The sequence below is a fragment of the Uloborus diversus genome, chromosome 8 (genome assembly GCF_026930045.1).
Source record: "Uloborus diversus isolate 005 chromosome 8, Udiv.v.3.1, whole genome shotgun sequence".
NCBI lineage: Eukaryota > Metazoa > Arthropoda > Arachnida > Araneae > Uloboridae > Uloborus > Uloborus diversus.
This window is the reverse complement of record NC_072738.1, coordinates 33,989,103-34,133,281: the sequence shown is the minus strand read 5'-3', so window position 1 is coordinate 34,133,281 and position 144,179 is coordinate 33,989,103. Positions and strand designations below refer to the sequence as shown.

The 144,179-nt window shown below is 35.1% G+C and overlaps 1 protein-coding gene across 1 annotated transcript; it reads left to right on the top strand.

Moving 5' to 3' along the window:
* Window positions 1-50,223: 50,223 nt before the first annotated feature.
* On the top strand, window positions 50,224-115,010 carry LOC129228012 (uncharacterized). Its single transcript, XM_054862640.1, has 10 exons — window positions 50,224-50,313; window positions 53,223-53,463; window positions 54,910-55,145; window positions 76,213-76,349; window positions 77,057-77,241; window positions 87,117-87,321; window positions 90,338-90,515; window positions 93,103-93,244; window positions 114,470-114,638; window positions 114,956-115,010. The coding sequence occupies exons 1-10, from the start codon at window positions 50,224-50,226 to the stop codon at window positions 115,008-115,010; spliced, it is 1,638 nt and encodes a 545-aa protein (XP_054718615.1).
* The last annotated feature ends 29,169 nt before the right edge of the window (window positions 115,011-144,179 follow it).

The window sequence follows — 144,179 nt, the reverse complement described above, 5'->3', positions numbered from 1 at the left end:
TGCAGGCGAGCATAATTCTCGATACCTGCTTGCAATTCTGGGTCAGCTTTGGCCATGTTTGCAATACGGCTTATGGAACTTCCTTAATAAATCAGGAAGGGACCAAGTTATATCATTACCTACCAAAGTTTATTCTAACGTTCCAGAGACACGACTGGCTTCAAACGGGAAGATTTCTAAGTTTTTAAGGAAGTTTCCGAGATAATTTCAGGAAGGGTACTGAGTATTAGCGGAAAAAGTTCCTAGTTTTGGCAAGATATGTTACTGGCAGAAATTGGGCACATCATCTGCCCTTTATTTTCCAGGAACGTTTCTGAATCGTTTTTACAGTGTAGGAAAGGATTAAACATTTGAAAGTTGAACTCTTTCAACTTTTAAATCCTTTCTTGCAGCGAATATTCGTAAAAATTGTTTGGAATTGAAAATTAGTTCAAAAGAGGAAAAAAAAGGAAAATCATTCTTAGTAATATTCCATGTTCAAATGAGCCAATTTTTTACACTAAACCACGTTTTGAATTTTTACGTTCAATCCTCAAACGTTGTGTATGTGTATGCTTTTTGTTTATTTATTTTTTTTTAAGTAGCGCAGTAGCGACTACTTTTCAAAAGTAGTTTGTAGACGCTACTTTTAGAAAAAGTAGTTGTAGTTGTAGTTATCTATATTTATAATAAAGTAATTGTAGTTGTAGTTCTCTAATAAAAAAAATGTAGTTTTTCCGATCACTGCGTTGAACTGGAAAATGTTGATGTGTAACGAAAGTTAAGGTGCAAAATGTTTTCCAAAATTCACAATGAAAAAATGGCAGCAAAAATTAAATTTACAGTTTATATGAATGATTATAACGAATTTGAAAAAAAAAAAAAAAAAAAAACTTTATGTGAAAACGATAGCTACCACTTTTGGTTTCGTAACATTTAGGTGAAAGAAAATGATTCATAAATTTGCTTTTAAAGCTCGTACACATGAGAACACGCACCTTTTCTTTTAGTATGAAAAATACGTCACTTAGTAGACGTAAAAGAAAGTACTGTGGGGAACACACGAGACTTTTTCTTCTACGAGGTTAAAAATTGTACCGTGTTGCTTTGACACCTTTATATATTATGCAAATAAATGACATCATAGACAAATCACAACCACGAACATAGAGAGAGAACAGAATTATTTTATTTGTGTGCCAGTTGTTATCTTGGAAAATACACTTAAGAGCAAGATGATTTTTCTTTCAATTAAATAAATAAAACCAAAAACATTTACTGGGCGGAAGCCTCTCAGCCGTTGTCGGTTGACAGCGTTGCCCAGGGAGTACCACGTGGAGGTGGGCTTCCGCAAGCTTTTTTCTGAACACGGTACCACTGAGCTACAATGGAACTGGAAGGATGAAATGCGATTGTAGCGAAAGGGACAAGGCGGTGTTTCTTTGTATTGATGTTAGGTGTAATAATCTTCTAAAGTCGATTTTCAGGGTTTCATTCGGAGGGGCAAACTTTTTCTGTTTTATGATATTTTTACCTTCTACTGCCTATTGTGACTCGGATTTCACATCAAATTTTATAATTAATTACCCTATAAGAGTGTTATTTATTTTTTGACCGGTGTGATTTTAGTGGTACAACATTACTGCTTTACATTTAGGTCAGCCACATAGTCACAAACCTATTTTGAAAATATAAACATATTTTAAAACAAAAATCCACATTATGTGTTAAATGCAAAATTCTTTAAAATTCTATGCAAATAAATGTTTTTTTCTACAGGAAATAGTAATTTAAGCTGTAGAGAGTTAAATAAAAAATAAGTTAAATTTAGCGTTTTATGACTTTTAAATTTTGTTAATGCGCTTGGCAGTTAGTTTTAAAATTATGAATTTTCGATTTCAGGTGTTTATTCAGTGTTGCTTAATGTTCTGTGCGTGAAAATGGTCGATGGCATGTGCACTCTATTTTTCCTAATTTGTTCCGTCGAGACATCGTTCCAGTTATCATTGAAGCTCATTGTCAAAATCATTAATCATTCAAAACTGACGCCATTTTGTCGTCTGCGACATACTAATGAATTAAAATTTTACTTGAAATTAGTTTTCCTGACGACAAAATGCCGTCCTCTCGCAAGTAAATTCTTGCTGACCACGTCCAGAAGAAAGCTATAAAACTGCCATGCTAATCACAAAAGACGTATCTGCACCCTTTTTTTTTTGTCACCAAGTGGTTTTAGCAATATATTTTTCCTAAATACAATGTTTAATGGCCATTTGGGAGTGAGTAATACTTAAAAGAAAATTCTGAAAATCTGATATTTGAATCAAGTATTTTGATGCGTAAAAATTTAAAAAGCAATTTCTCATTAGAGTTCAGCTGCAGACACCACTTTTTTGCTTAGCGAAGCAGAACTCCCCTTGTGGGGCCGCCCCAGCACCCCCTTTGCGGCTGCGGCCCCCAAGCTGATCATCCTAGACCATAAATGATCATGGGGGGTCTATATGATCAGCTCTTTTTAGACGTTTTAAGAATTTAGCCATCAAAAGATTCCTTTCTGCAGGGTAGTCATCTATTTTGATTTTTTAACAGCAGCAACAAATCTGAAATGAAACAAAGACAATTATAAGTAATTTCTTTTAAATGTGATTAAAAGAGCAAAAACATATTGTTACATTCTGCGATGTTTTAAGAGCGTAATATTTTTGTGATTGAGCATTTTAGTGGTGATTTATTATCAATGAGACTAGTGCTTTTCTTACTTATTGAACGTTGCTTATCTGTGAGAATTTCCCCCAGGTGGACAACATGAGGCATTTGAAACATTTCCGAGAAAGAAATTTTTACGTCGAATCTAGCAGCGAGCTCAAAGTTTCTAGATCTACACTACACGTTCTCAGTAAACACTGGAAACACATTTGGAACACCTTAATTCAGAAAAGTGTTCCAGTTGCCTGAATGTGCACTGAAATGGGTCCCGAATGTTCTTCACCAAAAAGAAAGTGCACAGAAATGTGCCTTAAATTTGTTTCGAATGTGTCCCGCTCAGAATATTTGTTACATTTAAACTTTGGAACAAGTTTCAGAACAGATTGGAGGAACATTTGAGAACAGATTGGGGGAACATTTAAGAACAGATTAGAGGAACGTTTCAGAGAACATTTGAGAACAGAGTGGGGAACATTTGAGTACAGAGTGGGGGACATTTGAGAACAGAGTGGGGAACATTTGAGTACAGAGTGGGGGACATTTGAGAACAGTTTGGAATGGAATTTGAGAACAGATTGGAAGGGAATTTGAGAACAGATTGGAAGGGAGTTTGAGAACAGATTGGGAACACATTTGAGCGTACTTTTGAAATCATCGCTTTCTTATATGCAATATATATATATAATTTCAACTTCTTTCTGTAACTACCAGCGTCCTCGCGCGATTGCTGTAAAATTACAAGCAAAAACTACTGGTACACTAAAGGAAGTATTAAATTAGTGCCGTGAAGTGTTCTGAAAGAAGAAACATGTGGCAGTTTAAAAAAAATACATTCAAATGCGTTCCCAAAAGTGTTTAAAGTAAGGAGCTGAACCAAATTTATACAGTAGAATTCCAATTATCCAAACTCCTGTTGTCCGAATCGCTGATTATCCGAAACCATTCAACAACTGCATACTGAGTTTGAATATCATCAATTGTTCTTCCACACAATTTTACTTTTCGGACATTAATTAACTAAGCGCGGGTGCAGTTTAACCGTTTCGCCGACAAACAAATCACAATTTATTTCGCCTGTTTAGTATAGTTGACTTCAAAATAAATTGCAGAATAAAGGACAAAATTAGCTGCCGTTAACGGGGAGACTAAGTGGAAATTAGCGATAAAAAATCAATTGTCAATCATCACTTGATTGAAACCTCAAAAAATAAATGAATGACTTGAAAGCGTACAAAAGGCATCAAATAGTTGGAAAGATCTTTTCCACCAAAATCAAAAGTCTGTCTTGTATGAACTAATTTATTTAAAGCATAAGAATATTACGTTAGTTAATGCATTCAAAGATTATTAACTTCATCGAATAATGAAATGCATCGTTCAGCACTTAAGAGTTTCAAAAAAATGGTCACTATTTAACAAAAAGGGACTACTGATAATATTCGGCCAACCGAACATCAGTGGTGACTAAAGAGTTCTCCAGTTTTGCCCTTACTTGTAGAAGATTTAATGTCAACCTTTGTTGGCTAGGTTGTAATACAGTGAAACCTATGTAAGTTGACCACTTATGGTGCACTAATTTAGTGGTCAACTTAAACAGGTGGTCAACTTACAGAGGTTGATTTATATGATAAGGGCTAACTCTGTGCCTGAAAAAAGCGGTCAACTTAGAGAGGTAGTCAACTTACAAGGGTGGTCAACTTCACAGGTTTTACTGTATATGTTTTCTAGTTTTTATTTCCCAAAATAATATGATGCTATTATATGGCATATTTGATGTTAATAAGTACTATATTTTATGTTAATGAATACCACGAGAGTATTTTTTTTTTTTTTTTTTTTGTTTTAACACATTTGAAAGCAGATATATTTATACCGTAGCATTAATTTATGCAGGAGAAAAGTTTAGGTCAGGGGTTCTCAAAGTGGGTGACGCAGAAGGATCCAGGGCAGTCCCGATGAGAGGTAATGGGAGGTCACTGTGACCTCCTAAAAAATTCGGCAATTTTAGTCTGAGTATTCAGCAAAATCATTATCATTCGGCAAAATTATCATCATTTGTCAAAATTTGGAGTTCTGTTTGGCAAATTAACCCATATTTTACTATCGTCCTGTATATAGGACAGATCATATTTACTGCATTTTGGCAAGGGGTATCACATTTTTAGCTTCTGGTTTGGTATTTTTATAAACCCTATGTTTGATAAATGCTGTGGACAAAATTTTAGAGTTCAATCATAAATATTTTAATTTTATTTTTATTTTTGAATTTGACAATTTTTTGCAGTTTTATAATGCATAATTTAATATTTAACTAAAATAATTGTGTAGAAAAGATGCCAAAATCCTTTTTTAATTTATCATTACTAATCACATACATTAGTACTGAGTAAAATTTGCAAAAGATAAAATTTCACTTAAATAGGTTTTATGAAGGTTTTATTAGCTGTCATGTAAATAGGACGATGGTAAAATCCCATGCTATGCGCGCTCCATACAAAAATAGCTGAGCTGTTGGAAAATGGAGTGAAAAACTTGATTGCTCTCTTTTAAAACTCAATACTATGAAGTTTTCTCACAACAAGAGTTGAAAGAGCAGGTTTTTGGAGGTTGTAGGGAGTTTTTTGTTGACTAATTTATCATCCGCACTTAATACGTGGTGATGCTACATTCTGGATTGAGTAAAAATATTTGTTGTTCAAAGTATGAAAACTGATCTCAAACGCAAATAAATTAAAGAAAGAGTACATGTGGCATATTGAATAAGAAATTATTAACAACTAAACTAGCTATAGAATTTGTAATGTCATGGGAGGATGAACCCATGAGAGTGACTTTAACTTGAAAATATTGCCACCTGAACCAGATATAGTCACAGATGATGAAGAAATTCAAGAAAATAATTCTAGCATTCTGTATAGTTACGCTGATTTTGACGAAAAACTTCTAGACTCCTTCAGCAATAAACATTTCAAAAGGAATCAACTCTAATGAAGAAATGAATATATCGAAATAAAAACGGCCTAAGTGTGTACCCAAGTTTGCATAACTTTATGAACCATTTTCAAATGAAAATCGTCAGAAGATATTGTTGGACATAATTTCAGGAAAACACTCGTGAAACTTTTCAAGAGTGTGGTCGACAATATGATGAAAGCAGTAACGGAAAGTAATAAGTACCCCTTGCCTAAGAATAACAAAGATTTTTGTTTTCAAACATCAAAATTGAAACACTTTTTGGACATAATGTTATGTAGCGGATGTTACATAATACCCAGTGAAATAGGGGAGATGCTCTCGATAAAGGAACAACTTTTGTTCGTCAAACTATGTCACGAAAACAGTTCTTTCATATCAAGCTATTTTTACAATTTGATGATAACTCTACTATTGATTTAGATAGTTACTGTAAAGTTCGCCTAATTTATAATTTGTTGAATGATGCTTTTCAAAAAAATAGTGTGTTTTCTGAGCATTCAACCATTGTTGAAATAATTGCCCTTTATTTTAAAAAATAGATATGAAAAATTTACACAAATGGGAAGCTCGTGAAGTTTAGTAAGCTCTGGATTGTCAACTCTTTTGATGGTTATCCCTTTACATTTTAGACTATATCAAGGATCACAAAAAAAGATGTCCAATTCTGATAAATTGTTTCGACTGTCATAACAGAGCTAAAAAAGATGAAAAACAAAAAAAATTACACTCAGGCAACACAGTTAGTAAATAATACAGATGTCGATAATTTGCTGTCCATTATTAAAACTCCAACACAGCACAAAACGTACATTTTTTGTCTTATAATATTTTTGTTCATCTCAGAAACAAACAATCGGAATCAGTAAACAGGACGGCAACGGAAACAGTAAAGGAAATTTGAATGAAAAATGTCCCTTAGAACCATCTAAAATCTTGAAAATTATGGGATTTAAACATCCGATAGGAAACATTGCCGAAAAGCAACTGTCTGTTCATCAATAAAAGATGGTATGGTTATACAGAAGAGCCTTTTGAAGCTGCAGACTGAAAACGTTTTAGCAAAAACTTCGAATTGAAGACAACACCGATATAAAATGAAGCATTGTACTAAGAAAAACAATGGCAGTTCAGGAAAAATATTATTTAGGACTTGCGTATTGTGTTTTCTTCCATTTCACACGTACCAGAAAGCTTGAGTGAAAAACCAAGAATGCAGTAGTGGATTGTATACCATCGTCCTATATATAGGACAGCTTGTAAAATGGAAACGAATACATATTTGGTAATGTTTAAAATTTTACATATATTCCTGAGATCTCCTTAGTTTGTAACAGTAACTTTTATGAAAAATATTAAGTTTTTCATAATGTGGTAAAATATGGGTTAAGTACTTCATCTCTCCCAAAAATTTGTGTTGGGGGCGCTCCTGGGGTGAACAGAGGAGTACCACGAAGTATCCACGATATCAATATGTATAATACAATAGATATAGATTAGGGTCACTAGAGTGCTGCGAGAAAATGCGAATTCTTCAAAGGGTGCCTTGAATCGGAAAAGTTTGAGAACCCCTGGTGTAAGTAATGTTACTGAATTAGTTCTACTGTCACATCAAAACAATTTTGCAACTGTGATTTAGTTTAAAGAAAGAAGTCAAATTTACCTTTTAAATGTTGCTGCAACTTTTGACTTTGCCGATTTGCGTTTTGATTGGTTAGTATTTTCATGGGTTGAGGTAGAATTGTTGATTATTATAGAATTTAATTCATCCATTCTTGAGGAAAATTGGGCTTCTAAATCCGCAAATCGAACGATGTCTTTTAAGAGAAGTTGAACGTCATCCAGAATGATATTTTTTGTTTTGTTTTCCGTGATTTTGAGTAAGAGTTTTGGTTTTTTGGTTTCCCGGCGGAATGTCTTGAGAGCGAAGATGATATTTAGTTGATTGAGGTTATTGTAGTTGATTTGGGTAATGATGTCGCCTTCCGCGAGATAATCTGCAGCAGGAGATCCAGGAATAAGTTTTGTAACTTTTAATCCATTGAAGCTATAAAAAAAATGATAGAAAAAAGAAAGATTTAAACACAAGTATGAGTAAAAATGCACGATTTTAATTCTTTGAAATTTGGTAAATTTATTTGTGTCTAAGAATTTATATGCTCTTATCACGTAGTGTTTCTAGTTTCCATATGTATCACAACGGTTTTCGCTTTGAAGGAGACTACAATTAACATAACTGATGAGTAACCCATAATAATAAGATCTTGTAGGCGTGATTTCCGCTTTTGGAAATTAATCATAGTTAAAAGTTAACCAGTTCAAGAGTTTGCTGCAAAAATGGAGCAGCACCGTTTTCAAAGTTTTTGAAAGGTCTTATTTAGAGCTGGAAACACCAATCCACTTTTTTCTCTTTCTGATATCTTTATACACACACTCGCCAATAAATTAGAAACAGTAGATTAATATTTTATTGGGCCACCTTTTGCATGGATTTTAGATCTTGGATGCTTTTTAGATCTTGTAAATGAGATGGAAGAGGAGAGTGCTCTGTCGGATGCGTCTTTCCACCATATCTCACACATTTTCCATGAGGTTAAGATTCGGGGTATGCTGTGGCAAACAAAGGTGTTTGAAGTCAGCGAATCAATTTTCAACACTTCTGGCATTGATAGTTGCATAATCGTCCATGAAGTATCCGTCGCTATCAGGATAAAAATGCTACATGCAGGGTGCAATTGATCTGCCAGTATATCTAGGTATCCCGTATCTCATGGCGAGCAAGACTCACACGTTAAGGGGTAAACTCCCAGCTGGGCTGACGCCCAGCACGGGGACCTTCCCCGGCGCAATAAGCACCAAGACCGTCCGTGGCTTAGATGACTACCGACCGTCGCACTCAGCCGTGCGGGGGGCCCGCTACGCGGACCCCCCGGACGGTGGAACCTAAGGCTTCCAGCTAAGTGGTGGGGTGCGTGCGGAGAAAAGAAAAGTATATCTAGGTACCACATGACTGTTTGTTTACCCTCGAGGAACACCTGCGCACCATTTCCACACCAGCAGAACATGCTACATATCATGATACTCCCCAGACCCTTGCACAGTGCGAGAAAGGCAAGAAGTTTCTCTCAAAGGTTTCTAATTTATTGGCCAGTAGGTGTAGCCCTCCGTATACGCTCCCAAGTACAGGAAAAATATTTAAAAAAAAAAATGATGCGCCATTTTAAATTTTAATGCGGATTTTTTTTTTTTTTTTTTTTTGAAAATTAAAAATTTGAGCTGCTACATTTTTTTTTTGCAGTAAATATTTCAATTACGAAAATGTAACGAGGTTTCTGTTAAATTTTAGTTTCTTTCCCAGACATGTTTTGGATTTTTTTTCCCCCCGAAGCAACTAATTCTTTCACCTGAACAAAAACATTTGTGAAAAGATTTTTGTGTTACGACACGTTAAGTATTTGAGTTTTAAAAGTTTTTTTTAATAACTTTTTTTTTTCTGTGCTATCATATTCATCTGCCCCTAAGACGAAAAGAACAAATGTTTTAAGCATTATATTATTCCAAACTCGAGTTTGAAACTTGATAGAATACTCGTTGAACGATATGAAAATCCTTGTTCCAAGAATTCTCAGTCATTACACTCAGAAGCCAAACGGAACTACGGTTGCTATAGTGAGGCTCTGATAATTTGAACAGAGCTCCGATGAACTCAGGAGTAAGAGATTCCATTTGCTAAAGTAGTTGTTAGCGAAGCCGGTTCGCTTTGCCTACAACAGTTGTTGAGCGTTATGTAATTTTCCTCCTGTTTCAAACCTTGCAGAAATAAACTCGTCCAAGACTCTTGTTATCAGAGCGATGCTCAAGTAGACATGCAATATTTACCATAATTTTAAATGATTTTTATAATATTTGACTTACCTGCGATTGGCGTCGTAAGAAGGTTTCACGGTCATCCCGTAGATGCCCGATGGAGATTTACGAATGAAGATCATTTTCCTGCAAAAGAATAAAATTCGTATGAATAATTTATTTTTTAACCCGTCAACAGACATAGGAAATGTGAAGAGCTGCAGGGCTAGAGTGTAGACTAGGGGTACATTGGGAACATGATGTATTTGTATTGTAAACTAAGAATATCCCATTTGGCGACATTCTGTAACTGTGTTGCTGCCGTAATACTTGTTGCCATGGGTACTTTTCCGTTAGCTGGGCCAGGCGCAAGCGAAAATTCCCAAATGATTATGCCCAACACAAGGCGATAATTCGCCAAATGATTCGCCAAGCGATTACGCCCAACAAGAGTTGTAAGAAAATTGGCGAACTTTTACATCAATTTGGCGAATAATTGCTTGGCGCTGGGCGTAATTATTTGGTAGTTATCGCTTGCGCCCGACTAACGGAAAAGTACCTTGCCATGGCTGTGACACTTATTTTTATTTGGTCTCTTTCAGCTGCTTTTAAATAAAACGAGTCGAAAAACACACGCTGTGACTTTTCCCAAATAGAATCACAACAAATAATGAAGTTGTTCAGAGAGGATTTGGTATTTTGCTTGCAAAGACCAATAAAATTAACATTTGTCGACAACGACAGAAGCGATAAAAGACTCGCGGGTTTTAGTTTAGTTATTTGCTCGCACGGCAGAGTGAGAGTTTTTCTGGAAGGGGAAGGGGGTAATCCACAAGACAAAAAAATGCCATCAGAATTAAAATATGAAAAGAATACAATCATACACCCGATTGTGTGGGGCAAGTTTGGTATGAATATAGAAGATTCTACTCGTTTGATGTTGATAACAGCGAGTGTCACAAAATTCGACTTTTCCATAGTGGGTCGAAGATTTTGAAACTAAACCCATCTACCTACAAATTTTTACATCAGGTTTTTTTTAAAGTACTAAAGTAAATATAGAAACTGAAATAGTCGTACTTTTTGCATTATTTCGAGCTTAAAACACTTCAAACCATCGGCGCCCATATGCAAAATTTTAAGGGGGGGGGGGGTCATATATTTTCCCCATGGTTTAGTAGGATATTTTCCCCATGGAAATCGATTTCAGTACAGATTACAGTTATTAAAATTTGACATTTTTAATAATTATTCATTAATGGCTGGAGACAAAATGTTTCTACATATTCGCAAAGAAAAAAGGTACTAAAAGCAAGGAAGTTCTCATTTCTAGGGGTGGGAGGACTTGAGCTTCCATTCCCCCCCCCCCCCCCGTATGGTTGCCCATGCTTCTAACCAGCGCATTCAAAAGCATAAGTAGTTTTCATTATCATAAAATTTAATTTGACGCGTTTGAAAATTATAATTTTTCACACTATAAACTATTGACAGATTTACAGGAAATAAAATGTTAATTATTTCATTTCAGTATACTTCAGTATTCTATTGACGACAGGTCATTCATGTGATCTGACATTCCTGGACCCGGAAAGCGTCAATTCAATATAAATGTTTGAAATGCAAAAATTAAAACTAAAACAGTCTTGCATCATTGCGTAGAACAAAAAAAAAAAAAAAAAGCTTATACTCACAATTTTTCGCAGATTTTCCACAAAAAGTTGAAATTTTAATAGCCTGAGTTGGAATTCAAACAGCAAGTTATCACATCCACTCAAAAATGACGAGTTGAAATTTTCTTCACTCTGTTGTAGAAACCAAGCATTGTTGCAACAAGCAAACAACAGTTAAACCGAGTTTTGAATTGTTGTGGTAAGCGTCAACAATCTTACATTGTTGGTTTTGTTTCATGCATAACGATGGATTGTTGATATCCTTCTGTGATATTCTGGCTAATTTTTGAAATGAAAGATGCAGACAGGAACTGATAGGCGGGAGGGTATTCAAATCACTTTCCCAAGGGTCCTCCAACTAGCAAGAAGTCCCTAAACTACATGTACAAATGCCTTGTTTCCCCATAATTTTCATCTCGCTTGTCCACAAATCTGTCAGTTTTATTTTACGGGGGTATTCTAGTCTAGAGGCTTGATTTTAAGGTGATTTTACAAGTGTAATAGAAAAAAAAATCAGTAGCTATTTTCACTGATTTTGACGTGATGATCACACATTTTTATCAGTTTTTCATTGATATTTTAAAAGTATAAAAATGAATAATAGTTGAAAAAAATTCATAATTGCAGTTAGTGGAGACTGGCAAAGTAGGGACTCTAAAAAAGGGGGTCTCCTGGTTGACGTGATTCAATCTTCCAGGTGATCTGAAACATAAAGTTAGGGTTAATTCTTATCAAACAAGGATGTAGAATTGTGTGGATCCAGCCGATTTTAAAATAATTTTTCTTTTACAAAATAGCGTCTTTTTGAAAGTAAAAGTTCAATTTTGGCTCTTTTTTTGAAAAAACCCCCTACGTGGAGACAATTTTGATAGTACGAAGAATGTCTGTACCAAATTTCAAGAAAATCGGTGCATTAGAACTTGAGACATCTTGTCAACCGTAACTAAAAATCTAGATTCGAGGAAAACGCGTTTAAAGTTTGCAGTCTCATTTCAGCAAAAGAGTTTATTTTAACAAAATTAACTGTATCTCCAAAAATAATTTGAATTTCCATAAATCCTCTTGGAAAATTATTCTTAAAGATCTAAACTTTGAGAATATGATGGGATGGAAAATAGATTTTTTTGAATTTCTAGACTAGAATACCCCCTAAATATTACTTTTCTCGTAGTTCCAGTTAAATTAAATTATAGGGGAGAGTTGGCCGAAACCCAGTGCCAATCTAAGGGGGAGCAAGCAAGGACCCTTGACCTGAGCGGAAACTTCTGGGGAAGGGGGAAAATCACCTTTGTTCTGGGTTTTTATCGCTGAAGCTAATTAGAAAACTAGAAAAAAGGCTGACTAAAAGCGGCAGGCATTGGAGTAGCCAAGGGAGTGGTTTGGGGTTAAATCCCCTCCCAGAAGTCCAGTGCATTAATTTTCTCACTACAAATCAACGACGGAAAAACAGTATTTAAGCTTTTCCAAGCTGGTTAGGTTTCAGCAAAACACCGACCTGCTTATAGTTTAGGAAGCATTTACAAAATACATTCAAATTATAAAATATACAAGTAAAATTTCGTGATCGGGATCCATATTTTTAGCCCTAAGAGGGCTAGAATGCTTTTAATAAAGTGCAAAGGGGGATCATGATTTACTCAGCACTTCCAACGCTGCAAAAATCTTTATTGGGAAACCTAGAGAGAAAAATCCTGCCTCTTGGCTCCGTCCGAATTCTCACAGAGAAAGATCGAAACAGTTAGTAGCTAGCATTTGACAAGAAGATTACTGACTAGAAAAGGAAAACGTTCCTGTTTATTGCAAAATTTGTTACTAGCCGAAATAGGGCCCATTATTTTCCAGAAACATTTTTGAATTGTTGCAGTGCAGACTGACTTGGAGTCTTAGTCGGTTATTTTGTCCCCGACTAAACAACCCTGGTTTTAACTAATGAATATCCTTCCTTGTTTAATACACTGTAAAAAAATTCCGAAACGTTACTGGTTATTTCCGTGGAACGTTTCGTGATTTCACAGGTTTTCACCTATTTCCCCAAAAAATCAAGTATCTTCGCAAAAAAGTTTCCTGAATTCCTAAAAGATGCACGAATGCAGACCTTGCACTGGTGTGAAAAATATTTTTTGCTACCAGTTTAAATATTGACGGAGCGTGTTTATTAAGTATATCGGCTTTAGATTGTTTATGGCCCGTCCGGATTGACTAAGCTTCCAATGGGAGCAAATAAGTCACTGGATAGCTACAGCTTTGCGAGGCAGGAATTGCAGGCAAGGAATATGCTTGGTTCTTGCTTGCAATTTTCGCGTGGCCGTGGTTGCTCTAATACTTCTGGAGCTTTCTTCGTAAATCAGGAAGGTTCTAATCAAATAAATTAAACCTTTTTAATTTTTCTAGAAGGTCCACGACTAGCTTTAATAGGGGAGATTTCTTAATATTTCAGAGAGGTTACTGACTTTTATCAGAAAACGTTCCTGGTTTTTGTAAGATATGTTACTGACTGAAATTGGGCACATCAGCTGCCTATTATTTTCCAGGAACGTTTCTGAATCGTTTTTACAGTGTAACAGCATCAGTTGTATGAACTATGCGAGTTCAGATGGATCAAAGAAAGCTTTTAACAAATGAAAAAAAAAATATTTTTGTTCTTTTTTTAGATATCAGAGAGTACACGTATAGACATACTTGAAAAATTGTTGCAACTGTTCTGATCAATGTACATTTAAGACACCTTAAATGCCAATCAGATTTCTGAAATGTCACTAAAACTCATTTTACTCCTTTCTGATGACAATTTCATGTCTCAAAATTGAGTGATCATCACGCAATTCATTTATAAATGTAAATGTGACAATTAATGCTTTTATATCTTTCGAAAACTTGCAGCTGAGTGATTTCAAGCGTCTTGAAAAATTAATCCTCCTATTTCCGAGACAAGCCATACTTGGCCTTCAGTCCTTTCACGCGAGTAGTTAAATCCAGAATTAAATTCCCACACACGCTGGAATATTTACTTGAGCAGAGGTAGGTTTTTTTTCTTTTTTTTAATCTCATCTTGTCTTCTTAAAGACATCCGTCTTAAAGATGACTAAGAAATAATCTCTCACTTTCATCATCCCTCCTCTTTTTATCAATAAATAGACTTGCTTTGAAGTGGCGAATATCGTTACTTTGAGACGAAAAATAAATATATCTTTAAAGAGGTATATTTTATCAGAGAGTTTATTCATTGATAACATTAAATGACAACGATTTTCAACCGAGCGCAACATACTATATGCATTTTTTTCTTTGTTGGATCTAGGTTTGTAAGTTGTATGAGCTCCGATAATTTGCATAGAATTTTTTCAAATGAAACCTTCTGACTGTCATAAACGAGGTATCCCACTTTGTTCAAAAACTATATTATCAAGGCGTCGGTAGCTCACGATGGCAAATCAAGCGTTTTGTTTCCACGCGGTTTGATTCTAAATATATAGGTGTTGTTGCAAAAACCTCTTGGACTTGGGGAGGGGGCGGTGTTGTATCCGAACCCGAGTAGACAATTTCCTAATTTAAGGCAAAGAGGTACAGCTTTCATTTACAGAGCGCCATTAAGATGGAAGTCCAATACAGCTCAGAGAGAACACTATAGATGGAAGCACCGTTTATGAAAGTTTCGATAATTTTGATCCAAACCAGAAACCGAACAACTACCGGTTTGGGACTCAGCCGTCGCTTATCAGCCATAGAGGATAAACTCATTCGACATTATGATCGTCACTTGCTTGGTTTCCAAGGGTCATGGTATAAATTTATTGCCCTATGTTTCTTATGACAGTAGTTTACACACACTTCTTTCGAAGCAGAATTTCTTGAACAAAATATAACAAAAGTAACCTGTTTAAAAAAAATCTAGTCTTTTTTTGTAAATAATTTTAATTACCCCAAAAATTGGTTGGAAATATCCTGAATGGTGCTGCAAAAAAATATCCGACTACTCAAACAAGAATACCCTTAAATAGAATTGTTCTTCTTTTAAAATTACTATTGTATTAGGATAATTTAAAGAAAATTTGTCCAATACCTTTTTAATAAAGTTTGAAGTAATTGTCAAACATTTAAACGATGTGAAACTGAGGAAGAAAGAAATAAACAGACAGAAACTTTTCAAGTAAAGTCAATATTTTCTTCATGGATTTGAATATATTTTAAAATTTCTGTTGCATAAAATTAAAGGAGCTCACATCATTTGATACAGTGGGTTGAAAGACAACAGAAAAGTATAATTCATTTAATACTCTCTTTATGATGAGAATTTCAGGGTTAGGGGAAAAAAAGGTCTAAGTCTTTCTAGTATGGTTTCGAGTAAAAGAAGATGTTGTAAAAATAACTGAAAAAAAAAAAAAAGGATTTCGTAAATTTCTATTTAAAAACGGAAGTTGAATTAAAATTTGCACGCAAACCTGATCTTGTGAGGTCTTTTGACTGAAAATAGTTCATTGTTCTCTAAATTTAGTGGTGTCACAAATGTTTTGTCTCTCAGAAATCTTTTGACAGAATATTTCAGCAAAGAGTCTGCTATTTTGAAATCCCCAGCTAATTGCATGCTTCAATAATACTGAAGTTTTGTTTGGAAACTATTTTCAAAGAGTCAGCTAGAAATCCCCAGCAAATTTTATACTTCGATTATATTAAAGTTATTGTTTAGAAGCAGTTTTTTAAGTTGTTGGAAGTAGTCTACCTAAAGTGTAATATTCTATGCAATATTATAAATAAAACTAATCTTGTAAATTTCATGATAGTTAAATAGTTAGAAATGGTAATGCTTAGAAATGAAATTATATTCTTTCCTCTTCAATTATTTTTAGTCAATGGATCACTGTTCTCTTAATTTAGTGTTGCCACAAATGTTTCATCTCTCAGAAATTTTGTGACAGAATATTACATCAAAGAGTCAGCCATCTTGCAATCCATCATCCGAGTTTTCGGCGGGAAAAAGTCGCAGACGATTCCGAAAGTGCTGAGGGATCCTCGGAGCAATAAAAGGCTGGCCGTTGCCCAGCCAGCCACTTCTGGGATCACTTAACCTCCAAAAAGGATACCAGCCTTTCCACTTTCCTTTCCTCCAATATTTCACCATTTGCCGGCCTCCAAGCTGTGTTGACAAAACTCTCTCCGCCATGAAATCAGAGGCATTTTATTGGCCGGTTGATTATCTCTGGGGAGCTGTAGATGCAGGGGATTTTTTTTAAACAATACCGGCACTTTATTGGTTGATTACATCTGCGAACGAGGAGTTTTGGGAGATTTTTTTCGTTTCCTTTTTTGTCCGACCGTAATGTGTTGCATTTGCTTTTATGATACAATGTATCGAACCTGTCGTTTGCAGAAGCATTAAGGATTTTTTTTTCTCTCTGTTCCTTCGGTGTTGAAGCTTTTCTAGAACAATTTCTAACGGTCACAAACTTTTTTTGCCAATTTACTGTAAATATAAGGCCGATAAAACCTAGTTTATCTGGATCAATTTTGCAGTTTTTAAAAAATATTTATATTTATTGCAGATAATTTTAAATTATGATAACAAGAACATAGTTATAAGTACGCCGAACATTCACTTTTTTTTTATTAAATGTACAGCTTCTGCATAGATTATACAGTAAATAAGGGTACTCAAACAAACACCACTGCAGCTGAACTACAATCATGTCCAAAATTAAGGTTACAAACATGTTGAGGAAGAGAATATTCGACGTATGGATTGCCCTCCCCCCACACAGGATTGAGATCCCTTGAGGTCTCCGGATCACAATCCTATTGAACACGTTTGAGATGGTCTAGGAAGAGCTATTGCCCAGTGATACCCTTCCTCCTAATAATAAAATAGTGTAAAAAAGGTGCTTCAAAAAAAAAAAAAAATCCGATGCGTACATTATGAAAACTATTGAAAGTAGAGACTTCAGATTAATTTTATATTTTTGGATAATAATAAAGTTTTTTACACACCAAGCTAAAGGTGCTCAATATGTCCATCTTTGAATGCACTGCATATGTTTACACGGTAGTCCCCCAAAGTTTTGCAAGCATGTCTGCATCGACTGCTTTCACTGCTGTTGTACGACCTGAAATCATATGACAATGAGGGGTCGGTGATGATTTCAAAACCCAAGAAAATTTTGATATGCCGGGAGCATTACAGATCGTTTGGTGTCCCATGCTCTGAAGATGTGAGGTGCGCATTGAAGCTGGTGGAAAGAACTTCGAACACTTGCTTTAATCCATGCACCTTTTGCTTCTTTTCATGCACTGTAAAAAAATTCCGAAACGTTACTGGTTATTTCCGTGTAACGTCTCGGGATTTCACACGTTTTTACCTGTTTCCCCGTAAAAACAAGTATCTTCACAAAAAGGTTTTCTGAATCGCTACAGGTTGCACAGGTGCACACTTTTCACTGTTGTGGAAAATATTTTTAGCAACCAGTTTAAAGATTGAATGGGCGTGTTTATTAAGTGTATCGGCCTGAGGGTGCTTACGGTCTGTCCAGGTTAACTAAGCTCCTAATGAGAGCGAAAACGTCCATGGATAGCTGTAGCTGTAGCTTTGCAAGGCAGGCATTGCCGGAGAGAGATATGCTTGGTTCCTTCTTGCATAGCTTTGGCAGTTGTCTCTCTGATTTCTATGGAGCTTTCTTGGTAAATCAGGAAGGCTCTAATCAATAGCACGAAACCTATTTTATCTTTCAAGAGACATGTCTGGCTTTAACAGGGGAGATTTCGCATTTCTTCAAAAAGTTTCAAGGTTAATTTCAGAAAGGTTACTGACTTTTAGCGGAAAAGTTCCTGGTTTTTCCAAGATATGTTACTGGCAGAAATTGGGCACATCAGCTGCCTGTTATCTTCCAGGAACGTTTCTGAATCGTTTTTACAGTGTGTATTATTAAAACGATTTCTTACTTACGGTCTCTTTTCTTTATGGTGCTTCTGTGTATCACACCGCTTCGGGAAAGCATTTCCGACCCCCCATTTCTGGAAGATTTCGAGTTGTCAGGACCCTACCCCTCTTAGAAGTTCTGAAACGTTTAATTGAAACAACCCTGTATATTTCAATATCTTTGTAGAAATATTTTCCACACATGAAAACTGCGAAAGATATCGAAAAATGTTTCATTGCAGGAACAACTTTGAAAATACAATTATTTTACATTACTTAATTTTTTGTTTTTATGCTACACATCAGAGAGAACCACGAGTTCATTACTTTTTCCCCGTTTTTTTTTTTTTAAACTTTCCTCTGGAAAAACATTACATAACTTTTGAGGCATGTCGCTCAATATAAAATTTGGGACTCATGACTTCGATACACGAATAAGAATCTATTCCCATCAGGAATTGAGTCTGAATCAGCTCTTTCCAATCTTTTCTCAGCAGTTATCGTTCTAAGCTTTTATTCATTTCTGTTGATTGCATTTGACTTGAAAACTGTGTTAACAAAATACAATGTGTTGACGTGACGTCACTACGTCATTATGGGTATTTGTAAGGCCCCTATATATATATACGAGCCGGCGCATCAGCTTAAGATCAGCCTTTTTGGATCGGAGCGCGAGTTTGATTGGTTGTCTTTTCTGGCGATTGTTCGCGTTTGGTGATTGTTCAATGCGAGCGATTATTAGCGGCACGTGAATTGTTTATTAAGTAAAGTATTATTTTCGGCAAATTTGGCGAAACCCGAAACTGTGCTGTGATAACCCAAGCAGTGCAACAATGAAAAATCCGATCCAAAATGGCTAAACTTAAAAAGCTGATGCGTCGGCCTATCTATAAAGCGGCTCTAGATATTTGTAGAGAAACAAGCAATAAATGGAATTCCGACTCTCCGACATCAAATAAAACAGATATTTTGTGGCTAATTAACTTCTTTTTCTGTTTACGAAAGACATCTTTGAAAAAGTGTATCGCAGAAATGTTCTAAAGGAAAAAGAAAATGTTCCTTTGTCACGAAATTATTTTTTGTAATCTTATTTTATAGGCTTTCAGGCGCTTGAAAAGTACATCAGTGGATATTCATTTTATTTTTAGTAATTGCTTTTCTTAGCACTCTTCACCCGAAAGCAAGTCTTTATGAATCTTTCGCTTGTTCAGAATATTGCACCTCGGCAACAGGAGTCACGCTACTCAAAAATTTTTATAACATAAAAATATAATTTAGATTATAAATCAATAATAAGTTATTGATTTATAATCTAAATATAATGCATATTGCTTTGGCAGTGGAGCAGAAACAACGCGACGCTATGACGCTCTTTCGAGGATTCTAGAGAAAATCTGTAAACAATTTCTTATGTGGGTGCGAAAATAACTCGAAACAGTTAAAAAACAAATAATCTTAAACTGCATCAAGCGAAGATTTGTACTGTATTTTCTGAGATATAATTCCCAGGTAGCACGCATTTCTTTCTGTTTCGTAATTTAATCATCTTATTTTTATGCACTTCTGGGAGTTCATTTAGATTTCATGATTAATCAAATGTGAGTTTATCTTGCAGACCATTTTTCAGATTTTGAATTTGCGTTGCAGACTGCTGAAAGACATTCTGCGTCCTGACGAATATACAAGCATGATATTTATCTATTTCTATATCTCTTCACGGAACATATAGATACATACATATACAAGCATATATTATAAAGATAAATGATAACTGTGCCGTGAAAAATTTCAAATTCTGAAAAGGTGCCACTACGTGGAAAAGTTTGGGAACCCCTGCCCCAGTGGATAAACTCTTGCTGCTCGCAGAAAGGGAACAGGAACAAGACGGGAAAATCTTCTCCCCGTTTAAATACTTTAAACGCTCCAAATGTCCAGCCACTGAGGAATCGAGGCATGGCCAATGGAAGAGGACGAGGACCACTTCAAGAAATCAACAAACTAGGACCCTTGGCCAGTGGTGGGTACTAACTAACAAAAAAACTTAACAAGATGAATTGAGTTGTAAATATTTCACTTAAAAAGTTTAATGTAATGAGCAAACAGCAATCTGCAGATGTGTTTTAATACTTCTTTTGTAATTGCTTATATATTCAAAATATTTCAAATTCAAAGTGTTTCAAGTATTTTGTCGCTGAAGGTTTTGATACATACAAATGTAATTGTATAAGTTTCACATAAGAGTATATATTTCTTCTATTTCCTTCGCCTACACGCTACTGGAGTTCAAAGAAATAATAAAAAAGATAAAAACAAAAATAAATTTCACTGAATAAAATGGATGGAAAAATAAATAAAAATCGGAGTGTACTGAGGAATTCCCAGGGTGATTTTTGCAGGACCAAACGATCTCTTTTGAAGGGACAATAAATGTTTGTCAAGGGATTTCAGCCGCTGTGCTCTTTCTTTTCTGATTTATCGTCTGCAAATATAAATCTCGCGAGATCTAGTTTCAAGTCGTCGAAATGGCTCGAGTTCTACGGCGGAGGCCTGAAAAAAGGAGTCGATAAAAGCTTTTTATATTTCACATTAAAAGCTATCCGTACGGTTCTAGGTTTCTTTTAATATACTGTCGGGAGATTTCCGGTAAAATATTTTCATAAATGTGATAAGTGAACTTAAAAAAGATACATTTATGTATTTTATATAAAGGGTGTTCCGTTTTAACTTGAAAGACATTATTTTCGCAACCGTTAGTCCTACATGTATAGTATTTCCAATTGCAAAAATGTTCAAAATCAGATGCAGAGTTAAGATATTGAAAGCTTGAAGTAAAAATAAAAAGAAGTTAACAAATACAAAATTTAACTTTTTATACAGGCCCCCAGGTCCCCTAATTTATGTTTAGGGAAATAATCTCCATCGAAAGATAATTCCTACACAAAAAGTTTGAAATTAGTACGACCAATATTCATCGAGATGTGACGCAGCGTTTTGTAACTTACACAACTTTTCACTTGCCGTCAATAACACGTTTTGGGGGAAAATATAGCGGTTAACAAGTGTTTAAAATTATAATTGTCCATCGAGTAAAGTTTTTCAAATTGTTCGAGGTTTCACAGTGCGTTTTTGCGTATCACGGAAAAACATTTGCATACATTTTTGAATACCAATGAAAAATATAAGTACAGTCATTGAAAAAAAAAACGAAACACTCATTCGTATTCGAAGACTATTGACACTAGAGACAAGTGTAAGGTGTTATTTTTTCATGAATAATGTGTTCTACATAATTATGTTGATAAATTGTTGTTAAGGGGTCGTCTTCATATTAAAATGAGCACCAACTTCAAAATTTTCAATGGGAACCCCCCTTTTTTATCACATATTTGTAATAAGCATTCATTTTTAACTTTGTATACAAAATCTTGTTTCATTTGATACAACCGTTACTTCAGAATTGAGTTTTGAAAAATCCTTCTCGTAATGTTAAAACGTTTTTTGATATTGTTACACATAACACATAAACTAGAGTAAGAACGGCAAATATTGCTTTTTTATATTAAAATATGAATCGGCCCAGTACTAAAAACATCATTTACAACACCTAAAATATAAATTTAGATTTTTTTTATGAATTATGATAATATTTTTTGAAAAAAATATGATCTGAAACCATATTAAATTTTAAAAGAAGAACAATCTAGTCGAGCTTTTATGCGGGAATCCAAAATTTGAGCTCAAAATATTAAGTAGTTTTCGCGCTATGCTTAGAAGTTCAATTTTTCCCACTTTAGGGGACCGTATACCTTTTTAAAACAGAAATTATGAAAGTAAGTTTCTTCGTAAAAAAAGAACAAAATTGTTCAACACAATAAGCAAGCCAATTATAACGCGGTTTTTCTACATTAGAATTACGTCTATGAATTTTTTTATCGTATAAATTTATTCGCTGTCTCTGCAGAAGAATAACACAATATTGCAATCGTCAGTTTTTTGTAGATATCGTTTAAACGTCAATATGTAAATAATTCGAAATACTATTTCATTGTCTAATAAAAGAATATTTTACAGAACATTTTAAATTAAAAGCTACACGTAAAATACTTCTTTTTTTTCTTCGTTGTTCAATGCTTTTTGTAAAAAAATTATTTTGAAAAAAAATTAACATACACAACTCTTTCACAAAAACCTAGAATAAAACCTCATTGTCTTGCTTATCATGTTGCAATAGGCAGTGTAGAATGGCTCGTCTAAATGATAATTTGCTAAAAGGGAAAATTATTGCAATGTCTAAATCGGGGAAACACTGTAAAAAAATTCCGAAACGTTACTGAGTATTTTCACGTAACGTCTCGGGATTTCAATGGTTTTTATACACTTCCTGGAAATATCAAGCATCATTGTCAAAAAGTTTCCTGAATTGCTACAAGTTGCATGAATGCAGAATTCTTATTGTTGTAAAAAATAGTTTTAACTCCCAGTTTAGAGATTAACTGACAGTATTTATAACGTGTATCAGCTTTTATTCGATCGCGGCTCGTCCAGACTGATTTAAGCTCCCAAAGGGAGCGAATAAGTCTTTGGACTACGTAGCTTGCTGAAATTGCAATGAAGTGTTATGTTTGATACTTACTTGCAATTCTGGCTTAGCTTTGGCCGCGTTTGCAATACAGCTGTGATATTATCTGTACCTAAGATTACTCTGAAGTTCCAGCGACGCGACTACCTTTACACGGGAATATTTCTGGATAACCTGAGGAAGGTTACTGAATTTTAACGGAAAACGTTCCTGGTTTTTGCGAGATATGTTACTGGCAGAAATTGGGCACATCAGCTGCCTATTATTTTCCAGGAACGTTTCTGAATCGTTTTTACAGTGAAAGCACTCGAAAAATAGCCGACAGCGTGAAATTTCTCACTTAACGCTATCCGTATGGGTCAATAAATGATATTTACTCTTAGATCAGTTTGCTGATTTCTACGGATTATTATTATTATTATTTTGTAAAGTGCTTGAATTCTTTTCAATGTGTTAAGATCTAGGAGAGGACATGTTAGTCGCCAGAGTGGCAGTGGTGACCCATAAGCTTTGAGACCAAATTCTGCGCACTAAGTAGTTGTTGTGGCTAATTGTGAACTTTTTTATTTTACAGTTGGCTCTCTGTTTAACGACCCTCTATTTAACGACTTTCTATATTTAACGACGGCTTTTCACGGTCCCAGATAGCCCGCTTTATGTGACAGCCTATTGCCTGATATTATGGATAATGCTTACATACAACTATATGGTGCGCAAAACAAAATCAAAGAATGCTAAGCTTTGTTTGTAAGTGCAAAGTTACGAAATCCAAGAAAGACAAGAACTCTGATTTCGGTTCACCTTGATTTAAGTTGAAGTAACTTCCGAATTTTAGTTACGCGTTGGATCCATCTCGAATCTCGTTGCTAAAACAGCATTGGGGAAATTACTTACATAAATTGCTTTTAAGCGACATTACATGTTTAACAAAAACCGCCGATTGTGTTATGCTTTTTTAATAATACCACGCATTGTGATCTTTCGCATCAAATTTGGATTTAAAACAAATTGTCGTTTGTCGATTAAAATAAAGCCGCTAGAGCAACTACTATGTTTGTGCACTGTTAAAACCAGGAGTGCCACAGGGGTAAAGAATTTCACCCTAGGGTGAAAAAACAGTGCCGCGGGGTGAAACGGAGGCTAGGAAGTGTCGTCAAGGTGCTTTTTGTTCCTCAGTGGGTGAACGACGTTAACAAAAGTGATTCAATAGGAGAGCGACTCATTGCGCATGCGCTCTGACTAATCGTCCAACGACAACTTCAGTTTGAATGGCGAACGAAGGAAGTTGCAACGAATTTTGCTCTCACATTGAATGAAGTACAAAACTGAAAATTTCGTGGATTAATCTTCGAAATATCGCGTAAGTAAAGGCATTTGATCATATTATAGCACTTAGAGCTTTCGAACATATTTAAAGTGTTTAAAGTATGTTGACAACTGCTTGTTGTTCCGTTTGCCTTATTAAATATTTAATATCTTGCTATTTATGTTCTGCAAAACTGTTACCTAAAACTATCTATCAGTACTATCTTGAACAACAACAACATTAAAAATGAAAACGTTTAAATCAGCTGATAATTGAATTGCTAATTCCGGAATAAAAATGCATCGACGTAAGCAGTCAATATACCAATATCTATTTCTTCTCAAATGAAATAACTACGTAGTAGAAACTAACAAAGCAGCAAAGGCAGGGGAAAAAAAACCGCCTGAAAAGAAATCTTTCTCAATCAGCGTTTGACTCATGAGTTTCACATCGTGTTTTGGTTAACGTATCTTTCTTAGGCGTTATTGCATGAAGCGAATGTAGTTATCTACTCGTTTTTATTTTTAAATCTGACGGAAAACTTGACACTGGAAAGAAGGGCTTTTAAATCAGTATTTATTTTGTACGCATAAGGATACTCAAATATCGAATCTTATACTAAGTATTGATATGTTACGCTCGATTAAAATTTTAAACGTTTATGAACGCTTTTATTTTCCCATAATTCTAATCGAATGTTACCTAATATTTCTGGTTGTTCCGACAAATGATTGGTAACTACCTTCCCTATTCATTTTCAGTACGGATCATGCAGTAAAAGTTGTCAACAACATATTCATTACTGAGCAATCCAAGAGTGAATATAAGAAAGTTAGTGCACGAACAGACAAATTAAAGTCATGAACACTTCTAAACTATGTTCGAAAGTTGAAATGTGATCCAATGCCTTCGTATATATAAATCAAAATAAATAAAGCACAATTGTATTAAAAAACGCAAACACGGGGGGGGGGGGGGGGGGGGGGATCTCTCTGGGAAGCAATAAAGGTGCCATTTTTCTCACCTGGAGTACCATCGTTCACCTACGGTGCACGTTGGGTGAAGGGAGCCAGTTTTTCACCCTTGCTAAGGGTGCAATTTCGGCTCTCTATCGGGTGTCACTGGTGAACAATCGTTTCACCACTGAAAGGTGCCAAACGCAACCTGTAGTTTTAACAGTGTGCAGTGTGATAATTCAAATAGCCAAACGTTCCCAAATAAAGTTCGAGTATGAACAATTTGCTCATTAACGGGTATTTATATTCTCCTGTTTCTGTTTTTTTTAGATTGATACTTCGTTCATTTTATGCATTTTGAGCAAATTTTCACGGAACAAATGGACCTTGCTTCACTCAAGTCTCCAATCTATTTAACGCTGCGTGTTCCCACTTTGTGCGGTACATTTTTTATATTTTCGTTTGTGATGGCCCAAACTTCTGCCGATGATCTGCGAAATTAAAAGCGCGCAATTCCATTTTACATCAAAAGACTTTCTATTCATTCCAAAATAAACCTGTAACATAGGTGCAATACATTTATCAAACATATTCACATCATAAATCTAGGCATAAGCTTGGGTATTTACATTTCTATGTGGCTAATTTGCTGAATGATTATATAAGCAATCCAATAGGTTCATATTAGAAAAGGCAAAAAGTTCCATTACTTTTAATTTGTCATTATTCGATTTATTAAACAACGATCTTTACGATGGACCAGCCAAACCCCATCCGTCTTTCTTAGGTTAATCCAGATAGACAAAAAATAGTAAATATTTTAACTTTTTTTTCAAAAAAAAAAAAGGTTTTCGACCGTAAATCGCTTTTTGGCGCAACATTATCGGCCAAAAAGTATCGAATTGCGGAAAAAAAGAGGTCTTGAATTGAGCTAGATAATCTCGATCTTTTCTTTGCTTACATTCCGTTGCTGGATAAGCCATGACCTTGAAAGAGGCATTTTCAATGTGGTGACGGTCCCTAAAATGTTTTTCGTTAATATTTCGAATCTACTGCACGGAATGCAGTGAAATTTCGTACCCTGCCTGTATTTTGCTGTCTAAACATAATTATGTAGCGAAAAATAGAGGTTCCCAATTGAAAATCAAGAGTTGGTGCTCATTTTGCTTTGTATATGGTCCCTCATCAAAATTTTACCTACGTAGTTTTAAAGAAGACTTCAAACCAAGTTTGATGACACCTTTTTTTTTTTCCTTTCTAGCATGTATAATGGCCGAATAATTAAAAGTCTTTCGTTTTTTTTTTTTTTCCCTATGACTGTACCTTGTTTTTCTTCCTTTGACGACCTGTCATTCTTCTGAAAGGGCTATAAGTTCCAATATCATCTTTTGTATGGCTCCTTAAAACTTTGAACTGGAATATCTTCTTGAGTTTTGGTCGCGCAATTGTCAAGATTTTTTGTGTCAGTAATAGTTTTCAATAAAGATTATTTCTCTAAATATAGGTTAAGAGACCTAGGACCCACATAAAAAGTTAAATTATGTATATTTTTATTTATTTTTAATTTTCACTTCAAACTTTCAATATCTTAACTCCGCATCTGATTTTGAACATTTTTGCAATTGGAAATATACATGTAGGACTAACGGTTGCGAAAAAAAAGGTCTTGCAGGTTAAAACGGAACACCCTGTATGTAATTTCCAATGCATATTTTTTTTGTTTTGAAAATATTGTTGGTAATATTTCTGTTTTTCGATTTACCTACTTGAAATATGGCACTGATTTCATTTGTAAAACTAGTAATGGCTATTAAGCTAAGAGACAGTCAAAATTAAAACATAAATGTCTACATAGTATAAAATGCAGTCTCCAGAAAGAGTCTGTTAGTTTAAACGCGCAAAATTCGAAAACTACCCTGCCGATTTCGATGAAATTTTTAATTTGTTTCTTTCGCAGTTTGTCTCTGAAAACTGTTCCGTATATTCAGTAAGTTACCGCCTTATAGCCAGGGCTAAGGCAGAAATACATGAAATACACCGCCAGCTCTGTCAATTCCAGCCGAGGAACTGCAGCTTCGAGTTCTGGTCACTCGTCTGGTCAGTGCTAATTCTGTATTAGCTACCAGTTTGTTTGGCACTCTTGGCTTCCTTAAGAGGTTTTCCAACTCCAGTTCAGTCATTCCTATGCCGAACTGATGAGTGCTAATAAGCACGAAACTTCAGTCCTCGGCTGGAATTGACAGAGCTGGCGGTGTATTTCATGTGTTCCTTCTACTTTGCAGTTATACTCTTTTCTTTGAAAACATATTGTTACAAATTCTGTAAATAATAATTATTGTAGTAACGTGACTTGTAAATAGTTTCCCGTAATGAATATACAACCCCTTTTCATTCCGCTTAAGTATACGATCCCCTATTTCCTTTTCTTTTCATTGATAAAATTTGATAACGGTCTACGCATTTCGGGAAGCAGTAAGAATGTTGTGGAAACTTCTTCGATGTTTATAAAGGCGTCCTGCGTGATAAAAAGTTTAGTTTCGATTGAGAATTCGAACTGAGAGCGTATTTGCTCTGTTTATTGCGAAGGCATTTCGCTGTGTTGTTTTTCGTATTTGGAAGTAAATACGTGTGTAACCGTTGAGTTTACGGTGTGGTGTGATATTTGCTTAATTGCTGATGATTAATTCAGCAGTTGTTAACGATTTCTTCTGTACATAGTGTAAATAAAGCTCCTGTGTTTTTATCAAGAACTGTGTCTTCATTTCAAGAAAGTTGGAAGTCGCGCCGAATCGGTTACAATATTGATTTTTCGTGTAAACATGTCCAACCTAAGTTTTTCCTTATGTGATTGTCACTACCCTGCTTTCGCCTATATAGTGAACAGTGTTGGGCATTAATCAATTATTTTTTCAATTGCCTTGTTAATTGATTAAAAAAGTAATTGCAATTAAATTAATTACAATTAAATCAATTGCAATTCAACTATTAATTGTACTTTTCAATTAATTTAATTAGATTAATGTACGTTAATCGCTTTTCACAATTAAAATAATTGCAATTAATTTTTTAATTGTTTTATGAAACAATTAAAACTAACAATTAACTTAACGTGTCGATAGGTACAGCGCAGCGTACAGAGTTCAAAGTATTATTCGAATTCGTATTTTCGTTCAGTGTTGATTGCTTGCTCGCCGCGTGAACTATTCTCGTCTTAGCAAGTTTTTCCTCACGTAAATGTTTGTGTTTTAATTCAGTGTTTTAAAACTGGTCAAACCATTGTTTTATAGTTTAACCTGTAACAGGGGAAATCAGAAAGAAGGACAAAACAGAGGACAAGAGATCTCAGAAACCGCTCTGTTTATTTAATTATTTTTTAATCGTGTAGTTACGATGCATTTCTGTAACTTCCCTCAGATGTTCTTCGGACTTTTACTACTACAAAAAAAATTTTTTTAATTTAAATATACTTTTTTTGAGGATATTTTGCTTGAGCAATAAGATTTTTTGGGAAAACTCCTAGGCTGCAGTAAACAATTTATTAATGGTTTTAAAGCTACTGATACTTGAAATTCACCGCTTGCTCAGTTATTTCCAGCCGAGAACTGAAGCTTCGTGCTTATTAGCAATTATTAGCCAAGCATAGGGAAATGCGTCTGCTGGAGATGGAAAACTTCTTAAGGAAGCCAAGAGTCCCAAACAAACTGGTAGCTAATATAGAATTAGCGCAGACCAGACGAGTGACCGAAGCAAGGGTTCGGTTCAACTCGAGTATTTCGTATATTTCTGCTTTAGCCCTGGCTATTGGGCTATTTACTGAAAGTTATTGAGATTTTATTTGTTGCTAACATGTGTATTTAAATAGATAGTAATATGGTACCCGTTTAGTGTCCACGTTCCAGGTAGACTGTCGTCTGTAGAATACATTATACAAAACCAGTAATTTTTTTATGAGTTAGTTTTAATTAAAATTCACAGAACAATCGACAAGTGTTAATTGTAGTAAACTGCAATTAACAATTCTTAATTGTAGTAAACTGCAATTAATTAATTGTTAACTGCAGTAAACTGCAATTAACAATTAATTAATTGTTAATTTCAATTTTCCACAATTACAAATGATCAATTGTTAGTTGTTGTAGTTACGTCTACCAATTAATCAATTGTTAATCTTTAATTGTCAATGCAATTAAAATTTACCCAACTCTGATAGTGAAGAAGGCTTTTTAAAATGATTTTATAAAACTGACTACGTTTATCAAAAAAAAAAAAAAAGGCCTCAACAATCTGTATTATTTGAAAAAATTCAAAAGCCCAAAATCCATTAATTTACGTAGGTTCAGTCTTACAAATAATTTGTTTACGTTATTATTAACATTAACTTCATAATTTTTATATTCCACTTTCGTTTTTGGCAAGATGAAAACAATTGTCTCACCAACAAATGACAAAGCAAGTCTTTTAAATACTAAAAATAGGGAAAGCTTTTGGTGTTAGATTGTATTAAAGATTAAGTTTATCTAGAAAATATTCGAATAGTTTATAAAATCGCTATAAAATGTCTCGAAATATAACGGGATATATCTGTGAAATTTATGGCAATTAAATGGCTCTGCGTTAGGAAAAGTTTATGGAGGTGTATCTATAAAAATGTAATCCGTCTTTTGATGGAATTAATAGAGTAAGGAGCTTATCCAAATATATTAATCATAACAATCTTGAAATATTTACAAAAAAAAAAAAAGGAAAAAGAAAATTAATTTGAATTCTGAAATTTTGAATCTAAAGTATGTTTTTCGCAATCACGAACTGAGACAGGACCCTACTCATTGGAGTTATTGTTTCTAGAAACGGCTCCTGTCCCCTCCAAGTCTGCCTCTCCTCCTGGGCGGTTACTTGTGCATAGTTGTGTGTGTGCGTAGACCTGTGTGTATGCACGTAGGCGTGTGTGAGTGTATGTGTGTGAAGTGGTGTGTGTGTATGTGTGTGAACGTGCGTGTGTGTAGGACATAGACGCCTCCGACCAGGAGAAGCGGATAGCTCAAAACCGGAGCAGCCGCGCAGCGCCGCCAGCAGAGGACGGTGGGCGGTGGTGCTGCAAAGGCTTCTGGTCCAAGTTGAAAAAGGCACGGACACCAAAAACGGTCAAATGAGAACAATAAGCAATCGTGATTGCTCAAAAAAAACCATCAAAATTATTTTTAAGAAGCTCAAAAACTTGATCTAGCTTTTCATGCTAATAGTAAGTAAAAATACCTGTAGAATCTTTTGGAAGTTATTCTTCCATTCTTTTCTCTTTTTTTTTAAATGAAATTATCTTTCGGCGCTCAAAAGCTTTGATACGATGCTTCAGGTATAACAGTAGTTTTGAAAGCTTTTAAAAAATATCTGTTTGGTGATTAAGAAATTGGTTGTTGCTATTAGAGTTATGTTCACGATGATCAAAAACTCAATGTTAGTTCCGATGGTCTATAAAAATATGTCTATAGCCCATAGAGTCATCGCTTTTTCTCTTACAATGCTCAAAAACCTTATCATCTTCTTCTGAACTACAAAGATAATAAAATATCTGTAAGGTTTACATTTAATCGTTCTTTTGATGATAAAATTATCATCACGATGCCCAAAAACCTGACCTGATTTATGGATGTTTGTAGTTCTGAGAACTAGTAGACATATGTATTGCTTCTATAGGAAATCCTTTTTTTGCTATTAAAACTATCATTAAGATCTTTAAATGGTTTATCTGACTTTCCTTGGCTAATATTAGTTCTGAGAATTGATAAAAATATCTCTAGTTTATAAAAAAAAATCCCTTTTTCTTTTCTTTTTTTGCTATTAAAATCATCACATAGATGCTCAGAAAGATTATCTGATTCTTCATACATAATTACAGTTCTAAAAATTGATAGGAATATCTGTCGAGTCTCTTGAAAATCGTTTTTTGCTACTAAATTTATCTACTCAATGCTCAGAAATTGATTTGATTCTTCGTGCATAATATTAGTTCAAGGAATTAACAAAAATATCTATCGAGTAAAAAGGAAATTATTAAAATTACACGGTAAAAAAAAAAAAAAAAAAAAAAATCCGAAATGTTACTGATTTTTCCGGGCAACGTTCCGGGATTTCACTGGTTTCCACCAAATTCCTACAAAAGTAAAGGGTTTTTGCTAAAATTTTCCTGTATTGCTACAAGTTGCACGAATGTAGACTTCTCCCTGTAGTGAAAAATAGTCTTAGCTACCAGTGTCAAAATATACTGAGCGTTTTTACTAAGTATTTCCCTTTCAGGTCAATCGTTGCTGCTCAGATTAACTGCGCCCCAAATGATTTCGTCTCCAAGCTCTGCAGGTTTATGAGAAGCTAGATGATCGCTTGTAATATTGCATTTGCTGTGGCCAAATTTGCTAAGATGTTTCAGGAGCTTTCCAGGTAAGTCATGATTGTGCCCAGGTATTACAATAAACATATTTACTATTACACATGGAAAAAAAATAGGTTTCCTTGGAGGGGGGGGGGGGGGGGTTCGGATTTTCTTCAAAAACGTGACTGGATTTTATTAGGTAGATTTCTGAATGCTTCTCGAAGATTTCTGGCTAATTTCAGGGAGGATACTGATTTTTAGCTGGAAACGTTCCTGTTTTTGTCAGAAATGGCAAAATTTCGACACATTAGCCACCCATTATTGTCCAGAAATCTATCAGATTTCTGGACAATAATGGGATAACAATAATGGTCCTCCGTTGCGATGGACAATAATGGTCCGTCGCAACGGAGTTTTTTTTAATCATTGATAAAAAAAACTCCGTTGAGACTATATAAAATAGAACTTTAGGTGTTAAATTTATCATTTTAATGCTCAAAAACTTAATAGGATTCTTTATGGATCGTTTTATTTCTGAGAATTGAGAGAACTAATGCTACAGGGGGCAGGCAAACTGCAGAATCAGCAGAAATGAGTTTTCGAGATATCTGAAGAAGCTGCACACTAACAATAGGGAAAAGTTGGAGTTAGACGTTTCTTTCGCGATTTTTTTTTTCCAGCGGAAACCAAATAAGCAAGTTAGTGCAACAAAGCTAACGTAGAACTGATTTTAAAAAAAATGCAAAAAAAAAGTGAAAAATAAAGACTTTGTATTTACTACTTTTTACCTGCCCACTACAGAATAGTGAAAAGAAAAAGTTTTTTTTCTCTCCCAAATTCTTATGTAGGGGAATGTGGGGTAAAGTGAAATGGTGAAATATTTACTCCGCTTTTAGTGTTACTTACCTAGTAATATTTAAACTACATAGTAACATACATAGGCTATTTCAGTCAAGAAAAAAATACTTTTGAAATTCAAAGCATATGTTAATACAATCAATTTTAAAAAATGGATACTCAAATTGTATAATTTTGTTGCAAGTCAAAAAATTGTTTTGATATTATCAAATGCTGAAATTCCTATTATTAACATTTTAAACATGAATTGGGACCTTATAATAGTCGGTGCAGCATTTATTTAGTTAATATTTAGCTTATTTGTATTTTAAATATTTTTCACAATTACAGTCGAATCTCGCTTACAACGCGATTCGACTTACGCGAAATGACTTTAACGCGAATTTTTCACGAGTAACGAATTTTAGAGCTAACTTTTTCGCCCACAACACAAACAAATTTTTTTGGAAGGAAGTATCAGCTTCGTTATTGGCTACTAAATATTGATTTCGTGAATGTTATTACATCCCTGTAAGCATCACTGACAGCCAAAGTTCGCACACCAAACTAGTCTAATGCATCAAATAACCACTCAGCATCTTTCATTTACTTATTTTTTTCATTCTAAATATAAAAGTTGATGAAATATAATGGCTATTTAGTATCACCTTCGCCTAAAGTTTGTGAAGATGGGAAGAAAAAGAAAGTTTCTAATAAAAAACAATTTAAAAAAAGGCTAAAATTTTCGGTATGCTTGAACAACTACAAAACGTCGACTGTAGCGCGGCAAGAAGTATGGGTGAACCTTCCATACGTATAATTAAAAGTTAAAACAAAAAGACATCCGTAAAACTTCAGAACTTAGTTTCAATATAGAGGCTTGCAGAGCAGTCTAGTAAAGTAAGTATTATGAAAATGGAAGCTTCTCTTGTATTATGGATTAATAAAAAGATCAGGAAGAGGAATGTTGCCACAAATTGAAACGTTATAAAGGCGAAGCAAACGTATTTAAAAATGTATTAGATAGGAATAACGATCTGATCATGGAGCATAAATCATCACTATCTTCATTTTTTAACTCTTAAATATTGTTACTATATCTACTGTACAGTACTATTATAGTGCATCATTTTAATTTCACTACGCGCTATGCGTACCGTGTTGTTTTATTTTATGTCGTTCATTCCCATTGGTCACTCATTTTGTGCATCTTAAAGTATTTCATGTTAAAAATAACAGTTTTTTCATTTTTAAATACAGTAAAAGTTCAGTTCTTCATACAAAAAACTGTAGTGTATTGTTAAGGAATGCCTTAGAGCAGTTTGAGGTGCGTTTATAAGTGTCTAAAAGTATTTGATATGCTTTAAAGAAAATGTATGCATCTATTTTTCCACAACGCGAAATTTCGACTTACGAGAGGAGTCTTGGAACGCATTCCTCGCGTAAGTCGGGGACTCGACTGTAGTCAAGTCCATGCGAAGCAAAGTGGATGGGTCAAAATGAAATAGTGCATTCCGTTTCCTCATTAAATTATTTACTAAATCACTTAGGTATTCATTTATTATCTAATTTGTTTACTTTTTTTTATTCTATACTTTATTCCTTTTCTTTTTTTTTGTATTCTCTTATTTATTCAGCGTTTTAATCATTCATTTATTTTTCCTCGTGTATTAATTAATTAACTTATTTATTTATTAGTTTATTGTTTCGTTATCTTTTCATTTATTCAGTTACCCTTTTATTGGCTCATTAATTTGTTCAAAAATATTTTTGCCAAATCGAATAGAAATTATAGTAAACTCCCGATTATCCGAGGAATAGGGTAGCACGGTAACCGCGGATAAGCGAAAACCGTTGATAATCCGAATAATAGTTGAAAAATGAGACTAGTGTAGTATACAATAGCTAAAAAATATAATTAAAACTCACACATTCATTTAACACTCCGTCGGGCGCAACTGATCTATTAGGCACACCTCGAATTCTTTAGTTAGCCACGCCCCCTCAATAGCTTCAATTAATGTATATTTATTTTCTCAAATAAACTTATGTTACATTCGAAAATCATGGAAAACTTTTATTTCTGTTCTTTGGTGTTTGTAGTTGACAATTTTTTCGTAAGAAAATGTGAACATGCGTAGAAAAGATCAGTAGATCAAAGTGTGCTTCCCAGGCTCAATGCGCCCGATCATGTTCTACAACATATTGCGCCCGATGGAGTGTTAAAGTATAGCTAAAATGGATAACCTTGACTGTAAAATTTATAGGTAAAAGTTAAAGCTCATTACTGCAAACAGTTTACATGTAAAGGCAAGCAAGTCAAGATAAGAGTCTAACTGACATTAAGACCCTTTTAAACGAAAATCGGTAGCACTGCACTTCGGATTGACATTATGACGAAATTGTCGTCGTTGACAAAAATGTGAAAAAAACCCGCGGAGAATCCGAACCCGCAGATAATCCAACCGCGGGAGTTTCCTATATTTAAATCAACAAATATTTTTTCACTTTGCCTCACGAAAAAAAAGTGAAATTTTTCAATTTTTTTTTTTTTTTTTGAAGGCACAATTTTACTGCCAAAAAAAGTTAATTTTAATGATAATGTCTCAATGCAAGTTTTATTTTAAAATACAACGTCATTTCTTTATGTACTGTAATTTTTAAAACAAAATTTCCTTTCTCTTAAAAATGTTGCTGGATATCTCATTTGGGAAGCATTTCTTGGCTGACAAGACATTCTCACGTACGTGTTCGAAATGTTTCATTAGATCTGAGATACTCTTTTAAGGAAAGAAAACTAAAATTACCTAAAAGTAAGAAAATATGTCAATGAAAGTTCAGATGCATATATTCCAATAGATCATGCAGGGTGTCCAGCAAAGTACTCCCTGGGTTCAAAATTAGATATCTCGAAAAAAGGAAGATATTGGAATAAAATAAACGGTATGTTTATTGTGAAACCCATAAAAATCATATACAGGAACTCGGAAATTATTTTAAAAACTGCCAACAGGTGGCGCTGCGCAATGCAATTGCAATAGAAGTCTCTATAAATAGTGCTGTGAAGAGGTTTGTTGTTTCAGCAGTAGTTTAGTCTCTCAGATATGCTTACGTATATGCTAGAAATTATCGTCCAACCTCTTCGCAGCACTATTTATGGACACTTTTATTGCATTTACAGCATGCAGCGCCACCTGTTGGAACTTTTTAAAACTAATTTACAAGTTCCTGTATACGATTTTTATGGGTTTCACAATAAACATACCGTTTATTTTTATTCCAACATCGTCCTTTGTTTTCGAGATATCTAATTTTGAAACCGGACAGGGAGTCCTTTGCTGGATACCCTGTATGTAACAAAAACAGTTATAACAAAAATATCAGCAACTCAGCCAAGGTGCAGAATATTTCAATTTCAAAAACAAGACTGACCTGAATGTTAGGGAGCTTCGAAATTATCCTTTAGTACCCATAGGATAACACAGACATACACACACACAAAAAAAAGAAAAACACAGCAAGATCAAAATTCTAAGGATACTAAATGTAAAATTGAGCAGTCACCAAGCTAGTTAAGAAGAAAACCAAATTAATACAGATGACAGTTAATAGAGATGTAATAGATAATAGACAAAAAGATCGCTAGAAAATAGAAAGGAATTTTTAGAAAAAGTTTAAATCTGGCGATTGAGGAGATATTTCTAAGCTTAAGGACAAATTTTGAGGCACTAAACGCAAACGTATGCTTCTTATCGTTATCTTGATAAAAAACAAAGTTGTTTCCGATTACCAAATTTTGGGCTAATAGTTTAAAATTGTTTTTTAAAATATTTAAATGAACAGCATAATTCATTATTTCACCAAAACATTCCAAATTTCCAAGTCCTGATGCTGAGATGCACCCTCACACAAGAACACCTTCAACGTCCTGATTTTCTGATCCAACTAAGTTCTTAAGATTAAATTCCTCATTTTTTTTCTTCCATTTACAATTATGCAACAATTATACCCAAAATGTTGAATTTATTTTCATCTATAATTAAGACGCTGTTCCAAAACCTTTTGAGCTTATTTACCATTGATTTTACGACGGAAAGCGTAAGCTTACTGTTTTTCGCACGAACAAGAAAATTTCTGCGGGAAGAGGTCCCATTTAATCCAGCTGATCAGAAACCTTGGCGAACAATTTTAGGTAAAAATTAAACGTAAAATGTTTCATTCAATTCTGCAGACACTTTTTCAGTTCTGAAATGTGTATTTTTCATGGTTTTTTTTAACGGTAAACCTCCGATCACACTTTGTTAACTTTGCCAGTTGACCTTTTCTTACCTTGTTTTCAGCATTTTATCAAGCACTTCACTATAGAATGGTAAAAATTAACCAATTTAGAGACATTTCAAACCAATTTACGGCTACTGTTAGGGAAAAAATCAAATTTCGAATCGTGTTTGTTTTTTTCTACGCATACCTGCCATTTAAAAATAATAAACAGAATATTAGGGAATAAATACACAAAAAATTAAAGGCAAATGACTTTGTAGTATCATTTCAATACAAAAATAATAAAAAAAACACATATGATAATTTTAATTATGAATTTATTCGAAAATATTTCAGTGTATGATGACTTTTGTGGCGTATCTTTTCTCCGTCTCTTCGTTTTTTGACAAATTTCAAAAATAAAATCTGGCAAAATTTTGAAAAAAAAAAACTACTGGGTTTTATTCAGAATGGCATAGGAATGGTGTGACAAAAAATTGGACTTCAGATTCGAATTCATTTTGCGTTATTTTGGTTTCACTGCAAAATTTCAAGTTGTACGAACACTTTTGGGAGCCACTGTATATTTAATGGCTTCGTTCATTGGTTAGTGGATATTTTTTTCATTTTATTGTAATTAAATAGTACGTAATGTGTTGCTTTAATTAGAAACTAAATATTATATTCTAAATCTTAGCAATATTGATTTTGGCTACGTTTGACGAACCAAAGATTTTAGGCCGTTTAGAAATTTTCGTTTAGGCCAGTTTCTGAAAAAGATTTGGAAATTAGTTGTAACGTACCTATTTATTAGAATTCGTGGTTTATAATACAGAAAAAAATTCTATGAAATTTAATTTTTCACCGTAATATAATAAAATCTGAAAAATAATAATTTCTGAAACTTTTACTATATGTTACATTACATTAAAAATTTGGTTTTTAAAGTTTTTACTTTTTAATAGCTTATTTGCTATCAAACTTATATGTTCGATGTTTAAAAACTTGATTGTAATCTTCAAGTATAATACTACTATAGAGACGTGAAATCCGGTAACCGTCGCCTCCTGTTGCCAGATCCACGCATGCAAAACCTGGGCGAGAAAATCATCTCCCCAAATCTTCATTTATCTCCATTACAATATCGCGAAACGTCTCCCCGCTTCGAACTTTAATTAATGACTAAAAGATGGTTTCCGAGGGAGTTAATACAAATTATGGATCCCCCCAAATGGAATATTTATATTGATTACGAAGTTCGGCCCGCGTGACAGCCGCTGTAATGATTACGGATGGTTATAAGAGAGTAGGTGATTTCTCTATCCACACCTCGCGTCATATATGCAGTCTAGAGTTTCTTCTCTGGGAATATGGAATCAATAAAAGAAAAGGTTTTCGCGTAAGAAAGGTGGTGATAGATCAAATTTTTCTGCTTCTTTGTTCGGGAGATTTTCGGAGTGGAGTGGAGTTATGAATGTGTAAGTCGTGACAGAATCTCTGAGATGATTTTCTTTTTTTTTTTTTTTTTTGTATTGCAATTAGTAGTCATTTAGAGTAACTTTGATTCATATAGTCTTTTACCAATTCTTCACCAAGCTGATTCCCCAATTCTTTATTTTTAACTGTCCATAAAATCTCTGAAATGATTTTTTTTCTTGTGTTTCATTTAGTAGTTGTTTAGGGTAACTTTGATTTAACAATGCTGACATTTTTACTTATCGTATTTCAATAGTGGTACTGCATCTGTTGGAGTAAAAACTCAAGAAAACTTCTAAAGAAGTTATCCTAATCCCAATTATATATATCCTAAAGAAGTTATAATTATATGGTTATCGCAAGAATAATATTGTAATGGCGGAATTTTAACATGCTTGTTGAGCATTTTTTATCCATCGTTTATTAATTTGCTTCTAACTCTGTCCAGCTAAAGGTTTTAAGTCATCAAAGATCACCAGAAGAGAAAAAGTAGTAAAAGCCCGTCTTCGTATTCAGGGGCGGATACAGAAATAACTTTTGGAGGAGGCCCGAAAATTAAATAGTCCACCCCCCCCCCCCGCGCCGCATACAATGTGTTATACCAAAGTTTTCATGAATTTATGTTTACATGTTTCTTTTAGAATAACTTAAGGTCTTTTGTTCTTCTTGTTCACAAAATAATATTATGCATTAATATGCTTCGAATGTGGCTGTAAAATCGCTTGCATTTCAAGCGAATTAAATACTCAACCCAATATAATATCACCGAGATGCTATAAAATGAACGATTTTAGCTAGAGACATTGTTATAATGATTATAACATTTTTAGCAAGGTTATTAATTAAACCTACACATCATTTGTGTTTTTATGAATTAACTAATGTTTTAATTACAAAAAAGTTGTAATTAAGAAAATCATAGCCTCATAACACATACGTTTTATTGTAGAATTCAGAAACTCAGGTCCGAATCTACGTACCCGCAGGCTCTACAGCGCGAGGGGTCCACGGCCGAAGAGAACGAAAAATTATATACTAGAAGAAACCTATACTCAAATTTTAAAAGTAGAAAATATTTTTGTAATGTTTCAATAAAAATTTGAGGAAAAGTAGAAACTCTACGCATATCTTAACTAATAGAAATAACTTATTAGGAGCCGCCATTGAAATTACAATATTGGTTGAATCTTGAGGAAGAGAAACAATGTAAAGTTATGGGAGATTTGTTTTCTTGCTGACATAATTTATAAGTAAAATTAGTTTTCAAAAATAAGGATAAATAACCCCACATAACTATATAGAAGCGTTTAAACAAGCAAGTTAAAAACCATAAAATTTTTATAATAATAAATGAATAAAAATATTTAAAGAAATGAATTGAAAATATAGGTAGAAATATTGAAGCAGTTAAAAATAAACAACAATTTCTCTTCTAAATATCATTATTTGGAGGGTGGGGAGCAATCCAGTAGGCTATTAGAGGCCTTGCTGATTTTTTGCAGGGGGGCGCAAAATTTATTAATCCGGGCCATCAGAAACTGTTTCTTTGCGAATTTCATAGCAGTTACTAGTTTGTTTTTAAAGCTATGCTACAGTCGAGGTGACATTTTGATGCTGCATGCCGTTTCCGTTAATATCATGATTCATCATCTTGCAAGGAAACTACCTTGTGATTTCTTTCATTTTGCATTTTTTATGAGCTGAAAAAGAAATCTATAATTTCGTAAATAGCTTCCTGGATCTACATCACTATTTTAAGCACGTCTACACATTTTTCAAAACTTTTAATTGTTGATTCCATCAAAAAAGAATTAATGGACAAATCGCGATATTACGTTCCCTTGAATTCGAAACCAGTGAGTTAAATGTATTTTTCAGGCTTGCCTCTGACTCCAGTATTACTTCTACAGGAAACTAAAATGCTTTTATTCAAAATATGCTGCGTGTGTTTTGTGTTATTTTTAAATAACTGTTAAAAAAATATGCAATAGAGAAGTCAATTAAAAATATTAAGTGAAATAGCTAAAATAATTTATCTTTTTGGAGGCGGGCCCCTTGGGCCCCCCTAAAATCCGCTACTGTTCGTGATCATACCAGATAACTCATAGACATTTGCTTTAGACATCTCTTGTGTCTGTCATAGAGACTGGGTCAGAAAAATATTTTTTACATTTTATTACCATTTTGGACAACATTTCAACGTGAAAAAGAATAAATACGAAGCAAATTAAAAGCTGAACTTAATGTAAAACTGGCAGATATTTGAGCCAAACTTTGAGCGTCTTTATCCTACATCTTATTAAGAGATTTTTTTAAAAGTTAACTGATTCTCAACAAAGAATATTCACTGGGTTTGTTTTATGTTGATTTTGCTTTGAATTCATTTTCTAGCTATTATTTTAGTTTGTAGAAACATTTGCGGTTTTATATTTTGTATAATCGTGTGTTCGTTCATGTCATGAGCTACTGAGGAATATTGCTAAAAAGAAATCTCCCAAATTTCACTGTGTGTTCGATTTATTTTCTGTCTTTGCTTGTTATTTGTTGTTCACAAGGGGATCGCCAACTTCTTTCAGATTTTGGAACGGGTTCGCAAAGGAAAAAAGGCTGAGAACCACTGCACTAGTGGAACCGCGGCACTCAGTTTCGGAACAAATGGTAAAATTATATAGCTACCTGAAATTGAGCAGATAATAAACGTGCTGCCATCTACCGACATTTACGAAAAGCTTCTAAATAGAAACCGGAACTGAATTACAATATAGGTTTCAATGGCAAGCCCGCGAAATGTGCGGAGTCTTAGGAGCTTCTGAACTTGATATGTCTCTTTTGTTTCGCTCTGTGGCAGGTCAAACAGAAGTGACTCGAATGAAACAATTCGCTTCGTATAATCGGCTTAAAATGTAATCCAGTAAGAAAGGTTTAAGGGAAGGTTTTCGGGGAAAGGTTATGAAGGTTCAAATCAACAATTTTTGGATGTCTGAATTATGAGTAAGCACCTGCATAGGTTTCTAGGTCACTAGTATAAAGAAAAATGCTTTGCTTATATTCTTATTTCACTTGTTTCAGTAATGTTTACAAAATGTTTTAATTAAGGTAGTCTTATGCGATGAAGAATTAAAAAAAAAAAAGAATAATAAAACAAGTTTTATTTGATTTTTTATCCTGACATTTTTTATCGATTAAAGTACAATATAAGAGGGGAGTCGAGGTGCCTGATCAGTAAGGTGCCGCACAGTGGGTCGAAAACGCCAAAAAGCGCTTAAGAATGTTTTTTAAACCGTATTTCTACAGATCATTGATGACTAATTAATGTTAATTTAAAAGAGTACATAAAATTACACATTTTTGTTAAGTGTTTTGAAAAAAAAAAACTTGAGTTCCCTAGTTTTTGGTGCTGACCAAAACGATTTTCGGTTTGAATATTCGATTATTCATATTTTCTTTGTCCTATTACTATCGTTGGATACGAGAGAAATTAAATACACCCCCCCCCCCCCTTAACAAGAAAAAAAAGTATATAGACAGCTTAAAAGCAATTTTTTTAAATTCCCTCGCTCATGGTTCTTCAACTTTCTAAGGGCTCCCTTTAGCTTTGTAGTGGACGAAAGGGTCTAAAATTCCAATAATGATTGCCTAAGAGGTAGGCTTGTACAAATTTATTGATCCTCAATTGGTTAAACATAGGGGGTAAAATCATTTATAAACGCTTTTTGGCGTTTTCGCATCACTGTGCACCGGGCTTGTAACTGTATAAAGTAGATATCGGATGATATTTTCACTTGCTGCTTTAGGATGAATTCAACTCAAACTCGCTAGAAAAAAAAATGTAATACGCAAACAAGTTGGTTCTTAATTTAATAAGACCTAAAAACGGATTGGTCTTGAATAAGTTTAAAGGTAAATATATTATTATCATTGAATGTTTTTAGTTTGCACATTACAGTTTAGTAACATTATAGCTTAACTTACCAAAACATTATAGTTTAATAGCAATGTAGCTTATCTTAACAAGTGACACTTAAATAGAGACAAAATGTCAGTTACGTTCATTTAGGATGCAAAAAATAATAACAGTTATAAAGATTTCTAAACTTTAGCACATGCAAGTATAAAAATATTTTCTGTCAGATTTACAATTATGTCATTTACTCTTCAGTTTAAAACCTCAGGATCGTCCTCCCCCATGCAAGCTCCAGAGCTCTGGGGAGTCGGAGTCGGTCTGATTAGAAGGACTGTGGAGTCGGTGACGTTAAACGAAAACTTTAAAATTCCAAAAGTCGGAGTCCATCATTTTCCCTCCGCGTCCACAATGTGCCTTGGCTGCAAAGTCGGAGCCTGACTGTTTTAAGAAAAATGATTCAGATTCGGAGTCCGACTGATTTTGAGGGAAATGATTCAGAGTCGGAGTGAAGGGCTCCAAAACTCCCGCAGGCTGGTCATTTTCCTTCCGATTACGGAGCCTTGGTAAACCTTATATCTGAAAATATGTACCCGTTGAAAACAAATTTATAAGTAAAAAAATTCGTGGAAGCGCCGCACCTTGCACATGAGCCGCACCACAGGCCCTCCGCAAACCAGGTTTTTTTTTTCAAAACCTGAATACAAGGGAAAAGCAAGCTTTCGATGAAAGTGCTTTGTTGTTTTCTTGCTACACAGTCTACCTCGAAAATGAAAGTGATGTCAAGTGACTTATGTTCAGCACTCTGGCCTGAATGAAAAAAAAAAAAAAGGAGTTAAACCTAAAAATTTACATTATAATAGATATAGCAAAACCTAAAAATACTCATTAGAACAACAACATTTGTGCCGAAAAATTCCCATTAAAATAAGGACTGTATGTAAGGACATATGCGCATACTTTCCCAACGTAAACCTTGCTGTTCATGCTTAAATTAGAGCCCCTTGAAAAAGACAGGCTGACTTATCCGACATTTTGGTTCCAAGACAGAATTGGATCCAACCTCGTTTCTAGTATTTATAAATACGTCATAATATTCGCTGGTTGCTAAGTCGTAAAATAATTGATGATAAGTTGAGTAAAATGTCACTTTAGGTAAATTTTGAAAGATAACTTCGTTTACAAATTCAGCTAAAATGTATCGGGAAATGTTTACGGTAATAAACCTCATTTTCATACCTTATTTGTTTTTAATTTGTATTAATTAAATTGTATTCATCCACAGAATAAAATAATCAAACATCAATCGGGCAACACACCTAAAGTTTGGACACCAGTTTTCTGCAATGAGGCTTTTGTACAAATGTTTATTTTATTCGCCCGATTACTTTGGAACCAAAATGTCGGATAAGTCAGCTCCCCTTATATAGGAGCCTTAGCTTAAATTAGCTGCACCCTCATTTAGTTAAATTTCACCCTAAATATATGTCATTACCCGTTTTTTCTTTTTACGGGGGCTCTTGTCTCCTTAATTTTTGCTATAAAGACTAGCGGTATAAGGTTATTGTTCTCTTAATCGGACTTCGACAAATCTATATGAGAAATAGCATATAAACAAGGTCAAGCAACCACGACATTTTAACCAAGCATTTGATAACAACCCTACGTTACTTGAGTGCTATTATATCACAATTTCACAGTAATTCATTTAAAATAACCTACAAAAAAATTTGTTAGAGTGTTTACACTGACCCAGATCATCTTTTCTTTCATTGTTTCTTCTGAGCGTAAAGAGACAATAGTTTCTGTCATCGCGTATCACCAAATAACTCGACAATGGGTTCCATATGTCACCACCTTTTACCACCCCTGTTGGAAAAAAACGAGAGAGAAAAAATGCAATAGCAAAACCACAACTCTAGACTTATGATGTATAAGAAGATATTTTGTATGTTTCCCGCACACTCTTGACCTTAATTTTAAAACGCTTCCTCCGTATAAATACGGGATATAATCTTTGTTTTAGTTTTAGTTGCTCTTGAAATAGAAAAGCATCGCATCCATAAGGTAAGGTTATTATTTTGGAAGTTAATTGTTTTTTTAAATATTTAACTGTTCATACATAACTAACGTTTTAACTACCGATTAAGCTTTAGTTAAAAATAGTTAATTAGTATTCATTCGTCTACCTAGTCAGTTGTGCAGATCTAATAATGTTAGTGTAGTAATGTTCTAATAATTGAGTAACTTGAAGTAAGGAAACCATTCCGCAATTTGTTTCAAAGATTATGCAAACTAAAGGGTACTTTTCTGTTATATGTTAATTGTCTTTTAAATATTTAACTATTCATTCCTGAATATTTTATTTATATTTGACTGATTATATATTTTACGTGACAATGGAGCATTTAGAGTTAATTCGGTGAATTATGTGAAAGAAATTTTCATGTTATTTAATAGGTTGTTTTTAAAGTTATTTGGATGATTACTTTTCTTTTAATGGCTTAATTTGATTATTTAGCTAAATAATCTTTATTTTACTGGAACGTTTAGTTTTGTCTCAAGGCTTGTTTTGTTGAAGAATCTTTTAAAAAGACAAAATAATGTATGTAATCACTAAATTAGTAGTTTCTATATAACTTTGACTAAACACGTCGACAATAATTAAAGGGAAAAACAACCATCAAGATTAAAAGTGTGCTGTAATGTATTTATAACAAAAAAATACTACAATAAACTTTTCGACTGCGCGGCAGGTCTATGATTTCTATTAATCTCGGCAAACATGTTTCTTATTTGGTATATTTATTTTTTACATCATTGAGCGTTTTTTAAAAACCCATTCAATAAACAAACCAAGCTTAAAATATTTCATTAGTTATATTTATTATTTGTTGTTCTTAAATATCTGCTAATATTAACGTTGTTCACACCTGTAAAGAAACCATTCACTGCTCTATAAAATCAATAAACGGCTTGAAACCTTGATGTAAAATTTGTTGAAAAATTGAAAAGCTTTCTTTTGTTACTTTTTTTTTTCGTAATTTTCACACACACACAAATGCTCTCTTTACAGTTATAAACTCACTTCTTTTTGCATTGAAAAAGGGGTTCTCTGAAGCATGTATTTAAGGGTTTTATTTTTTATTTTTTACGTTGTTTATATTTCCACTTCTCAGCACAAACGTATTTATTCACTCTTTAATAAAAATAATCTTGAAATTTATTCTTCAACGACTGAAAATAACATCAACAGTGTTTTGCAATAAATAATAGCATCAATCAATGTTAAAAGCAACCCCAGATCGACATTGTTTCCGAAGAATTTGTAGATTTTCCATCATATATTAGAATTTACCAAAAAAAAAAAAAAAAAGTGAAGCTTTTAAAAATATTCATTAAAATATTGCTCCTAATTTATATGGAAAATTATTTTACTTTATGCAACAAAACGAGTGCACCAAGTATCACCAAAAAGATGTTTAAAATGTTTTATCACCACTTCTATTGTAGTTACAGTACTACCATGACATAATTCAAGCTTTTGCATTACCTGTGAATGTTTTTTTTTTCCTTTCTTTAAATTTATTTATTTATTTATTTTATTTATTTATTTATTTATTTATTTTTTTTTGAGAACAAAAATAAAAAAAAGGCATTGTAAAAGATTTTATTTCCTTTTTATTTAGACTTTACATGTATTTGACGATTTCTTACTAATATATACTTGCAAAATTTAAAACAAAAATGATAAAAATGAAAAACGTATTAAATTTTGAACTAACTTCAAATTCCCATTACACGCCAGAAACATGTTTAAAACACATAAATTCAGAAAAAAAATCCAGTTGCAGATATGTGCACTAAAATGTGTTCCACTTGGGCACTAAAATGTGTTCCAATAAAAGAATATTCTGAAATGTGCTCTGAATCTGTTACGTCATTTGTACTTTCTGCAGCAACCATAGTCAATAGAATTTCTGAAGTGATTACTACTAGAAATGAAGCTGTTTAGAATCACTGCGACCGGTGACACGAAGGCCATTAAAATATTTGATGGCATTCGTGCCATTAAACTTTTTATTTTAAAAAGGATGGTGCTTCACTAATCGAAGATATTTATTTCTCGACGGCGAGATCAGCGAAGTGTTCAAAAATGAGGGGCATTTGTTAGAGTCCAAAAATTGTTCTCAAATGCGTTTCCAGAAGTTAAAAAAAAAGGTTTGCTTCAAAGTGTTAAAAAAATGAATAAATGAATCTTCACTAATAATGAAGCTGCAAGTCTGGATATCGGGATCTCTCTCTGTCTGGATCTCTTGGCACAAAATTTGTTTGTAGCATGGGGGCATGGGGTTGTGCACTTCGAAGCGATTTTTCGAAAATTCGATTTTGTTCTTTTTCCATTCCAATTTTAAGAACAATTTATCGGGCAACTTATCATTACGAGTACGAACAAATTACGGCAACGCAGACTAGCTAAGTACCATAAGGGGGACGAGCAAACTACCCTATGCAACCATGGGCGAGCAAATGAACAAAGCAAATTGGCGAAAAATTCATCATCCACTTTTTCTAAATATACATGCAAACCAAATGACCTTTTAATTTTCTACTACGGACAATGCCGTGCGGGTATCACTAGTTAATAAATAAATAAAGACACAAGTCACTCACTCCTTTCGGAAACGTCATATCTCAAAATTAGCTATTTTGAAACATGCTTTTTTACTTCCTTTTACAAAAAAGGAAGTATTCTGCCGTGCTAAGCACAAAAGTGGTATCTACACTTTTTGTCAAAATTGAGTTATTGTCACGAGGTGGTTCTTTATAACATGTTTTACCCCTATGCAATGTTTTATTGTCATTTGTGAATTGGAACTATTTTTTAAAAAAATCTAAAAAAGTGAAATCTGGATCAAATATATGGAGGCGTAAAACTTTAAATAGCAGTTTTTCGGTTTGACCTCAGCTGCAGATACGACTTTTGCGCTTAGCACGGCAGTAATTGTATTCGCGAAAAAATTTTCACTCGAAAATCGACGTTCATTTCCATTTTGCTCACCCCCGAATGAATGTTAAGTTTTTTTTTTCGACTCGAACAGACGTGGAAAAGTGCCTAAGAACGTATAGACTAGCGAAATATCCATTTTGACGATTCCAGAGTTAGTTACAACGAGTTTCTCCGTGTCGTCTGTATTTGCGTGTGTGCGAATGTGCGTATGTGCGGATGTGCGTATGTATGTTGCATAACTCAAGAACGGTATGTCCTAGAAAGTTGAAATTTGGTACGTAGACTCCTAGTGGGGTCTAGTTTTGCACCTTCCCTTTTGGTTGCATTCGGGTGTTTTTAAGGGGGTCTTTTGCCTCTTTTGGGGGGGGGGAATCATTGTTAATTTCGATGTAAACTCAAGTGGTGTTACAATTTGGCGGACACTTGGCGATGTATCGCCAGTCTTTTAAATTTGGCGATTTTTTATTTTGGAGCAATCACGATTGCTTATTGTTCTCACTTGACCGTTTTTGGCGTCCGTGCCTTTTTCAGCTTGGACCATTGCTGCAGCACCACCGTCCACCGGCGGCGGCGCGGCTGGTCCTGAGCACTGTCCCCCGAAATCCACTTTTGCTGGGCGGTGGCGTCCATGTCCCACACACACGAACGAACGCCTACACACACACACACACACACGAACGCCTACACACACACACACACGAACGCCTACACACACACACGAACGCCTACACAGACACACACACGAACACCTACACGCACACGCACGTACACAACACTCACTCACACGCATGCATACATACACTTACGCACCCACGCACCCACACACATGCGCCTACACAAACACACACGCTCGTGATTGCGAAAAACATAATTTGAATTCAAGATGCCAAAAATTCAAATTAATTTTTTTTTTTTGAGCAATCACGATTGCTTATTGTTCTCATTTGACCGTCTTTGATGTTCCGTGCCTTTTTCAACCACCACCGCCACCTGCAGGCGCGGCTCCGTCCTCCGGTAGCCGCCCCTGGTCGGTGGCGTCCATGTCCTAGACACACGCACGCTCATACACATACGCACTCACACACATACACACACGCCAACGTACATACACACAGGTCTACACACACACAAAAGCCTACACATACGCAACTAATACACACGTCTCCATTCAACAGTAGGGTAGACTTGGAGGGACAAGAGCCGTGTCTCGAAACAAGTGAGTAGAGTAATAACCAATGAGTAGGGTCCTGTCACAACTCGTGATTGCGAAAAACATAAATTGAATTCAAAATTTAAGAATTCAAATTAATTTTTTAAATTTTTTTTAAATCTGGTTTCAATTTGGTTACTGTTGGTGATATTTAGAGAGTAAGCTATAGAATCACGTTGAAATTACCAATAATGGGAAAATGACATTGAATTGGCGTAAAAGGAAGTCATGTGAGGCACACATCAGATCGTTTGTAAAAGGAAGTAAAAATCAGTGGTTTGAAGTATACTTTTACTACATGATAGCTAATTTGGGAATTTTTAAGATCGCTCTCCTAAAAAATCACGTTTCTTGAGATATGACGTTATTGAATGAATGGAGTGAGCGAAGTGTATGTGTTCATTAAGGGTCTATGTATTTGCAGTGTGTTTATGTTGCTATCTCAAATTTGGTGTTAGAAGTTTGATTAAATGTTTTAACAAATAGTTTTGCTTTTTCAGGATTGAAAATGAAGTTCCAGATGGAACATGTGGTATTTTTTGGTGTCTTCTGCCAATTCTTGCACCAAGCTTCATTCGAAGACCAAAAAGAAGAAGCCAAGGTTTGTCGCTTTCTTTTACTCATAATAAAAGCATAAACTTTATGGGCAATTCAATGAAAATGACATCTTTTACGAAAGTTTTAAATTTTTTTTACTAATTTTACTGGGATGGTTTTATAATTTCTTTCACTGTTCATATTTTTTTCAATAACTTTATCTCAACCAAGAGCAATGAATTCTTTTATGTCATTTAAACTCGGGTCTCTTTAATTGTAATAAAATAAGGATGAAATGATGTCTCTGGTTATTGAAACTTGGCAAAAGTTGCCATGAAAGTAATTGTTTGGCATTGCTTGCAATTCTTCCTTAGCTTCGACCATATTTGCTTTAGGAACTCTCATAGTTAACTAAGAAAGTGCCAAGCTATTGCTATGAACACATCGAAGTTATTTTGGAAAGGAATTTTGGAAAAAATTTTTGGTTTTTACCAATTACACATTTTTGTTTTAATAAATTTATTAGATTAATCATTTTCTCACCTTTACTAAATCAATTAATTTTTGTCTACGTTCTATTAGAAACAGTGATATTAGCTTTTGAATAAGCATTATATGTTGTAATAATATAAAAGTTTAAAATCGAAATGCATTTTTAAAATGATTTTTTATGTACATATGCACGCTTTCAGAAGTGAAAACTCAAAATATTCTCGTTCTATTTACATGACACTTTTGTATTTGTGAAATATATCGTAGGAATATTAAGGTTTAAACTAAAGATACATTTTTCCGAAATGAGTTTTCCACGAGAACTGGAGGCTTCCAAACCTTGTATTTATCTAACACTTTGCAGATTTTGACTTTTTACTGGTTGCTAAGAGATATACCAAAATGTTAGTTATAATGGTTCATTTGTTTATGGTCTACTCTTACAATATGCGTAGGGAATTTTCCAATAACATTACAAAAGCTAATTCAGTGAGCTTTGATTTTTTTTTCGTTCAACATTGTTTCAAAATGTTTAGTACATTCATTAAGTGAAAATCAATAAGGTTATTTTAATAGTTTCAATTCTAATAAGATAAAGAAATTGCTTTACAGCATTTTTGTAGTTTTTGGAATTTTTTACAAGTTCTACAAATAATTGCATTTATTTATAAACGTTTTCGGAAACATTTTTTTAAATGCTAGTTAATTATTTATTCTTACACGAATTATATGAAAACTGTAATTACAATGTTTATAAACATAGTATTTCTATGAAAGAGCTTCGAACATATTCCGATTTCTTAATTGTTGAAACTGAAGAAAAGAGAAGGGAAGAAAGAAAGAAAAAATCAACTCTAGAGAGGTTCATCAATTTAAAAAACATTTTGCATAAATAATGGCTTCAAAAAAATGAGAATTTTTTTTTAACAGAAAAGAATGTTTCATGCTTAACTTCCCACTGAAGTTGAAAATGCCGTAAAGGTCATAAGAAATGGTTCCATTTTTGTATTACCTGCTAGTATCACCTGTGAAATACTCAGGACCTTAGAAGGAAACTATCAGACAATCTCAATTTGAAAGACTAGCCCTGTACCCGAACTTAAAGAAATTAAGAGTTAACGAATGGAGGACTAGTTCATATTTGACGGGGGAGTTTAAATATTTTACGTAAAATTTGAAATCGAAAGCAATTAAGAAGTAAAGAATAATAAAAAGAATGCCAGAAAAGGGCATGGAAGACACAGATGCTTTAAATAGTGATTTAACTGAATCAGCTGGGACAGAATGGGTAAACTTACTTCAATTGGTAAATGTATTATTGGTAATTATGAAAGCAATTATTTTTTGGTGTAATAGTTGCTGAAAAAAAACGGTTCTAATTATGATGTGAGTGCCCCTTAGGGTAAAAATGGAAAAGAAAATGTGATTTATTGTGGGGAACTACAGAGGATAGTATGCAGTTGCAGATCGTCGGACAACCAAAAGCTACAAGGACACGTTGTACAAGCATTTTTTTTTCTTATTATGATCAATTGTTTACTTACTTTTTACTATTCCATTACTGTTACAGATTTATATTCATTAAAATGAATGAACATCCAAAAATATTGCTATTCGTTATTAAATGTTTTCTATTAATTTTATGTCGAATTAGGGACTTGGATTTTAATTCTTAGGCAAAAATTTTGTATTGGCCACAACTAGAACATTAAGTGGCCACAACTGTTGAAATCTACACCTTTTCAGTTTAATTGACCTACGCTCTTTTTATTTATTTAATTCTATAAGAGTTTATATGTATGTTAAAGAGGCTTGAATTATGAGAAAACTGACACATATTTTTGTTATAGTGCGTCTACAAGAGGAACTTGCTCCCTTAGAACTTTCTCTTGGCCTTAAAGTGACCACAAGTGGTGCACATACCCTATTTTACATCATATACTAAAATTAAATTCATTGAATTGAAATGTTATGAACAAAATTCTTTGATTTTTTTTTCCTCAATGCAAATAATTTATTCCATGTTTCTATAAAAATGTTTCTGAAAGAAAGAATCGTTTGCAAAAGACGCGAAATACTTTAGAGAATATGCAATCTAATACTTACGAAAATAAAAAAGTTACTATTTCTTGAACTGTCCTTTACTATTGTTACAAATTCTGTAAATAGTAATTATTGTAGTAACGTAACCTGTAAATAGTTTCCCGTAATGAATATACTGCCCCCATACATTCGGCTGAAGTATATGGTCCCCTATTTCTTCATTGATAAGATTTGTGAAAGAAAAGAAATAAGAAAGTGTGGAACGGTGTAGCATTTTCTGGAATAGTTGAGAGATCTCTTTCGGTGTATATAAAAAGCCGTTATGCATGATAAAAAGTTTAGTTTCGATTGAGAATTTGTACTGAGAGTGTATTAGCTCTGTTTATTGCGAGGCATTTCGCTGTGTTGTTTTCGTATTTGGAAGTAAATACGTGTGTAACCGTTGAGTTTACGGTGTTGAGTGATATTTGCTTAATTGCTGATGATTAATTTAGCAGTTGTTAACGATTTCTCCTGTACATAGTGTAAACAAAGCTCCTGTGTTTGTATCAAGAACTGTGTCGTCCTTTCAAGAAAGTGGAAGTCGCACCGGAACCTTTAACACTATTATTAATATAGCTTGGATTACTATGCGCTAAAATAATATCCCGGTTGACCCCCTCCCCCCACCTCCTGATGCCTATATGATGGACTCGGTCCCCACAACAGTACAGTTACAGTTACCTAATGCATGCAGACACACAGCGTACAATACAGTTATGTGACAATTAGAACATCATTATCTTAAGGCGTGTAAGTGTCGCTAACATTTAAAATTTGAAAATGGGGTCTATGAAAGAAAAAATTCTCAAGGACATCACAAGGAGAGGTTGTAGGGTCAACTCCCTAGAACCTTCGTTTTTAACATATTGCCATTTCTAATAACCCTTACAGAAGTATGTCCCTTATAGGGTCCGTATAAAGACTGACATGACCAAACCCTCTCCCTCAGAAGGTAAATTCTGGCTGCCCTAGTGCCTAGCACGAATTTTAGAATCAACCAAATATTCTCAAAACCTAAAAGTGCACACATAGAAATGTATTAACGTTGTGAAAAAAAAACTTTTAGAGATAAAGTTGACAACATAAAAGAAAATGTTTGAAGCTGAAGTGTTTTTCTTTTTACTTTGAAAGTCGTGAGCAGATTGATTTCATTTACTGTATTTAGGTATGATGAACAAAAGTATCAAAAATCTTTTCAACATTACGAGATGGTTTTTTCTCAATGTAATGGAGTTTTTTTCCTTCAGTTAAAAGTACTTCTTTTAGTCACCGAAATTGATAGAATAAGCAAAATAATAATAATAGTAATAATAATAATAATTGCTCAATAAATAAATAAATAAATAAATAGTAATAATAATAATAATAACAATTACATAGAGCGAGGAAAATCTTTTATTGTCAAAACGTTTAATTTTTAATTAATTTTTTTAAATGTCTGATTTTTCAAATACGGCGTGGTTTTTATGACGACACAAGTGATGCAGTTTGACGCACACTCCACTGGCGTGCTGAGTGTTTATGTTTGCTGTCTACCGCGTTTCCAGGTTATGATAATTAAGAAGCGAATTAACTATTGCACTCTGCGCTAATGGCATCAGTGAATGGCATTTCATCACTTGTGATGTCATGTGCAGAAGCGTAAAAAATGAAATTAAATCTGCGCAACGTTTAAAATAATTGTTAAAAAATAATAACCTTTGCCAAATTATTTTAAAAATGGTCAAATCCTATGTTTTTAATCATGTCCTTTCAGAAACAAATACAATGGGAGACAACTTACAAAAATAAATAAATAAATACATAAATACATTTCGTTTTATATTAGCTTTTTGGACTACCAATTTCTTGAACTTGACGTAGTATACAAAAGAACTTTCACTGATCTACTTTTTCATGGTTTTCCATTAACATACACATCATTATGTTTTTTTGTGAGTAACCCATCATCATTTAATAGTTGTAGCCTAACAGGATCAATCAGAAAAAATCAATTAATTGATGGAATGGAAATTTATTTACTTTTTAACAATAATTTGGGAATTATGCAGTCAAAAATTCATTTTTTTTTTGTTTTGTTTTGTTTTCTGCAGTGTGCTCTTTGAAGTTCTTACGTTTATATCTTTACAGAAAAAATCCGATCGTTTCGGAATGGGTTGGTGGGACCCTGAGCCGTGGCTTGGGGAGCCTCAACCCCCGGCCCCTCTGATGCCACCTGTTCGTCCGGGGCCTCCCAAGCCTCCCGCGCCCTTGGATCAAGCTCGTCCACCTGCGCCCTTAGTCCAGCCTCCAGCACCCATCCAGAATAGCCATCATGGAACGAATTCGATCGACCACGATCACGTGACACGTGGTGGAGTGCATGCTGAAGGTTTGTACCTGGTTTAAGATCTTTCATTACCGGAGTCCGGATTATATGCATTATCAAAGCATCAGCACGTGCATCCAAATATGCACAACAAATAAATAAAATATGTGGTTAATCATTCAAAACATTATGCATTTAAAAATTAAATTTTCACATCTAAATCAAAACACGAATGACCGTGCTATTCCTACATTTTTCAATATTTGTGGTTACTATTTTTTTTTTTTTTTTGTTGGCGATAATATGCACAAAAAAATAGTATGCACGAAAACTTGGACCATCAGATAAAACTGCACAGGATAACCGAATTTTGTTCTTTATGAAGACCGAAATATATTTTGCATTTTCTCTTTTGGGGTAAAAAAATCGAAATTAAAATCAAGTAGCATGCAGCTAATTTGAAAATTTTACCATTTTTATGCTGTGATACACAGTCAACGATAACCTCAAATCTAAGTTCAAAGTGTAAAGACACTTCGCAAATAATGTTTATAAATTTCACAAAATTAATATTTAAAATTAACAAAGACTTATTATGAAATACAATAAGGTAATCAGAATTTTAAAAAGTAAACTTTTTAATGAAAACAACAAAAAACTTTGTTAGCGTTTTACCATAAAAACAGGTTAGTTAGGGAACTCTGGTTACTGCCCGTAATTAGTCGATACGTGAAGATGACAAGTCCCTCAAATCCTTACTAGTGTCTATGGGACGCAAATGCAAAGGCGTACCGGCTTTAGACTTATTTCCCCTACTATGCAATAAGTTACCGACCATAAGCCAGGACAAAGGCAGATTTTCAAGCAATATACCAATAGCCCGGTAATGACATCCGTAGATTGTAATTTTTGTCTTGTGATTGGGATTATATTACTGGATGGCATAACGGGGCGTTGGTACATTGCTTTTAGTTCTGCCTTTGCCCTGGATTAAAGTCGGTAGCTTATTGCGTATTGCCTAAGCTTCTGCCTTTATTTTTGGAGTTGAACCGAACTATTGCTTGCAGACTCTCACTGGTTAGGTAAATTAATTTTACCAACCAATTTGAAGGTAATCTCAGCTGCAATCAGAGGAAAACTGTCTGCAGTTCGACTATTGACTACTTCAAACTGATGAGCTCATAACAAGAATGAGATTGCAATCTCTTAATTTTAAGCCCAATCAAAAGGAATTAAGTCTTAAAGCAACTTGTTCCAACATATCAAGTCAAATAAGTAAATTGTTACGAATTATTTTTAAGTTTAAAAAAACCCTTATTTCTTCAAGGGATATGAGTTAGAAGAAATTACACTAAATGCTTATTCATGCATCAAATTGGATTTCTTTCTTTTAACTGAATATTAATAGGCTTGTGATTAAACTCTTTTTGAGCGTCATCGCCTCAAATACGTAAAGAGAAAATTTGATTTCATAAAAAAGAAAAGCATGACAGTTATCTTTCAAAATAGATATCAACTGTGTGCGATCGAACGGTGTTACACTTTTGTCTGCTGTTCTAATTCCACCTCCGGAATATGCCTCCCAACCAGTGTTCGAAGACGCAAGTGGACCCAATTATTCTCCAGCAGACTGCGCCATGAGGCCCAACGAAGTCCAGGGCTACCCTTCAAGGCTAACCTTTGCCATGTACGTCCAGCACTTCCAGAAGTGTGGAGTTCGCGTGCAGCAAGGTTCAGACGGAAAGGTACGTCATTAACTGTCATATTCACCAGCGGAATTGAATTGTACGGCCATATTTACCAGACGAGTGTCAGACACCCCTCAGTCAGACATCCGAAGAGCTGATTGAATGAGACTCCACTACGCTGGTTAATATGGCCATAAGCAATTTTTAACCATTTCCATAACTATATTGTGTAAGTCTTTTTATTTGTCAGACATTCTATTCTATTTTGTCTGGAAAATCACCCGTCAAAGTATGACGAGTGAAAATTGTTTCTACTCTTCTAAATTTGAACGAAACAATTGCCTGTTTGGTGATATTTTGATATTTGATATTTTAACCTTAACTACAGTTCTCCAGTGGATTAACTCTCAACTCCAGGAGGTAGCGTTCATTGCTGAACATTCTTTCGTTTCTTCATTCCCCTGAAATGACACAGTCTTACCAGTAAAACAGTTAAGTTGACCGATCAAGTTCAGCCTTGTTACAATAAAGTCATCCCCAACATATTATCAAATTATCATTCTGTGGCGCGAGTTTCATTGTTGAAACATGCGGGTTACTCGATCATCGGCTATTATTTATATGAGAATGATACAAAAATAAATCAACGGTCGAAATATAATGTGGCTCTGGCTCTGACGTTTGGCCAAAAGATTCTGCAAGTATATTTAGAATAACTGCGTCATATGAGGTAGTGAGAAGCAAAGGGATGTAAGTGGACTTTTTCAAGTTTCGAGTAAAACGCGCTTAAAGTTCGGACCTTAGGTAAAGGCACTTAAAATTCAGACCTTAAGTAGGCTTTCATTGAAATTATTTCGTAAATGATGGTTTATAGCAGCACCTACATGGGCTACTAGTACCATATCTCGCCCCAAAACAGAGGAGAGGTTCACCTACCACTTGTACTGATTATCTATAAATTTTTAATTTTGACTCCTGTATCCCTTTGCAAAATAAATCGTGTAAAATATACATGAAAAATAGTAAGTGTTTAGATATATTGTACAGAGAAATGCATTTAAATAATATTGTAATATTGAAGTTTTTTGTACATACAGGGTGTTCCAAAAATGACTGACAAATTTGAAAAATTAATAAAAACTAAACGGGCAGTGATAGAAAAAAAAACCGTTTGTTGAATTATGCTTGATACAACAGTAAATTTCCAGAGAGGCAAACTTTCAAAATTAGTTACATGTGTTCCTCAACAGATTTCGCTGCAGGTATTTGAAAAGGTATAAAAGAAAAAGCAATCTGTACGATCGCGAAAATGACCGTTATGTTTGAAGAATCAAAGCTGCCTGTTTAGTTTTTATTGATTGTTCAAATATACTGGTCATTTTGGCAATCTTACAGACTGCGTTTTCTTTTATACCTTTTAAAATACCTGCAGCGCCATCTGTTGAGGAACACTGTAACTAATTTTGATTGTCTGTCTGAAAATTTACTGTTGTCCAAAGCGCAATGCAACAAACGGAAAATTCTGTCGCTGTACGTTTAGTGTTTGTTGATTTTTCAAACGTATCAGTCACACACATTGTATTTGTCTGAGAGTTAATCCAAGACAACCTCCTCTTGCTGTCAAGACTTGACCATCCCTAGATTGCGATATAAACTAAATCCCCGCAGGCAGGCGAAGCTGATCCATGAGGACTCGTTGTTACGTTCAATGGTTATGAATCAAAAACTATTCTGGACACGTGAAAAAAAAAACCGAACATCAACATTTAGTGTTGTGAATGATTTTTGAAAATTAGTAGCCTAATGATCAGAAATGGGTTTCGAAATGGCAAGTGGGAACTTCATATTGATAAATTCAGTGTGTGGTAAGGATAACAGCAGTGGCGCAGCAAAGGGGGGGGGATGAAAACAGCCCCCCCCCTCCAAGGCATTGGTTTTAACATAAATGCAAATTCTAATACAGTAGTTCATGCATATGAAAGGGCTGTTTTGATCAAAAAACCCCTTTTAGAAGATATTTTTGATCAAAAATTCCCTTTAGAAGGTTTTTCTGATCAAAAAATCGACTTCAGAAGGTATTTTCGAGCAAAAAGAATCCCCCCCCCCCCCAGAAGGTACTTTTAAGTTAAAAAAAAGCACCCTCCAGTAGGTATTTTTGATTTTAAAAAACCCTCCAGAAGATTTTTCTGGCTGCGCTAGTAGATAACAGCAAATCTTAGTCTCTATTTTTTTTTCCTTTCCGTGTTTTTTTATGTTATCAAGAAAAAATTATTCAACTAAGGTAAAACACCAGTAGTGGCCACTTCAAGGTTTAAAACGCACTAGTAGTAGCTACAGTGAAGTATATCTTTAAAGTGTAGGTCTACAATATTAATTGCTCCCCTTGAAACTCAATGAGCGTTTTATAACTCAACAGTTTCTAAATCTTCCCAATTTCTAAAAATTGCAAAATTTCAATTTTTTCAACTTTTTAAAAATTTTCTCCAAACCTCAAATTTAATCCAGCAGTGGCCAATCCAGAGTCTGAAAATTTCAGTAGTAGCCCTCTGACATTCTCCCATCCGAAGAATTTACATTATTTATGTTAAAATCAAATAACTGATGAATAAAATTGATTTAATATGATAGTTACATTTAGGTACAGTCATAGAAAAAAAAACGAAACACTTTTAATTATTCGTCCATTATACATGCTAAAAATGAAAGAAAGGTGTCATCCGACTTGGTTTAAAGTCGTCTTTAAAACTACGTAGGTAAAATTTTGATAAGGGACCATATACAAAGCAAAACGAGTACCAACTCTTGATTTTCAAATAGAAACCCCTAATTTTTGCTACATAATTATGTTTAGACCGCAAAATAGAGCCAGGGTACGAAATTTCACTGCATTCCGTGCAGTAGAACAGGAGTTATTAACGAAAAACGTTTTAGGGACCGTCACCATATTGAAAACGCTTCTTTCAAGGTCTCGGCTTAAATGGAATGTAAACAAAGAAAAAATCGAGATTATCCATCTCAATTCATGATTTTTTGAAGTTCTCTTTTTTTCCGTAATTCGATACTTTTTAGCCGATTGTGTTGCGGCAAAAAGCGATTTACGGTCGAAACTTTTTTTTTTTTTTGAAAAAAAAAAAGTTAAAATAGTTATTGATTTTTGTTTATCTGGATTAACCCAAGAAAGACGTATGGGGTTTGGCTCTTCCATCGTATAGATCGTTGTTTAGTAGATCGAATAATGAAAAATTAAAAGTAATGGAAATTTTTGCCTTTTTTAATATGAACCTATTGGATTGTTTATATAATCATTCAGCAAATTAGCCTCGTAGAAATGTAAATATCCCACATTATACCTAGAAAGATGATGTGAATATGTTTGATAAATGAATTGCATCTATGTTGCAGGTTTATTTTGGAATGAATAGAAAGTCTTTTGATGTAAAATGGAATTGCGCGTTTTTAATTTCGCAGAACATCGGCAGAAGTTTGGGTCATCGCACACAAAAATATAAAAAATATACCGCACTACGTGGGAAGACGCAGCATTAAATAGATTGGAGACGCGAGCGAAGCAAGGTCAATTTATTCCGTGAAAATTTGCTCTGAATACATATAATGAACGAAGTATCAATCTAAAAAATAAAACAGAAACAGGAGAATATAAATACCTGTTAATGAGCAAACAATTCATACTCGAACTTTATTTGGGAAAAATTTGGTTATTTGAATTAACACAGTGGACAAACACAGTAATTGTTCTAGCGCTTTTTGTAATCAAAATAAGAGAATTTGTTTCAAATCCAAATTTGATGCTAAAGATCATAATGCGTGGTATTATTAAAAAAAAAACGGCGGTTTTAGTTAAACATGTAATGGCTCGTAAAAGCAATTTAGGAAAGTAATTTCCCAATGCTGTTTCTAGCAACGAGATTCGAGATGGTCCAACCCGTAATTTAAAAAGACAAAAGTTATTTTAGCTTAAACCAAGGTAAACCGAAATCTGACTTCTTGTCATTTCTCCGATTTTGTAACATTACAAACAAAACTTAGCGTTATTTGATTTTGTTTCGCGCACTATATAATTGCAAACTAAAATTTTCTATAGTATCAGGTTGGCGCACTATATACCTGCAAACTAACATTTTCTATAGTATCAGGTTGGCGCACCTATAGCAATACTATACGCGGCATACAAAGGCTACACTTTCGTTTTTGTTGTAGACATCTCAGACTGGAATCGAAATTGCAGAAGTGACCTTATTGAAGCTGAGAGTTTGAATAAACTGGTAGGTAAAGTAAATTTATCTGCTGTATGTTTACGGCCTCTCACTGGTCAGATTAAGTTTCTTCATCCACCAGTTTTTAGGCACTCTCAGCTTTAATGGCATCACACCTGCTTCATTCTTCGGTTAAATCTAGTTCAAGACAATTGTGCTCGTTATTAGGACCCACAGCAGTCATCAAATGGGATAGTCAAACCGCAAATATATCACAGTAGAGACGCAGGCCACATTGAGTCCTTGAAGCTGGTGCGTGTGGCTCGTTATTTGCATGAAGATTAAGATCAGAAAGTAGAATTACTTCTAGTGTCATAAAGTTGGATCCGAATATTCAGATATTGTATACTGAGAAACATGCATTTAATAAGATAGGCATCTAGTAGTTGATAACAATAATTTATTATGCAACTCTTTTTTTTTTGTCGATATTTTTCCATGTTATTCAAAAAAGAAAATTATTTGACATTTTATCTTTATCTTGCGAGAATGATTTTAATGGAAATGCACGGACACTGACCGAGAAAGTAAATAGAAAAATAAGTTTTAATTATAATTAAGACTAGACAAAAACTCCTTAATCTAACACTCAAATTAATGTTTTGTTAAATCTTTGACGAAGTCAAAAAAAAAAAAAAAAAGTTCACAATTAGCCACAGCTACCACTTTTGTGCAGAATACAGCTCAAAGCACGCGGCCCACTATTGCGACTGACATTTCCTCTCCTGCATCTTAACACATTGAAAATTATTCAAACACGATACAAAAAAAAAAAAAAAATTCCTAAAAACCAGTAAACTTATCTAAGAGCAAATATTACTTTTTGACCCATCTGGATACTGTTAAGGCCGAAACTTCACACTGTTGGCTATTTTTAGAGTACTTTTTCCCGATTTAGGCAAGGCAATAATTTTTCCTTTTAGTAAATTATCACCGGAAAGAGCCATTAATTCTATACTGTCTAATGCAACATGACTAGCAACACAATGACGTTTTGTTGTATGTTCCTGTAAAAAATTGTGCATGTTTATTAATTAATTAATTAATTTATTTATTTATTTATTTGAGTTTTTGTTTTACAAAAGGCAATGGCTAAACGCAGAAAGAAAGAAAGAAAGAAAAAAAACAGAAGTATTTTAAGTGTAGCTTTTAATTTAAAAAGTTCTATAAAATATTCTTTTATTAGACAATGAAGTAGTGTTTCGCATTATTTACACATTGACGTCTGAACGATATCCACAAAAAAACTGACGGTTGCAATATTGTGTTGTTCTTCTGCAGAGACAGCGAATAAATTTATGCATTTAAAAAATTCATTGACGAACTCTAATGTAAAAAATCCACGTTATAATTGGTTTGCTTATTTTGTTGAACAATTTTTTTCTTTTTTTACGAAGAAACCAACTTTCATAATTTCTGTTTTAAAAAAGTATACGGTCCTCTAAAGTAAGAAAAAATGAATTTTTAAGCATAGCGCAAAAACTACTAAATATTTCGAGCTAAAATTTTGGATTCCCATATAAAAGCTCTTCAAGATTGTTTTTCTGTTAAAATTTAATATGGTTTCAGATCATATTTTTTTCAAAAAATATTAAAATAATTCATAAAAAAACTAAAATTACATTTTAGGTATTGTAAATTATGTTTTTATTATTGGGTCAATTCATATTTTGATATAAAAAAACAATCTTTGCCTAATCCGTGCCTAATATAGTTTTTGTGTTATGAGTAAAAATATCAAAATACGTTTTAACATTACGAGAGGAATTTTTCAAAACTCGATTCTGAAGTAACGGCTGGATCGAATTAAACAAAACTTTGTATACAAAGTTAAAAAAGGATGCTGATCACAAATATGTGATAAAAAAGGGGTGTTCTTATTGAAAAATTTGAAGTTGATGCTCGTTTTAATATGAAGACGACCCCTTAACAACAATTTTTTCCCATAATTATGTAGAACTTTTTATTCCTGAAACAATGACACCTTACACGTGTCTTTAGTGTCAATAGTCTTTGAATACGATCGAGTGTTTCGTTTTTTTTTTTCTATGACTGTACCAACAAAAAAATCACTTTTTTTTGTTAATTTCTTTCTTCAAAGTACAAAAGTAAACTTGAAGTGGCCACTACTGAAGCACTGGTTACTACTGGTGTTTTACTTTAATATTCCAATTTCGCACATGTTCTGGACTGCGAGGTTCATCTTAAGATTAGGTGCGGCGAAGGTTTAATTTACAGGGAACCTTTTCTCTTCTTTTCAGGATTACGTACATTTTTGCCTCTTACACGAAATTCGTGCTAGTTAACAAGAAAATAATTCTTCAAGACCATATTTGACTCCTGCATTTCTTTGTTTAGAAATTAAGCTCTGGGTGCGGCTCTCGGGTTAAAAAAAGGTTGCTAAATTATGCCATAAAAGGTAGTGAGCTACTGTTCTTATTTACTTTTCGCTAATAAGTCCTTACCCTTTTACTGGGAGCATAAGAATTGCCTCGCTGAAAAAACATCCGAAACCCGTCGCTGATTACATAAAATACACCACCAGCTCAGTCATTTTGAATCGCACGGTTACTTGTCCGATGTGCTAATTCTACATTACTACCAGTTTGTTTATCTCTCTTGGCTTTTTTAAGATGTTTTCCGCCGCTTTATTGGTTGCTTCTAATGCAGTGTTACCAGATTGGAAAAAATTTCCTCGTTTTGGGGAATAAAAATTCTCAGGAAAAAATATTTTATTCGTAAGTATTTAAATTACATTTGGTATGGTAGATCGACCAGTGAATGAACAGTTAAGCACTATTTCATTTTTAAAAAATCCTAGTATTTTTAAATTCTGCACTATACAGATTATGATAGCTAAAACATTTTAATTGATCTATGTAAATATCTCTGAAAAATCGCGGAAACTTAAATGGTACCGCTTCCGACTTTTTTAGGTGTTTAAAGAAAAAATGGCACAAGGACCCAGTGAATGAACACCTCGAACCAGTAAATGAACACAAATTGGTCCAGTGAATGAACATGATAAATTTTGATTCAAAAAGAAACTAAGTTTCTTTGAGATCTATCTATCTATAAATATAACTACTATATCTATTTATCTATCTATCTATCTATTTATATAACTATTATATCTATCTATCTATCTATAAACTTATCTATCAATCTATATATCTATCTATTTATTTATATATCGTATCTATCTATCTCTATGTCTATTTACCTATTTATCAATGTACTTATCTATTTTTCTATCTATCTATCTATCTATTTATCTGTCTATCTATCTATCTATCTATCTACTTATCGATCGATTTATCTACGTATCTCTCTACTTATCTACTTATCCATATACTTATATATACATCTACTTATCTATCTGTCTATCTACCTAACTATCTACCTATTTATCCGTCTGTACATCTAAATATCTACCAATCTATTATCCTAATCAATCTAATTATCTATCTATATTCCTACTTTTTTACCTGCCTATCTACCTATCTATCTCCTTATCAGTACATCTACCTACCTATCTATATCTATCGGTCTATCTACCTGTCTATATATCTACCTACTATCTATCTCTATATCAGTCTCTCTACCTAGCTATCTATCTCTATATTAGTCTCTCTGTCTACCTATCTATCTATTAACCACTACCTATCTATTTATCAATCAATAAATCTATCTATCTACCTACCTATTCTATCTCTATATTAATCTACCTATATATCTATTTACCTCTCATTTTTTATATATCTATCTCTATATTAGTCTCTCTGTCTACCTATCTATCTATTAACCACTACCTATCTATTTATCAATCAATAAATCTATATATCTACCTACCTATTCTATCTCTATATTAATCTACCTATATATCTATTTACCTCTCATTTTTTTATATATCTATCTCTATATCTTCCTCTATCTATTTATCTATCACAAACATACATACATATCTACCTATCTATTCTCTCTCTTTGTATATTTATTTCTATTTCTCTGTCTCTCTATCTATCTGTCTATCTATCAAGAGATAAAGATATAGAAAGATAAATATAGGTAGGTAGGTTAATATGCAGATAGATATATAGATAGATAAAAGATAAAACTCAGTAAAAAGTGCATTGTTTACAAAGACAAAAATACAGAAATTATAAAGTATATAATGAAATCTTTACTATAGCTGAAAGTCTCTCTGTCTGTCAGGATCTCTGTCTGTCTGTCAAGATCTCAGTGACGCGCATAGCGCCTAGACCGTTCGGCCGATTTTCATGAAATTTGGCACAAGTTAGTTTGTAGCATGGGGGTGTGAACCTCGAAGCGATTTTTTGAAAATTCGATGTGGTTGTTTTTCTATTACAATTTTAAGAACAAAAATATCATAAGATGAACGAGTAAATTATGAAATTATCATAACGTGGAACCGCAACATGGGCACAAGCCAATTGGCGAGATACGAAATTATCATAACGTGGAACCGTAACATGAAGCCAATTGGCAAGAAAATTTACCATACATTATTTGTAAATATACAGGCGAACCAAAGAATCTTTTAATTTTTTTTATTACGGGCAAAGCCGTGCGGGTACCACTAGTACGTAAATAAATAAGCATGTAAAACTATCTGCATTACAAAAAAGTACGAAAATTAAATATCTCAAAGAAATTTCAAATTTCTTTTTAAATCAAAAGAAATTTTGCCGTTGTTCATTCAGTGGGTTTTCGCAATTTTTCGTACCCAGTAACTGAACACCCCTCTACCTGAAAATCTACGCATTCTGCATTGATTGAAACAATTTAAATCCATAGCCTAAATATGTATACTTAATTTTTCTTTCGCAAAGTTAAATATTAAAATTTATCAATAAAAATAATATTTATCAAAATAATTGCTAGCACGAAACCAGCCTTGTTATTTTAAAAGAGAAAAAGAACGATTCACGGCAGTAAAACTTTCAAATTTTTTTCAGGAAAAAAATACGTACCCAAAGTAACCAATCAGGTGTCAGATAGCTTAGAATATCAATAAAGAACACTTTTGTAGTGAATTTATTTAGGAAAAAAATTTTGGAAGCTTATTTTTTTTAAAAAAATGACGCGCTGTTCATTCACTGGGTGGTGTTCACTCACTGGGTGGTGTTCACTCACTGGTCGGTCTACCCTAGTCAGATTGATTGCATCAAACAGCGTTGGTTTAGCTTTGTTCAACTTTATGGAATTCGCGTTAATGTTCTACGTGAGTAACTAGTGGATACGTAAAACGGGTAAAAATAAGTGAGCGTGATGAAGAATGTTCTTGGATAAGTATATACAAAGTTTATTTGCAACTCCAGAGCTCGAATACGCTACCTTGCGGTGATTAACAATACTAAAGAAAAAGGTTAAACATTCCATTCCACGTATCTTCTTTGGGGTAAATTACAGGCTTCGGACAGTTTGTGATGTAATGTAATTTCCGAAGAATAGAAAAGAAAGCTTCCCGCAAATACCATGAAAAATTACTGTCATTCACTAAACGTCAAAGCAAGTTATAAGTTACGGCATTTGTTTGTTTTACCTTTTTCATCCGCCATTAGACAGTGGCTGCAGCGCTCCCTATAGTTTATTGAAGTTGCGAATAGTTCAAATGTACAGAAGCAGAGTAGTAAATGCGAGTAGAAATCTTTTTTCTTTTCTCTTGGTCGGTCAGGGCCATCCAATCAAATCCGATATGAGTAAAAGTCCTTTCTTGATGCAGGTGTTTATATTTATGAAGACAAAAAAAACAAGAAGTTCTGTCTAGAACTAGACAAGCCTACTTTCCCGTATACCCATACTACTTTCTAGTACATGATCAATATACTCAAAAATAGCTAAAATCGCGAATTTTTTCAAACATTTTTTTAAAATACTTTAAGCTGATTTCTAGGAATAAAATATTCCTCACTCATCTAAAAAAATCGATGCGTAAAAAAAAAAAAAAAAGCAGCAATTTTTAAACAAAGCAGCTAATGCACTTTTTTCCAATAAAAAAAAACTTTAACAGCTTTCAAAACGAAAAAATTATAATTAAAATTCATAAGCTCATTAAAATAAATACATCATATCAAAATAATAAAAATATCGTTTCTTTTTCCCCTGTTGCCAAAAACAATTTTTTAAATGAATTAATGACTTACCAAAATAAATAAAAACAATAAAATGTCAACTTAAAGAAAAAATTTTCATTGTCAAAAAAAAAATCGTCTGCGCATATCTTTATGTAGAAACATAAATGACTTCGAGTTTATTCGCCGAAAACTGAATACCCAAATTAAAACTTTAGCGTAAAAATAAAAACAAGTCAAACCAATAATACTTATTTCACAGTCAAAACCATAGCTGAGGAGTCGGAGTCGGAGTCAATCTCATTTTGGGATAAAGGAGTCGGAGTCGAATATCTAAGAATCGGAGTCAGTCATTTGTCCTCCGTGTATAAATTTTTGCCAAGGCTACGAAGTCAGAGTCGAAGTCGGGGAGTCGGAGTCCGATTAATTGTCGGGCACAGGAGTCGGAGTCGGAGTCAAGTACAAATAAATTCTCGGAGTCGAAGTCTGGAGTTTGGCGTCAACAGCTATTTCCAACAAAATTTGTTTGAAGTAAATCCGCCTTCAAGTACGAAATCTACATTGACTTTCAGTTTCCCCGTAGGCGCTAATGTTAAGGGATTTGAACTGTTCAAAATTGAACGGAAAATTGTTCAAATCAAAAAGATATTTTATATACAAGTTTTTCATCAAACGCTTTTTCCTACAAAGTTTGTTTGAAGCAAATTCGCCTCACAGTTCGGAATTGCCTTGAATTTCCCCGTAGGCGCTAAGTTTTTTTGAACTGTTTAAAATTGAACAAAAAATAGTTCAAATCAAAAAGTGAAATATGGGAATGAGGTGTCCTCGCCGAGATCTTTCGAACAAAAAAAAAGTTTGTTCGAATCGGACGATTCATTCAAAAGTTATTAGGGGGGGGGGGACAGACAGACAGACCGACAGACATTTTTCCCCATCTCAATACCCTACTTTCCAATTTTTAATTTTTCAATATTTATTTAATTATTTTATTTATTTTTGACTTTTTTTTGTTTTTTGCGATATTTTTATGATGCATTAAGCCTTCTTTCATGCTTTTTTCTTCTTTTTCTGACTTTTACTGGGAAAGTAGGCTAAAAAGAATGAAAAAAAAAAGCGAAAATGAAGAGAAAAAAAGTTGAGGAATTTTAGAAGAAAATTGGTTATTTGGGGGGGGGGGGGGAATTTTTCAAGAGAAAAAAATATCATAGGAAGTCGATTCATTTTATGAAAATATTAGTGGAAAAATGATTTTTGAATTTGGGGAATTTTGATAGAAAACATCGCTTTTGGGGGGAAAATTGGAAGGGAAGTGGGGAAATCTGGATTTTTGTGTGACCATCTGGCAACACTGTTCTAATACTGTTGCCTTCACTGTTGATAAGAGTTAAAAAGCACGAAACTGCTGTCCTTGAATGGAATGACTTAGCGGGAAGTGTATTTTATGTATTCCTGGCTTAAGGAAGGTAACTTACTGCAAAAAGTCGGGTAACGTTCCGGGATCTCAAGGGTTTAAAAACTGGTTTCGTGTGAAAATAAAGTTTTGCTCGGGAAAGTTTCTTGAATTGCAACAAGCTCTATGAATGATTATTTCACACTCGCGAATCACATTTTTATCTACCAGTATAAAAATTCATTGAACTTCTTTATTTTGTGTTTCTCCTTCCTCCCCGTTATTCAAAATGGTACTTTAATCCACTCAATCAAGAGTTAAACGCAGTCTTCGGATAGCGTTGCTTTTCAATAAATCCTTGTGCGTCTCAGCTTCCGCTTTAGGCCCGTTTCAAAAGGGATCCGACTCATTCAGCACTTTAGGGTCCAAAATGTATGGGGAAAACATTTAATATACTTTTTGGATAAAGAAGACTCGTTGCCGAAAACTGGTATCCAATAATTAAACGAGCTGCCTGATTGATGAATGTTTGATTTTTTTATTCAGTGAATGAAGAAGATTAATTAATACAAGTTATAAACAAATAAAGTATGAAAATGAGGTTCATTACAGTTTATATGTCCCGATGCAGTTTTGTTGAATTTGCGAACTATAGGTCATTAAAAGTGACATTTTGCTCAATGTATTATCAATTGTTTTACGACATAGCAACCAGCGAATATTATAACTAGAGATTGCAATACCGGTATACCGAATACCGGTATTTCGAGCAATTTCGAAATACCGGTATTTGCTGAGGTAAAATACCGGTATTTTCGGTATTAGTTGAAAATAATAAATAGCTTCAATATTGAAGAGTTTTCTAGAACCTATTAGATATCTAACTTATTAGATATCTACTTTTATTTAAAGATTATATTTCTTTTCTAATGATACAGTACCGAAATCGATCGATTGATGTAAACATTTTGCTTCAAAAGAACGAAATAATAGAATAGCATTAAAAAAATAGCAGGAAGATTGTAAAATATCATCATTACTAGATGGTGAGATGAATCGCAATTTCGTGCAACATGTATTTATTTTTCCATTTCACTGATCACTCACTTACCCTTTTGTGCAAATTAATTTCAAGTGTAATTTTGACTGCATTTGTCCTATTCACTTATGAACAATTTATTCCAATCATCAACTGCAGTGATACTTTATGACTTCTTTTTCAATTATTTGTCTCAACTGTACTAAATTTTGACAAAAATATTTTCTTGTTAGCCTAACAAATGGCAATGTGTTGTCACCAGTATTGGTTTGTTGTACTGTCTCGCTATTAAGCTTTATACTTGGCAAGATAATAATTAAAAGTTATACTGTGCCTTTGAAATTTGCATAGAGGTAAAGCATAATCGATTGAAATATATTTTCAGACATCTTCATAACTATAATTGTAAAGAGTTTAAAATAAGAGCAAAAATGAGTAAAGGAAACTAACAAGAACAAATTAGTTTATCGTTAATTTCAAAGAAAAAAAGGCTGATAAAAGGTAAACACAAACCTCTTCTGCTCAAGAAAAAATGATAAAATGATGTTAATAGTGGAAAAATATCGACTCTTGGAAATACATTAAAACTAGCTATAATTAAAAAATAATAATAATAATAATACGCACAATACAAAAGAAACCCACACACATACAAAAGGATTTATCCAAAAATAACACGCAAAGGACCAAAATATTTGAAGATGAAGGAGTTCTAAATAATAAGAGGAGGTGTATCACGCATTGTTAACAGTACCGCTGACCTGCGTGAATTGAGAAAGAATATTTTCAACTGCAAGAAACGTGAGTACTAAACTGAGTTCCAGGCTTAGAGACAGTTCAATTGTTACATTACGTTCCTTACTGTTATTAATTTTTGGGCAATCACGATTGCTTATTGCTTTCATTTGACTGTTTTTGGCGTCTTATCATTTTATTTTCCCACCGCCACCCTCCGTACCATCACCGTCGACCGGCTCCTCACGATGCTGCTCCTATAGCGAAACCGTCTCCAGGTTGCATCCATGTCCTACACACACGCGCATACATACACAACTACACACACACACACCACACACACACACACATACACCTACACACATACACAAACAAACAAACACACATACACACAACTACCCACACATTCATGCCTGCACACAGACAAACACATATGCCTACACACGCATACACATGCCCCCCCCACACACATTCATACACACAACTACCCACACACTTATGCCAGCCCACAGACACAAACAAACAAACACACATACACACAACTACCCACACATTCATGCCTGCACACAGACAAACACATATGCCTACACACGCATACACAGACCCCCCCACACACACACATTCATACACACAACTACCCACTCACTTATGCCAGCCCACAGACACAAACACACATGCCTACACACATACACACATACCCCCCACACACAAACACACATGCCTACATACACACACTCGTGATTGCGAAAAACATAATTTGAATTCAAGATGTGAAATTTCAAATTAATTTTTCGTTTTTCATTATTATATTTATTTCTTCGTTTTATGTTTGTTCGTAATATGTTTTCTTAAATAGTACAATTTTTGTATAAAATTATGAAATGTGGCAACAAAACAATGTTTTCAAGCATTTTTTGAGAAATTTCAAATACCGGTATTAATACCGGTATTCCGGTATCACGTTTTAAAAATACCGAACACCGGTATTGAATTTTAGGTCCGGTATTGCAATCCCTAACTATAACGTACAGTATAACCCCGATTTAACGATTGTCAAGGGACTGGAAAAAGTTATCGTTAAATCGTGGGGCATAGACATTCAATGCAGTCAGATCCAGACAAGTAACATGTATCATTAAGTTAAGGAAATCGTTATATCGGGTATAGTTAAATCGAGGTTATACTATATTTATAAATACTGGAAACAAGGTTGGATCCCAAGCCGTGTGGGAATCGAAATGTCGGCAAAGTCGGCCTATCTTTTTCTAGGGACTTAACTTCGTAAAATTAGCTTTAGAAGCTGTTACTACTTCACTGAAGGTTCCTGAATATTTCAGAAAGATTACTAAATTTTTGCGGTATACTATCTTAGTAGTAGCAAGATATGTTATTGTCCGTTTTCCACTAGGAGGCACTTGACTCCGCCTTCGTCACGTGGTATACGATTATTTTGTTTCGCTGTTTTCGGCGGAAGGCATATTTGGATCATAGCATTTTGTCGTAAAAGTAGCAATTTTTAAAATATAAGAATGAGGAAAGTGGCAACACACAAGTGATGTAAAGGACACTACGACTTTCTTGCACATTAAAATTCAAGCCAAAGTTAATAGTCCAAGAGCCCATGAGTGCCAGAGCTACGTCATAGTATAAAGGCCCAAATTTTTTCTGCGTAAGGACATCACAGCAGGTAAGAAAGGTTCGCTATTAGTTAAGCTGTGTTGCGCTGGCTTTGGCTGAAAACAGGTAGCAAAGGAGCGTAAAATTGCTGCAAAAAGCTAAACATCGTAGATTCATTCCATGTCACGTGTCCTGGTGGTCCCCATCCAACCATCTCCGATTTGGGGGACATTCTACAAAGGTGCATACATGTCTTTGAAACTATTTTATGCAAATTTTCTGCTTCCAAGACACAAATCATGAGGATCTAGAATACATTCCAAAGGAAAAACAATCGACTCCAAAATGGCCTCCAATGGGGGAACCGTGCAAAACAAGGCAATTCGTTTCTCAATGCTGATCCGCCATTTTGGAGCCCCTTTTTTTATTGATCCTAGATCCTCAGGATTTGGGTCTTGGAAGCTGAAAATTTGTACTGGTGAATTTCAAAGACATGTCTGCACCTCTATAAGATTTCGTTCAAATCGGAGATGGTCGGGCGCAACTTTGCTACCTGTTTCCTGCCAAACCCAGTGTTCTTCTTCTTCTTTTTCGGCACAACAGCCTAGGGTAGGCCAAGACCGTCTCAATCAGTTTCCTCCATCCCGCTCTGTCAGACACAGATTTCCTCCATCCACTTAGGTCAACAGTTTTTAAGTCTTGTATATGTTTATTTTTGTACTTTGGCGAAGAAGTTTACTTTTTAACTGGCGTTTCAAACCAAAGTAGCATTTGTTTGCCACAGCCAGGCGGCAATTGATTTCAACGCTAATATCATTGTTTCTAGTGATGACATTCCAAAATATTTAAACTCCTCAACGGATTCAAATGAGTAGCCATTAACAAAGAATGGGAAAGAATCAGATGATTTATGGTTTATTTCCATATATTTGATTTTGTCAGCATTAATACTAAGGCCCATTTCTTTAGAAGCAGCCTCAATAGCGATGAAAGCATCCGTGACAGCACTTTTGGATCTTCCAATTATGTCGATGTTATCGGCATATGCAAGAATCTGATCTGTTTCGTTGAAAAATAACGCCTCGAGTGTTGATACCAGAAGATCTAATGACTTTCTCAAGAGCTAGGGGCAAAAGGATACATGCAAGAGAGTCAGTTCCCTTGCCTCAACCCTCTGTCGGTGTAGAAGGGCTTGGAGTATTTGTCCTGCATCTTCACCTGGCATTTGACTCTTCTAAGGGTTGCTCTCATAAGGTTAACAAGCTTTAAGGGGATCCCATGCTCTTCCATGGGAGCGAAGAGCCTGTCTCTTCTAATGCTGTCATATGCCGCCTTGTAATCGATAAAAAGTGGGATGTACGGATATTAAATTCTTTTGTTTTCTCAATGATTTGTCTTAGGACATGAATTTGGGGTGTTAGTGGATTTTCCACTTTGGAAACCACATTAATATGATCCAATAAATTTCTCCACGTGTGGTAGCAGCCTAGTGTAAAGCACGTTGGAGAAAATTTTAAAAGCAGTATTAAGTATAATGATTCCTCTATAGTTGGCACATTCAAATTTGTCCCCCTTCTTAAAACTAGGGGCAAATAGATCCATTGTCCCAATCATTGGGTAATACTTCCAATTCCCATGCTCTGCAAATGATTTCATGGATAGCACATAACTGATCTTGGTCCTTGAACTTCAAAAGCTCTGCTTTAATTCTGTCCGCACCAGCTGAACGATTATTGTTCAATCTTTTAATCGCCAGTTCAATCTCAGAAAGACTGGGAAGGTTGGTTTCATCAGCATTTGCATTCACAGATTCATGGGTGCAATGATTGTTTAGTCTTCGGTTGTCACTGCCATCAAGGAGGTTTTTCAAGTGTTCGCTCCAGCGCTCAAGTACCTCTGGTAGAAACCCAGAGTTACTCATCTTCAATAATAGCGAACCTTTTTTACCTGCTGTGATGCCCTTCCGCAGAAATATTTTGGACCTTTATACTATGACGTAGGTCTGGCACTCATGGGCTCTTACTCTAAAAGGTTGTCTAGTTGTCTCATTTACAAGCACAGGGATATGTTTATCAGATCATCCGCACGTAAAATGGAACTGTGCGTTTGGGAAGGCGGGGCGAAGTGCCTTCTCGGACAATACTAAATCTTGGCAGAAATTAAGCACATTTGCAAATCATTATTTCCCAGTAACGTTTTGGAATTTTGTTTATAGTGCATATAGCACGTGAGAGAAGATATATTCTTCTCACAGGCCCAAGTTTGAGCACAGGTCGTCTACATTTCTAACAGTTAGACCACATAATCTGTGATTAGTAAGCAATGACGTAGAATGTCATTGCCTTTTGCATACTGTAGTTACAATCGATAATAAATGAAAATGAACCAACACATATGTTCCCTTCTTCACTATTAAATTATAAAAGTAAAAATCCTGCAAAAGGTTAAAATAAGCGGCGTGCGCTCGGGGGTCACCAGGGGTACCGCGGTACCCCCATTAGCTCTTAAAAAAAAATGACGAGGTTAAAAGTCTAGAGTACCACAATGCTTTGCTGTGGCTGACAGGCATAGAAGCTTCTCCTAATCAGCTTCTACATCACACACACACATCATTTCTTCTTCTTGTATGCATTTCTTTTATGCTATGATAGTTTTAAAACAATGTTTTCATAAAACGGTGCTGCACAGAGGAAGAACTAATGTTTCGCAAAATCAAGTCAGGCTCTAAATTTGAATAAGAGCTCTTTCTGACACCCTTCAAATGAATTTTTACCCCCTTTTTACACGAAAGAAGTTCAAACCATTTTAACAATTAGTAAAAATATCAAGGAATATCATGCTTTTCATAAAAGAAAAATAAAGATGATCATGTAAAAACTAAAGGTGCTCAGTGGCGTACCTATGGGGTCTAAGGCGTCCCTTGTCAACTTAAAAAATAGCATTGTAGCATCCTCCATCCATATCGTTCCATAGAAATTAATTATTGAAAAAAACATTAGTAATTCATCATGAAATTATTAGAACTTAATTGTCAGTAAAATATTCAACCAGAAGTGGGGGGATTCGGGTATTTCTCAATTAGAAAAGTACCGAAATTGTAGTAGTAGTAAAAACGCAGTTTCAGACAATTTTTGATAATGTTAGGTCTCGGGAGAAGAGAGATTCGGGTTTCATCCCCCGGTAAATTTTTCAATTGAATTTCTAAAAACGTAATTGTGGATTACCTTCTATTTTAAACGGAGGGGGGGGGGGGAGCTACAAGTGTTTCCTCTATGTAGTTTTCGAAATTATAGTTCGAGAAATGTAGTTTTAGACGATTTCAGCTGATGTTAAAGAGAAGAGAGATTCAAAGCCTTCTCTGCAAAGTTTTCGAAATTGGAGCTCGACCAGAAATGCTATTTTTGCCGACCTTCAATAAATTTAGGGGAGGAATTTTTGGAGACTCTCACTCGGAACATTTACGAAATTTAAGTCAAAATTTTAGACGATCTTGACGAATGACGAGAAATTTTTTGAACTTCTCGCTTTAAAAACGCAGGTTTAGTCTTGTCTTTTGCAACATTTCTGGGAGGAGTTTGCTCCCCTTTTAATTTGTAATATAGCTTGTGTCGTATTTGAATAATGTTTCAAAATATTTCTTTTCACGTTGAGAGCTAAAGTGCCCACACCCCTCCCCATTTTCAATAACGAGGAATTATTTGGGGAAGAAGGTCGTTCCTCACCACTCCCAGTTACGTAACTACAATGTATAAATATTAAACAGATCCAGGAGATGCATCATGCATGCAAAATTCTTCTTTTTTAGGGGGGAGGGGCATTAGTGAGTGTCGATTTTTTTCTTCTAGCTTTCTATTGCAACCAAGTTTCTTACAGAAAAGTTATTCAAGTAATCTTCATAATATTTTTTTGAAATAATCTTGACAAACTACCGTTCTTCTTCCTGTTGCACTCTGGGAAAGAGTCACTCCTGTATCACTAAAAGGTATCACAACAGTCTAAAATGTTAAAGGTATTTTTACTGAGACCGCACACGTTTGTATTTCGAACAAATAAAAATATCAGGCTGGAAATTGAAAATTTTATTATTTATAACCAAAAACTCCCAAATGGTTTTAAAAAAGAAAACCTCGGGAAGGAGTTTCCACAATATTTTCATCAGTATTTAAAACAAAAAAAAAAAAAAAAAAAAAAAAAAAGAAAGGGACATAGCAAAGAAAGGGAAGGAAGGGATCCCCGAAACTTGTCCCTTCACTTTACGTTACCAAAGGTGGCCAAGAAGAGCGTTTCTGAAATTTTCATTTTGAGAAAATGGAGGGGGAGATTTCCCAAACCCCATCCTTTCCACTATTGGCATAAGAAATTTCTTTTATATATTTAGGATGCCAATTTCGAAAAGATTCTGAAATTCCCACTCAAATCCCCGAGAAACACACCCCATTCACTATTAATGACTGACTAAAATTCGTTTTTAAGACCTGAATCTGTAAAATTTTCCGGGAGTACCCGAAACCACCCCTCACCTTAATATCATCAAAGATCGTCTAAAATTTCTGTTCTAGATTTTCAATTTCAAAAAAAAAAAAAAAAAAAATCCGGGTGAGTGCACCCAAACTCTCTGTTAATATCATTGAAGGTCATCTACAATTGCATTTCTTGAATTTCAATTTCGGAAAATACTGAGGAGATCCGTGAACTTTTCCGCCTACTAAAAGTGTGCTTTAAAAGCTAAGTTCGAAAATTTTTCTGGAGAGCGTTGTGTTCTTAAAAGTTTGAGTTTCAATTTCAAAAAATGGACGTGGGAAGAATTCCCTGAATATATTCCCCTTAACATTACCAAAGTTAATCTAAAATGCATTTTTAAAGACTAAAATTTCAAAAAAAAATCCACGCGGGAGATACCCCCCGAACCCCCCATTCCTGAGTGCTTACGATTAGGTTCATATTTCTAAATCTCAGTTTTAGTTTTGACTCACTGACTCCATTTTAAAAATCCCCACTTGAAAAAATTCAGATGCCAGCAATGTCCTACACTCATATCTAATTTAGTCTCCTCACCACCCTGTACCCCTTTTCTAATGGTTCTCTAAGCCCCCAAGCTCCCTGGCATAGCGGTACCCCCATTACTGAAGCTCTGCGCACGCCTCTGGAGGCAAATCATATGGTACTCAGTTCATTATTTATTGCTTCCAGAGAATTTTACAAATCTCAAATGCTCTTAACTAGTACACTAAAAAGTTCCGAAACGCCACTGATATTTCGGTGGAACGTTATATGATTTTTCTGGTTTTCACCAACTTTCTGCGAAAATCAAGTGTTTTTGTTAAAAAGTTTCCTGAATTATTATGAGTTGTATGAATGCAGTTTTCTCATTGTTGTGAAAAATATTTTTAGCTCCCAGTTTAAAGATTAACTGAGCGTATTTCTAAAGTGTATCGGTTAAAGCACGACAGCGATATGTTTTGAGTAATTAAAATGAAGCGAATAAGTGTCTGGAATCTGTAGTTTTGAGGGAATTGGAGGAAAGTGAGATGCTTGTTTATTGCAACCCAAATCTTAGCGTTGCTACAGGTGTAGTAATGCATTAGTAGCTCTGTCGGCGAATCAGGAAGGTACCAAGTTGTTTTATTAAATGTGCTAACACTTTTTCTGAAGGATCTTAGAGACATGACTGACTTTAAGCGAAGAAATTTCTGAATTGTTCAGAAAAGTTATTAAATTACTTGAAAATGTTTCTGCATTTTGCAAGGTATATTACTCGCACAAATTGGGCACATTAGCTGCCCATTACTTTCGTGGAATGTTTCTGAATTGTTTGTACAGTGTCATCTAAATATTTCAACATTTAAATCACTCTTACTATTATTAACAATTTGGTTTACAAAGACTAGCACCTTAATGACATTTTAAAGATAATTTTTCATTATTTTATGAGCTTCCTTTTTGAAAAAAAAAAAAAAAACCTCGTATATTTTAGGAATGGATATCTGTCACATTACGCTTTCCTTACATGGAGGGGCTGCGCATGGCCGAGGATGAATATGTAATGGTGATGTGCAAGCCACAGGACCGCGTAGCAACTACACATCACGTGGTGGACATACGTGGAACAGCGTAAGCGTCTCTATTTGTTTTTTTGTCCAGTAGTTTAATGGGCTATGTATTACGAGTGATTTTCAGAGAACACATCTTGAGTCTCAATCAAAAACAGTTACAGCAGCTAAAAACTTCTAACAGCATTAAAACTGACTAAAATGCAGTAAAAATTTTTTACACGTGTTTCAGGTTTACAAGAAGTCTCTTTTTGACAACATTAACCAATTGAAAAAATATAAATACATAAATAATGCTTGATGTAACGAAATACATAGGCCGTGGTAAGAATGAAAAGAACAAAATTCATATTTTATTTGGCATAGCCTGGAAAAGTTGAATTTTGGTGTTGATGAAGTTCAGAAAAAAAATGTATAAAAAATTTTGAATGACATCTTGTGATGCAACAGGTATGGTAAACTTTCATAGAACTACAATATTTGCCAAACTTTCAAGTTCTTTTTTTTTAGTTTCAAGTTATTTTTTTCCATTTCAAATACTGTATAAAAGCACGTAGAAAAACTTGAGTCAAACAAGGAAAATAGGAAAAATATTTTATATTTACCGGGTCTAAGTTTATTTTTTAACAGTTATATCAATTCTCAACTCCCACGTTCATTGCAAAATACTGGTGGAAAATATCAAATATTTGACCTTTTGTCGTTATTTTATTTCATTCCAATAAAATTTATATCCTTCCCGTCACTCTTTTTCTTTTTCGCTTTCAGTTCGGAGGGACGATCCATGCAGACGAAAAAGGTTTTCCGGAGCAACACCCGTGACGTAGCTTGCCGGATGTCCCTCATGTCCAAAGCTCAAGGCAGCCGCAGTTTCAACAAAGAGATGAAATCTGGGGCCATGGTGCGAGTAGGACAGGATCTGCAAATCAGAGGAATTGTGAAAGAAGGAGATGGTAAGAGCATGATATTTCATTCTGTTGATGGTCAGCTAATAGCAACAGGCCGCTACACACAACATTTAGATCATAAGCAGTAAGTAGGTGTTCCAAAAATGACCGATACATTTGAAAATTCAGTGAAAAGTAAACGGGCAGCGATAGATATATACCGTTTGTTGTGTTACGCTTCGGACAACAGTATATTTTCAGACAGGAAAACTTTCAAAATTAGTTACAACGCTCCTCAACAGATGGCGCTGCAGTATTTTAAAAGGCATAAAAGAAAACGCAATCTAAAATCGCCATAATGACCCGTATGTTTAAAAAATCAATAAAAACCAAACGGGCAGCGACAGAAATACACTGTTTATTTGCAATATACTTGGAAAAAGAGTAAATTTTCAGATATTCACATCTGCAGTCTTCTCTAAATACCTGTAGCGCCATCTGTTGAGGAACATGGTAACTAATTTTGAAATTTTGTGTGTGAAAATTTACTCTTGTCCCAAGCATAGTGTAACAAACAGTATATTTCTATCGCTGCCCGTTTAGTTTTTACTGATTTTTCAAATGTATCAGTCATTTATGGAACACCGTGAACATGCATTATCCCTTTCAGGGGCGCATCATTAATTTTTGAGAAATTTGAAGAAAAACAACCACAAGTAGGTTTATTTGATCATCTAGACATAGATTTTTTCAGTTAAAAATTTTTTTTTGGCGACTTTTTCCGCTGGGGGTGGTGTCCCCATTTGTTCACACCCCCCACCTGGGGAAGGACAAAAACATGTTTACACATGTAAAAACGAATTGGAATCATTTAGAACAATATAATTGAGTACCTCAGGTAAAATCAAGAAAAATGATTCACTCTTTCAGCGCTCATTAAAAATTTTAAAATCTGAAACAAAATTCCAATTTTGGGGTAAACGAAAAATTGAAAATTGGATGATTTGGACAAGAAATTGAGCCTACGAAAAAAATATTTTTTTTTTGCTATTCTGCCATCTCATTTTATTCATTGAACTCAAAAGAAGAGAACTCAGGCGACCTTGATTCAAAACATTCGGGAAAAAAAAGAGAAAAAAATTTATAAATTGGTGGTTTCACAGCGCGACCACCACCCCTAAAAGGGTTAAACAGTCCGGTTGTGCGATCCAGAGACTGCACTTTCGTCGTTTTTATGATCTCCTCAGTCTAGAATAGAGAATCACCAAGCTGGGGGCAGCATGAAATTTGCTTTCTGTCACAAAATCGTCAATTTTACTCCTTTGATTCTGATTTTTACTATGGCACCATTTAGTGGTGAAGGTTACTATTAGAGATTACAAAAACATGGCTGCATGAAAATATATTCTTGGAAATTAACAGTGTCTCAAGGTACAGTCATAGAAAAAAAAACGAAGCACTCAATCGTATTCAAAGAGTATTGACATTAGAGACACGTGTAAGGTGTTTTTGCTTCAGGAATAAAGCGTTTTACATAAGAATTTAAAAAAAATTGTTGTTAAGGGGTCGTCTTCACATTGAAACGAGCATCAACTTCAAATTTTTCAACGAGAACCCCCCTTTTTTATCACATATTTATGATCCGCATCCTTTTTCAACTTTGTATACAAAGTTTTGTTTCATTGGATCCAGCCATTACTTCAGAATCGAGTTTTGAAAAATTCCTCTCGTAATGTTAAAACGTATTTTGATATTTTTACTCATAACACAAAAACTACATTAGGCACGGCAAATATTGTTTTTTTACATCAAAATATGAATTGACCCAATAATAAATTCATCATTTACAACACCTAGAATGTAATCTTAGCTTTTTTATGAATTATTTTAATATTTTTTGAAAAAAATATGATCTGAAACTATACTAAATTTTAACAGAAAAACAATCTAGAAGAGCTTTTATGTGAGAATCCAAAATTTGGTCTCAAAATTTTCAGTAGTTTTTGCGCTATGCTTAAAAATTCATTTTTTCCCACTTTAGGGGACCGTATACCTTTTTAAAACAGAAATTATGAAAGTTGGTTTCTTCGTAAAAAAGGAAAAAAATTGTTCAACAAAATAAGCAAACCAATTATAACGTGGTTTTTCTACATTAGAATTTCGTCTATGACTTTTTTAAACGTACAAATGTATTCGCTGTCTCTGCAGAAGAACAACACAATATTGCAACCGTCAGCTTTTTTGTGGATATCGTTCAAACGTCAATGTGTTAATAATGCGAAACACTACTTCAATGTCTAATAAAAGAATATTTTATAGAACTTTTAAAATTAAAAGCTACACTTAAAATACTTCTGTTTTTTTTTTTTTTGAGCAATCACGATTGCTTATTGTTCTTATTTGACCGTTTTTGGTGTCCGTGCCTTTTTCAACATGGACCAGGGACACCAGCACCACCGCCCACCGTCCTCTGCTGGCGGCGCGGCGCGGCTGCTCCGGTTTTGAGCTATCCGATCTCCTGGTCGGAGGCGTCCATGTCCTACACACACGCACGTTCACACACATACACACACACGACTTCACACACGCCTACGTGCATACACACAGGTCTACGCGCACACACAACTATGCACACGTAGGAGGAGAGGCACTCTTGGGGGGGACAGGAGCCGTTTCTAGAAACAATAACTCCAACGAGTTGGGTCCTGTCTCAGTTCGTGATTGCGAAAAACATAATTTGGATTCAAAATTTCAGAATTCAAATTAATGTTCTTTTTTTTTTTTTTTTTTTCCTTTCTGCGTTTAGCCCTTGCTTTTCGTAAAACAATAACTTAGAAAAAAAAATAACATGCACAACTTTTTCACAGAAGCGTACAATAAAAACTCATTGCCTTGCTAGTCATGTTGCAGTAGTGTGAGTTTCGCCTTTAACACTATCCAGATGGGTCAATAGGTAATATTTGCTCTTAGATAAGTTTACTGGTTTTGAGGAATTATTATTATTATTATTTATTCTTTTTTTTTGTAAAGTGTTTGAATAATTTTCAATGTGTTAAGATCTAGGAGAGGAAATGTCAGCCGCAGTACTGGGCCGCGTGCTTTGAGCCGTATTCTGCACAAAAGTAGTAGTTGTGGCTAATTGTGAACTTTTTTTTTTTTTTTTGACTTTGTCAAAAATTTAACAAAACATTAATTTGGGTGTTAGATTAAGTTGAGTTTTTGCCTATTCTTACTTATAATTGAAATACTATTTTTCTATTCACTTTCTCGGTCATTGTCCGTGCATTTCACATTTAAATCATTCCCGCGAGACGAAGATAAAATTTCAAATTATTTTCTTCTTTTCTGAATAACATGGAAAAATATCGACAAAGAAAGAAAGTTATAATAAATTATTGTTATTAACTACTCGATGCCTATCTTATTAAATGCATGTTTTTCAGAAGTCAATATCTGAATATTCGACTCCAATTTTGTGACACTGGAACTGATTCTACTTTCTGATCTTATCCTCTAAGCAAACAGCCCGCGTCATGACTGCGATGTAATTTCGGTTCGGTTTTCCCATTCGATGGCTGGTGTGGGCGCTAATAATGACCACAACAGGCTCGAATCAAGGTTTAGCCGAAGGATGAAACAGATGTAATGTTATTGAAGCTGAGAGTGCCTAAAAACTGGTGGATGAAGAAAATTTATCCCACCAGTGGGATGCCGTAAACATACAGCAGATAAATTTGCTTTACCTACCGCACTCTTAGCTTTAATGAGGTGACTTCTGTCTCCTTCACGGCTAGTTTCGATTCCAGTCTGTGAAATCCACAAAAGGGGCGAAATAGTAGTCTATGGTTAGATTAATCCGCCTGTCGGGTATGCTGTGTGTAGTATTGCGATAGGTGCGCCTGCCTAATGCCTGATACTATAGAAAATTATCGTTTGCAAGTATGTAGTGCGCGAAACAAAATCAAATGATGCTAAGCTTTGTTTGCGAGTGCAAAGTTACAAAATCGGAGAAATGACAAGAACTCTTATTTCGGTTCACCTTGGTTTAAGCTAAAATAACTTTTGTCTTTTTAAATTACGGGTTGGACCATCTCGAATCTCGTTGCAAGACAGCATTGGGAAATTACTTTAATAAATTGCTTTTAAAACCATTACATATTTAACAAAAACCGCCGATTGTGTTATGCTTTTAAATAATACCACACATTATGATCTTCCGCATCAAATTTGGATTTGAAACAAATTCTTTTTTTTTTTGATTAAAAAAAAGTCGCTAGAACAATTACTGTGTTTGTCTACTGTGTTAATTCAAATAACCAAAATTTTCCCCAAAAAAGTTCGAGTAGGAACGGTTAGCTCATTAACGGGTATTTATATTTTCCTGTTTCCGTTTCATTTTTTAGATTGATACTTCATTAATTTTATGTGTTTAGAGCAAATTTTCACGGAATAAATGGACCTTGCTTGTCTCGAGTCTCCAATCTATTTAATGCTGCGTCTTCCCACGTTGTGCGGTACATTTTTTATATTTTTGTGTGCGATGACCCAAACTTCTGCCGATGTTCTGCGAAATTAAAAACGCGCAATTCCATTTTACATCAAAAGACTTTCTGTTCATTCCAAAATAAACCTGCAACAATTGCTGCTTAAAATGTTCTTAAAATTGAAATAGAAAAAGAACAAAATTGAATTTTCGAAAAATCACTTCGAGGTGCACACCCCCATGCTACAAACTAACTTTGTGCCAAATTTCATGAAAATCGGCCGAACGCGCGCAATGCGCGTCACAGAGTTCCAGACATTCTACAGACATCCTCCAGACAGAGAGACTTTGAGCTTTATTATTAGTAAAGAAGAAAATAGGGGCTAAAATCGCAAAGCACGATGTTGTTCTGATTTTTTAACATGTTGTTTGCGTCAGTTAGGGTAGTGTAAATCTAAGATTGCAGTTTTCAAAAGCCTGTGCTCACTGCAACTGCGAAATTTTCTTACTTTTCTTAGTTTTTCCTTTCTAACTCCTAAACTATGCAACTTTTGATTTTAAATGTGGAGTTTAAAGTACATTAAATTTTGAACAATTAAAGTTAAAGTGGCGTTCTGCACGATCAATAGTTTATGAGATCGTGCTTCAAAAATTGACCATTTTTGGCGAAAAATGAAAAAATAATGCTTTGATCACATTTCAGGTCAAATATTTAGACACACGGCAGTGTGTCAGCCAAGTTCGGAAATCAGGCGATACATCTGCCAGTGTATATCGTACACGAACCATTTCAAGCTACTTTTAACCCCCTCATTTCTCAAAAAGTATTAAATCTAAGTGCTTTAAATTTTGTATGTCTAATAGAGCTGCATAGAAGACCTATAAGCTTAAATTTCATGAGCGTACCTCTTATAGTTATGGAATTATTAAGATCTGAAAAGTGTAACTTTTAACACTGTTTCACTCACTCATCAAAATGTTCACGAACTTCCAAGGGTCTCACATACTTGAAATTTGGTATAAAGATATATTTTCATGCACATGTAAACGGAAAAAACTAAAAAGGCAAAAAAACTACATTAAAATAGCAAAAAACTACGCTATTTTTTATGAGCATCACTGCGTAATCACTTCACCGCGCGATTGCAAAATATTTCGCCAAATAAATCAAAACAAATGGGCTCATGAAACGTTGCTAAAACAAGTTTGTTGAAGCATTAAATTGACAATTTAATTTCTAACAAAGATGGGGCTTTAAGCAGCACTTTAAATTCCACTAAAATGAAAAATGATCCATCAAAAAATTGCAAATCTAGAGCTATGCCCTTACAATCAAAAATAACCAGTTTTAAAATTTATGAACCTTTAGATCTCAATTAAATGCAAAATTTTACCACAGGAGCAAAAATGGCAGCAATAATTTCAACAATCAGGAAATATTTTCGCCAATTATGCATATTTTACGATCTACATTATGATAATCCCTCCGAACAATAAAGAAATTCCAGACAGATTTCGAGATGAGTCTTAGCAATTTTCCTAACTGTCGACAAATTTGAGGACGCCAAAGACCAAGAGCTAATGTACTTCGGCCTTGCTGATAAAATGAAAAAAACAAAAGACGATTATTGCCCGAAATTGGCGATCGCGCCAATTCCCCAGTTATCGAAATATCTTCAAAACTTCTAATAAAGAGAAACCACAAATCAGTGCACCGTAAAAGCAGAGAAAAGAAAGGAAAACATATATTTGCATATGCTGTTGCATTTATAATTGTCTAAATTAGAACATAACCTTTGATTTAGTTTTTTAAAAAGTAATGATATCCCAACAAAACATAAATGTGAAAAAGAAGCCATGTTCGGTCGAAATGAGATTCGGGGTAGACGGTGTCACCGACAAAAAAAAAAGTTCAGATCTAAACGGTTACCAAGTTCCATAGCAGTTCCTCATAGATGTTGGATTTTCCCATGTTCTTCGATTCATTTAGAAAACAATTTTTTACTTTCTTTGATATTGGATTTAAAAGTTGGCAAATTTGAAAGAAATACATTGATGACTAAAACTTGCCGCAAGTTTAAAATCCATTATTGTAGGGGTGTGTATGGGTGTGTAGGAGTGAGTGTATGTGTGTGTATGTGTGTGTGTGTGTGAGATGGTGTGTGTATGTATGCGTGTGTGTGTAGGATATGGACGCAACCTCGAGACGGTTTTCGCTAGAGGAGCAGCATCGTGAGGCCGGTCGACGGTGGTGCTGCAGAGGGAGGCGGGGGGAAAATAAAAACATAGGAACATCAAAAACAGTCAAATGAGAATAATAAGCAATGTGATTGCTCAAAAAAAAATTCCCTCACGCCCGGGAAAAGTTTTTTGACAATCCCCAAATCAAAAGTTTTATATGCAAAAAAAGAAAACGAGGATTATTGGTTCTATTATGCTTTTGTTTTTGTTTTTTTTTTCTTTCCAATTTTCAGCGGTCCGCGAGTCGAAGGTTTTTTTGCGAAAGGAGAAAAAAAAGTAAAGAAAAAAAAAGAAAGAAAGAAGGAAGAGGCGCAGGGGAGGGGGGGGGGTTAAAAGCTAAACCTCACACGCCCGGAAATTCTTTCAAAAGCTTCGGTGGTCAGAAAAGATTGAGAAACTATGATCTAAGCGCAGCGTTTCTTAATTTCTTTTATTTGTGGAATCCTTTTTTATGCTCGTTTTTTTTTTTGAGCAATCACGATTGCTTATTGTTCTCATTTGACTGTTTTGATGTCCTATCTTTTTATTTTCCCACCGCCACCCTCCGCACCATCACCGTCGACCGGGTCCTCACGATGCTGCTCCTATAGCGAAAGCTGTCTCCAGGTTGCATCCATGTCCTACACATACGCGCATACATACACAACTACACACGCACGCACACACACACATCCCTACACACACATACACAAACACATACACACAACTACCCACACATTCATGCCTGCACACACACTCAAACACATATGCTTTCATACACATACCCCCCCACATACACATTCATATACACAACTACCCACACACTTATGCCAGCACACAGACACAAACACACATGCCTACACACATACACATACCCCCTACTCACAAACACACATACCCCCCACACACAAACACACACGCCTACATACACACACTCGTGATTGCGAAAAACATAATTTGAATTCAAGATGTCAAAATTCAATTTTTTTTTTTTTTTTTTTTGAGCAATCACGATTGCTTATTGCTTTCATTTGACTGTTTTTGATGTCCTATCATTTTTCCCACCGCCACCCTCCACAGCATCACCGTCGACCGGATCCTCACGATGCTGCACCTCTAGCGAAAACCGTCTCCAGGTTTCGTCAATATCCTACACTTACACGCATACATACACGCACCCTACACACATATACATATATACACCTACATACATACACAAACACATACATACACAAACACACTCACATATACACAACTACCCACACACTCATGCCTGCACACAGACACAAACACATATGCCTACACACACATACACATACCCCCACACACACATCCACACAACTACCCACACACTCATGCCTGCACACAGACACAAACACACATGCCTACACACACACACATACCCTCCACACACAAACACACACGCTTACATATGCACACACACTCGTGATTGCGAAAAACATAATTTGAATTCAAGATGAGATAATTCAAATTATTTTTTTTTTTTTTTTTTGTGGAACCCCTGGATTTTTTCTCACCAGTTCAGAGGGGACCCAGGTTTTTACCTTAAACAAACTATCGCATTAACTGTTTGTCATTAAATCGCTAATTAAATTGATTTCATTGTCGATCATGCTAATTATAGATTACTGCTGGTTATTATTTGTTATTGTAAAATACCAATCAATCCTATTTGTAACTGTGAGTATTTTCAAAAGGGACAAATAACCTCAGAACTTGTGAATCAGCGGGATGCTTGACTGTGCGTTGAATGTAGTCGGGATGACATTCCTCTCCCCTTTGCGGCGCGGGTGATGCAATTTTTTTTTACCACCACTGTACATTGAAATTTCGCCCTTTCTCCCCTGTGATCTTTATAGAACATTCGCAAAAGGAAGGAAATTAATTGGTCAATATGAATTTGCAAAGGAAAGAAACTTCAGTGATCAATAAGGGAAGCTTAAATGAGAAAAAAATTGGCTGTTCAGTATAGAATTTTTTAGAAGAAAAGCTAATAGGAATAATCTTACCAGGAAACCATACGATAGTGAAAAAAGAGAAAAAAAAATAAATGAGTAGCAATCAACAGAGAATAGTAAAAATGTTTCTGCACGCATAAATTATTTGCCCTCATATCCCCGTTATCGAAATATAAGGTCTTAAAGTCTGTTGAAGTTTTAGAAAAGTCGTCAAATTTAACGCGTTTTGGTGGAGTAATGGAAGACATCTTTTTTCCTGCTGTGTAGATGGATGTCCTGCTACATGCAGACGGGGATATCTTGCGGTATCTTCAATTTGTCTCTAAGCCTTTAAAGTAGGCACTTTTCTTAAAATTTCGGCAAATTTTATGCCTCTACTAACTGCGTCACCCGACTTTGCACGGTTTACCTCGAAAATAAAAGTTATGTTGAGTGACACGTGTTCAACAATCACGCTTGAACAAAAAAAAAAAAAAAACTGTAAAATTTTGTGGCAGATTCCAGAAAAACAACACCAAAAGGAAACATTTTAAATCTCCCAATTACAGGAAAAGCCTCAAAACAAAACACAGAATTTTATTTGTTCGCATTCGAGAAAAAAATGGCAACAGATATTTGTTCTCAATGATTTTCTTCACGCTACAAATTTCAATAAAAGCATTGTAACGGAAAGTTGAGATAAAGCACTGAATAATAACTCGAATGAAGGAAAGCCTTCGAATAATAGCGATTTTATGTCGAAATAGTAATTCTATGTCCAAAAAAGGATCATAATTAATGGTTTTAAATGATTTATGTGCTAATTACTATCAAAGGATTATGTTAAATAGCCAAACATCAAGACGGGAAAATTACGAATCCATCGATACCTGGTTCGATGGTGAATTTACTGGCGTTCGGGAGAACTAACTTGGACATCGATAGACAGACAGATTCATAGATAGGTACATACGCTCAGTTTTTAATTATTTAAGATATCTCGATGACCGGGACACAAGGGCAAACACTTTTTGCGTCAAAAAATTAATCAATAAGCGCTTTGGATTGCTTTTTGAATACTTTTATTATTACACAACTTATGTGATTCTCCATTAAGAAGGGAGAACGTTGGCTGATAGAATGTGGCCTCCAAAAACTCTTTATTGCTTTAGTGCATTTTCTTTTCTTTTTTTTTCTTTGGAAATTTCTGTGTGTGATTCCTCTTTGTGATTTGCCAAAATCTTTGCCTAAGCGAAATATTATTTTCATCTTTCGTTCAGGTTGGAACTACGCAATGTTGAAAGACGTAATCATATCTCGAGTGCCTGGTAACAAAGTACTCGCCAGTCCTCGTACGTTTCCTTCCAGCAGCTTGGATCTCTTGGGCAACGGTGTGGATGTTGGCGAAGTGTACAGAGATAACAGACCCGTTAAAGTTGCTGACTCGGCATCGCACGATTTGGCTCAGCTGGTGTTCAGCGACGGGTAAGTTGAGCTACTACGTCGATCCACTTTCTTTTGACATCCGCTCAGTTTCCTGTCACACAGTCCAGTCACAAAAGTTGAGCAATTGCGATTCTTATTATCTTCACTTAGTCGTAGTTGATGTCCTATACTTTTTAGGTCCACTGGCCCCTGCACGCGGGAGCTTTTCGTGGGCGGAGGCGGCGATGGTCTTTAGATCTTCGTCCATGTCCACCGGAATTAACTTTATTTATACCGACTGTACATAACACTTCAGACATAAACAGCATCCAGCACACAAAACCTAGCATCCAGAACACAATATCAAGCACACCACATCCAGTATTCAGCACGCAACATCCAGTATCCAGCAAGCAACATCCAGTATCCAGCACACAACATCCAATATCCAGCACACAACATCCAGCATCTAACAGACAATATCGAGCATCCAGCACACAACATCCAGCATCCAGCACACAACATCCAGCATCCAGCACACAACATCCAGCATCCAGCACACAACATCCAGCATCCAGCACACAACATCCAGCATCCAGCACACAACATCCAGCACACAACATCCAGCATCCAGCACACAACATCCAGCATCCAGCACACAACATCGAGCTTCCAGCACACAACATACAATATCCAGCACACTACACCCAGCATCTAGCGAACAACATCGATCATCCAACACATGACATCTAGCAACCAGTCTCTGACATTCGTTTGAATTTTGACGTCTTGAATTCAAGTTATGTTTTTGGCAATTATAAGAACCCAACCCCCAATCTAAGAATTTACAGTATTAGTTGAAGCGATATAAATATCGCAGACATCAATAACTGAAAAGGGAGTCTTTGAAAGAAAAGACTGCGTCACAGTTCAATCATCAGAGGCTCTAGTAGTTTTGCCGCCCTAGGCGAAATTAAAGAGAGCCCCCCCCCCCCGGCTAATTGAATAATATTGATGATGATAACAAAAAACTAAATAAATATAATAAAATAAAAATAATAGAAAAGTGCTTGAAATTAAAGTGAGTTTCGTTTCTAGTTAAATTTCAAACTTATCTTTTTTATCTTTTTTAGCATTAAAGTATTGCATTTTATGGCACTGTAACATATTAATATTTTCAAAAGATTTTTAATTCACGAAATTTGCCGCCTATAAAATTAAATTGAATTTCTAGTTAAATTCCCAACTGTGTCTTGCATATCCAAGCACTGGTACACACTCTAAATTATTATTATTATTATTATTATTATTATTATTATTAGCATTGAAACTGTGAATCCTATAGCGCTGAAGCAGATAAATATTCGTACTTAAAAAACCTAATAATGTTTCAACTTCGAGATTTGTCACCCCTAAAACCAGCCACCCTAGGCGGCCGCCTAGGTCGCCTATCTCAGGAACTGGGCCGGTTAAAGGCAAAGCTTTTGAGAAAATTTTAGTTCCTGGTAAATATGCAACCCAAGAGAAGAAACCCAAAGAGTATCCAACGAGTATGCTAAGCAAAAAAATCGTACCTGCACTTTTTATCAAAATTGAGTTACGATCACTAAGTGATTCTTTGTCACATTTTCAACTGAATACAATATTTTATGGTCAATTGTAAATAATAAATATTTTTTGAAATATTTTTTGAATTCTGAAAAATTTAAATTTGTACCAAATACATAGAGGCACTCAACTTTAAACGGCAATTTATCATTTTGAATTCAGATGCAGATTCGACTTTTGCGTTTAGCAAGGCAACGGTCCTATCACAACTGGTGATTAAGAAAAACATAATTTGATTTCAAGATAATAAAATTCAAATTAAATATCAGGGACTTAACACTAGACTTTATTTTTCTTTTCTGTTCTTAAATTTGGATTCTTATCTGATCAAGTTTTTTTTTCCTATAGTTAAAATATCAATATTGAAGATAAATGTCTCTAACGTCAAATACTGAAAAGGGTGTCTATGTAAGAAAACACTTCGTCACTTCGGGCGACAGAGGCAAAGCGTTAATTCTGAACTCATCTTTATTCTTCTGGACTTTAAGCCATTGCATTTGTATTTGTATTTGTGTTTACGTTTTTAGAGTTCTCCTTCGCGCAGTTGCTATCCGTTGGCTAGAAAACTTAAAAAACTTATGAGAACTTTTTTTTTCTGGTAAATAAGCAAACTTTTTCAGTATACTGTAAATAATTCTAAAACGCTACTGATAATTTCCGTGAAGCGTTTCGGGATTATACAGATTTTCATGCACTTCCTGAGAAAATCAAGTATCATCGTGAAAACAGTTTCCTGAATTTCTACAAGTTGTACGAATGCAGACTTCTCACTAGTGTGAAAATATTTTTAGCCACCAGTTTAAAGATTAACAGAGGGTATTTATTAGATGCATCGTCTTCAGCTTGCGCAAGGCCCATCCAAAGTGATAGAATTCTAAATAACAGCGATCTGGTCTGAAATCCTTTACTCTGTAAGAAATGCAGGCAAAGTTCTTTGCAGGTATATGTTTGTTATGTTAAGTTAGCTTTGGCTGTGTTAGCATTACTGCTTGATTGACCATGAAAACGTACCTGTTTTTGCGAATCGTTATTGGCAGAAATTAGGCACGTCAGCTGCCCATTATTTTGAAGGAACGTTTCCATAATTGCTTTTACAGTTAAACTAATTTGTTATTTTTTTCTGAATTTCCAATTCAACTAGATCTTTTCGTGCTTAAGACAATTTTAAAAGGTTTTTTAAAACCTTTTTAAGCGAGCTTGCCGTCTGTTGGTTTGAGAGCTGAAAGAATTTTTTAGACTCCTCTGGTTTCTGGTAACGTTTTCAGGAAATAAGTAATATGATAATTGTTCCGTTAATTTCTTACTTATTTTAACTTTAATGTCTAAAATCACCGCGCTCTGTGGATCAAATAGCTTTTCCTTCAGACGAACCAGTCTTTAGCCAGCAGAGTGTTATTATTTCGACACATCTTATAGGTATAATAACTTGACAAACCAAATTCATTTTGATTCGCTCTTTTTTTCCTAGATGCCGCAATCCTTCTTATCGTCCTGTCGCCCCTTTTCATCCTCAGAGGGACCCCAAGAATCCTTTGTCCGTCAGTTTCACCTTCAAGGCGTTCATGTTTCAAGACATGCTGGATGGAGAATCTTTACGGTTGTCTGCACAAGTCGTCGCTTGCTCTGAACTTGCTGATTGTCAACAAGTAAGGAATCGACACGTAGCGACGGAATTTTTAAGACACATAAATTTACCTTGAAAAAAATTCTTTAAAGCATTGACTCAATATTACTGGATCGTAAGAGAAAATGGAATCGTCGTCCGGAAATGAAATCTCCCGAAACTTACTTTTAGTATGCTGCAAATGAGTGAACTATTTATTATGTTTTGAAAAAAGTTGAAAAATGTAGCCATCGAAAGAGCATTTTGAGACATATTTTTTAAGCAAAAATTATTTGCCCTCCTCTACCAGCCCGTAATCGAGTTATAAGGCCTTAAAGCCTACCGAAATTTTAAGAAAAGTACCAAATTTGAGGACTTGGCGAGAAATTGATCACGCAAATCACCGTCTGCATCCACCTAAATATCATGTAAAAAGATGCCTTCCATTACTCACCAAAACTCGTTAAACCTAGTGACTTTCCTTACAATTGAGATTTTGTTGCAGGAGGGCTCAAAATTTAAATATCTGGGCATATCCAAAGAACTGCATGCTGGCCAGAACTGCATGCGATATTTCAGACAGCCCGGTTATCAAATCCAGAGCCTGCAGTTTCTGGCTGGGCGGTAACTTACTGCTACATACCGCAAGCTTTGCCTTCAATTCAAGAATCGAACCGCACCTTGCTGTGGACACTCTCTGGTGAGATAAATTGACTGTATCTACCAGTTTGTTGGCGCTCTCACCTTCAATCAGGTCACATCTCCCTCCTAAGAAGTCTTAGCGGCAGAGTTGCTAGATTAGAAAAAATTTCCCCATTTTGGGGAAATCTTGTGCTTTCTGGGGAAAAATTTCTTTCGTGGGGACAACCTGATGAGAAGAAAAAAAGAATTCTTTTCGCATTTGAATTCGCGTATTTACATCTGGTAGTTACGTTGTTTATCAAACAGCGTTGGTTTAGCTTTGCTCAACTTTATGGATTTCGCATTATGTGGAGTATTATACTAATGTTCTGCGTGAGAAATTAGTTGATACGTGAAACGGGTAAAAGTAAGTGAGTGTGATGAAGAATGTTCTTGGATAAATACATACTAAGTTCATAGTTTTAATGTGCATACAGAAGCAGAGTAGTAAATGCGAGTAGAAAACAAATATTCGACTATTTCTTATTTTTCGGTCAGGCGCTTGTATTTAAGAAGATTTTTGAAAAAAAAAAAGCGAAAATGGAGAGGGGGGGGAATTGGAGAATTTTATAAGAAAATTTCGTTTTTTGGGGGGAAAAAAATTTTCAAGAGACAAAAATATCATAGGAAGTCGATTCATTTTATGAAAACATTAGTGGAAAAATAATTTTTGAATTTGGGGAATTTTGATAGAAAACATCGCTTTTGGGGGAAAAGTTAGAAGGGAAGTGGAGAAATTTGGATTTGACCACCTGGCAACACTGCTTAGTGGTGAGAAAAGTATCTAGTAAAAAACAACTCGAAACCTAAGAATAGTCTCTGTCCTTTTGTTGAAGGAGGGTTGAGTAATAACATTGAAATACCCAGTACTATTAAATTCTTTGAAGATCTTAAACAGAATCGGATTTGAAGACAGTTATGGCATCAAATCTGAGGCGTCATATTAAAGAATAACCCCTTCCCCCACAAACGAACTAAGGGTTTTACGAAAAATTTCTAAAACTGCTTGGGTGTCAAGAAAAAGTTTCCTAATAGGCGTAAACGTTACAAGTTAATCTCAAAAGCCGTGTGTTTTTCGTAAGCATACTCTTATAAAAACACGTCATGTCACACTTATTATTGTCCATTCTTCTTCTTGTCTCAAACAGTCAAAATTTCACTAATCCCCTCCACCATTTGTCTCATTATGTGCTATATTTTTTCATATTCGGGACGTTTCTTTCGGTCAAAAGTACTAATTTTAGTCACTGAAAATTGCAGAATGAGCAAAATAATAATAATAATAATAATAATAATAATAATAATAATGACATGGACGCAGGAAATTTTTTTTTAACATTTAATTTTTAATTTTTTTTTATTGTCAAATTTTTAAACCAAAGTGTTTCATCGTGTGACGTCACAAATGATGAAAACCGTCTTGAACAGGAGCTTGTAGGTTTCATTCCTGGCAAAATATCTCATTTTAGTGATTTTTTAACCGCGAGCAATTTATTGGCAGAACGAGAATTGTTAGTAAAATAAAATATTCATTTAGTGAAGTTTGGTAGAGCCCTGGAACTTTATTCTGGTAAACCCAGCGATTTGCTCACTTGTGACGTCAGCAGCGAAAATAGAAACAAGGGCTGACAGTTGTTTAAGATTATTTTTTCACGAGAGAAAATAAGTCAAAAAAGCAACTTACTCCATGTTTTTGAATATGCCCTTTCAGAAAAAAAAAATTGAAAAGTGGGAAACACACACAATTTAATTCTAATTGAAAATGCGTGAAGTCACCCCCTTCCTCCCCCTCGTCACAAACTCACAATTTAACCTGCCCTTAAAGTGTGACGCCATTTGTGGACAGCCCCCAAAGCATCCTCGCAACAAATCATGTTGATGCGCCCTCTTTAAAAATAGTGAAAATATCTTTTATTTCCCCACCTCACCATAGCGCTTAACCCTTTCAGCTCTTCTGCGACGGCCAGAGGGGTCTCGGAAGGAGAAAACGCAACACGTATGACAACTCATCAGTGCTGGACATCAGCAGCAATGTGAGGAACTTCAGCGAGGATTTTCAGCTGGTCGTTTCGATGGGAGGATATTCAAAAAGTGAGTATTTTAAACGATTCATTTGTTTGCATTCAATAACGATTAATTCACCTATGGAGGTGACACAACAGCGATTGAAATGATTACCCTGCCCTACCCGACCCTAGCCATTTCGCGCTTCGACCTCCAATTAATCATCATTTTCAAATGCATTTATCTCCTTACAGTAGGGCAGTTATATGTACTCCCCATTCAGTTTTTAACGGTCAATGGTCAATAAAGATTTATGAAACCATCATGGCGCTTGACACTATCTTCGGTTTTCTAATAACCACTCTAGTTCTACTGTCACCCCTCAAAAAAATTGTCTTACGTATAAAGAATATTTTACTACTCTTTTGAAAAAAGTCAACATGATCCCACTAGAAAAGGATAATGAATATATATTTAAAAGAAAAAAAAGGACCACTCCATGTGACGGAAGGTGATATTTGAAGTAGTTTTGTGACAAAATTTTGTTTCATGAATACAAATAATACAAGCTAGAATTTTTACCTTTCATAGCAAAAGGAGATTTGACACAAGAATTATGTAGGACATCACAAATTTGTCAGTTTGAAGAAAATAATAGAACGACAGGCAATAAGATGCCTGTGACGGAACGGGACAGATACGAGTCCCGTCTCGTCACGTGCATTTTATTGCATATTCTTTAATTATTTCATTTAGAATACAATAATCTTTAATGATCTATGCAATTCTTATGACCCGTACTGTTCCTATCACAAATAAAATTTCTAGCTTGTTTTATTTGTATTTATAAAACAAAATCTAGTGACAAAACTACACCAAATCTCCCGTTCCGTCACATGGAATTTCCGTTATTTTTTTAGGGAATATTCTAGTCTAGAGGCTTGATTTTAAGGTGACTTTACGGGTGTAATTAAAAAAAAAAAAACTTTTTTCACTATCCATTTTTATCAATTTTTTTATTGATACTTTAAAAGTATAAAAATGCACAATAGTTGAAAAAAAATTCAAAATTGTAGTTCGTGGAGGCTGGCAAAGTGGGGACTCTTTAACCCTTTCAGAAGCGCATCATTAATTTTTGAGAAATATGAAGAAAAAACACCACAAGTAGGTTTATTTGATCATCTAGACATAGATTTTTCAGTTAAAAAATTTTTTTTTGGTAACTTTTTTCGCTGGGGTGGTGTCCCCATTAGTTCACACCCCCCATCTGGGGAAGGACAAAAACATGTTTACATATGTAAAAATGAATTTGAATCATTTAGAACAATATGATTTAGTACCTCAGGTAAAATCAAGAAAAATGATTCACTCTTTCAGCGCTAATTAAAAATTTTACAATCTGAAACAAAATTCCAATTTTGGGGTAAACGAAAAATTGAAAATTTGATGATTTGGACAAGAAATTGAGTCTACGAAAAAATATTTTTTTGTTATTCTGCCATCTCATTTTGTTCATTGAACTCAAAAGAAGAGGACTCAAGCGATATTGATTCAAAACATTCGGAAAAAAAAGAGAAAAAAATTTATGAATTGGTGGTTTCACAGCTCTACCACCGCCCCTGAAAGGGTTAAGAGTCATTTTTTTAAAAGCTGAACAGATTGAATGGGGGCTTGATAGTTGACGCCTTCAATTTTCCTGAAACTTTCAGGATATTTTACTAGTATTGTGATTAAAAAAAAAGGGAAGCTTCTTTCCGCTCTAATTTGACTTCTTGGCCCTCGAGTGGAGGTCAAAGTTTAGGGTCGTGAGAAAAAAGAGCTAAATATATGATTGCTTTGCTTCAAAAGCAATGAGTGAATCGCGCCAATTCCTTTAAATAAGAATACTACTTAATACTAGGTACATTCTAGTATAAATATTTTGGTGACTCACTCATGGCTTTGAGGGCAAAGGTCAATTAAAAATTCAATTTTTTAAACTTTTTTTTGCCGTGTTTGGGCCTGGATATCTGCTAAAGCCGGGAGTAACCCTCGGAAAGAAGTATATGATTAACTACTCACCACAGTATAGTACAAAGAAAAACATAAAATAGTTTTCGTTTCTCTTGGCTTTAGTAGTTAAACGGTCTCAAAGTCGATGATTTTTTTTAAAATGGCCAAGTTTAGAGGTCAATAACTTTGATCGCGACGGGTCAACAACTTTGAGACACAGCTGTAGCTATAGTCCGAGTGGTGAACTTTAAGGTTCAGGTTAGAAAACCATGGCAACTAATCAACTTTTTCAATTACGCGGTCTCAAAGTTGCTAATTTGAAACAACAAGAATCAAAGTTTTTGGCCAATTACTCTATAACGCCTGAGTCGATAACTTTGAGCAACAGCTGTAATTATGCTTTACGTGGTGTAGTTTTAGACTCATGTCAGAAAATCATGAGATCTAATCATTTTATTTAATTAAACGGTCTCAAAAATGATGATTTCAGTATAAAAGAGCGTTTTTTCACGAGTTTATATGCGTACTACTCAAAATCGAGCTCAAACTCACATAAATACTAGAACGAATCAACAGACAAATGTACTTTAAGCTCCCAAAATTTCATGCTTCCAGTGTAATAAAATTTTCTGTAACCTTGACCACAACATGGCAGTTCTTTTCACAAAGCTGATTTGCCATTTTGGAGATCCTATATCCTCAGGGTTCGGATCTCGGAAGCTGAAAATTTGCATAGGTTAGTTTCAAAGACATCTCTGCATCTCTATAAAATTTCATCCCATTCGGGGATGATCGAGCAGGGACAGTTTTAAAAATTTCGGTCGGTTGAAATGGAATCATTCTGATACAACATTGAGACAATACACATGCATCTTCGGTTATTTTTGACTTTATAATGATCATAAATCAATGCTATATTTAAGGAAGAGGACTGCAATTGGGTAAGAGATTGAATTCATAATTACAGTAGAATTTGCATTTGCACTACCAACTTAGTAGTAAACTTTTATTAAAAACAAATTTATTAAATTCGGCTCAAAAGTAAAACCATAATTACAAAGTAAAAAAAAAAAATATTTGAATTCTGAAATTTTGAATTCAAATTATGTTTTTCGCAATCACGAACTGAGACAGGACCCTACTCATTGGAGTTATTGTTTCTAGAAACGGCTCCTGTCCCCCCCAAGCCTGCCTCTCCTCCTGGGCGGTTACGTGTGCATAGTTGTGTGTGTGCGTAGACCTGTGTGTATGCACGTAGGCGTATGTGAAGTCGTGTGTGTGTATGTGTGTGAACGTGCGTGTGTATAGGACATGGACGCCTCCGACCAGGAGATCGGATAGCTCAAAACCGGAGCAGCCGCGCCGCGCCGCCAGCAGAGGACGTGGGCGGTGGTGCTGCAGAGGTTTCTGCTCCAAGTTGAAAAAGGCACGGACACCAAAAACGGTCAAATGAGAACAATAAGCAATCGTGATTGCTCAAAAAAAAAAAAAAAACCACACACACACACAGGTTTGTTTAACAATAACAAAAGATGCGGATGGAATATAGATAATGTTTATATCAGAATGATTCCATGTCAACTGACCTGATTTTTCAAACTGTCCCCGGTCGATCAGAATCCTGAGGATGTAGGATCTCCAAAATATAGTGCTCCAAAATGGCGGTTCAGCTTTGTGAGAAGAATTGCCATGTAGCGGTCAAGGTTACAGAAAATTTAATCACTCGGGAAGCATGAAATTTTGGGAGCTTAATGTACATTTGGCTCTTGTTTCGTTCTAGTATTTATGTGAGTTTGAGCTCATAAGATTTTGAGTAGCACGCATATAAACTCGTGAAATAATGCTCTTTTATACTGAAATCATCATTTTTGAGACCGTTTAATTAAGTAAGATGATTAGCTCTCATAGTTTTCTGACATGAGCCTAAAACTACACCACGTAGAGCATAATTACAGCTGTTGCTCAAAGTTATTGACTCAAGTGTTATAGAGTAATTGACCAAATCTTTGATTCTTGTTGTTTCAAATTAGCAACTTTGAGACCACGTAATTAAAAAAGTTGATTAGTTGCCATGGATTTCTAACCTGGACCTTAAACTACACCACTCGTACTATAACTACAGCTGTATCCCAAAGTTGTTGACACGACGCGATCAAAATTATTGACCTCTAAACTTGGCTATTTAAAAAAAAAATCATCGACTTTGAGACCGTTTAACTACTAAAGCCAAGAGAAACGAAAGCTATTTTATGTTTTTCTTAGTACTGTACTGTGGTGAGTAGTTAATTATATACTTATTTGCGAGGGTTTCTCACGACTTTAGAATATATCCGGGCCCAAACAAGGCAAAAAAAGTTTTAAAAACTGCATTTGACCTTTGCCCTCAAAGCCATGAGTGAGTCACCAAAATATTTACACTAGAATTTACCTAGATCAAGTAGTATCCTTATTTACAAGAACTGACTCCGTTCACTCATTGCTTTTGAAGCAAAGCAGTCATATATTTAGCTCTTTTTTCTTACGACCCTAAACTTTGACCCCTACTCAAGGACAAACAAATCAGTTTTTTAAAAAAACGAAATTTCACTTTTTCTTGTCATAGTACAGTCATAGAAAAAAAAAACGAAACACTCGATCGTATTCAAAGACTATTGACAGTACAGACACGTGGGAGGTGTCATTGTTTCAGGAATAAAAAGTTCTACAAAATTATGTTAAAAAATTGTTGTTAAGGGGTCGTCTTCATATTAAAACGAGCATCAACTTCAAATTTTTCAATGAGAACCCCCCTTTTTTATCACATATTTCTGATCAGCATCCTTTTTTAACTTTGTATGCAAAGTTTTGTTTAATTCTATCCAGCCGTTACTTCAGAATCGAGTTTTGAAAAATTCCTCTCGTAATGTTAAAACGTATTTTGATATTTTTACTCATAACACAAAAACTAGATTAGGCACGGCAAAGATTGTTTTTTTATATCAAAATATGAATCGACCCAATAATAAAAACGCCCTTTACAACATCTAAAATGTAATTTTAGTTTTTTTATGAATTATTTTAATACTTTTTGAAAAAAATATGATCTGAAACCATATTAAATTTTAACAGAAAAACAATCTAGAAGAACTTTTGTGCGGGAATCCAAAATTTGAGCTCAAAATATTCAGTAGTTTTTGCACTATGCTTAAAACTTCATTTTTTCTTACTTTAGGGGACCGTATACTTTTTTAAAACAGAAATTATGAAAGTTGGTTTCTTCGTAAAAATAGAAAAAAAAAATGTTCAACAAAATAAGCAAACCAATTATAACGTGGTTTTTCTACATTAGAGTTACGTCTATGAATTTTTTTAATGCATAAATTCATTCGTTGTCTCAGCAGAAAAGCAACACAATATTGCAACCGTCAGTTTTTTGTGGATATCATTCAAACGTCAATGTGTAAATAATGCGAAACACTACTTCATTGTTTAATAAAAGAATATTTTATAGAAATTTTGTAATTAAAAGATACACTTAAAATACTTCTTTTTTTTTCTTGCAATAGACAGTGTAGAATTAATAATGGCTCTTCCCGGTAATGATTTGCTAAAAGGAAAAATTATTGCCTTGTCTAAATCGGGAAAAAGAACTCGAAAAATAGCCGACAGTGTGAAGTTTCGCCTTTAACAGTATCCAGATGGGTCAATAGGTAATATTTGCTCTTAGATAAGTTTACTGGTTTTTAGGAATTATTATTATTATTTCTTGTAAAGTATTTGAATAATTTTCAATGTGGTAGGAGAGGAAATTTTAGTAGCAGTAGAGGACCGCGTGCTTTGAGCCTCATTCTGCACGAAAGTAGTAGTTGTAGCTAATTGTGAACTTTTTTTTAACAAAACATTACTTTGCGTGTTAGATTAAGTTGAGTTTTTGTCTATTCTTAATTATAATTTAAATACTTTTTGTTCTATTTATTTTCTCGGTCATTGTCCGTGCATTTCACATTAAAACTATTCTCGCAAGACAAAGATAAAATTTCAAAATTTTTTTTTGAGCAATCACGATTGCTTATTGCTTTCATTTGACTGTTTTGATGTCCCATCATTTTATTTTCCCACCGCCACCCTCCGCACCGTCACCGTCGACCGGGTCCTCCAGATGCTGCTCCTATAGCGAAAGCCGTCTCCAGGTTGCATCCATGTCCTACACACACGCGCATACATACACAACTACACACACACAAACACACATACACCTACACACACATACACAAACACATACACACAACTACCCACACATTCATGCCTGCACACAGACTCAAACACATATGCCTACACACACATACACCCCCCCCACACACACATTCATACACACAACTACCCATACACTTATGCCAGCACACAGACAAACACACATACCCCTATACACAAACACACATACCCCCGCACACAAACACACACGCCTACATACACACACTCGTGATTGCGAAAAACATAATTTGAATTCAAGATGTCAAAATTCAAATTATTTTTTTTTTTAATAACGTGGAAAAATATCGACAAAAAAAAAGAGTTGTAAAAAATTATTGTTATCAACTACTAGATGCCTATCTTATTAAATGCATGTTTTTCAGATTCCAATATCTGAATATTCGGCTCCACCTTTATGACACTGGCACTCTAATTCAACTTTCTAGTTCTATTCTTTAAGCAAACAACGGGCCACATGGACCAGCTGCGAGGGCTGAATGTGGCCCGCGTCTCCGCTGTGGTCTGGTTATCCCATTCGATGGCTGCAGAGAGTCTTAATAATAAGCACAACAGCCCTGCACCGAACATCTGGATTAACCGAACAATGAAACAGGTGTCATGTCATTGAAGCCGAGAGTGCCTAAAAACTGGTGGATGAAGAAAATTTATCTCACCAGTGAGATGCCGTAAACATACAGCAAATAAATTTATTTACCTACCAGTTTATTCGCACTCTTAGCTTCAATGAGGTGACTTCTGCATCCCGCACGATTAGTTTCGATTCCAGTCTGTGAAATCCGTAGCAAGAACGAAATTGTAGTCTCTGGATAGATTAAACTGATCTGTCCCGGGTATGTTTCATGTAGTATAGCTATAGCTGCGCCAGCCTATAGCCTCACACTATAGGAGATGTTCATTTACAGGTATATAGTACGCGATACAAAATCAAATAATACTAAGCTTTGTTTGCATCTGCTAAGTTACAAAATCGGAGAAATGACAAGAAGTCTGACTTCGGTTCACCTTGGTTTAAGCTAAAATAACTTTTGTCTTTTTAAATCACGGGTTGGACCATGTCAAAACTTGTTGCTAGAAATAGCATTGGGAAATTACTTTCCTAAATTGTTTTTGAGAGTCATTACATGTTTAACTTAAACCGGCAATTGTGTTATGCTTTTTTAATATTACCACGCATTATGATCTTCCGCATCAAATTTGGATTTGAAACAAATTCTCTTTTTTTTTATTACAAAAAAGCCGCTAAAACAATTACTGTGTTTGTCCACTGTGTTAATTTATGTAATCAAATTTTTATCAAATAAAGTTCGAGTATGAACAGTTTGCTCATTAACGGGTATTTATATTCTTCTGTTTCTGTTTTATTTTTCAGATTGATGCTTCGTTCATTTTATGTATATAGAGCAAATTTTCACGGAATAAATAAACCTTGCTTCTCTCGTGTCTCCAATCTATTTAATGCAGCAACTTCCCACGTTGTGCGGTACATTTTTTATATTTTTGTGTGCGATGGCAAAAACTTCTGCCGATGTTCTGCGAAATTAAAAACGCGCAATTCCATTTGACATCAAAAGACTTTCTATTCATTCCAAAATAAACCTGTAACATAGGTGCAATACATTTATCAAACATATTCGCATCATGATTCTAGGTATAAGGTTTGATATTTACATTTCTTTGAGGCTAATTTGCTGAATGATTATATAAGCAATCCAATAGGCTCATATTAGAAAAGGCAAAAAGTTCCATTAATTTTAATTTGTCCTTATTCGATTTACTAAACAACGATCTATACGATGGACCAGTCAAACCCGGTCCGTCATTCTTAGGTTAATCCTGATAGACAAAGATCTGTAAATATTTTAACTTTTTTTTCAAAAAAAAAGTTTTCGACCGTAAATCGCTTTTTGGCGAAACATTATCGGCCCAAAAAGTTTCGAATTACGGAAAAAGAGAGAATTTCAAAAGATCATGAATTGAGCTGGATAATTTCGATCTTTTCTTTGTTTACATTCCGTTACTTGATAAGCCGTGACCTTGAAAGAAGCGTTTTCAATGTGGTGACGGTCCCTAAAACGTTTTTCGTTAATAACTCCTGTTCTACTGCACGGAATGCAATGAAATTTCGTACCCTGGCTGTATTTTGCGGTCTAAACATAATTATGTAGTAAAAAATAGGGGTTCCCATTTGAAAATCAAGAGTTGGTGCTCGTTTTGCTTTGTATATGGTCCCTTATCAAAATTTTACCAACGTAGTTTTAAAGAAGACTTTAAACCAAGTCAGATGACACCTTTCTTTCCTTTCTAGCATGTATAATGGCCGAATAATTAAAAGTGTTTCGTTTTTTTTTTCTATGACTGTACCATTAACACATCCTGAAATTTTTACGAAAATTGAAGACATCAACTATCAAATTGTTCAACTTAAAAAAAAAATATGACTCTTAAAAAAGGTGGTCTCCCGGTTAACTTGATTCCAATCCTCCAGGTGATCAGAAACATAAAGTTATGTTTAATTCTTAAATAAACAAGGCTGTAGAATTGTCTGGACGTAGCCGATTTGAAAATAATTTTTTTTTTTCAAAAAGTGGAGTTTATTTGAAAAAAAAAATCATTTTTTGAACTTTGGTTTTTTTTTTTTTTTAAATTAGAAAAATCAAAAATTACGAAAACCCCTACGTGGATACAACTTTGATAGTACTAGGAAAGTCTGTACCGAATTTAAAGTAAATCGGTGCATTAGAACTTGAGTTATTTTGTCAACCGTATCGAAAAAACTAGATTCGAGAAAATCCAGTTTGCAGTCTCATTTCAGCAAAAGAGTTTATTTTAACGAAATTAACTGCAACTCCAAAAATAATTTGAATTTTCATAAGGGGAATCGATTTTTTTTTTTTTTTTTTTTTTTTGAATTTCTAGACTAGAATACACCCTTAAATATATATTCATTATCCTTTTCCAATGGGATCATGTTGCCTCTTTTCAAAAGAGTAGTAAAATATTCTTTATATGTAAGACAATTTTTTTTTTTTTGGGGGGGGGGGGGAACAGTAGACCTAGAGTGGTTATGAAAAAACCAAAGATAGTGTCAAGCGCCATAATGGTGTCATCAATCTTTATTGGCCATTGACCGTTAAAAACTTAATGGAGAGCGCATATAACAGTCCTATTGTAAGGAGATAAATGCATTTGAAAATGATGATTAGTTTCTTGCTTTTTAAACAATAAGCAATACCTTCAATAGGACAAAATTGTAGAGGTGGTGCTGTCACCATTTTGCACATCATCGGACATGTTGCACAATTTTCATGGGTCGGTGGTCAACAGGGCGGCAAGTACTGTCTAACCACGGATTACATGGAATTTTCAAACGTCCAGATAAGACGAATCTATGTAAATAAGGGGGGAAAGTAAAAATTTGATGCGCGTATTCCGTTCATTTAAATGAAACTCTGCTTCTGCAAAAGCTGACATCGGTAAAAAAATTTTAGATTAGTCCATTTCCGGCTGTAAAACGGATGTTTGTCTTTCCATGCAATCCGTGGTCAGACAGTAGGGGTTGAGCCCTTTGAAAAGAGGAGGCTGATTCCGTGGTCAGACAGTAGGGGTTGAGCTCTTTGAAAAGAGGAGGCTGATTTAACTGACATTTTGGTTCGAAGATAGAATTGGATCTAACTTTGTTTGTAGTATTTATAAATACGTTATAATATTCGCTGGTTGCTATGTCGTAAAATAATTGATGATAAATAAGTTGAGTAAAATCTCACTTAAGGTGAATCTAGAAAGATAACTTCGTTCACAAATTCAACAAAAATGTATCGGAAGTGTTTACTGTAATAAACCTCATTTCCACACCTTATTTGTTTTTAATTTGTATTAATTAAACCGTCTTCACCTACAGAATAAAATAATCAAACATCAATCAGGTAACACATCTAAAGCTTGGAGACCAGTTTTCTGAAATGAGGTTTTTGTAAAAATACTATTTTTTTTCGCCCGACGATTTTTGAACAAAAATGCCGGATAAGTCAGCTCCCCTTGTATAGGAGCCTTATGTAGAGGGGGGGGGGAGGGTTGAGAGGAGGCGGTCGCACCCCCAAATTTTTTGAGAGGAATGATAAAAAATGAGCGCATTGACGTAAATCCCAAATCAATGTTCAAGAAAAACAATATTGCTGGTTCTCTGAATGGTTACTAGACGTTAAATCCCAGTTTTTACCAATTTGCCATTTCAACTGCGCTTGCGCGCGGACTTAGCTTTTTGGGCTTTCTGTTTTAAGATTTCGTGTTGCTTGTTTATATTTAGGCTGAGCGAGAGTCCCATCAAATTAATGAATGCGATTAGAGTATTATTAGACAAATCAGACACCGAATCCCTTAATAATTAAGACACAAAATTCAATCTTTACTGCGGCCAAAAAACTAAATCAGAAAAAACTTTGTGATTTCTAATTTTTATCTGTTGCTCTCTCATATTTATTACCAAATTTAAAATGTTTGTAATTAATTTTAGCAAGATTTTTGAAATCAGCTATTCAAGATTTTTGAAGTCCGTGCGCAAGCGCAGTTGAAATGGCAAATTTGTGATAACCGGGATTTAACGTCGAGTGTAATGGTTGATAAAACTCGACATATTTCCAGATATTGCAATTGTTTTCCGTTTTTTAAATTATTAGAAATGTATCAAGCCTTTACTGGCCTTTTCAGAACAGAAAAAACTGATGAAGAATCATGGTTAATTTTAACTAAAGAAGTAATTTCCTCATATAGGCTAAATATCTCGTTCTTGTGTGCTCTGTGTAACGACGGTTATGAAAGGCCCGTGCTGTGGTGTGGTTGTATGATTTTCACGGGAAAATGCCTTGGAATTTTACATTCAGTGTTACGCTCATACAGGGTGTCCTGAAAAAGACTGACTGTTTTCAAAAATATATAACGGGAGAACGGTTAATGATAAAAAAGAAATTCTTGCTTAAAATTCATGTGGTGGGCGCTAATTTTTCCCCCTCAGAGGTCCAAATTTTAGTTCAAAATCTTTCGATAGATGGCACTGCACATAGTAAGCCGGTAAGTTAAAAAAGAATTGAAATTCATCGATTTTTCCTCCGACTGCGACATGGGATTACAGCGAGGATTGTTTCAAAATATTGCTTTGTTCTTTTCATTATTTTCGAAAAATTATGCTGTCATTTTCTATTTTCTATATATATATATATATATATTAATTTACGGGCTTACTAACTGCAGCGCCATCTGTTGCAAAAATTTTCAACTAAAATTTGGAATTGTGAGGGCGGGGGATTTACGGCCACCAGATGAATTTTCTGCAAGAATTATTTTTTTTTTATCTTTTAGCGTTTTCCTCTGATAAATTTTTAAAAACAATCTTCTTCAGGACACCCTGTATTTTAAGTGTGTCCATTTAATGAATGTCCATCACATTCTTCTTCTAGAAACACATGCTGCTACTCAAAGCATCGTATGTTTTCATAGATACTCTTTAAAAATACATACTATTTTTGAAGAAAAAAAAATCTCACACCCACAAATATCTTTTCTGGGGCTCTTTAACTATACAATCTTCCCCCATATCATGATGACTTGCTGTTAGCCAATATGGGTTTTGTTCCATACTGAGATAAATCATATTTGAGAAACTCAACCCCCAAAATAAAATGCTGAAATGCCGCCTCTGGTGGTCATGTGTAACAACTGTGTGTAATAACAACGAAACCTTTTAAAGGTCTAAAAAGAATTTTTCATGTTTTTAAAAACATGCTGAGTTATATGAGCCTAGGGGAGACTAGTGGGTGTTATTTCATGCCTAAGAAGGCTGACATTATGTTTAAATGGAGTTTAAAGAACCGTAAACAAGTTTTTTTCAGTTCCAACTAGGAAAATATTCCACTTGTAAGTGAAGAATCCTACTTCGTGGATATTCATTATCGCGACAGCGCCTGGAACCGATAAACGCGGACTGATTATTCCCCCCCCCCCTTTTTTTAATGTTTTTCTGGTATCCATCTGCACAAAACAATTTTTCGTCAACTCATACGACTGCAAACTCTCGTTTTATCGCGCTTGTCAGTGGACAACAAAAAAGTGCTATTTTACCGAAATCGTGATACAACCGAGGTCATAAATAATCTGTAGCTCGCTAGCGTCATCTACTAGTGATCGACTCACTTATATGGAAAATTGCGTAGTAATTGATAAGCAAAAATGTAGTTTTAGAATTTGTTTCGTTTACGTTAATTTCTTTGTCTCTGAATCTTCAGAACTGAGATCCTTTCGCACGTGCTCCAAAATCGTTTAGTTTGTTTTCTACATAACCAAAAAAAAAAAAAAAGTTAGTGTATAACCAAACAAAATCTTTTACCGCACTGGTTTCTTGTATCTACCAGTTCTTTAACCCTACGTTTTAGTAACTTAAAAAAATATCATGATTACAGCTCTGGAAGTTGGAACGGCTGAATGATATAAGTTTAAACCAGCGGGCAAGATTCAAATGGTCATGCCTGCAGCTATGAAAACATTCTCCCAGAACGAAAGTTCATGACATGGGATGTGCAACACTGTTTTTGACTTTGATGAAAGTTGTTGGGTAATGTAAATCTGTGCTCCCAAACTAAATTTTTTGGTCAGAAAACAATTCCAGAGATAAAGTCAGAGCTACCAACTGCTACGAAAAAAATCGTAGTTTCACGGGACGCGGGAGCGCCCCGCCCGCCAAGGAAACCCACCGCCAAGAAAGAAAATAAACGCGACTGAGAGAACAGTTTACAAGACAGAACAAGTTGGGGTTTTCTGGGTTTTTCAGTCCTTTGTATCTCAGCTCCATAAAGACCCCATGAGTTGATTTTTGGTATACTCAATCTCTAGTGGCCCCTGACGACGTAAACCAAAATACAATCCCCCTGGACGTCCAGGGGGAGGCGGAATTTAAGTTGGAAAATCGCTGTTCAAAAAAGTTTTCGCTTTCTTTGACAGGGCTACAGCCCAGACGAAAAGATGAATCAAACTGAAATTTCGCACACAGATTCCTTGTGCCCCACTGATGTGCCATTTGACTCCCCTCCCCTTCCCTCCTCGTTTTTCCCTCCAAATTGTACCTTCCCGGGGTTCCATCACAGCCTCTCGGGGGCTATGGTAATGATTTTTTGTATACATATTCTTGAGAGGTCATTGAGTACATATACAAAAATTCAACCCCCAGGGACATCATGGGCTGGAGTAATTATAGTTTGAAAATCACTAATTTACCCTTAATTCTTATGTACTTACTCTCAGCTCATAATGTTTGTTAATCTCTGACTGCAATAGCAAGGTTAGAACAGATCTAACAGTTATTCCAAAGTTGAAGTCTTAGAAAATGAAATTCAATCAAGGTTTAAACAGATCCAGCTGTTGCAACCAGATGTTAAACCGCGGGTATCACAAATTTGCCACAGCGACTACGCATGAGCGCGGACTTTGCTCATTGGGTTTTCTGTTTTAAGATTCCATGTTGTTTGTTTATATTTAAGCAGAGAAACAAAGTTATGAATGAGATTAATGCTGTCCCTTCCCTCCCCCCCCCCCCCCCCGCTTTCCCGATACGAAATTTCCTTCCCCCTGTTTTTCAGATTTGATATATTTAAGGGGGAGGGGGGAATTGAAATGTGTCGGCGCGAAACTGGGGTTAAACCATTAGAATATTTTGCGTGAAATATTATATGAAACTGTACGTATATGAATACGACACATATGACTTTTTAATTGAAAGCGAAAAATAGCACATTTTTATTGGTTTGCTTCTTTTGTAAATTAATGCATTTTTCCAACCAACACATTATGAATTGAAAATATGTGAAATACGTCTGTGGATATCCGTGCTTTGCTGTAATTTGTTAGCAGACAAAATTTTTGCAATTAATTCAAGCAAGACTTTTAATGAGCTTAGCCCGCGCATCATGCGCAGTCACTGTGGCAAATTTGGGACATCGGTGATTTGACGTCGAGTAGAGTTGTATAGATCTTCTGACACATTCAAATTTAAAATATTGATTGGCTTTTTTTTTTTTTTTTTTGCTTGATGTTAACATACGTTATATCGTCTTTTTAATGAACTTTTAAACAAAACTAGGTATTAAACAAGACAAAGACTCCCATGAAGAGAAAGATAAATTACCAAACAATTAAAATTACCTGTAAAACGTAAAATAATCCGTGATTTAAAAAAAAAAGTCATTAAATAAAAAGTGAAAAGCTAGATTAAAATAGCCCGCAAGCTGTAAAACATTTAAAGAAACCTTCATGAAAATGTTGAATAATCCGTCAAATAAAGAAACTGTAATATAGTTTATTGCGAAGTTGTAAAATACAGTCGACTCCCGCTACAACGCGATTCGACTTACGCGAAATGGCTATAACGCGTATTTTACCAGAGCAACGAATTTTAGAGCTAACGCGAATTTTTCGTCTATAATACGAATTTTTTAGAAGGAAGTATCGGCTTCGTTATTAGCCACTAAATATTGATTTCGTGAATACTAATTACATTCCTTTAGGCATCACTTACAGCGAAAGTTTCCACATCAAACTAGTCTACGCATCGCGTTGTTAGTCACTCAGCATCATTCATTTATTTAATTTTTTTCATTTGAAATACACTCTGTCGCAAAAAAATATATGCGCCTAGAAGAATTAGAGCCACAATCATGAAACTCGTCACAAATGCAGTTTGGTAGCCGATATGCAAATGATTAAAATTTCAGCGCCAATGAAACAAGCCTAAGCGCTATTAGCATGTGAAATGCACTGGTCGGAGAGTTTTAAAGCATGAGTACTTGTACCGTAGGGCTATTCAATCGAATCTGTTGACTTCGGTAGACTGTATTGTGACTTAAGATGCCTCTAAGACGTAACCGGCGGCAGCATGAACAGCTGACGGAGTTTGATAGGGGCCGTATAATAGGCCTCAGAGAGGCAGGTTAGTCAAACAGGAGTATCGGCCGCCACCTCGGTCGGAGTGATATGGTAGTTGCTCGGTGTTGGCAACAGTGGATCACGGAAGGGAGAGCCTACCTTCACGGAGGATCAAGGCGTCCCAGGAACACAAATGAACGCGAGGATCGCGCAATCAGAAGAGTGGCCGCGTCGGCACCGACAACCTCGCTAGCCTCGATTCAACGCCACTTACCTCCTTCCAGGCATCCGGTGGTATCAAGGGAAACCATTAGGAGACGACTGGCCAAAGTTGGCCTAAGAAGCCGTCGTCCATTAAGACGCTTGCCACTGACTCCACATCACAGGCAGTGTTGAGTGGATTTTTCTCGACCTCGGGCAGTTTGGAGTGTAACAGACTGGAGACCTGTGATCTTCAGCGATGAATCCCGATTCAGTCTCAGTGCTGATGATCACCGTACACGTGTGTGGAGGCGCATCGGCCAGCGCTCCGATCCGGCATTTGTTGTCGAGCGGCATACAACCATTTCACAAGGTGTGAGTGTGGAGAGCGATTTCTTGGGATACACGATCACCTCTAGTTGTTCTCCGAGGCACTTTGACAACTCGCAGATACATGGACAGGATTTTGCCGCCGATTGTTCTGCCCATGCTATCAAGTCGCCCAGATGCCATTTATCAGCAGGACAATGCTCCTCCACATACTACGCGTCTCTCTTAACATTGTTTTCAGGGATATGACGTACTCCCATGGCCAGCCAGGTCACCAGACCTTTCGCCAATAGAGCATGTCTGGACGTTCTGGGAAGGCAACTGCTGCCATCTCGGGATACAGGGGAATTAACGACGCAGTTGCAAAGGTTATGGCATGATCTTCCGCAGGGGGCCATAAGTGACCTAATTGATTTGATGCCACGTCGTGTTTTGGCTTGTATAGCTGCCAGAGAGGGCTTTACTACTTACTGATTTGTAACCTTTTGCATGCTGTAACTGCTTGATAAAATTATCCTTAATTCTGAATTTTTAATCATCTTCTTATCTCCTTACACACTACATGCCTGCCAAGTTTTGTGAGTGTAGCTCAATTTCTTCTGGGTGCATATATTGTTTCGCGACAGAGTGTATTAAAGTTGATGAAATATAATGGTACCTTAGTGGCACCTTCATCTAAACTTTGTGAAAATGGGAAGAAAAAGAAAGTTTGTGATTTAAAAAAAAGGGGGGGGGGGAGAGGGAGCAAACATTCTCGAGATGCTTGAACAACTACAGAACGTCGACGGTAGCGCGAAAATAAATATGAGTGAATCTTCCATGCGTACCAATAAATATGTTACTGTATACTGTACAGTACTATTATAGTGCAACATTTTATTATTGCTATATACTGTGCATACCCCCGTATTGTTTTATTTTATGTATTTCCCTTCCGTTGATCATTCATTTTGTTCATCTTAGTATTTCGTCTTGAATAAAACAATTTTTTATTTTTTAAATACAGTAAAAGTACAGTTTTTTATGTAAAAAACTGTAGTGTATAGTTGAGGAATGCTTTAAAGCAATTTGAGAATGTTCACAAGTGTCTAAAAGAATTTGGTATGCTTATAAAAAAAATTGTATCCACATATTTTTCCACAACGTGAAATTTCTACTTACGCGAGGAGTCTTGGAACACATCCCCCGCGTAAGTCGGGACTCGACTGTACTCGAAAACAATATAAATTCAAATATAGTACGAGAAGTTTTCTTTGCGACAGAGAGGATACAAGGATTGCAATAAAATTTAAACCGCCCAATTCTCGCAAAATGAACATAGAATCTTAATAGTCAGAAAATAACTTGACGTAAAATTAGGCTAGCCATTATTGTTCCTTAAAAACACAAAACAGCGTTGTTTCAATTGAAAATTTTCTGACTTGAAGTTCTCAATTCTAAAAATACAGACTAAGTTATAATATCAATGCAAGAAGATGTGATTTCTCATCAAAAACAACCCTGTTGTAAAAATTTCTCCGCCAAGAAAACCTTTAACTTTTCCGCACAAAAAAGAAGGTCTTCATCCTAAAATCAAAAACCCTCAGCCTTAAAAAGTTATGATATCTAATTTGCCCGCCAAGTATCTGCAAAACTATCATCCTCCCTGTTCTCCTCTTTCATCACACCTTCAACTCCTCAGAAATATGGATAGATCTATTAAATTGTTTATCTTGTTTAGCGGGAAGCTTTTTGCTCACCAAGCAACCACTTCACTTTGAAAAGCTTCCCGCCAAACAGGATAAACAATTTAAAGGATCTATCCGTATTTCTGGGGACCGTGGTAGCCCGATCGGTAGAGTGTCGGATTCGGGGCCGGAGGGTCCTGAGTTCGAACCTCGATGGTGGACGATCCGCCGTCGTCATTAAAGGGGACTGGGCGACGTTAAATATGCTCGTGGTCTCAATGTCCTCCAAGTGAAACGATACCTCTGGGGGTGCTAGCACCAGGTAGCTATTAGCTCCTGGTCTAGTTCTAAATTCTCATTAACTGTTCGGTCCGGTGATGGCGCTGCCATCTATCGGTATAAAAAATAATGGAGGCAAGGCACTTAGTATGCTGTCCTCGACATAAATACAGTTGTAGTCAGTTGTGACACGGAATCGATATCCGCATTTCTGAGGAATTTAAGAAGGGAGGAGGTTCTAATGGAAGTAGGTGTGATGAAAGAGGAGAAGACGGAGGATGATAGTTTGGCAGATACATGCCGGGCAAATTAGATATCATAACGTTTTAAGGCAGAGGGTTTTTGGGTTTAGGATGAAGGTTTTCGTTTCTGTGCGGAAAAGTTAAAGGTTTTCTTGGCGGGAAATTTTTTACAACAGGTTTGTTTTTGATGAGACATACGAACTACCGCTTTAAACTACGACGCTACATATCTTTATACAGGATGTTTCGTTTTAAGCTACGAGACCTTTATTTTCACAACCTTTAGTCCTAGATGTATACTTCCAATTGCAAAAAGGTTCAAAACCAGATGCAAAGTTGAGGTATTGAAAGCTTGAAGCAATAAGAAAAAAAAATCAGTCAAAAGATACGAAATTTAACTTTTTATACGGGCCATAGGTCCCCTTAATAATATTTAGAGAAATAATATCCATTGAAAACTATTACTTCGGTGAATATTGGTCGTACTAATTTCAAACTTTTTGTGTTGGAATTATTTTTTGATGGAGATTATTTCCCTAAATATAAGTTAGGGAACCTGGGACCCGTGTAAAAAGTTAAATTTTGTATTTTTTGACTCATTTTTATTACTTCCTTTTACAAAAAAGGAAGTATTGTATTCGCGAAAAAATTTTCACTCAAAAATCGCCCTTAATTTCCATTTTGCTCACCCCCAAATGAATGTTGAGTTTTTTTTTCGATTCGACCACATGCGGAAAAGTGCCTAAGAATGTATAGACACGCGAAATATCCATTTTGACCATCACCGAGGTAATTACAACGACTTTTCTCGTGACGTCTGTATGTATGTGCGTATGTGTGTATGTGCGTATGTGCGTATGTGCGTATGTGTGTATGTGCGTATGTGCGTATGTGCGTATGTGCGTATGTATCTCGCATAACTCAAAAATGGTATGTCCTAGAAAGTTGAAATTTGGTACATAGACTCGTAGTGGGGTCTAGTTGTGCACCTCCCCTTTTGGTTGCTTTCGGATGTTCCTAAGGGGGTCTTTTGCACCTTTTTGGGGGGAAATCATTGTTAATTTCGATGTAAACTCAAGTGGCGTTATAATTTGTCGGACACTTGGCGATATATCGCCAGTCTTTTGGTCGCCAAGTTTTGTCGCCAACTTGGCGACAAATTTGGCGGAGTTTTTTTTTTTTTTTTTTTGGTTTCAATTTGGCCATTGTTGGTGATATTTAGAGAATAAATATTGAATCACATTAAAATAGCGAATAATGGGGAAATGACATTAAATTGGAGTAAAAGGAAGTCATGTGATGCACACATCAGCTCGTTTTTACTTCAAAATTTCAATATTTTAACCCTGCGTCTGATTTTGGACATTTTTGTAACTGGAAGTATACATCTACGATTAAAGATTGTGAAAATAGAGGTCTTGCAGGTTAAAACGGAACATCCTGCATATTAATAGGCAAGCCGTTTTCTTCCGGTACCGATATCTCCTTTGTTTGTGAACCGATTTCCTTCATTCTTTTTTTTTTCCTTCTTCTTTTTGTTCAGTAGCTATTGCCGAGTTTTAGTGTCATCAATTAAAAATATTTAAAATTGAAAGCGAATTAAAGTTAATTAAAAACGTTAATTAATCGAACTTTAATTAAAAACGTATTTTTAGCGTAAATGCTCTCCATTGCTTTAATTACGAGGCTGGTGAATGCCAATTGTATATTAGCAACCAGTATGTTTGGCACTTTTGGCTCGCCTAGGAGGTTTTCCAGCTCAGGTACTTCCGAAACTGGGCTGATAAATGCTATTAAGCACGAAACTACAGTGTTCGGGTGGATTGACTGAACTGGCGATGTACTTTACCATATTTTCTTCCCCATTCTGTATCACATTTCGCGCTATTTTTTACTAGCTATTCCCATAAAAGAGGCACGACACCACGTTTTTTGGTACGTTCCCCTCCCCCTCTTAACAAACTGTCACAATTTCACGAACCCTACACCCCTCCCCCTTTCAGGGACGTCATTTGTAGACAGCGCCTAACAGTAGAATTTTTAAAAACATAGAGTGAACACCAGGCTGCAATTCTTCATCGTGAAAACATTTAATTTTGTGGAAACGAATTTAAGGATTTTTCCCCTTCGTTTTAGCCAAATAGCAGAAAGTAAACAAGTCGCCAAATGCCTATGTTATAATAGGGAAGTTGCAACCTATTTAATGTTCATATTTTGGCTATTGCATATTGTTAATTGACCCTCAAAACTAAAAAATTCACCATCGCCGAATTTTAAAACACCGTGGTTGATTTTTAATGAATTTTTAAAAATCCACGCGCAAAAGTGCGCTCTTCTGAAACGTCACGAGCCTACGTCACAGGGCGCGAATGGGCAGCCTTCCGCCGAAGATCCCTTGTTTTCGCTAGGGACATTTTGAGCGCGCTGATATTTTTATTTTTTAGAAATTCAATAATCCTTTTGAACACACTATGGAGGCCGGATTTGTTAAAGCACAATCTAAATAATCTTCCTCAAATAATATCAGTGGTGATATTCGAATATTTCCGAGAGGATGAGAGGTTTAATGTTCCAGAAACGCGAGGAGATAAGCCTTTTACGTTTCATCTTCGAAGTCGAATGCACGTTTTTCGATTTCTCCCATGACATGGGAACCGGTTCGCTAGCGTTTCTCTCCTATCGGACGTCACTTCCTATGCCATCTGACGTCACAGGCGCTTGAACTTTAAAAATTAATTTAAAAAAAACTACTTATCGTATCGCAAAAATTTTTTCACCTATGATGTTCATACATGTTACTCTATCATATAAAAATAAAATTGAAAAATCGAAAACTTCCCTATTATTCAAATCTTACTCTAGATAGTCTATTCCAGTCAGCTCCAAACAACTGTGGTTAAAAACATTAATGAGACGAAATATATAAAGAAAAAAAAAGTCCCCAAGCGGGATTGATACTGAGTGAATCTTTATAAAAACCACGTCAAATTTAACTTAAATGGACGTTTCAGTCATTTTGTTCAAATTCTCATTTTTTGAGAAATAGATTTTTAAAAATTTCTCTGGAAAAATGTTACAATTAATTGAGCAAAAGAAGATCTACCTGATCTTACTGAAAGAGGAATTTAGCATTCGAAAAAAAAATAATAATTTAAAAGAATTATTTGGATCAGCCATTGTCAATTTGAACCTCATCAGAAATAAGAAAGGGAAAAAAAAAAGCAATTATTAGATAACATTTATTTGTGCTTGCAAAAAATAGTTTTCGACAGGTGGTGTCTGACGTGAATTTCAGAATTAAAGAAATCAGCCTATGTTAGAATGTTACTTATTTCAAAGTTTTTTTTAGATGAGTTCAAACAAATTTAATTCAAAAGCATTTGTTCAGTAACAATATCGGTATTAAATTATTTCAAGTGCTAACGATTTGATTAATTTATTTTCAGCTGCGATTGCCTCAACTGATACTGATGAGAATTTACAGATGAATTCTTTATCTGCAAATTGTAAACTGATGTTAATTTCGGTTTCCAGCGCAGCTCTGTTATTCAGTCTGATAACTACTTCTGTAGCAGCTATTGCAATCGGCAGCAAAAGAAAAGGCCTGATGGCGCCGTCTAGCGAAGAAAAAAGAAGACGAAAACAAATTGAAACATTAAGAGGAAAATAAATATACTTTTTAAAAATTTTCATAATGTTTGTTAATTACGATCTGGATATTTAAATTTATGTTTCAGCATGCTGTAAATTAATATTCAAAATGTTGTACTTTTAGAGGTAAGATTCATTTGAAAACTGCACAATCATCTCAATTTTTTCATGTTCGAGTTCTTAAAAATGTAAAGATTTCTTTTGAAAACAAATCGTTAGAAATACTCAAATATTGAAACTTTTAAGATGAACAGTAAGACTACGATTGTTCATTTTTGCAGAAATAAAAATTTTGCTCCTCCTCCACGTCAGAGAATGGCCAATGCTATTTCATAAGAATACGCAAGTATCTATGGCAGAAGTGGTGTTTCGGCGGGACGGAGGGGGGGGGGGCTGCCCCCCCCCTTATGATTCATTTACTTATTTTATTTTCCAATTTAGGAATAAAAATTAGAAATTACTTTCAAAAAAAGCAGAAGTGTCAAAATTTTCAGATCATAATTATATGTTTTTCTTTGTAAATCTGTTTACGACACATTATTTAGCATGAGCAGTAACTTTTTGTTTATGCATTCATTGTTTAGATATTAGTACATCAATTGTTTTATTTAAATAAGCCGTTGAAAGTATTAAAACGCGTTTGTGACATCTCAAAATACTTTGGGGTGGATAATGTAAGGATAATTCATGTCTAAGTGTTTCTTCGGGGAAAGTTTTTGTATACATAATTCATCAAAATCTTGACAAAAACGCGAGTTATAAGTTGCTAGATTTACATCAATTACCATTACCACTCATCTGCTCTCAAAACCAGCCTTAACAAAATTTTGTCCTTTTTTTCTCTTTTTTTTTTCTTTATTTTATTTTGTTTATTTATTTATTATTATTATTATTTATTTTTTTGCTGCCACATAAATCTTACTACTTTAAGTTATTGTTTTTTTTGCCCCCCCCCCCACACACACACTTTTCAGTCCCAATCGCCGCCTCTGTGATCTATGGTTACCTTTTTCCTAGCTAAGTGAATGGCCAAATTTGAGTCAGATATTCCTCTAAACTGAATTAGAGTTAATCCACTTATCCGACTCAAAAGTTATCTTTGTAAAAAAAAAAAATGATTAATTTAAATTTTGACATCTTGAATTCAAATTATGTTTTTCGCAATCACATGTTTTTTTGCGTGTGTGCAGGCATGTATGTCTGTGTGTGTGTGTGGGTATGCGTGTATGTAGGCGTGTGTGTTTGTGTCTGTGTGCAGGCATGTGTGTGTGTATGTGGGTATGTGTGTGTGTATATATGTGTATGTGTGCGGGTATGTGTGTGTGTGTGAGTGTGTAGGTGCGTGTGTTTGTGTCTGTGTGCAGGCATGAGTATGTGGGTATGTGTGTGTGTATATGTGTGTGTGGGTATGTGTGTATGTGTGGGTGAGTGTGTGAGTGTGTATGCATGCGTGTGTGAGTAGGATATAGACGCAACCTGAAGACGGTTTTCGCTAGAGGAGCAGCATCGTGAGACCGGTCGACGGCTGGCAGAGGGAGGCGGTGGGAAAATAAAATCAGCGTAACGATAAAAACAGTCAAGTGAGAATAATAAGCAATCGTGATTGCTCAAAAAAAAAAAAAAAAAAAAATCAATAATGAAGAAAAAGTAATAAAAAATTGAAAGAGAGGTAAACTTGTTACTCGTATATGATATATAGGTGCAAGTTAAATAATAACCCTCAGAGATGACTTTTTGGAGTAAATATTTTTCATTTTTGAAAATTCGGGGAATTTTTATGCAATTTGTGAAACATGCAAATGAGACTACTTTAATAAATTGAACTCAGTAAATATTGGATAACTGTTGAAATTGTCCCAATCGAGTTTTTTGGCGAAAGAGCCATAACAGCTTAAACGATAATTAGAAAATCTAAAAAGTTGTCAAAAATTTGAAATTGTTCCATGCATACTGATTCTAAAGTAAGACAAAACAACGTTAGAAGAAGCACAAAGTGCTTCTTCTAACGTTGTTTTGTCTTACTTTACTGTTCAGCACAAAGGTATTTATTTATCTCATACTGATTCTAGTTTATTACTGTATTTAATGTTATCATTTTGCCGTAAAAAGTTTATATATTTAAATCAAAATAAGCTACAGTAATACGCGACAAGAAAATAAAACATGTTACCATGCTTGACTGATGCGTGACTCAACAAATGAAGGTTGAGGTCAGCATTAATTCAAAACAAAAACTAAACTTTTAACTTTAGAGCAGCAATAATTTTGAGAGAAAAATAAAAGAAGATTTGCTTTATACAAGAGAACCAACAATTTACAGCACAAATTCCCGGAAATACTGTACATGCATGTTTCAGGGTTACAAGAAACTTCTTAAGTAATACATAATGTTGTGACCTGTGGACAAGGGCGGCCATTAGGGGGGCAAGGGGGACTCAACTCCCCCCCTTAGAAATTAGAACTTCCTTGTTTTTAGTACTTTTTTCTTTGCAAAAATGTAAAAACATTTCTTTTCCAGCCATTAATGAATAATTTATTAAAAATGTCAAACTTTAATAACTCTAATATGTACTGAAAACGGTGTTATGGGGTAAATATCCTGCTTAACAATGACGAAAATATCTAAGCTCCCCCCCCCCCCCCTCCCTTAAAATTTTGCATATGGGCGCCCATGCCTGTGGAATGTAAAAATACCTGCAAACCAGAAAATCGCATCTACAAAATGCTGGTTTAAATATTAATTACTCGTGTGTGTTTTTCTTCAATTTCAACGTGAAGCGTTAAGATTGGCATAAGCGTGGGAGAAATGACTGGCTCACTCATTAATTACAGTCGACTCCCGCTACAACGCGATCCGACTTACGCGAAATGGCTACAACACGATTTTTTCAACAGTAAAGAATTTTAGACATAGCGCGAATTCCTCGCCCGCACTATGAAAGTTTTCGCGAGGGAATCGCGATGTTTATGTTTTCGATTTATTACGGGCTACTGATTTTATTAATTTTTTTTTTTCCGTGAATGGACTTTAATCCCTTTAGCATCACTGAGAGCGGAAGTATCCACACCGTACTAGTCTGAACATCTCTTATACAAATTACTACTTCTAATTTTCCATTAACTTTTTTCATTCTTAATGCGAAAGTTAACGAAATATAATGACACCTAAGAGCGCTGTTTCATCTAAAGTGGGCGAAGATAGAAGGAAAAAGAATGTTTCCGACAATTAAAGAAAAGCTAATGGTTCTCGAAAAGATGTAAGAAAATGTGTCAAAGGGTAGCACAACAATTAGGATGAGTGAATCTTAAATACGTACAATTAAAAGTCAAGAAAAGGAAATCCATAAAAGTTCACCGAGTAATAGTATCCAAGCAAAATGCAAAAAATTATGAAAATGGAAGCTGCTCTTTATTGTAAATTATAGAAACCAGGAAGAGGGGTATTGCCATAGATGGAAACGTTATAAAAGAACTAGTGAATCAACTGTATTTAAAAATATATTAGAATAATGGTTTGATTACGCAGCATAAATCGTCATCATTTTCACATTTTTTTAAGTTACAAATATCATTACTGGATCTATTGTACTACTACTACTGTACTGTGTTGTACAAAGGACATTTGTTTTTCTTGCTACATACTGTACGTACCGTTCTGGTTTATTTTATGTCTTTCTTTCCCATTGATCATTGATTATGTGCACCATAGCAGTATTTTACGTTGAATAAAACGGGTTTAAAAAAATGCGAATAAAAATTCAGTTTTTTATGTAAGAAACAGTGATGTATAGTTAAGAAATGGTTTTTAACTGCTTGAGGTAATGTTTACAAGTGTCTAAATTGATTGGTTATGTTTATAAAAGTTTTTACTCATACCCTTTTCCACAACGCGAAATTTCGACTTACGCGAGGGGTCTTGGAACGCATAACGCGGAAGAGTTGGATAGTTCACCTTTTTCTTACCCCTGCATACTTTTCTCCAACAATTCCCTACTGTTTATCATGGTGCCTTTTGATTACCATGGACCGCAGGAAAAGTGGTAGGTTCTTCCCGTGAGCCCAGGTGCATTTAAGCATACGGTACTCGAGTTTGGACATGTGAATAACACGCGCTCTACATTGGTCGAATCGTCTGTCAATCAATTGCCTTTCGCTCCGTCGCCGCTGAAAGGCACGCCATGTTGTTCTGAGATGGGCGATATGGATTCGCTCTCGTTCTCCACGAAAATAAAAAGCGAACATCTACCTGCTAAGTTTCACAATATTATCGTAGAAAATGATGAAAAGATCTTAATAAGAAGCAACATCAAGTATCCACGGTGGACATAGATACTTGAGTCCAAGAATTTTGAAAGAAGAAAAATACTAAGTGGAACACTAGAAATTCATTCCCATCAGGTCAAAAGTTCGTTTGCTGGTAAATTTATTTTTTTTTCCTTCGACTTTTTTTAAAAATTCTTAATTTAACTTTGAATACCTTGATTTTTTTTCAAAGATTTTTTAAAACATGTTATGAACTTTTAAATCAAATTGTTCAGCTACGTTTTCTATAGATTTGTAGTGTTAATAAATGATTAAAAAACAATTATTTATGACTAATTTATATATATATATATATATATATATATATATATATATATATATATATATATATATATTTCAAAGTAAATTTTGATTAATTAAACTGTTGAACTACAGAGTGATGTATTCCAGGATTTATTAGTACAAAACTTGCCATTGTTGTTAAAATATTTTAAATTATTGTTGAATCAATCAATGGCAAAGTGTTTTAATTGACAAAGGGAAACACAGCTAAACATCAAAATTATATATAAAATTTCTTTTAAAATGCATTAAAACAGAGAAAGGAGTTGTTTTTTATGTTAAAGCAATTGTGTTTATTTTTTGCTTATGCTTGACTGAAAAAAATGTTCCTATGAAAATAATTACTATGATAATAATAATAGCTGTAGCTTGTTGTTTTAAAGCCTCATTAAGAGAGATTAATTTTCGTTAGGATAGTTACAAGTTATCTGTGGTTACGTACTTTTTTTTTTTTCAAAGCTTAACTAAACCAGAATTTACTTTATAAAACGGGTTCATTTGTGTCAAATCACAGGATTTCAGAAACCACATACCCAATGGCTGCTACTAACACTAACTACCTTTTTTGGGGGGTGAGGGGGGTGGAGGATGATGCTGACATATTTTTAGAGTTTTGACCATAAAAAATTTTTGAAACTGCTTAGGTGTCAATAAAAAGCACCAAATCAGATAGCAATAACGCAACAAATAACTTTACGGAACAAATCTGATATACCCCCCTCTTGGCGACTTTTTCCTGTTGGCGCCAAAAAAGCGTCGCCAAGAAAACTATGTATGACGTCATATGTCATACATCGTTCTTAGCGATGCTTTTTTAGCGCCAACAGGAAAAATTCAAATTATGTCATTAATTATTTAATGAAATTAATGCATTAATTTTTTTCCGTTGTTTCTCCGGGATACGAGCCCTCGGTCTCATAGTACTTTCGTAATGAGACCCCTGCCTCGGTCTCATTACGAAAGTACTATGAGACCTCGGGCTCGCCAGGACCTCGCTGCCGCTCGGTCCGTTATCCCTCCGACTTTTAATATACATCACAGTCGGATATAAGTCACAGATCTCCTCCGTTCAGTATACAATAAAGTCACAGATTTTATGTGAAATTAACACCATTTTTGTGCTACAAAAATGCCAACCAGACCAAAATACAAACTACCAGAAACACACTAAAAACACAATAATTCAAAATATGTTCACTTACCTTTTTTACTTTTCTTTTACTTCCTCACGTGAGGCAGTGCACATATGTTCCGCTCTTAGGGAAATTATCCCATTTTTTATTATCATTACTTTACAAAAATATTTAAATTATGTTTGTTTTGACAAAAAAAATTCCAAAAAAAAAAACAACCTTATTTTACTTGTATTTTGTACTCCACCCAATTAATTTCGCGAATTATTTCCAAAAACTTTACAAACATATCCTCATTTTTGTATTCACAATTTTTTTTGTATAAATAATAAGCTAAATAAAATTTAAAATCCCCTAATCTATTATATGTTGGTAGAGTACTTTTAACGTGTCTCCATGTGGATTCAATTGTGTTAGTGTGACATTTAGTTTCTGGATCTACAAAATTAAGTTTATGGTTGACTGTTAAATGCTCATACCCCTCCTCCCCCAATGTATCATATGCCCTCCAACAATCGGAGTGCACCGTCGTGCCTGGTAGTATCCACTGCTTAATTGCCAAAAATAGAGTTTCCCTACCCCTATCCCCAACAGCAACCAAAAAAGTTTTCCCGAACCCCGTTCAACCCCCCCAAAAAACCCATTGTCCCTCAACTGCATGTCCCCGATTATATTTTCTTTTCCCAAATTTAGATTCATCAACTTCAATAACTTTCCCAACCCCCCCTATTTGTTCGGATTTTAATTCAATGTAATTTAATATTTCTTCATTAATATAATTTCGCCAATCGGCTAAAGTTTGTGATGAAAAAAAATATTGACTTTCAATATCAGCAGTTTTGGTCCCAATTAAAATCTCATATGTTATCAAAAAAATCTCCTCTATTTTCAACTTGCTAGAACTAAACCATGACCCACTCCTGATCGTTGCTTCTTTTCCACAAACAACACCCCCAATAACCTTTCTACAAAAAAAAATTAACCCATCTGAACATTTTTTAGTTTTTTTAATTTTCATAACAGAATTACATCTAGAACATAACATTTCATTCTTAAGTAAACCAATTTCCCTTAAAAATTCTAAAAAAACCTCTTTATTTTCAATTAGTTTAAATATAAAAAATCTATTTAGGACTCCGGTACGTCCAAACGTTGGACGACCTGACGAAAAAGAAAAAGAAGATTCATTCAAAAATTTCAATTGATACATTTGGACAACATCACAAACCGAACTCATAATTAAAATAGAAAATTCAACTAAATTAACATTAAAAAACAACAAGAAAAAGAATACTCTAAAATAAAGTTTGAATTGAAACTTTATTTTAGAGTATTCAACTTAAAATCTCCCTAACAGCGGAACATATGAGCACCTACCTCCTACCACACAGACACGTGCAAAAAGACAGACTTCGAGAAACTACTTTCCAGCGTTCAAGTTGCAAAACCAGGGTTGCCAAGTTATCGCCTTATTGGCGATTTTCGTATCGAGCGAAAAATTAAAATCTCGCCAAGAGGGGGGCATATCAGAGGAGAGCCAACTTTACGAATGAATTTTATGGACAATTAAAAAAAAAAAGTTTCAACCTTTACAACTCAAGATAATTCATGAATAGAATCAATTATTGTAATTGTTTACACTTTATTCATAAAATATTTCAACATAAGGGATGGATAGTATTGTGGTCAATGGGGGGGGGGGGGGGGCATGCTCTATGGCCTCTCCTGTAGCCGCCCCCGCCGATACAAAACGCGGATACACACAAGCCCCGACTAGCACACAATGATGACACAATTCTAGCTTTAAATCAGCGTTAAAGTTTGTGACAGCGTGGAACAGAAATTAAATATACTATAAAGGATATGTCTAGCAAAGTATTCCACCTAACTTTTCTGAGCTATTTTGTAGGCCTTTAAATCATCGTCCCTTTAATGTCTCTTTTAAGTTTGCTTCTAGTTATTGCATCACTCGAGTTTCAGTTGGTATAACGATTCATAATAACGTTGGAAAACAATTATAATAAGATTATTTTCTAGCAAATGTCACCTTAGCAATGATTGAACAATAAGATTAAAATGAATATTCTTAATGATCCAAACCATGCGTAAAACAAAACGCCACTTATGCATAAAATTCATTAAAGAAAAAGGTAATGAAGAAGCGTACTCGAATCGCAAGCAACAGAAATCCACAATGTAAACAACAAAATAGTTGCCACGCAGGCATAACCTTCTTTTTAAAATCAGAACAAAATTGCGGCCACTATGTTTTCGAGAAACATAAAAAGATAGCAAAACAATTTATTTCTCAACAAAACAATTTATTTCTCAAAAATGAAAAATAAACAGCTTATAACACGATGTTTACATTCGGACTTAACGTTCTCGCATCACTTCCAGCAAAAGGCGATTGATTGACAGACGATTCGACCAATGAAGAGTGCGTGTTATTCACATGTCCAAAATCGAGTACCGTATGCTTAAGGTGTCTAAGGACCTTTAGCCTTCAAAATGTTCGATTTTCTGGAAAAAATATATGTTATCGCTAATTTAATTGTGAACAATTTGATACCCTATTTATTACCATACGCAAAAAACTTTTCATGTTATCGAAAAAATGCGTATACTTTTCCCATAGAGATTTATGTTAACAGCAGCTCTTTAAGCCTCTTTTTCTCAGGTTCCGTTTTCTCAGGTTTCTCGTTTTGCGCGCATGATATCTCAGAAAGTTTCTTATATATTTCCGTAAAACTTTTTGTGCATGCTTGCCAGGTTTAGTTTTATGATCTGAACCTAAATTTATTTACTTTTTAAAAATTATTTAATTTATTTTTGAAATATTATAAGTTAATATCAAAATATTCCAAAATTTTTGGGGAAAATATTTTTTTATTTAATATTAACTTTTATTTTTAGTTAAAATTTAGGTTCATATCATAAAAATAAACCAGCCAAACATGCACGAAAAGTTTAGCGGAAATATATAAGAAACTTTCTAAGATATCATGCGCGCAAAACGCGAAACCGGCACTTGAGAAAAAGAGGCTTAAACAACTGCTGTAAACATAAATATCTATGGGGAAAGTTGATGCATTTTCATGATAACTTGAAAAGTTTTTTACATATGGTAATAAATAGGGTATCAAATTGTTTAGAATTAAATTAGGCATAACATATATTTTTTCCAGAAAATTGAAAATTTTGAAGGTTAAGGGTCCTTAAACCCCTTAAATGCAGCCCGGGTCATCTAGATCAAGGGTTCTCAAACTTTTTCGACTTGCGGCTGGCTCCCTTTGAAGAATTAGAACTTTCTCATGGCACGCCAGTCCATTTCTGTAAAGATAAGTGCACCAAATAAGATCACCCTAAGTTTCATAGCCCAATATCTTGCTCATTTATGATTAAATTAGTTCGAGCTTTTGCATACACATCAGACGACTTATAAAACTAAGAAACAGAAGTTAAACAAGTGAAAATAAAAGTTTTAATTGTGTTTTACAGCAGTAGAAAGGCGGTTTAACCTTATTAAGAGCATAAATTGGGCTTCAACAATAATAAATATATTTTTTCATTCTAGTAGCCTACAGTGATGTCGAAACGAAACTTACCCCAAAGTAAGGTCCGGTAGTTTTGACGTCACTCTTCTACAATAACTTTTTACCTGGTTTTTGTTACCTCGTAATAAGAAACTGCTTGTTGATAGCACTTTATCATCAGTTAATGTTCCTGATGATAATAAAGTCACGATCTAGCAAAATTTTACTATTCTACATCAATGAGGGAATGACTTTATTGGTGCATATGACCTTATTTTGCACACCCACCTTAAATATATATTGATACCATGGATACTTCGCGGCGCACCTTGTCTCTTCCTACGGCCCCAGGGTACCACGGCACCCAGTTTGAAAACCTCTGATCTAGATGGATGACAGCTGTTGGTGGTTAGCCCCCCCCCCCCCTACAACCATGGTTCAGCCATATTGCTGATTGAAGTTTATTGTAAAAAATATTGTTACAAATTCTGTAAATAGTAATTATTGTAGTAACGTAACCTGTAAATAGTTTCCCGTTATGAATATACAACCCCTTTTCATTCGGCTAAAGTATACGATCCCCCTATTTCTTTTTTTGTTCATTGATAAAATTTGATAACGGTCTACTATTTTCAAGAAGCGTTTGGAATATTTGAGAGATTTCTTTCGATGTTTATAAAGCCGTCCCGCGTGATAAAAAGTTCAGTTTCGATTGAGAATTCAAATTGAGAGCGTATTTGCTCTGTTTATTGCGAGGCATTTCGCTGTGTTGTTTTTCGTATTTGGAAGTAAATACGTGTGTAACCGTTGAGTTTACGGTTTGTGTGATATTTGCTTAATCGCTGATGATTACTTTAGCAGTTGTTGACGATCTTCCCTGTACATAGTGTAAATAAATTTCCTGTATTTTTAATCAAGAACTGTGTCTTTATTTCAAGAAAAAGGAAGTCGCACCGAATCCGTTACAATTGACGCCCAACGTGGGGCTACTTCAGGACTTTCTTGCAGTAAGTGTGACTTTGGACATTTTTTCATAAAGACTTTTTAAATTTGGACTTTATTTTTATGGTGATTACTCGCGCAATGGATGAACAATTAAAACAACTGCTTGATGCAATCAACTCTGTGAAGAGTGATATGGCAGCTAATCAAGAACAATCAAAAAATGATATGGCGGCTAATCAAGAACAATGGAAAAGTGATTTAATGGTGCTGAAAAATGATTTAGCTTCTAACCAAGAGGAAATTAAAAACGACCTTACTTCGGTAAAGACTGTGATGGAAAATAAATTTAATGAGATAGAGCATCGAGTTGATGCTTTTGATGAAAAATTTGAAACAGTAGAAAACCGTATCGCAACAGTTGAGAATCATGTGGATGAGAAAATTAAAAACATGGAAAGGAGATTGGCGACCGCGGAAAGCAGCTGTGTACAGTTTGGCGTTCCCACATCGGTTGCTCGACCGTCCATTAAACTTGCCACATTTGATGGGAAAACTTCGTGGCAGGTTTACAAAACTCAGTTCATGATAGTGGCGGAAGCGAACGGATGGGACTCTGCTACTAAGGCCTGCCATCTTGCAGCATCCCTGAGAGGTGACGCAGCGGACATTCTTCAGACCCTTCCGGACAGCCAGCGCCTGGATTTCGCCGCCCTCACAGCTGCGTTGGAGCTTCGCTTCGGTGAGAAGTGCCAGAAAGATTCCAGCCGACTCCAGTTGAAGTCCTGATTCCAGAAAACCGGGGAAACCCTGCAAGAGCTAGCGGCGGACATCGAGAGACTGTCTCATCTTGCTTTTTGCGACTGTCCTGCGGATGTTCGAGACAACCTGGCACTCAACTATTACATCGACGGGGTTCGAGATCCGGAAATCCAGAAAGCTCTACGGATGGCGGATGTCAAAGGCCTGAATTCTGCTGTTGTGTATGCGATGAAGTTGGAGGCCGCCCAGCAAGCAACCCGTGTGGATCGCCATCCCATCCGAACTCTGGAAGCTGATGAGTCTGATTCCAGGTCGTCCCATCTCGCTGAACTTGAGAGACAACTCAGTGACTTGGCAAGACATCTGAACAGCATAACAGCCCAAAAGAAGCAAGAGCAGAAGTGCTGGAAATGCGGTAGTAAAGGGCACCTGCGAAGGAGTTGTCCGGCTCGCCAAGCTACGCGAGGGAAGGAAATTACCACCACCAGAACTCTGCATATTTCCTCTTCTAGTAGCGGCAGAGTAATGGACTTTTCATTTACGCACATGTAAATGGGAACCCCTGCAGACTGATTTTCGACACTGGAGCCAATGTGACAATCGTTAGGACAGATGTGGCTCGTGAATTAGGATTGAAACTGTTGTGGACATCGCCACGCGTAAGTCTCCAGACTGTGACAGGTGACAAAATTGAGATTGAGGGTAAAGTGGACTTGGAAATAGTGTTCGGAATGCCACCTACCATCATACGGCATTCGTTGCTGATATCACGGACCCCTTCATTCTCGGATTGGACTTTTTTAAAGAAATACGACTTCACCCTTGACTTCAAGACTAATGAACTGCACTCGATGAGAGAAGACATAGCCATCTTCAACGTTGAAAATGATGTAAAATCCGCTCATCAAATAATAGCCCAAACAGATTTATCGATTTCCTCAAGGTCAGAATCATTAATACCTGGCTCCATTGAAGAAACCAATAGTTTTCGATTTGGACTCATTGAATACCCTAACCTAAGCAATAGCTTAAAAGGAGTGCTGGTAGCATCTACGCTTGTGGACCTTTCTAAGGATGTAATTCCTGTAAGAGTCGCCAACGTGAGTGAAAGGCCAAGGAACATCCGGAAAGGTGAAGTGTTAGCAACTTGTACTCCAGTAAACTGCATCATTAGAAGAATCAATTCCCCCGAGACTGTGTCTTCCGAGTCCATGAAATCGAAGTTAATTGGGAGTGCGCCATTATCGAAAGATCAACTGCTGCGGAACAATTGGTGGACAATTTCAAGCATCTGTTTTCATCTACATCGGAGGATGTTGGCCGTACGAATTTAACGCAGCATAGGATCTACACTGGAGAACACCCCCCTATTAAACAGCATCCAAGACGACTACCGTTCGCCAAGAAGGAAGAGGTTGAGACCCACCTGAAAGAGATGCAGGAGAATGATGTCATCGAACCCTCGTCCAGTCCTTGGGCCTCTCCCATCGTCTTGGTCCGAAAGAAAGATGGCTCCACCAGATTTTGTGTCGATTACCGGCGGCTGAATGAAATCACCAAGAAAGACAGTTACCCTCTTCCACGGATAGACGACACCTTGGACACTCTTTCTGGACACAAGTGGTTTTCGACCCTGGACTTGAAGAGCGACTACTGGCAGGTTGAGATACACCCAGATGACCGAGAGAAGACAGCGTTTACAACTGGACAAGGCTTCTGACAGTTTAAAGTGATGCCCTTCGGCCTCTGCAATGCACCAGCTACGTTCGAGCGTCTTATGGAGACAATGTTAAGAGGACTTTCCTACGAATCCTGTCTGGTCTACTTAGACGATATCATCATCGTGGGACGCAGTTTCGAAGAACATCTGGCAAATCTTAGGAAGGTGCTGCAAAAGCTTAAGGAAGCCAATCTGAAGTTAAGCCCGTCCAAATGTAATTTGTTCCGCCGGGAAGTGAACTACCTTGGTCACATCATCTCTTCTGAAGGTGTACAAACCGATCCAGAAAAGGTATCTGCGGTCAAGAGTTGGAGTCGTCCCGAAAACATCCATCAGCTGCGAAGTTTCCTGGGGCTCTGCACGTACTACAGCAAGTTTGTAAATGGTTTTTCCAACATTGCACGACCTTTGCATAAGCTGACGGAGAGCAAGCAAAAGTTTGAATGGTCCAAGGAATGCGAAGATGCATTTCTACGACTGAAGGAGGCTTTAACATCAACGCCTATCCTCGCCTATCCTCAGCCTGAAAAATCCTTCATCCTGGACACTGATGCGAGCAACGAGGGCATCGGAGCTGTTTTATCCCAAGAAATTGACGGAAATGAACATGCCATCGCTTACTGGAGCAAATGCTTATCAAAGTCGGAGCGAAATTACTGCGTCACCAGAAAGGAATTACTGGCCATAGTAAAAGCTGTAGAACACTTCCATCATTACCTCTACGGCCGAAAATTTCTGCTTCGGACAGATCATGCCTCGTTTACTTGGCTTTTGAACTTCAAGAATCCAGAAGGCCAGATAGCCAGGTGGATACAGCGGCTCCAGGAATATGACATGGAGATCAAGCGCCGAAAAGGGTTGTCTCACGGTAATGCAGACGCTTTATCAAGGAGACCCTGCCCTGAGAACTGCAATTATTGCTCCCGAATCGAGAAACAGTATGGAACGACTAGCCCTACTGCCTATCAGGTGACAGTGACTCCAACATCATCAGAACCTGATCCATGGAGTGATGACCAAGTTCGAAAAGATCAACTTGAAGACCTCGACATAAAACCAATTTTGGAGTTCATGGAAAGTGACAGTCGACGCCCCAGCTGGCAGGACGTTTCCATCTTCAGTCCACCAACAAAAAGATACTGGGCTTTATGGAACTCACTCCATTTACGGAACGGCGTATTGTACCGAAAATGGGAATCTGATGACGGCAAAACATCTAGGTGGCAGTTACTACTTCCCCGATCAAGGATTTCAGATGTTCTGAAAGAAATACATAGTAGTGCGACTGGAGGACATTTTGGTGTCTTGAAAACCCTCAATAAAGTTCGGGAGCGCTTCTTCTGGAGCAAGGCGAAGGATGACGTGGAGAAGTGGTGCCATTCTTGTGACGCCTGTGCTGCTCGTAAAGGACCGAAGAGAAGAAGCAGAGGGAAGCTACATCTGTACAACGTTGGAGCTCCTTTCGAACGAATTGGGATCGACATCCTGGGTCCTCTACCAAGAACTGCTGATGGGAACAAATACATTCTTGTTTCCATCGACTATTTCACCAAATGACCCGAAGCGTATCCCATTCCGGATCAAGAAGCTACCACCGTAGCAGAGACTCTATTCCAACATTGGATCTCGAGATGTGGAACACCTTTGCAGTTTCATTCCGATCAAGGAAGGAATTTCATCTCTGCTGTGTTTAAGGGCCTATGTCAAATTTTCGGAATTGAGAAAACTAGGACAACACCACTACACCCACAATCGGACGGCATGGTGGAGAGATTTAACCGCACAATCCTGAACAATCTCTCGCTTATGGTATCCAGAAATCAACAGGATTGGGACAAGAAGCTACCTTTGTTCCTGCTGGCCTACCGCAGTGCTGTCCACGAGACTACCCGATTTGCCCCATCTTAGATGCTCTTCGGACGAGAGCTTCGGCTACCTTGTGATCTCGTCTTCGGTCGTCCTCCGGATGCGCCTGCATCGCCTGAGGAGTACATCCATGATCTCCAGGCTCGGTTGGAAGACGTTCATAACTTCGCACGAGAGCGAATCAACATCGCGGCGGAAAAGATGAAGACCCGATACGACACAAGGTCTACTGGACATGAATTCAACGAAAGCGACAAGGTTTGGTTATGAAATCCCATCCGACGGAAAGGTCTTTCACCCAAATTGCAGTCGCATTGGGATGGACCCTACAAAGTCCTTAACCGACTGAATGACGTCGTAGTGAGGATCCAAAAATCACCTAATGCAAAATCTAGAGTTGTACATTATGATCGGTTAGCCCCATACTATGGCCATAGTTCATGAGTATTAAGTAAACAACCATGGTTGATAACATAAAAGTTGTAGATAATTTTTTTGCTTTTAATGTTTAGTAATATTTCTTGTTATTATTGTGTTTCCTATGCATTATTGGTTATTATTTAATGTGTGTATTTGTGAACTTGTGATAGAAGTTTGCACCCTTTCTGGGGATTGCACTGCCCGGGACGTGCAGTCCTTAGGAAGGGGGCAATGTTACAAATTCTGTAAATAGTAATTATTGTAGTAACGTAACCTGTAAATAGTTTCCCGTTATGAATATACAATCCCTTTTCATTCGGCTAAAGTATACGACTCCCCTATTTCTTTTTTTGTTCATTGATAAAATTTGATAACGGTCTACTATTTTCCAGAAGCGTTTGGAATATTTGAGAGATTTCTTTCGATGTTTATAAAGCCGTCCCGCGTGATAAAAAGTTCAGTTTCGATTGAGAATTCGAATTGAGAGCGTATTTGCTCTGTTTATTGCGAGGCATTTCGCTGTGTTGTTTTTCGTATTTGGAAGTAAATACGTGTGTAACCGTTGAGTTTACGGTTTGTGTGATTTTTGCTTAATCGCTGATGATTAATTTAGCAGTTGTTGACGATCTTCCCTGTACATAGTGTAAATAAATTTCCTGTATTTTTAATCAAGAACTGTGTCTTCATTTCAAGAAGGTGGAAGTCGACCGAATCCGTTACAATATCTAGATGTGATGGACCAAAATTGGAGAACATTATTATTTAAGTGTTATTGCACAAAAATATTGCTAAATACTCGGCAATACACTGATTTATTCACTATTTGTTTTTACTAATCTATTGATATCAATGTTGCACTTTGTTTCATTCCTGACGATCAACTCTTTTTTGATGCTCAACTTTTATGGGAATGAATGTATCTGTATCTGTATCCGTGAAAACCAATAATAATAGGATTAAACCAATTCCTACCCTCATCTCGTGCTGAACGCACCGTGCCAACTACACCAAATTAGTTATTTTTACCATGCAGGTGGCTAACCAGATTCATTCAAACGCGCACTGCGAGCAAAGCTATTTGCCTAAGAGCAAACACGCAGGAAAGATTTACTTCACTAAGAAAAAAGACACAGCATCCACAGAACCGAACCCACGATTTTTCTTAACTGCACGCGGGCAGCCGTCGGAACGAGTTGCTTTCCACCGCTCGGCTACGGAGATCCCTCATTAAATAAGTTATTCAAACCATTCACCCGCTAGGCCTAAAATCAACTTTTACATTTGCGCTGAAGGCGCAAAGAGGAAGATTACTTGTGTTTCTTACTAGTTTACGACACATCTTGCGTTATTTGTTTACCGACTTAAAAAGTATCATAGTGTAGTATTTGGTTTTAGTGGTGTTTTTTCAATCTTTGTTTTTGTTGTCTGAACTGTAATGATAAACTAATATTTCGATTGTTGTGCAACTAAAATGCTCAAATATTCTCTGCAAGAGTTAGCCGCCATCACGCCTTTGTGAAGCGGTAAGTTTTCAAATTTTTAACGCATAAAACATCGTTGTCTTGATAACTTATTTTAAAACTTATTTGTTTCAATCTATGCCATTTACTTTTCGAAATGGATGTCGCATGAAGTTAGTAGCATGTGAAATACAGGCTGAATTCTAGAAGGTTTTTAAAAACTTTGAAGGTTCTTTCATGTTGTGTATGATTATAGTGAATCATATGTATTTACTGTCTATAATGCAAGAATGGGAATTGATTTTTCACTAACAGTCTTTATATAATATCGACTCAAACTCTGTCGGTGAACACGACACGTATAATTTTATTTTTTGGAGTAGTTTTGAATTTAAATTGTAGTATTTGAATAGTTTAAATTGCATCATGTTCTTTATTTCACCTTTTCGTTATTGCCCCCTTTATTGTAAGAATTTTAACGTCTTTATGTACTTACAGCTGAAGTTTGTAGTATTAGCTTAGACTCGGTTTTATTGCAGTTAATCTTTTTTCTGTTTATGTATAAAATGTTTATTTCGTTAGTCAATAGACAGCTATTACTGGTCCACTGTGTATTACGTTGAAATTACGTTTAGATCTACAAACATTTTACTTGGTTAATCACCACAGAGAAAAATTGCTTAATTTACTTTATTTTTATTCATTTATTAATTTTTCAAACATTCCTTGTTTCATTAAATGTAAGTTCATTAGCATCAAACGATTCTCCACAAACTAATTTAGAAAATCTACCACTCAGTTTTGAATTATTACTTTTCTTGCGAGAAAAATGTGTTTATGTTTCTACTATGCACGGTTATTTATTGATTATTAATCAATAATTACAGTCTTTGTTTGTCTTAAACATACACAGTAGTGGAAGTAACTTCAATCGAATTTAATAAATGATTATTTAAAAATATCAATCATTTTTCTTTTGCTAAATAAGTGAGTTAGAAGCAAGTTGCTTGATATTTAGATTCGGTTTGACATCGCAGGGAGTTGTGACTCACATTTAAAGTTTTAATATGAAATAATTTGTTCTTAGCTGTTTTTTACCAAATAATCTTTCAACTCTTTTACTGTTAAATTTGAAGTTGCATTTGATAGTAAGCTAAAAAATTGACAGTTAGAATTTATTTTGTTCATCTAAACATTTTAATTAAGAATAAAACCTTTTAATAAGTCATGAAATAAACTTCTCATAAGTCGAAAGCTCCAAATGACTTCAGTTGTGCAATTGGTTGATGAATGGAAATACAGCATTTAAGGGATTAAACACAGCGTAACATGTATTAAGTAGGATTATGCGCGATTTTATCTTAATAAATTTTCTACTTTCAACAAATTTGTTTCTACCTGGGCTGCGGAGTCGGGGGGGGGGGGGATTAGTCGACTCCGACTCCAGGATTTTGAAACGTCCGGGATTCCGACTCCAGCTTTTTTAATTTTTTTAAGTTATTTCTTCAAATCATCCCCCTCATAGGAAGGGCGGAAAACCCCTAAACAGAGATTGAAGTATTATTTCCTTTTTAGGAAATTTTCTCGTTGTATTTTATTGTAAACCTAAGATGCATACAACACATAACGTTAGAAATTCAGTTTGAAAATCAAATTATCCAATAGTTGCGATTTCTAAAGTGAGATTACTAAAAAGTCCTATTTTTTAAAATGGGACATCGAAAAGGATTAATTTTTTCCCCTTTAATGTTCAACAAATAGATCTGATCCGATCCTGTGCTTTCAGTTTTTGAAAGCACTGTATTCATTTCAACTTTTTTTTTTTTGCGTTTGTAAAGGGGGGGGGGAGCATAAATTACCTCCCCGAGTGTCACTCATGCCAGGTATGTCACTGACTCTGAGTTTTCAGTTAAATTCAGCGAAACGTAGCGTTTAAAAGACTTGTTCTGAAAAACTAGTCGCAAAAGTAATTTTTTTTTTTTAGTCGCCATATGATCTGGTGTTTTGTTGGAATTTAGCGTAACATACTCTCTTCTTCCTCTGTAAAGTAAGAAAGCATGGGAACCCACTCTGTCCATTCTCAGAATGTTTAAAATACATTCCTTTAATATTTTGAGCTCTCCTTCAAGTTTTTCAACTCTTTTTTTTCAAAAAAAGATAGCGGTGGGCCAAATCTGCCATAGACAGAGGTCACATCATCACACCTTCTGATACGCAATATACCGAGAGCCCGGTTATCACATCCAGAGACTGCAGTTTCGTCCTTGTCATGGGTTCATCAGTCAGGAATAGTGAATAACCGAGCTGCAGGTAGATGCCATCCCATTAAAGCCTTAAAATGACTGTTACAGTGGTGCAGTGAAGTTGGGGTTTTGGGGGTAAAAACACTCCCCAGAGGTCTTGGTTTGACAATATTGCCAATTCTAATACAGTGGCTAATACACGTCTAAGGACTGTTGTGGCCAAAAAACTCCTCCAGAATTAATTTCTGGCTGCGCTAGTGGACTGATGAGTTCATAACAAGGATGAAACAGCGGTCTCTGGATGTGGTAAACCGAGTTGTTGGTATATAGCATGTAATTATGTTCCATCCTGGCTTAAAGGTCGTAACTTACCGCTTTATACCTGCTGATGGTTCCGTAAACGAAATCTCACTTCACGTAGTCTCCGAAAATTTTACCCAACTGTTCTTCAATGATAAGTTTACCTATCTCAATTACTTTAAGTTTCTTCATTCATCCAAGGTAAGGGAAAATATGACTGGTTTAACATTTTTAAAACTGTAATAGCTTATATACACTCTTAATTCAAAAGAGCGAAAAAATAACTCTTAAAAAGAGTGAAATCTATTGCGGGTGCATTCATTCTTTCTGAGTGCTAGCTTTATCGAAAAAAGACGCTTTACGAAAAAACCAAGACTAAAACTTTTCTTTATTCGCGTGAAATTCGAAAACACTCCGTTGATGAGCGAAATATAAAAACATTCTTTAAAAGAAGGACTCAAAAACATTTTCATTGGTTCGATTCTGTCACGTGATTTTGTTTAGGGAGAATCTTCTATACCCTCCACGTTAGGCTTACCCAACGTTGGTCGCGAGTAACAAGTGGATGTCGCATTCTAAATGTCTTCATTTAATGAATTTAAACAATATTTGTTGCCGAATGAGGTTTCTGAAGGAAGTGCACAAAAACTGCATGGTAAGTGCGAAGAATTTTCTTTTTTATTAAAACTTGTAACTGTTAATATTTCTTGAACTGCTCGTATATCATTACAAATCATCCACGTGCAATGTTACGGCGAACTTTTTGTAACTTTTTCTTCCAAATGAATGAAACTTTCATCAACAATTTTATTTCGATCATCGAATCAAAAATATGACATTTGAAACAGTCGTTACCATCTTTGGTGAGTGTGTACTGTATATATATTTTAGGTAGGTGTTACAAACCCGACCATGCGCAAATCTATAGGTCGGATACCGAATCCGCTCCCGATGGTCGGAGCTCCAACCACTGCGTATATTTTAAATTAATCAAACATTGTTTTTGTGTATATTAAACTTTAAAGAGTATCATAAACTTTGTATAATACACTCATTCATATGTGTAACGGGCCATTCATTAATTCAGGGTCATGAGGGGGAGGGGGTGGAAAATTCTCTACATACCCTTGCTTGGAGAGGGGGAGGGAGGGGGGTAGATCCATTCTTACGTAATATTTTCCTAGCCGATATTTTATATTAGAAATCCGCGGTCAAGTGGTTTGGCAAATATTATATTTCATTTGCTTCAGGAAGGTAAAAGTATGTATTATAGGATGAGCTGTTTTTTACTTTTGTTTCAAAGAATGAAACGTGTAAAATATAATAAAAGAATCGCACTGTGTTTTGCATGTCTTATTTTTAATTATTATCGCATCATATACAAAAATTATTTGTCAAAAAACATTCGGTCTAGATTTCTTAAAAATTTTTTTAAAAAATGATAGTTAATTTAAGAACGATCCCAGTGATGTAATATTTGTTATTTTATTATTGTGAAGAAAAAAAGAATCTTACCTAAGATGGGGGGGGGGGGAGTCTTACATACCCTTACATAGGGGGAAGGGAAGGTCAAAAATTGCCAAAATTGTCCTTACGTAATTAATGAATGGCCTCGAAAAAACAAAATTGAATTCAGACGTATCCTGTCACAATTTATGAGTGACTTTTTAAATTAATTTGAACTGATGTAACTTTTAAAACATTATTAATGTTAAAAGGCACACCGAGAATATCAATATAGAGTTTCAAAATTTTAAATCTATTTATTTGGAACTGTGTGGATTTTTTAGTTTTATTTCAATCTTTAGATTCGGAAATGTACGTAATATTGCACGTGGGTGATTTGTAACGATGTACCAGTAGTTCAAGAAATATTACCAGTTAAAGTTTTAATAAAAAAGAAAATTCTTCGTATTTGCCATACAGTTCTTGTGCATCCTCTTCGGAAACACTAAAAACATTTTTTTTTACATTTTTTAATTTAAAAAACTAATTTTTTTTTCAAATGAAATAAGTTTTAAAAACAGTTTTAAATTCAAATACACAGCATAAGCACATGAAAACACGTTTAAAAAACAATTTCACCAAAGGAGAGTGAAATGATTTTACCTATTTTATTCTAAAAAAAGAGTGAAATAGCGGCTTTCCAAAACAGAAAGCAACCACTCATTTAGGATATTAATTTAGTCTTAAAAAGAGTGAAAAACACTTATCAAAAGGGAGTGAAATAAGCTTATCCAAAAGGAGTGAAAATAACCGCTCCGCAAAAGGAATGAAATTCACTCCTATAAGGAAAGTGCGTTTTCGACACTGGAAAGGAGTGAAAATTTACTCAGTCTGAGTTAAAATCGCTTTAATTTTTTAAGAGAGTACACCTCATACTAAATTTCCTGAGAGGAATTGGGGCAAATGTGATCACAGACACTGTGGATATAGACTATCATTTTAGTGGGGATCATGCTGAATATTACACCCACCCCCTCCCGCCCCATATAAATGAATCTACGGTTTTGGATGCAAAAAAAAAAAAAAAAAAAAAAATCTGAAACTGTTTGGGTGTCAATAAAAAAACCCGAACCTGGCCAGGAATAACTAGTCCTAGGAAAATGAAATTTATGATGTAAGGGGCAATCATCTGGAGCCGACAACTTGACTTCTGTTTTTAGTTGACATAAGATAATCGAAAATTACGTTAATCCATCGAAAACGTTTAAAAAAGTAAATTGTTCGTAAAATCATTAGTGTTTGCAAAGTAGAGGCTCGTAAATTAGAGGAAATTTAGATTTTCTAATGATGGAAACTAAAACTAGCCTGAGGTGGCTAATCATCTAAATTAGACGAGCTGACTTATGTTTTCAGTTTTCAGAAAAAAGTCAAACAATGCTAATCTAATGAAAATTTTACAGAACCAGTAAAGCGTTTGTAAAGTTATGAATCTTCTCGATTTAAAGGGGCGTAAAATCGAGGTAGTTCGATATATCAATGAAAGCGTAAACTTACCGTTTGTGATAACCAATATAGTTAACTCATCGAAGATTAAACTTAATTTTAAGGTAAAATTTGCAAAGTTTCAAGTCTAGAAAAAATTATATAGCTTTTTTAAACTAAAATTCTCTGCCCTATGAGTAACTTTTCCCTTTTTTTATTTTAATTTTTTTTATTCTTATTTTTTTTCAGTTATTTATGTTTTTTAAGGGGTATTTGAACAACTCATATACAATTTTAAAGCAATTAAAATCCGTGAAAAACAATTTTTAATTTCTATGCGTTTTAATAAATGTAATTTAAGCGCAGAACCCATTGTAAGCATTTTATTCTCAGACGATAGATGCAGTGAAACGAATTACTCCATTTTGAAAACCTCAATTTAAATTTTCTTTTAACATTAACCAAGAGTAGTTTCTTTTTTTCCTCTCTCTCTCTCTCTCTCCATAATCTTAAATCACTTGTGTTGAATAGGTTTAAAAACTTTTTAACACGGCTTGCAAAGCAACACAAAAAAAAAAAAAAAAAAAAAACGAAACAAAGGAATTGATATATTTCTGTCCTGATATCATTTTGCTTCCAGTTTAAAAAAAAAAAAATTCATGATTTCAGTAACAGAAATGCTAACAATTTCGTGGCTAATGCAGCGCCTTGAGAAATTCCTTATTGACTGGTCAAGGTTCCCACGAGAGTTAAGACAATGGAGGACCCAACAATGGTTCGGCGATCTTTTGGGCACCTCCAACCTTGAGACAAGGACATTGGCTTTATGGATCCGAACATTGTTTCCATCTTATATTTATCTATTGAGTTCTAGCGTGTTACTTGAAACAGATTATATAAAATATGAAACATTGTCTTGATTTCATAAAGAAAATTCATTGACATACATGGAATTTGCTTTTATTTCTAGTTTATGCCTTAACTAGCGGTACCCGCACGGCTTTGCCCGTAGTAGAAAATAAAAAAGTCATTTGGCTCGCCTGTATGTTTACAAATAATGGATGTTGAATTTCTCGCCAATTTGCTATGTTCGTTTGCTCGCCCATGTTATGGTTCCACCTTATGACAATTTGATAATTTACTCGTCCACATTATGATACTTTGCTCGGTAAAATGTTCTTAAAACTGGAATAAAAACTGGAACAAAATCGAATTTTCAAAAAATCGCTTCGAGATGTACATCCTCATGCTACAAACTAATTGTATACCAAATTTCATGAAAATCGGCCGAACAGTTTAGGCGTTATGAGCGTCATAGAAATCCAGACAGAGATCCTGACAGAGATTCAGATATCCAAACAAACTTTGAGCTTTACTATTAGTAAAGAAGATAAAGATAAGTTACTCCACCGTCATGTGCGGGACGATCGGACTCTATAATTTCACCAACATTTTTCGTAAAATATCTTAATATTTTAATTAAACGGGAGCATGTAATTTTTTTTATCTTTGACATTTGATACAAAGATATTCCTGACAGAGTTACGCCTTCTTTAAATCATTTTGTTAATTAAATATTAATTTATTTCCATGCGTCACATACGGGTCATCTAAAGTCAACATTTTGTAATTTCCTGCATGAATTAGCTAACATTTTCGCTCTGTTAGCTAATCAGGGGCTCCCCGAACTTAAGCTTTTGGGGAGGGCGGAAATGCTCAATTTGCCGAATGAAACTCTAAACTTTGGAGAATGATGATAGTTTTGCTGAACAGAGCTTCAGGTTTCGCTAAATGAATATACACTGTTAAAAAATTCCGATTACGTTTCGGGATTTTAATGATTTTTATCCACTTCCTAGAAAAATCAAGTATCATTGTCAAAAAGTTTCCTGAATTTTTACAAGTTGCACGAATGCAGTTTTCACTATTGTGGAAAATATTTTTAGCCCCCAATTTAAAGACTGACTGTGCGTATTTATAAAGTGTATCGGCATGATTTCGACTACAGTCCGTACAGACTGGACACCCAAACGGAGCGAATAAGTCCATGGACTCTAAACTTTGCAAGAATTGCAGGCGAGTAAAATTCATGGTACTTACTTGCAGTTCTGTTTAGCTTAGATCATGTTTGCAATACTGCTTTTGGAATTTCTTTTGACAAATCAGGAAGGAGCCAAGTTACTATATTACGCCTTTCTAAGTTTACTCTAATTTCTCCGAGACACGACAGGCGTTAAACGAGGAGATTTCTGGATCCTCTCAGGAAAATGTACTCTATTTTTATTGTATTCTTAAATGATAAATCCACTGTCGATCATATGAGACACAAACTTTTTCTTGCTCTTGCAGATATACGAGGGAGGTGATTCAAACTTCAGATACTGCTAGCGAAAATAGTCCTTTTTTTGTGTGGCAAAAGCTGGAAAATGTTTCCATGGGGGAAAAAAAAGATGCGGGATTGGAAATCCCGCTGGATTGAGAGCAAAATCATGCGGGATCAATCCTGCTAAATATCCTGCGGTATCCCGCGGGATTCGGGATAGGAAACCCTAGTAGCCATTTTGAAGAGTGTTAATTTCTAATATCAAGCTCCCTTTCCCCCCAAATGAAAAATAATAGCAAGAAGCTGTCGAAAAACTGAAAAAGAATGGGAGAGGGGGAGGGGGCGCCAGTTCTAAAAAGTGGGGCGTAATGGTGGAAAACGGTGGTCATATTTAGATTTAGGGGGTCATTTTACAAAAGAATCAACAGGAATTATGTCAAAAGCATTTTGAAGGTATTTTTTTGCCGCGGCAGTTTCATTAAAAGGGAATGGGTAATTATTTTCATTTTTAGAATTTCTGACACATGACAGTCAATTGAAAGGAAAGTGCATGCAGTGTCATCTGTCCACAATTATGGTAACGATAATCTGTGCCTGTATTATTACTAGCACAGGAAAGGAAAGCATTTATTAATGCAGTGGATTTGTTTCAGCTAATATTTCCCCACAAAAAATGTTTATAGTGTTTTTTTTTTTGCTCGTTTTATACTTTGCAGGTTTCAGCTATTATAAAACTTTTGCTAAATAAGTTAGAGTTCGCTTGTAACTACCAGTCTATGTGCTGTATACACTTACTATAAATAAATATGATTCTCACCTTCGTTTATTATACACGGAATGCTTACTTTAAAATTCCCGAAAGCCTCATTTATAGAAGGCTTCGTAATGTAATCCATTATTATGTGCTGTTGTTCTGTAACGAGTGCCCCTTGAATAGAACAGGCCGACTTATCCGACATTTAGGTTTCAATCTTGTTTCTAGAATTTATAAATGTACGTTATAATATTCGCTGGTTGCTATATCGTAAAACTATTGATCATAAGTTAAATAAAATGACACTTAAGCTAAATCTAGAAAGTTAACTTAGTTTACAAATTGAACAAAAGTGTATCGGTTGACTGTAATGAACCTCATTTCACACCTTCTTTGTTTTCAATTTGTATAAATTTAATTTTCTTCATCTCTACATATAACAAAATTTGGGGATGGGAACACGATGCATGTTCGGGATAAACTCTGAAACTGCTGAACTGATTTTAATCAAATTTCGAAACATTTTATAAATTTGTCCATCTTAAAAGATAGGATAGTTTTTACATTAATTATTGACCGCAATGTTTGTTTTTGCAAATTAAAGGTTGTTTAGTTCTAGAAACACCTAATAGATGTCGCTGTGTTCCATTTTTTAGATTTCATTTCCATGTTCTATTTGTTTCTATTCACGACATAACCGTACTACAGTAGACCCTCGTTTTACGCGGGTTTGTTTTACGCGGTTACGATTATACGCGGTTTAAGATTTGACACCTTTTTATTTTACGCTAGTTTTACGCTAGTTTCGGTTTTACGCGGATGCGGGAATGCAAACAGATAAAATTTTCGACTTTCTCAAAATCCAAACTCCTAAAGATTGCAGGTTACGCGTAATGAGCTACATTTTGTCGTGCTAATAATAGAGCTTGGGCCACTGGAGACATTTTATGCGATTGGTTCCAGAGCTCTTTCCAGAAGTAAAATTAGAAACTCACACAGTTCAGAACTCACTGGAAGAAGAGCTTTTAGGAGTGACAAATGAGGCCAAAAGCAACGAGGATACCGACGTCGGTGACGCACAACCAAAAACGTTCACAATGAAAATGTTGAGCCATTCCTAGACAATAGAAATGATCTTTCTGATTTGTTAGTGAAGGAAGATTCTATCATGGAAATGACGCAAGTGATCATGGATGCGTTAACGCTCTGCAAAGAATTAAAGAGAAAAATTCTTAATGACTGCCAAAAGGCTATCATAGCCAACTCCTCTTTATATACAGAACACGAAATTAGTTTATGTTTTCTTTATGCATGTTGTGCATAAGTCGATATAAGTAAACATTAAACTTAATATACAATTAGTCATAACTAAAATGAAGTATTTTGTTATCTATGGAACCAAACCCCCATTTTAATACTAGTATTAGGTCTCAATTTACGCGGTTTCGATTTACGCGGCATTTCCGTGGAATGTAACCTCCCGCGTAAAACGAGAATCTACTGTATTTTTATTTGTTATAACTGTGTTTTGTGTTATAATTATACAATATCGTTCGGATATTATTATCATTGTTAACAGGGAAAATAATAAATTATTCGACACCTCAAAAACTTGTAAGTATTTCTTGCTTGCCCTTTATTTTGTTCGTTTATTTATTTATTTTTCTTTAGATTTTTTAACCTGCTAATAATTAATCAATCCATTCAAAAATTTGGATCTAATTTATTCATTTCGATAATAATAATTCTCAAAAATGTTTACTATTTAGTTAATGAAAATTTATAAATGATACTATTATTGATATCAATGGTTATCAATTTTATCGCCGTAGAAACGAAGATAATAGTTGCCACATTTTTAAATTCAACTACGATTTCTATTTCCAAATTCTATAAGTAAAGTTGAAAATGATGCGGTTAGTTCCATACTAATGTCGAGTTTCGCAGTTCCGTGAAATCCATTTCTGTAAATACGCTAATTAAAGTGTTTATTTGGCTGCATTAGAAGTACGAAGTTTTAACAACAAATGAGACGAAGTAACACGATACGAGATGAGCAGATATAGAAGCAGCCACGGAGCTATCGGGCATAATTTATTTTCCCCATACACGTCAAGCACCTTGCAGTACATCTCAAACACAGTCAAGGAGTTGATTTTACTGAAGAAAATATTCTCAAAAGAGCACTTGAGTCACCAAAAAAAGACACTGATTTTTCTACGTTGAAAATCTGATGTGGTAGGCCGATTCACAGAAACCAAGTTTTTATATAGGTTAACTACGGACAGATGATCGGACAGATGGCGGATGACCTTGGAGCAAAATATCATTTGTATCATTCGTAATAGGTAGAATCTGCCAGAAAGTACCGAACAGTAAAAGGTACGGTCTCGCTAATCCTGTCTATTCCAAAATAATACCGAAAAACCTATTCAAATGATACAAATCATGCTTTTGCTTCAAGATCATCCGCCTTTTCGCGATCAAGTTATACCTATATTCCATGCTATTGTACATGCACTGTAAAAAAAAAAAAAATTCAAAACGTCCCAGATTATTTCCGTGGAACGTGTCAGGATTTCACACGTTTTCATCAATTTCCTGCAAAAATGAAGTATCACCCATTTTTCAGACTTACAAATGAAAGATGCATTTTCAGAGAAGGTTCAGCACTAAGTTTATTACTGTGAATTTTTTTCTTGACTCATACGCTGAGAGCACACATTAAGTCGCAAATGGTAAAAGTGGCACACGAAATTTCGTGACAATTAAGAACATCCGTCTTTTAATTTGGACCAGAATTTCACTAAATGGCATCAATTTTAATGTTTGGTGCAAGGAAGGACCAAATATCATTTCAAAAAATAAATAAATAAATAAAATAAATAAATAAAAGTCGCATTCCAGAACTGACATAATTGAAGGCCATACATTGACAATAAATGGGTTTTTAATCCAACACGTACTTGCAATTCTGTCTCAGCATTGGCCGTAGGAGCAGTACTGCTTTAGAAGCTTTCTTGGTAAATCAGGAAGGTCCCAAGGTATTATTTTAAACCTACCTTAGTTTTCTTTGAAAGTTCCAGCGACATGATTGGCGTTAAACAGGGAGATTTCTGAATTCTTCAGTAAGATTCCAGTTTAATTTTAGGATGGATACTGAATTTAAGCGAAAAAAATTTCCTGTTTTTTGCAAGAAATGTTACTGGCACAAATTGGGCAAATTAGCTGCCTATTATTTTTCCAGGATCGTTTCCAAACTTTTTTTAGTGTACTGTAATTCCTGACATGTAAGGACTGTTATGATCAAACCGCAGAAAGGGAAATCTGACAGAAATAACCCAATGCGCAATTACTATAACAGGCATAAGCTACGTCCTGAATCCAAAGCGTTGGAAGCATTTTTTCAGAAGAAATATAAAACAATGGCACGTCATAGTCAATATCACAAATGTTAAAGAAAAGCATGAATAGGAGGTACCTGTGAGAGGAAGATAATCCTTCCCAATTACTGCCATTAGGTATTTCTCACATCACGAGCAGCGTGTTTTCTTTGTTTTCGGTGATTTGTACGTGATTTTTCCTTTTGAATTGGCAAATTTCGAAAGCACGACCGAAAAACAGTGTCAAAGAGGACTTTACTGGATTAGGATAAAAACTTTTTCAATTTTTTGTATAGCGTAAAATCCCGGTTTTAAAAATTTATGTTTCATGAATTATAGCCCTTAGCACTATGAATGATACGTAAAAATGAAGATAAACTATCCAAGTTTCTTTCCACTCACAAATGTTCGATGTGTGTGCCATTCGTAACGCGACACATATCTAACATACATTTTGGTGTGTTTCACTGTCAATTTTTCGTATAATGCTACACATATGCGATCTTTCAGTTCTTGCAATGTTGTAGGCCCCGCGTGTCACCCATCTGGGGGGTGACCCCCTAAGTGAAATTGGAACTTTTTGAAAAATATGAGGCTAAAATGCATTTCAAGACTACAAATTTGAAAAGTTTCCTGGGGGAAACCCCCAGGCCCCCTCCCTGCACTGCCATTTTTTTTGTATATTAGCCCACTTTAAATTTCGTTATGTCACAAATGTAGTTGTTTCTGAAAATTGCATGAATTTCATGTTTTCATGTTTACATAAAAATTTGTTTTTCTTTTGCGTCTGTTTGGGGGGGGGGGGGTGTGGAGTAACACTACAAATTACCGCCCCGGGTGTCATGGTTGTGACCAACGCAATTGTTAAAAGTGTTCATAAAATTAATATTTCATAAAAGTAAATAGGATTAATTCAATAAGAACCTTTTTGAGACTGGTAAACTGTTTGTAAAGTCGTGAGTCATGGATTAGAGGTTCGGAAAATCGAGCGTCAATTGTAATTCGAATAGGCAATACAGTAAAACCCCGATTTTACTTTTCTCGAGGGACTGGGTTTAAAAAACGCAAGAGACGGCAAAACGTAAAATGCAGGAAATCTTAGAAAGAAATAATCAAATAGAAAGAAAACC

Excerpts from the sequence above, each read along its gene's own strand:
- LOC129228012 (XM_054862640.1), top strand. The coding sequence starts at position 50,224 with ATGCCAGAAAAGGGCATGGAAGACACAGATGCTTTAAATAGTGATTTA. Across the intron at positions 55,146-76,212 it reads AGCAAGGTTCAGACGGAAAG|GAATGGATATCTGTCACATT; the intron begins GTACGTCATTAA and ends CGTATATTTTAG. Across the intron at positions 90,516-93,102 it reads AACTTGCTGATTGTCAACAA|CTCTTCTGCGACGGCCAGAG; the intron begins GTAAGGAATCGA and ends TAACCCTTTCAG.